The following is a 144179-nucleotide window of genomic DNA, read 5'->3' on the forward strand; positions in this document are numbered from 1 at the left end:
GATGGCGCTATTTTGTCGGTGCTATTTTGTCGGTGCTATTTTGTCGCCGCTATTTTGTCGCCTCTATTTTGTCGGTGCTATTTTGTCGCCCCTGTTTTGTCGGCGCTATATTGTCGGCGCTATATTGTCGGCGCTATATTGTCGGCGCTATTATGTCCGCGCTATTTTGTCGACGCTATTTTGTTGGTGAACCTTCAGTAATGAAGATTAGTAGGTCAACTAGTCCTTGCCTAAACCACCTACAGGAAGGCAGAGATGGAAGCGAGAAGGGTTCAAACTTAGAACCTCGATGATGACAGTCCGAAGTGCATACCAGACGACAAGGCATATTAAAGAAGCTCTTCGACAATTAAGCGAAGTTGCTAGGTCACTTTGTCAGTGTGTTTTGCAAATAGACCTCTGGAATTCTTTCCATAAAACTTACAGAACAAGCAACAAGTTCAAGTGTTGTACTGCTTCTCTTTGAGCATAATTTAATTTTTAGATCGTCCAATTATATATGGTGTACTGTAATTCATTTGAATGATCTTTGACTCTGTAGATATACTTTGTATGGTGCACATTTTGTACCAAACATTTAATGGGAGTTATTCCGTATTTCTTCCCTGTTACGCGGTAGTGTTGTTAATTAGTGGCCTCAACGTAGTTTGAATATGAAAATAGACGAGACCTATACATCTTTAAGTAATCAAAAGTAATTATTTAGTAGATCCGCTAGATATAGGCTAATACTAGATCTAGATCTACATCTTATCATTGGAAGAAATTATTGTCAAATAGAAGGCCTTAATCACATGAATTATTTTAAAGTAGGTCAGAGATTCGGAACATCACATTGCAGATGTGCGGTTCTGTTTGGGCCATTGACTATATATAAAAAGTCATTGATCTGGACTTTGTCGTTTTAAGTGCATACATTGTTAAATGTAACTTTTGGTGCACTAATCCACAAGGCAAAGTATTTAGACCGTTTATGTTCATCTAATGCCCTGATATACAGATAGATTATCTATTCTTGAATTGTTTTTTTTTTTTTTTTTTTGGTTTTGTTTTGTTTTGCCATTTAAGACTGTTTTTAAAACTTCTTTACTTGATACACTAAAGACTTTTTTTTTTATTGATGGTCGACGTAGTGTGTTGTCCGTCGAGCGCAGGTGTCCAGAATTCACACATGTACTGACCACACACTTGTCCGACAGTATACGTGAATGTTTTGACTATTCCAGTAAACTTACACTCCCCCCCCCTCTCCTCCCCCCCACCAATCCAGATAAAAATACAAACTTCAGGTAGTGCAGGTTTTATTCTGACTTTTTCTTTCGTGTTGGAGTCGGGGGGGGGGATTCTGGTAGTAACGTGAGATGAATGAATGACTGCATTTGGGAGAAGGGGGGGGGCTTGGCATGCCGTGTAGGTGGGAGGGTGTCACTATTTAGAACCGTAGCAGCATCAGGTTTGTTGTGATAGGTGTCCAGTGGTTGGTCATGTGGCGTCAGTTTATCTTGCCGATAGTTCGCATTTGGTCAAACCGCGCACTCGATTGCTTGTTTCACTTGTTGGGTTGATCCTGAGAAGTGGTGGTCGCTCAGTAAAGCTTGGGAGAAATAAAACAATAATACTAGGTTCATATCCCAATCAAGAGTTAATGTTGATGAGAAACTGTGACCCTCTCATGATGTAAACCAGCGGCAGGAGCGGACTGGATGTATGGGCATTCGGGCAAATGCCCGTTGGGCCGGTACCCAAATGGGGCCGGTAGGACCACAGTAGTCTTCTTTTTTTTTTTTAAATCACGTCTGTATTTTATAAGATAAGAGCCGCATGGACGTCACTATGGCACGTGTTAAATTGTTAAAGGTTTTATAGTATTCTCTTACAAAAGAGGCCGTCTGAGTGACGTATTTATATTCACTGCATGTGTATGTGTACAGCTATCGATACATTATCGATACATTGAGGACAGGAAGACCTAGAATTGGATGTCCATCATACAATTTATGGGCCGGATGAAATAGAGAGGCTCAAGCCGATTTTGACACCCAGTCCGCCCCCTGACCAGCGTGCTTTCTACTGTGCGCATCAGCTACGCTTTTTATAAACATGTTTTGCGATGCTCCCCAACCTTTTCCAAGTTTTAACTCTTTCTCTCCTAACTGACGATACCTGCATTGATTCAACCAGAATGTGGTAAATAATTACGGAGAGAAAGAGTTAAAGATTTTAAAACCCATGTGCTGTTCATACTGGGCTAGGCGGATCAGCGGCTGGAATGTGCTGCTGTTCCATCATTCGTGCCGTTGCTGTTCTATCATTGGTGATGTTTTGACACAATGACAATCACAGGCTGCGCATTCACTTCCACACGTAAAGTCTCTCACATAACATTCTGACGTAATCTCCGAACTCTTCTTTTAGAAAGTTGTAAAACTGAATACATCTCAAAACACTTCCTCCTCCTTGGAGAATGGAAAGAGGGGAAACCATTCTATAGTTCTACGTCTTTCTGTCACCTCTTCGTTTTGGGTAGCTCACCGTACTGTTGTTTTCAATACCCTGGACTCGGCCACAATGCGAAAAATGGCCAGCCACCCCCCCACTTTGTGAGTACTGTGACTCTCGCCTCACCGTGGAACATATCCTCGTTGATTGCCCCAGATACCAGGATGTCAGGGCGAAATATTTTAGAGTCACTAATTTAAATACACTATTTGATAATGTCGACCCTGGGAAGGTACTGGGCTTTATCCGGGAAGTGGGGCTATCTACGAAGATCTGATTTATGAATTTGTGAACATGCGCTATTTACATTAGATTTTTACCAAATATTTAAATTTTTACTACCTTTACTATTTTAACTGTGAATAGACCTTGATTTTAATGATATGACTGTATAGAATCTGGCCCTTGTTGTTTAGAGAGAGAGAGAGGGATCCTTAGGGGACTGCAGGCACGACATGGCCTAAATTGTGCCGATGTGCCTCAAATCAAAAATCAAATCAAAAAAAAAAAAAAATGGCCAGCTCCTCTACCAAGGAAGCAAAAGCCACCTTAACCTGCGATGATATTTTGTGGACGGCAGTGTCTCTCCAAAATAGGGCTCCACAGCCACATGAGGAAGTGTGCTCTGAGATGAACCATGGTCGTTCTACGACTGAAGGAGGCCAATGATGGACTCAGCTACTAACTTTGTCATTGTAGTATCATTGTCAAATTTGACTTTTTTTTTTGTTGTTACATTAAATGGTATCCCCTTTATATATTACCCTAGTATTGTGTTAAAGTTGGCAATAGTCTCTAATACTATAGGTGTCACTCAGTATTATGCTGGATTGTGTAAATCTCCAGTTTAGAAGATTACATCTCGAGGAGTTAAAAGGATTACATAAAGTGATATTCATTAACACTACATGGAACACGACACTCTTTAATTAATTATTTAGTTAATTTTTTGTTTAAAATATTGCTTTTGTTTGTAGCTACTCTGATGCTGATAGCATGCTCAGTGGGCTATGGTCCAGGAAAACCCGTGACTTAAAGAGTTTAAGTCAGTGATTAACATGCATGGCTGGATTGACCTTGGGGCACGAGTGGGACGTAATCATTTTTTTTTTTTGAAGTAACGTTTTATTTTATAAGATGCACCAGTGGTGGGAGGGGGTAGCTGGGAACTCAGGCCCCCTTGATAGGTAGCCAAGCGGTTTCTTCCACTCAGCCATACACCAAATAGTAAATATATTTATGGCTTACAGTCACAAATATTCAGTTCCATTGAAAAAAAGATTTATAAAACCAAATCCAGTAGTATGAACAACAGCTAACCTGGAATCTACTAGCGCTTTCCTTTTTATAGTCATCCGTGTTTCCCCGAGATTTCTAGTAAGCTTAGTGATGTCTCAGTGATTCTCAGAGCTATTTTTAGCTTTCTTGACATTGTGAATGTGTTATAAAGTCTTCATTGTAAATAACTTTCAATGTTAAACTAAAACTCTTGTGCTTGATATGCCTTGTGGTAATAGGAGTCTCTTATCTTATCTTGTATATATTACAGACGTTACTTCAAAAAACAAAATTACGTCCTATGCATTTCATGTGTCAATCGTAGCACGGTTTAAGTCGTTGGTTTTCCTGGCTGGTTTTCTCCTGCAAAGACTGTGACGTATACTTTTGAAGGCCAAAATAAAGGTTACCGTCGGAGATAGGCAAAGACAACCATAAGAGAACTTAAATAGACCCCACATAGACTACGGCTTGGCCTGCGTTGCTTTACAGAAATATGAAGGTTAAAGTCTTGGTAGCTCTGTAAGATTCGTCCATCTCTTTAACCTTCAAATCTTCGACAGTCGCTTGATAGTAGACCTTTAGGCTCCATCTTGAATTCTTCTAGGCTTAGAATTAAAACATGAAGACCTAATTTTTCTTTTCAGTCTCGTGTAACAGTTCCGCCTCTGAGTCTTCTCCGCCTCTCCCCCCCCCCCTTTCCTAACCACACCTGGCTGACCGTGACGTAAACAATCACTGCTGGGTGCACTGGCTGACCCCCCGGCCCCTGCGTGTAGAGCCTCCACCTCTGGAAACATGCTTCTCATCCACAGCCATGTCCTGGCTCCAGGTGCTCGGGAGTACATCTTGGCATATTGTCTATGACTTGCACATTGGATCTCTTAAGACTTACATAGTTAACTAGTCTCAGAGGCGTAGACGGGGACAAACGCTCATTTTTTTTTAAATATCTACATCTATATATCTATATCTATATCTATTTGTATTTATAGGCCTATCTATATCTATATCTATATCTATATCTATATCCATATCCATCCATCCATCCATCCATCTATCTATCTATCTATCTATCTATCTATCTATCTATCTATCTATCTATCTATCTATCTATCTATCTATCTATCTATTCTATTCTATCTATCTATCTATCTATCTATCTATCTATCTATCTATCTATCTATCTATCTATCTATCTATCTATCTATCTATCTATCTATTCTATTCTATTCTATTCTATTCTATTCTATTCTATTCTATTCTATTCTATTCTATTCTATTCTATCTATCTATCTATCTATCTATCTATCTATCTAATCTAATCTAATCTAATCTATAACCCTAACCTTTTTGAAAAAATTATTACTTTTCTTGTATTTTAACGTATATTATTAATTTTTAGTACCGGTAGTTAAACGTTAGGGAATCAGCTATTGAGTACCGGTACCTATTTTTTTTTAAAAAAAGCACTGTATATATATAGTTTGGGTATTACTGATCTACTGGATTGAATTTAGATCTATAAAAACACGAAGAATGTTCCCTTCACTTTTTTTTATGTCACGAACATTAAAGTAGAGGGTGAAAATAGTTGACTCGTTCATATGAAATATAAAATGCTTTCAAAACGGATGTACCCGATTTGTTAAAAATTTCAAGGATGTCAGTATAGATACAATTAGTTACTTTTTGTCTATTTTAGGGCCCTCTTGTTGTGGGAGGGACATTAAACATACACTTCGGTTTCCGCTAATATCTAAGGGACATTTTATGCAATTTTTATCAAGATCGGTAAAACGGTTTTGATTTTTATTCGGGACATACATACATAAATACATACGCTTTTTACTTTATGCCTTCGTTTAGGCAACCTTTTTTTCCCCTGCTAAAATTTAAATTAGATATTATTTTTTTTTGCTTGTTTTTGTATAGAAAAAGTTAAATGCATAAAATAGAGCTAATCAAAAAACAAATGGTACAAATATTTCTAATCGCACAGATTTATTATTATTAGTCTAGATCTATTGCAAATTTAATTACATGACTGATCCAAGCTAATTGATACAACTCCTCTAAATATAAACGTTATTTTATTTTATTTTTCTTGTTTTTTTTTTTAATTTCCTTTGGCGCCACCAAATTCCCCTTGCCAAGGGTACTCAAATATATATTCATTCATTCATTCATATAACAATTTAACATTTCATCAGCTTACTCGAGTGGTATTCATTGGAAAGAAATGTTTATTATTTTATTCTTCTGACATACACACAATTAATGTGTAGATGACACTCTATAATATGACAAGACATGACATTGAAATGACATTATATTACAATATTATCAAAACACTGAGAAATGCCCAACACGTTTTGTGACAAGTGACAAACATATATAACTTTAAGGGAACCGTTGATAAATAGCAGGACATTGATTCGGAACAACAGCACATACTGGACAAACTTGGCAGTTGTCGTTCATGTATGTAAAAACCATTTTATGTTTGAAATCAAATACAACTTTAAAAAAAATAAAAATCATTGAATGGAGCGCAACACTAGAGCTGTCACCATTCTGTGAATACTTAGTGTAGAATAGATAGACTAATTAAAAAAAAATGTAGCCTTGATGACTGAGATTATATTCCGAACATGGTGTTGGCAGCTAAATGACATGACATCAAAAAGTATGCACTATAGGACATATGACATGAGCTCATGAAGAGAGAGAGAAAAAAAAATAGCAAGAGTAAAAATGTAATAAATAGTGTCGGGTTTAAGATTTAGAAAGCCCTGGTTGAAAATTGGGTAGGGCCTATCTTAATTGATGCTCTATCGACTATAACTAGGTTGTAGCGATGAATAGTATTACCTCGGCGATAAATGGTGTCGGTTGTTGTTACTAATGAAATTGGCTGCTGTGAATGTTGATGCCCGAGGGTGTCCCACTTACGAGCGTAGAGAAGTAGCCCTGGCTACGTGGGCTAAATAAATATAGAATTCTACATAACAGCATGACAGCTCGTCGTGTTGATGGGTTTGAATTCTTGTCAGGAATGGCAATGCTTCGAAGGATGATACAGTTGTTGTGTGATCATACTAGACTTATTTTTTTTGGTTAGCAGAACTTTTTGTCATATCATGGAAGTAGGCGCATTCTCCACGTCATATTCTCTCTTTCTCTTTCTCTCTCTCTCTCTCTTTTAATTTCGCTTTTTATTCATCATTATCTTCTCTCTTACATTCTTTCAGTCTTTCATTATTTGTCTCATTTTCTTTGTTTTTCTATCTCTCTCATTCTTTTAATTTTTCTCTGGCTATTTCTCTTTCTCTCTTTCGCTCATTCTCTCAGTCTCTTTCTCTCTCCCTGTCTCTTTCTCTCTCTTTCAGTCTCTCTCTCTCTCTCTCTCTCTTTGTCTCTCCATCTCTCTCTTTCATTCTCTCTCCCTTTCTCTCTCTCTGTTTCTCTTTTTCTGTCTCTCTCTGTTTCTCTGTGTGTGTGTGTCTCTCTCTCTCTATCTCTCCCGCATTCATCTACTTAATTTACTCTTGACTGTCCGACTTCTTCTATTTCATTTATCCATATTTTAAACTTTCCTCCTGGGTTTTTTTCCCCCCTTATTCTTTCTTTCATTCATTCTTCCTTTCTTTTTGTGTACCACTCGCCATCTTCTCTTATTTACACACTCGTTTCATTTCCTCGTTCACTCATTTGACAATTTGACGTTCAAATATTTTATTATACCATCATAAATTACAGCTATAATAAAAAAAAAAAACTAATTAAAACGTATAGAAGTCTGAGACAGTTTATGTCAGTCACGTGACTTACGGTTTCGTGTAAAATAAACCAATCATTATCTATGTGTACATACTGTACACATTTACATAGTATGCAATCAAACAAATGTACACACCAAGACGAAATGTTAAGGTGACCTACACTGCTGTACACGTAATAACAACACCAGGAAACGTACAGGGTGTACATTTCTTTCATAGTCAAAAGTACAACGTCACTAACAGAAACAAGCTAGCCACAACTTTGGTCATGCGAGTACTTAAGACCTAAAACCCAAATCTGGGTTTACATGAGAAATGTTTACTTAGTTTATTTTGTATTGGCCCTACACGTTCTAAAAACCTAAAACCCAAATTTGGTTCTTTTTTAAAAAAGTTTACTAAATGTACATCGCGTGACGTCAATTATGTGTGAGTATTTATTTTTTTTTAAAATTCGGTTATACATGTAAAGCTAAACAATAAGTATCCTCGGTTATATTTATGTCATGGTAGAATAGATCCACTAACTTCAAACAATGACTTAGTACTTCAACGTTTTTTTAATCTCACAAGAAACTTTTTACTTTTGTCGGCTGAGAATATATTTTCTTTGACCTACATTTGTAGTTGCGTACACAATAATAAATTTAAAACGGGTGTATCTGTACTGGAAGCAAGAAATTGATTGGTTATCCGTTGCAATAGTTTAAAATTCTGAAAGCGAGATAATGATTAAACCAATGTTTTAACATGTGACTTTCAATAATTATTAGTCAGTACACTGTCAACTAGGCGACACAAAGCATAGCTAGCTGACCACTGTCAGATGATATCATAGCACAAAGAGGACATTGTCAGGTGAAATTATTGAACACGTCTTATATCTGAACACATAGCTGACACAGCGGTTGAGTTCTTCTACATCTGGGCAACTTATACATGGTCCGACATGTAGGATCCTGTCCGGGTCAGCGACGGAGCCCCTGAGCAGTGTGCAATATAACATCGCCCAGTAATACGAACATCATCGGATAAGTAGTAATAATAAATGCCCTCTGCAAATAAAGAATTCAAAATAGTACGAGCTCGTAGCTTTGGCAGGTTCTATATTGCTAAATATTGTTGTGAAAAGCTAGTCGAACTCTGTTGTTCCGTTTCAGTGATCTAGGGAAACAAACGATTCCGTTGCTTTGGTGGCAAGTTGTCAACCAGTCACACTTGGCGCATTGCCACGTGTTTATCGTGGCGTAGGGTGGTAAAGGAAAAAAAATCGCCCTATTGTGATATGGGGCTGGGTTAATTCAGTTGATGGTGGCGATGGTGCTGGAGAAAAGGTCTGAAATGCTGTTGTTGCTGCTGCTGTTGTGGTCAGTTTCCATGTTGGACGACTGAATGTCGCTCAGGGACGGGGTGGAGCTTATGTCTGACAGTGCCGGCGACCCGGCGTTCATGTCGCCTATGGAGTTAGTGTCTTTGCTCTCTTTATCATGCCCGTCTGGGGAATCTGGTAGCGCACCCTGCCCGGCTTTGGTGCCGCCTTCTGAGTCTTGCTGTTTGAGAAGGTTACGCCTGTACTTAGCTCTAGCGTTCTGGAACCAAACCTGGAAGAAGAAAATGGAAACGAAATATTGTACTTACAATGTATGAAATAGTTTCAACACTACAAAGTGATACAGTGGGTGAAGAAAGATGTATAAGTAGACCTAGCAATTGACAAAAGTTTCGAATAAAAAAAAAACGAAACCTAACACTTAACACAATCAAAGTAAATTAAACAAAATGGTTGCTGACAACAAAAGTAAAAGCAGTTTAAATTAAACTTTGTTTCATTACATTTTACTTTGTCTTTGATTGTTTTACTTAATTTTACTTTTTGTTTTACCTTCTTTTAATTAATGTTACTTTTTTTTTTTAGAAAACCTTGGTTTACTTTTATTTTTCTTGTTTTGCCTGCTTTGCTGTGTTTTGCTGTATACCATTTTACGTTTTTGTTTGTTTTGTTTTAAACTTTGTTTTACTTTCTTTTGAGCAGTTTTACGCTTTTTTTTTTTAAAGACTTAGTTCTCTTTATGTTACCAAGGGTTCTAAATTAATTTTCTAAAGTTGAACCCTATCGCTCTAACTTTCTTTTTAAAAAAAAATCCTGAAAAGTGATTTTTGAGCTCTGACATTTACTACACCAAAAGTGAATGTTCTTGGACCACCTAGTAACTGAGAGCTAGATCAAGTCACATGGACAAACCAGAAGCTACATCCATCACTATCTTTTGATACTATTGAAATCAGAAACTAGCTCCCCTCCCCCCCCCCCCCCCCCCGCCCGCCATTCAGAAACTAACAGTTAAGCTGAATCTCTGAGGAATTAATAACACGGAGCCATCATATCAGTACATCACTTATAATCTGGCGTTATCTTTCCTTTAACCTGGACAACGAGCTTTTTTTCTTTTGACTATTGTTCTTGTTTTTATCTCTCTTGTTCATGGAGTTAAGCCCCTTTGTCTATGACGATCTGTATCAGATTTGCAGTCATGCGCCGTGGGAGGTGCGAGGCTCTCGCGCATTTAGGACTTGATCGGGATTTACCTAAAAATACAAACTGACAACAGTGGATTAGGGAATCCCCGTTTTTTTGTATTCCCGGAATATCATGTCTTTTTTTGTACAGCCTACGTGTGATTTGTATTGTCTGCTTGGGATATGATGGATGTTAATCTGGCCTCGATGAGAAGAATGCTGTGGGATGCTAGAGGCGGGATAGTTGGGCTGACAGGCGATGAGCAAGTGAGTTATTACTAGGATTTTCTAGTGATTTCGAATGGTCTCTAGGGCAGGTGAGGTACAAGTCCTGGCCAGCAGTTTCTACAACTTTTATATTTACTTAGGAATGTTAGGATACAATGTTGAGGAATGTATCGTTCTATAAATAGCAAGAGTTATAAATAAATTCAAATTCGAATTTCGTCTTATCAGTATCTGTTTAAGAACGTCATGAGATTATGAAATATATATCAGTGTATGGTAGCGTTGTTATTGCCGGAAGTGGTCATGGGTGTAAACAATGCTTTCATTGACCCTTAGCTTCACCACGCCTTATCAAACAGAGACATCATTATTCTACAAGAACAAAGACTGTGTGTCTATAAGAACAACTTAATGATCTCAAGTAGGGCAATTCTAGTAGGACAACTCTATGACTACAAGTAGGACAACTCTATGACTACATGTAGGACAACTCTATGACTACAAGTAGGACAGCTCTAGGACTACTGTTTTCTGTATAACTTGATTTCATTTTGTTATTTGTGTGGCCCCTTCTGTCTCTGAAGACAATGGATGCGCCCAGATGAGTCACTGGTTTTGGTTTCGTCTTGAGACGGGGCAGAGTCTGGTGTGGCTAATCAAGCCATTTCTGGAGCGTCAGATTTTGCCACAATTTGTGCATGTATATGCATCTGTTTTAGGGCTAGCTGATGGGGAAGCTTTCTTTTGTCTTTCTCTTGACTAAAGCCGCTTCGTCTCTTGTGCTCTCTGCGAGGATCGTCCCAGCACGCACAGTCTGTCTCCATGCACTCTGGTCTTGGGCTATCTCCTACCGCATACTTTGGTTGATGTCTGTGGTTCTCATGTCTCTCTTGCAGACATCTCTATCGGTTAGTCTTGGGCGGCCCTTTGGGTCTGACTCAGCATATGAGATCGTTCGGGATTCTACCATCTGGCATGCGGGTTAGGCATTATTAGTTCAACAACGCCTCCCGCAGAACGAAGGAGGAACACAAGACGACAGTCCAGACTCATACCACACGAGCAGGCAGTTTGTTATGACGATTTGGTCAAGTAAAAGATTACATCTATTTATATATATGTATTTTCTCTTTAATTAGTTGTATTAAAAGACTATCACGGTTTGTGGGTCGGAAGACACAGGATAAAAGGACAAATTTTTAAAAGGGAAACTATCCAGCATATCTTTTATTCTTTGCTGCACTTATCTCCCCTTTACATTCCATTTTTCTCTGTCTTTCCCTATTCGAGTTGCTCTCTCAACCTATGTCCAACTCCTGTCCACTACACCCATGATAAACAATACAGCCATACAGTTCAGTTGTTCACTAACTAAGAGGGGGCTAAATCAACCTCTTCCCCCTTCGCAGGACAATAGCCAGTGGTCAGCGCGGCGACAATGGCCGGGGCAAACGTCACGTGACCCCCCTTTGGCAGAAGGGGGCCCACCTGCGGTGAAACTAAGGGAGAGATATGGGGGCGTGAACGAGTGGGGGGATTTCGCTTTTCAAGTGAGGCGACGCCTTCCGTTTTTCAAAATGAATGGCTTACGGTAGTCCTGACAAATGTTTGGTATCCTCCTCCCCCCCCCCCCAAAAAAAAAAAAAAAATCCCTGTTCCCTTATCCTCCCCATACTTTGTTTGGCTCACACTTTTTAAGTCCTTCGTTCTCTCGTTCATATTCGTCTCACTGGTTCTTTTCAAGTCCAAAGGGGCCGAACTATTTCTTTGATCTTTTCCCTTTCTGCCTATCTCCCAGTCTTGTCCGAGTCTTTCTCCCAGTCTTGTCCGAGTCTTTCTCTCAGTCTTGTCCAAATCTTTCTCTCAGTCTTGTCCAAATCCTTCTCTCATTCTTGTCCGAATCTTTCTATCTCTCAGTTTTGTCAAAATCTTTGTGTTTGTGTCTCAGTCTTGTCCAAATCTTTCTATCTCTGTCTTGTCCAAATCTTTCTATCTCTCGGTGTTGTCCTAATCTTTCTTTTTATCTTTCAGTCTTGTCCAAATCTTTCGATCTCTCAGTCTTGTCCGAATCTTTCTATCTCTCTGTTTTGTCCAAATCTTTCTGTTTGTCTCTCAGTCTTGTCCAAATCTTTCTGTCTATCTCTGTCTTTTCCAAATCTTTCTATCTCTGTCTTGTCCAAATCTTTCTGTCTCTCGGTGTTATCAAAATCTTTTTTTTTCTTTCTTTCAGTCTTGTCCAAATCTTTCTGTTTATCTCTGTCTTTTCCAAATCTTTCTATCTCTCAGTCTTGTCCAAATCTTTCTGTCTCTCGGTGTTGTCTAAATCTTTTTTTTTCTTTCTTTCAGTCTTGTCCAAATCTTTCTGTCTATCTCTCAGTCTTATCCAAATTTATCTCTCAAATAATTTTTTTTTCTTATTGCGGTGACACAGGAGTAAGGCTCTTGTTTTTTTTAAATGAGAGGTCAATAGTTCGAATCCCAGTAAAGGCTCTGAATTGGGATGTCCATCTGTTCACCCAGCTTTTATTTTGCAATGTCGCTTTAAAAATATGCAGAAAAACTTTACAATATCATTTCTCTTTCCATCTTTCTATCTCTTCTGCTTTCTTTCTCTAATGAACTCTATCTCTTTAAATATGAATTTGAAGCTAAGTGCTGTAACAAATGAATGATTCTATCACTTTGTTGTGCTGTAACAAATGAAAGAATCTATCACTTTGTTGTGCTGTAACAAATGAATGATTCTATCACTTTGTTGTGCTGTAACAAATGAAAGATTCTATCACTTTGTTGTGCTGTAACAAATGAAAGATTCTATCACTTTGTTGTGCTGTAACAAATGAAAGATTCTATCACTTTGTTGGTATTTCTTGCTACAGCTTTGGTTAGTCTCGTGTGAGTAGAAGTATGGCTGCAAAAGTGCGTTATATTCATATATGTATTAACAAGATCTCTTGCTTAGGAAATAAAATAGCCTTGACTAAAAGTTGAACGAATACCATGCAAAATATCAAAGAGGGACACAACTCACTACACCAAAACACCAAATTAACATTACAGTCTCCTAATTTGTGTCACAAACTGGGTGTGTCTTTGTGGCCTGGCATTGTCTATGCCAGTCAGGTATCTGGCGTCGCGTGGCCAGCTATTAGCGCCCACTGTCCACAGATGTCCTTTGATAGGGTCCGTTCCTTTTGTTGTGGACTCAATTCTTTCGGTGTCGAGGGTAAGGATTTTTAACTCACGCTTTCGAGTGACACAAACAAGCTCCTAGTCTACACACTCGTGTGTCGTCGTGACACGCGACCTGCTCGTTGGCCCCCCCCCCCCCAGTTTTAGTCACGTGACGTTGTAAGCAAACAATGACGTAGCTTTATTCTGTTATTCTTACATTAAAAATTTGATGACAAAATGATTGTAACGTTAGGTGAAGTGTTGATAGTTGGTAGAGAAATAAATAGCAAGCGTTTGTGTGTAACCGGTGTTCAGAATACAGAATCTATCTTATCTTATCTTATCTTATCTTATCTTATCTCATCTCATCTCATCTCATCTATCTACCTGTCTGTCTGTCTGTCTGTCTGTCTGTCTGTCTGTCTGTCTGCCTGCCTGTCTGTCTATTCTCTATCTCTATTCTCTATCTCTATCTATCTATCTATCTATCTATCTATCTATCTATCTATCTATCTATCTATCTATCTATCTATCTATCTATCTATCTATCTATCTATCTATCTATCTATCTATCTATCTATCTATCTATCTATCTATCTATCTATCTATCTATCTATCTATCTATCTATCTATCTATCTATCTATCTATCTATCTATCTATCTATCTATCTATCTATCTATCTATCTATCTATCTATCTATCTATCTATCTATCTATCTATCTATCTATCTATCTATCTATCTATCTATCTATCTATCTATCTATCTATCTATCTATCTATCTATCTATCTATCTATCTATCTATCTATCTATCTATCTATCTATCTATCTATCTATCTATCTATCTATCTATCTATCTATCTATCTATCTATCTATCTATCTATCTATCTATCTATCTATCTATCTATCTATCTATCTATCTATCTATCTATCTATCTATCTATCTATCTATCTATCTATCTATCTATCTATCTATCTATCTATCTATCTATCTATCTATCTATCTATCTATCTATCTATCTATCTATCTATCTATCTATCTATCTATCTATCTATCTATCTATCTATCTATCTATCTATCTATCTATCTATCTATCTATCTATCTATCTATCTATCTATCTATCTATCTATCTATCTATCTATCTATCTATCTATCTATCTATCTATCTATCTATCTATCTATCTATCTATCTATCTATCTATCTATCTATCTATCTATCTATCTATCTATCTATCTATCTATCTATCTATCTATCTATCTATCTATCTATCTATCTATCTATCTATCTATCTATCTATCTATCTATCTATCTATCTATCTATCTATCTATCTATCTATCTATCTATCTATCTATCTATCTATCTATCTATCTATCTATCTATCTATCTATCTATCTATCTATCTATCTATCTATCTATCTATCTATCTATCTATCTATCTATCTATCTATCTATCTATCTATCTATCTATCTATCTATCTATCTATCTATCTATCTATCTATCTATCTATCTATCTATCTATCTATCTATCTATCTATCTATCTATCTATCTATCTATCTATCTATCTATCTATTATGTCTTGTCTTATATTTTATATCTTATCCATTCATCCATCCATTCATCCATCTTTCTATCAGTGGCAGATAGAAGGGTGAAAGTGCAACAGCACCTGGAGATTGTAAATGCCCAACCTGTGACCTCAGCTGTGTATCAAGGATTGTCCTCTTTAGTCACACAAGAAGTTGCAAAGGGAAAAAGTTTATTCTTCAGGCGTAAAATGCCACAGACGATAAATATTTTTTACTGTTTCTATGATTCTAGATCTAAGTAGAATAACATTTTGGTTAAAATATGTGTACCTTTGTCTTCTTATACAATACAGAAAAGAAGATGATAACATCCTACACGTCATGCACTCAGTCATGCATATTAACCAATGACCTAACTTCTGCCAAGTCACTGGTTTTCCTGGCTAGCTCAGGCAACCCGTTCCATGAACTATGGAAGAAGGAGATAATGGAACAAATTTGTCCTAGCATATGGGACAAGGAATGTGCCTTTATCTTTGTGTCTTTCAGAGTATTTTATTAAATTTTGTTTTTGTATTTGAAGATTATGGTTCGGTGTTTTATGTATAATTGCTACTTTACTTTTAAGTCTTCTGTCATGAAGGCTTTCTAAATTTAGTGATTTTACTAAAGGTGTTACTCTAGTCAAATGTGAATATTCGTTTGTTATGAATCTAACAGCTCTATTTTGTGTCTGTTCCAGTTTCTAAATGTTTTCTTGAGTTGAGGGGTCCCAAACAGAGGATGCATATTCTATTATTGGCCTAAACAATGTTAAATAACATTTTAGTTTTATGTTCTTATTTGATTTATAGAAATTTCTTTTAATAAACCATAATGCTTTGTTTGTTTTTTTGATAGTTTCATCAATATGGGGATTCCATGACAGTTTTTCATTTATTATAACACCTAGGTATTTTGCGTTTTTAGTTTGAGTTACTGGTTTACCATGAATAAGATAAGTGGAATTAATTTGTTTTAGATTTTTTGTTACTCTTAATAACTGACATTTTTCTGGGTGGAAAGACATGCTCCAATTTGATTCCTATTTCTGTAATTCATCTAATTCTCTTTGTAAAATGTCTGTATCTTGTGTTGTTTTTATTGTTCTATATATTATGCAATCGTCTGCAAATAATCTGACTTTTGTTCCTGAACTAATGCAATTTGGTAAATCGTTTATGTAAATTAAAAATAGTAGTGGACTGTTCCTTGAGGTACACATGAGTTTACTGTTATTTGTGTTGATTTAGAGCCATTTATTATTACAGTTTGTTCTCTCCCTATCAGAAAATCTTTACTCCACTGATGCAATGGGCCATCAAAGCCAAAATATTTTTTTTTGTTTAAGGATACTATGGTTGTGAACTTTGTCAAAAGCCTTGGAAAAATCTAGTAAGATAGCATCTATTTGCTAACTATCATCACTTAACTTTTTGAAAAATCATCAATTAGTCCTATTAGTTGTGTTTCACATGATCTATATTTCCTAAAGCCATGTTGGTATGGAGTAAGGACATTATGTTTGTCTAAGTGGTTTATGATGTTACTACATATTATGTGTTATATGATTTTACATGTGATGTTCGGTAAGTGATACTGGTCTGTAGTTTCCTGGGTCATTTTTTTCTCCTTTTTTAAATAGGGGGTTGACATAAGCTTCTTTACAGTCCCTGGGTACTCTGCCCAGGTTAAGAGATGCATGAAAAAGTATTTTGAACACTGGTGTCTTCTCCAGCGTAACAGTCCTAGAGAGACAAACTCCCCACCCCCCACCCCACTCGCCAAGCTCCTAATCACATTTCTCTATTCTCTCTCTCTCTTTCTCTCTCTCTCTTTCTCTTGTTGGTGATCAGAAGGGGCCAATTCGTACAGGTTTTTCTCCTTCACTAGTGCCATTAGGGCATCGAATGGTTTGCCGAAATAAGCCAGGAGAACCAATGACTTTGCAGAGTTTTAAGTCTCTAATCAATAAGTACGACTACATTAACTCTTTCTCTCCGTAAGTATTTATCACATTCTGATGGAATCAACGTTTGTATCGTCGGTTAGGAGAGAAAGAGTTAACACATGTCTTTCTCTCCGTAATTATTTATCACATTCTGATGGAATCAACGTTTGTATCGTCGGTTAGGAGAGAAAGAGTTAACACATGTCTTTCTCTCCGTAATTATTTATCACATTCTGATGGAATCAACGTTTGTATCGTCGGTCAGGAGAGAAAGAGTTAACACATGTTTGGGCGTATGACGCAACGACGTAACTATCTTCTTTGTTGAAGGTAATAATACTAAAAGGTGATATTTTAAAAAGTTGGATTTTTTTTAAACAGTTGTAATGAATGATCAGTATAGATAACAATGTGAAAAGTTACGAGGAAGGACAATCGGAAATGTCATATATCGGAAGTGTCATGTTTTTGGATAGTAGCTTCTTGCATGACACATATAGTCCTGAGTTAGTTGGTCAATCAGTATATTGGTGTTATTCATACAGATATTTATTGATTGCCAGTTTGCAATAAAATTGTCAACGTTCTAATTTTTTATTCCTTAAAGTTAAAAAAAACTCTATAATGCCGATGAATTTAAGCAATATATTTTAGTTTCGATTGTGGTGTTTAACATTTAGATCTAACAATGCCTCTAAAAATCCAAACACCGTGAGCTTACATTCTTCCATTTCAGTCTGGGTGTGTTGCTTCCCTTACTTGACGTCTTACTTGAAATTCTTTTTTATCTCCCCCAGTCATGTGTCAGTTATCTCCCCTTACCCAAGAACATTAACTCCGACTGTTTGTTTTTCTTTTCATGAATCTATCGAATAACGATCACCGGAACTTGAGTCAACATTGCCCTTGGACCTCGTCGGGTACCTCCCACTTAGATTTTTTAAGACCCTATTTCAATAAGAGTAGGTCTCACTCCGAGATAAAACATGTGCACGCTCCTAAGCACTAACCATCGCAGTGTTTCTCTAATGTTCTGAGCAAGCTATGCAATCCAACGATATTAAGAATTCGATTCATTCATGATATAAAATTACTTTAGGACAATTTGAATTGAACACAGCGCATGTTCATACCATCAGGACTCGGACAGGACGCGCCCAGAACATGGACAAATGCAGTATTGGTTAAATGCGTTCGGTCAATCAGATTTGGTTATTTTGTGATACTTTCTTGTACTCCTCTTTCTCTCCAGACCATTGGTCATTTCAACCTGCATACACTTGGCATACACCCCGTTGTCCTGTTAACTTTCTTCTTTCCACCATTAAATTCAGTGTTTCTGTTTAGAAATGCTCCATGCTAAGAAAAACAAAAGATCCCCCCCCCCATCCAACAATTTGAGATACTTTGTATGTTTGGAGTAGGCGGAGCCTGACATGTTCACAAAAGTTGACTTAAAGTTTACCTTCAATGTTTTCTTAAGTTTTTCTTTCTTCCCTGGCTTCTCCGGGTTTTTTTTTTTTTACCATCTTCTTCTATCATTCGCGGTCAGTATTTTTTTTTTAAATTCAATATTGCGTTGAAAATTGAAGAGCGAATTGAGTTGAATGTGAGTTATCGTTTTGTGTGTGTGCCGCTCTTTTTTTAACGGAGGGTGTTTTTCTTTTTTTTTTTCTTTTTTTTTAGTTATTTTTTTTTTTTATTCGTGAGAAGTTTGTGCGAGATTTCTGCAAACATCGGAGAACCTCGCGGTGAGATACCATTTCTTTGTGTACTCTTCAACCCCCTCCGCGCCCTCGTGTGCGTGTGTGTGTGTGTGTGCTGTGTGTACAAACATCGTGACGCGATTGTGTTTTGGTACGCCTGCGTCTGTGTCCAGTATTTGCCTTCTTCACCCTGGGTGGACGAGAGAAGGGAATGCGAGGGAATGAAATTAAGAGAAAAAAAAACGGTGTTGGGGGGGGGGGGGGTGAACCCTACTCAGTTACATCCGACATAAAAGTTTGACACCGACGTTTCTGTGTCTCCTCCCATTTACAAGAGAACGCATTTTCGTCCCCCCCACCCCACCCGCCACTCCACTCCCTTTCAATCGCACTTGTCACCACCGCTGGTAGGAATCAAGCCATACACGCACAAGTCTCAATATCGCTCTTAATGGTACTGCACAAGAAGCCATGACGTCATTTTATTCTCGTACTCTCGACCACCCATAGACTTCAATTTACACCTACTGGCTATTGACAGAGCCAACAGTGTACGCCACGAAAGTTCGCCGCTTCGAGTGATACGCTAAGTCTTGCTTGTCATCCAGATTGTATGGACAATGGCCAGAACGTCCAGTCAAGTATGTGTGGTCAGTCGTACGATTCCGACAAGCTATTTCAAAAATGTCTGTTGTAGCAAAAACTGACGAAAAAAAAAAAAAGGTCTCTTGACCAAACAAGTTTCTCACTTTATGGTAGAGAGATTTTTCTGTGTCCAATGTGACCAAGGTATTGGAATTGTAACACATCTCTAAAAGTGTTTGACAATGTTAGCCTTAAAATAGTCTTAATAAACCAATCAAGTCCCTAGACTTAACAATGGACCCAAGTTATTAGTTTGAGACAAGTGTCGATTACCAGTTTTTTTTTTTTTTTTTGGATTATATGTAATAATAAGACCAAAAGTTTTGTGTTTTTAAAACTATGATCCATACATAAAAAAAAAGTAAAGTTCCCCTTTCAGACCTTGTGGTCTATAGGGCAGATGATGAAAAGGTCATCTGTTTCTGTGGCCTACGGTTAACGAGGGTGTCATGTGGCCAGCACAACGACCTACCGCCTTTACTTTTCCCTAACTAATGTCAGGTACCCATTAGAGCTGGGTGGACTCAGAGGCGCCCGAAGATCCCGAAATTTAAAATCCCAGTCTTCACCAGGATTCGAACCCCGGTCCCCGGTTCGGAAGCCAAGCGCTTTACCGCTCAGCCACCGCGCCTCCATGATTCCATACATACTGTGACCTAATTCGACCTGTTTCTAGAAGCCGGGGTCAGGTCATAGAAGACCAGAACAAATACACGCTAATTATAATCATCCTATCTGGGAAAGATGTCATTAAAAAAAAAAAACAACATACGCCAGTTTCTAGAAGGTCATAGTTAATAAAATATTTAGGATAGAAGTTTCTATGATTCTGGAAAGTTTAAGCTCTTTAAATGATAATTTATATCAGTTGAAATTTTATTAGTAAAAAGTTTAATATTGTCTAGAGATTTAAGTCAAGTCGGTATTGGATTGAAAGTCAACGTTTGTGTTTAGTTTGAAGAGGTTTAATAAATTAGTTAGAAAAAAACACTGATGTTTCTTCCGTTTGCTGTCAAGTTATTTATATACATCTCCGACAAGATAATTTTGTTTTTGCCATTGTTTATATAAGAAGTAAAATATCAGGCAGTAAAGAAACAGAAATCGTCACAGTTGCTAGGCAGGCTCTGTAACGTCCTAAAATTTTGATTCTTCCGTCTGAGATTTTTCTCCCTATTCTAAACTTTCCTCACAAGAAAATACTCTGAAAGACACAAAGATAAAGGCACATTCCTCGTCCCATATGCTAGGACAAATTTCAACAAATACTCCTTCTTCCCTAGTGCTATTAGAGCATGGAATGGGTTGCCTGAGCTAGCCAGGAAAACCAGTGACTTGGCAGAATTTAAGTCATTGGTTAATATGCATGACTGAATGCATGACGCGTAGGACGTAATCATCTTCTTTTTTGAAGTAACGTCTGTATTATATAAGATAAGAAGATAAGATGAGAAACAAAGGGCTATAACTCACTTGTAAGACTCTCTTGGATAATCCAGTCTTCTGGGCCAACTGCTTCAAGTCCTTGGCGTCCGGGTTGTGGTTGAGGGCGAAGTAAGACTTCATCGTTCTCAGCTGATGGTGCTTAAAGGAGGTGCGCACTCTTTTCTGTCGCGGCGTCTGGTGCGGATATCCGTCCCTGTCCATGACGTCACCCGGGCGATCGGAACTATCTACTCCCAGACCTGGATGACAAAAAAACAACAACAGAAATGCTGGGTAAAAACTTGGAAAACGTTCTTGTCATTGAGGTCATGTGACAGGTTATGACAGTTGTAAATACGAGGTTAGAAAAGATGTAATAAAGAACAAAAGCGGAAAAATAAATTCCATTAGTTTTGTTAAAATAGTAATTGAGATTTCAGAACTATTATAATTCAGTTCGCTCCCTACCCCATTTAATACTTTAAATAAAAACACAAAAACTCTGAGCTTTTGGTCATTTTTAAAAGGCAAATACAGAAGCCTTAATAGAAGAAAACATACTGGGACATTATGGGCATATTCTTACAAGGCATTATGGGCATATTCGTAAAGAAAAATATATACAAATTATCACAAGACATTGTGGATCAATTCAAACAAGAAATTATGAACATACTCTTACAAGACATAATACATATTCATACAACAAATTACGGACGTTATCATGCACGAAATTAAGACATATTTATACGAGACATTATGAACAGATTCGTACGAGACAATATGAACATATTCATACGAGACATTATGGAAATTTTCAGAGAGATATTATGGGCTTTTTCATACAAGAAGTTATACAAATTATCACAAGACCGTATGGAAATATTCATACAAGAAACTAAGACATGTTCATACAATAAAATAAGACATGTTCATTACAGACATTATGAATATTTTCATTCCAGACATTATGAACATATTCATATTCGGATTTCAATCTTGCAGTAGATTTGGTGCATGAGAGAAGAATTTGATTCCTTATTTACAAGACCTTAAAAAGGAGTCATCTTGGGAAAAGGAAATATTATTCGTCATTGTGCAAGCCCTATCACACCCTCGTAGGCCTCCGCCACTGGATCTTTCACCTGCTATGCTTCAGGAAACCAAGCGTCACCTGATATTATACAAACTAATATGTGACATATCACTTCACATTCTTTTCAGTCCCCCCTCCTAGTTTCCTGTGTAGCACCCCCTCCCCTCGATTGTATTGCACCCGCTCCCTTTTGGTATAAAACATGCGCCCTCGGTATGCTCCCCCTCTCGTGCATCCACCCCCTCCCTCTCTGTATCCGTCATAAACTTAACAAATATAAAACCGTGACACCGAGGAGCGCGTGCCGCGCTGACCAGTTCAATGCCATTACTAAGTACCTGGCTGTGACACTGACATCAACGAATGTCACGTGCTACCCGTCACATGCAGTGCTTGGTTTTCCTTGGTTTACAATCAAGGATGATTTAGGGGGAAATACAATGATTAGTAGTTTACAATTTTATAAACAAGTTCGATTAACATTAGTATTACTTTTTTTTTAGCTACAGAGATGTGGTGTGTCTAGAGTTTACATTTGTGTATAGTGCTGACGTGTTTGTAGTGCGTACATGTGTGTAAAGTGAGTGTTTAGTGCGTACATGTATTTCAAGTGAGTGTTTAGAGCGTACATGTATGTGTAATGCGTACATGTGTGTAAAGTGAGTGTGTAGTGTGTACATGTGTGCAGAGGGTTTTCTGTATGTGTAATGTGTACTTTTATGTGTAGTGTTTGTGTAAAGGGTATATGTACGTTTACTGTGTGTGTATATATATATGTAGAGTGTACATGTGTATGTGTAGAGAAATATTACAATGTAAAATCATAGTTATACATTTAGACCAAGTTTATATTTGCTACACACTAGTCATCAGTATAGAGCAGCGGTTCTCAACCTTTTAAGCACGGCGACCCCTTTTTACAATCCCCCACTCTGCTGCGACCCAACACACGCATACAGCAATAGAAGAATGGACGAAAAAAATCAATTATTTTTCGATGGTCTTAGGCGACCCCTGGGAAATCGTCAATCGACCCCCTAGAGGTCGCGACCCACAGGTTGAGAACCCCTGGTATAGAGTGGCTCAGTTCTCTCCCCTCTTCATACAGGAGAGACCATGAAATGTTTATACTTATTTCGCCTCTATGTTGGTGGATCAACTCGACGTGAGTACGCTTGTGCTCAGACCTAAGTTGCATTGGATACAGGAGGTGTCTAAACAAACTAAGACTGCTCGATCCAGGATTTAGAAATACAAACACACAGGCACACACGCATTCTAGACATTCATTCACTCAAACGTAGCGACGTACACTTATTTGTACTATAGTTTAAAAATGTGTTATCTCCTTTCTTAAATAGAGTTTTAGAACTTCACAGTCAAGACATAAAGTTGTTTTTTCTTTGGTTTTTGTTTTGTTTTTAAAAGTAATTTTCACTATCGATGCAAATAATCATTCAGGCTCTCTCACTCTGCACGCATACACAAAACACTCAAATACACACATAAACACAGATACACCATCACGTATATACACTCACACCAGGGTTTCTCAAACTATTACTATTGACATCACCCTCTCAGACCGAAAAAAGATATTATGTTTGCAACCTCATGTAGCTAGTAAAGAGGTTTGAGGAACCACTGCAAGTTTTCCTAGCGGAGTCTGTGTCGGACCTGCGGTGTTTAGCATTTTCACGCAATCTGAGTTTCAGAAATTCATTCTCCTTGCGTCAACAACGCTCTATTTCTCCTAGTATAAGGGTCAAAGGTCACATACAGTTAAATTCAGAAGGAACGGAACGGGCCGACACTGAATTGTATGGGGAACATTGGAGCCAGTATAGAATGTACGTTTGTAATGGGCTTCATCGTCGTAAGATGAGTTCATCAAGACCTAGCGGGCCTGTTTTGTTTAGGTAAAATAGGTCAACAGAATTTTGGTTAGTCCTCGATTAAAAAAATGACCGTTCTGATATAAGAAAGATGGGTAAACTCTAGGATCACATTGGCAATCATGTCTTCTTTGAAAGGTTAGAAAAGCTGAAGGTCCCTTCTCGGAAGATGTAATAACATTTTAATTGGACGCTAACTGCTGAACTATAGAGGAGGGTCCTAGCTATGGAATCGAGATGCTATAGAAGGATTTTAAATATCACCTACACAGACCGCATCGCAATTGAGATTCGCTCAGGATTAAAATGACCACAGTCACAAAATGCAACTTAAAGTCTTATGGCCATATCACAAAGTCCTCAGGGTTGCGAAAACCTTTCTTCATGGAACAGTACCAGGAAAAAGGAGAAGCGGCAGAGAGAGAAAGTGAAGGAATGACAACAGCAAAGAGTGGACGGGGCTGTACGAAATTCTAATCAAGACAGGAAAAGACAGGAATGGAGAAAGACGGTCGACAGATCATGTGTGATGCCCCACAATTTGAGAAGCGCTGACTTAAACATATTTTCTTGAAATACATTCTCACACTAACACATTAACCCAAGAGCACTCACAAACACACACACACAGACACGCTTGCACGGATCGAGTCTGTTATTAAATTATTAGTTTGAAGAAACATGTACTCACGCATTGTCGAGCATGCCTTCACCCCCCCCCCCGGCCCTTGTTATGTACTCACTGCCATAAGCTCGTCGTGCCAGTCTTTCCATAGCGTACTTAGCATAAAGCCACTCAGGCGAGTCCGGCTTGTGGGTATTAAACACGCGGGGCAGAAGGGGTGGGGGAGATCGGGGGGTGCTTCCCGAGCAGGCTGAGAAAGTGTTAGCTGTCAGCAGCACTGGGAGGGGGTCGGCGCTAGGCGCCCCAGGTGCGAAACACAACGGAAGTCGATTTTGTTTATGTAATAATATTCTGAAACTATCTCTCTATCTACCTCCCTACCTATATTTATTTTCCACTTAATATCTCTCTCTCTCTCTCTCTCTCTCTCTCTCTCTCTCTCTCTCTCTCTCTCTCACTTTCCTCTATCTCTTCGATGTTTTCCTTATCTTTATCTTTATCATCTTTATCGTCGTCTCGTTTCCTTCTTTCCCTCGTTTCTCTTCCTTATTATCTAATGCTGTCCTACAAGAGGGGCACGGTGGTCGCTTTGCTTACGAACCTGGGGGTGCTGGGCTCGAATCTTGGTGAAGACTGGGATTTAGAATGACAGGATTTTTTAACGCGCCCAACTCTAACGGATACCTGATTTTAGTTTGGGGAATAGTTGGTCATTGTGCTGGTCACATGACACCCTGCTCGTGAGCCATTATAAGAATAGACGTTTATGGTAATTTGATAATGTCAAGCCCTTAATATAGCTTGCTGATTGTCCATCTTTGAACTGTATCTCTTTTCAGTTACTTTATCTGATATCCCTATTATACTTTCTACAATTAGCGCAAAAACAAGTAGTATAACTTTAATCAATACATAGTAAGGCTTGTCTTCGAGTCCTAAGATTAATGAGGAGTGCAGTATTTTCCATGGCTACGTAGTCCCAACTGCGATCTACATATTTTGCCACACCTAGCGCAGGCATAACCATTGTCCGGCAGTGGTCGATTTAGATTTTTTTTTCGCCCTCTACGTTTACTTTAGGTTCAAATAGTCTAGAAAAAAAATTCATATTTATTTGGCATAGGAAAATAATAAAAAAATGTCCAGTATGAGGATCGAACTCACGACATTAAGGAGATGTTCTAACAACCTATCTATCCAACCATCTTCTGGGGTAGAGGATCTTGTGAATTATGAGAACTTACAACTAAAAAAAAAAAAAAAAAAAAAAAAAAAAAAAAAAAAAAAAAGCCCATAAAAGAGGCATATAAGGCCCCCCCCAAAATAGGGTTTTACCATGTTTTGACTTTTTTTTTTCTTTTCTCTTTATAAGTATTATTTTTTATTCAATACTGAAGAGATTACCTTGCCAACAACACATCAGACATTAACATAAGTTTACGGTGTACACAACAGTTTACGTTAAAATTGTTCATAAACTGTCCAAACTTGACGATCACTGGGTTGTCCATTGTCCTTTGCTGTAGAGAAACGAAGTTTTTGGGATTCTTTCGGATGGATCTGTCATTATTTCCTATGGAATCCCAAAGATTCCAAGAAATATAAATGATTATTCAATACTGAAGAGATTACATTGCCAACAACACATAAGACACTACCGTAAGTTTACGGTTTACACAACAGTTCACGTTAAAATTATTCATAAACTGTCCAAACTTGACGATCACTGGGTTGTCCATTGTCCACTGTTGTAGACGAACGAAGTTATTGGGACTCTTTCGGAAGGATCTGTCATTATTTCCTATGGAAGCCCAAAGGTTCTAAGAAGTATAAATGTTTTTATTGGAGCGATTGAATTCATGAAACTGTTGTTATGTACCATAAAGCGTATAATCAACACAAAAAATTGTTCGTGTTTTTTTTTTTTTTTTTTTTTTTAAAGGAAACCTCAGAATTTGCGCTATTCAGTTTTAGCTTTATCATCATAGGAATCCTTGGGCTTTATGCCTCTTTTCTTTGCCTCTTTTTTGGGCTTTATATGCCTCTTTTATGGGCCATCTTGCCTCTTTTGTGGGCTTATTTTTTTTTTTTTTTTTTTTTTTTTTTTAATATGTTTTTATTTGTGAGTTACCATAATTCACAAGTATTAAATCATAAACAATTGAAAAGTGATTAACCTAAAAATATAATTACAGTAATAGAAATATTATTTAATATCAAAGACATACTACCTAACCAATGAACCCCCTAAAGACAGAAAAATGATACAAGTATACTCTACTCCAGAACAATCAACACAATATCAGATATCCCTGCCCCCCAACACCCTATTTCTGAAAAACTACATGAGCATTATACAGGTATATGAAAATCAAACTAGATAATTCTCTACCCTAAAGTCCATTATTTTTCTAAACGTTAATTCCAAGTGATTAGGATCAAACACCTTATTATTATGTAGACATTTGAGCCAGGTAGCCCAAACAAGATTCCTGTATTCGGAAACAATAATCAAGTTAAAGTTATGTATCATTTTATTTTTTAGTTTTGGCAGCTTGTTTAAAATAATAGACAAGTTAACATTTACATAATTGCCACAGTTTGCTTCCAATAGGTCCATTACAGTACTTCTAACTTGAAGGAATAATGGACATTCCAAATACATGTGTTTTTCGTTATCAGCATTTTCAAGGTGGCATAATATACATTCACGGTCATTTGCCCGTCTTCTAACCATAGGGGTCATCCCAAAGATAAGTCTATAACTAATCTCTCTAGCTTTTGGTGGGATATGTTTACTGTGTAGGTTTATGAATGTGTCCTTGAATTCTGTCACCCCAAGAACTCTCCCCCACTTAACCCTATTCACTAGGCTTTCCTGTAACAGCTTTTTAAGTGTTATGTATGATTCTTTGGTTTTGTTGTGTATTAAATGTTCATTACCAGGTAAAACTCTTGAAATAGATCTGTAAAATGGATGAGTGACTGTACCAAAATAGTGAGGAGTATCATTGTGTATTGGAAGAAGACTACTTAATCTTAAACCATAATAGTAAATTGTCAAGGGAAAGTTTGTTGGGTTTCTAACTACTTGACCTACAAATTTTAGCCTTAGCGACTGTATTTTTGTTTTAACATCTTGCAAGTTTATCCCCCCATCCTCTTTGTTTTGAATGAGTGTAGTGTGCTTAATGCTCCTAATAGTGTTTTTAAATATAAAGCTTCTAATTAACTTGTTCAGCTTGTTTATGAATTTAGGAGGTGGCTCTGTAATGTTAGCTAAATAGACAATCTTTGGAATGACCAAACTATTTATCAATACAGCTCTACCAAATATTGTAGAACCTGTGTGCTGATAAAGTTTAATTAAGTTTGAGGCTTTGACAAAAATATTCTCCCACTGGTCTTTACAATAGAACAAAGGATTACAGGTATAGACAATACCACAAATCTTGATTTTATCAACAATTCTGAAAGCGCAATTCTCTTTGAATTTCCATTTCCCTAGTCCCATTACAGAGGATTTATTTATATTTATTTTTGAACCACTAGCTTCTCCGAAAAGTGTAAACTTCTTTAGTATATTCTCAATATCTTGCTCTGAAGATGGAAAAAAGGTTGTATCATCAGCATAGGCTTTGACTTTGATGGTTGAGAAGGAACGACCCGGTATATTTATCCCAATAATGGATGGGTCAGATCTTACAGATTCCAAGAAGGGTTCCAAGCAAAGGATATACAAGAAGGGGGATAAGGGACAGCCCTGTCTGACAGACCTTTGTATGAGGATACTCCTACTGAGAGAATGATTAATTATCAATCTACTTGTTGCATTGGTATAGACAAGCTTTATATATCTGATTAACAGGGAACTTATTTTACATTTCTCAAGCACCTTGAACAGGAAGCTATGGCTTACTCGGTCAAAGGCTTTTTCTTGATCTACAGATAAAAGAGACACATTGAGGTTTTTATCCTTACTGTACATGATAAAATCCCGTAAAAAATGCGTCATGCCGTCAATGTTTCTGTCCGGGATACAACAGTACTGGTCATGTCCGATAAGTTTGTTTATGAGTGGTTTCATTCTTAGGAAAATCATTTTTGTGAGAAGTTTATAGTCCGTTTTCTCTTTTCTTTTTTATTAGGAAAGTGATGAACAATCTACGAAGTAAAGAAAAGAAATATACTTTTATTTTTAAATATGTTTTTAAAGTTTTAAGAAAACTTTCCGAACTTGTGCATTACGTTTTGTTACTTGTTCTCTTTTCTAAACAAAAATATAAGTAATATGGGAAGGGGCTTGGAGATTTTTTTTTTATTTTTTTTTTTGAAGAATACGGAAACACAAGATTGTCATTTCTTTAAAAAAAAAAATCTGAACGTACGTAGCAGTCTGTCATTAGCTAGCAGCTAGCTGCCTGTCATCACAGTTCCAGGGATTTGAGAAAGCCAGGTCATCACTTAACACCAAGTTTGTCCCTTCTCTTAGCAGATGTTATCAATGCAAGACTTTTGTGTTGACTGTTGTCCTGTTTTCACCCAGGAATTTGAAAACACTTCCTGGCACCTATTGTTTTCCGGGAGGCCACCGAGTTTGTTGGGTGCTAGTTGCAGACAGAGCTAGAGAGATAGAAAGAGCGAGAAAGCAACCGAGAGAGAGAGAGAGAGAGAGAGAGAGTGAGGGATATATAGAGAGAGATAGAGAGAGGTAGACATTGAGAGAGCGAGCGGGAGGGAGAGAGCAGGAGACAGAGAAGATAGAGAGAAGGAGCTGAAGAGACAGAGACAGAGAGAGAGAGAGAGAGAGAGAGAGCGCGTAAAAGAGACACGGAAAGATACAGGGACAAAAAGAGAAAGAGATAGAGCGAGAAGTGGGCGAGAGGGTGAGAGACAGAGAAGGTGAGAGTGACAGAGGGTGAGAGAACTTAATGAATTGATTAGATGTAGACTAGTGATTCAAGCTCTGTTCCCTGTGTTCACACACATATGATCCAAGATACAAAGCGTGGATGCTAACAATTACTTCTATTGTCAACATAGTTCGCCCCTTTAGATTTTGTCTTCTCTGTATGCTGAGAACAGATGCACATTACTTAACTGACATTTCCAATAAATTGAGGCTTAGAACAGGAAGTGTAAAACGGCTTTCGAAAATCCGACTATCCCGTCAGGAAATGTAAGAAATTTAACATTTTATCAGTAACAAATGTACAGCTATAAACTTGGAGAGAAAGTGATTATAAAATGCGCTGTTTTGGAGATTGAAAAGAAATGTCACGTCATGTCACATGATACACAGCCCACTATTTCCCATCTGAGAAGCGCTCTGGGATACTTCAGCGGTTTTCTATAATGACATGGGACAATCCTCCATATAACTGCCTTGTCTATATTCTGGTACGTTCCAACCTATGTGAGTTAACGTAGTTTGTCTAGAACCACAACCCTCGCTCGGAAAGTAATCTATAAATTACATGAAAAAAAAAGGTACAGGGCCTTGGATAAAATATGAAATTGAGAGTTTTTGGAACTCGGACCAGTATGGTTCTTTTATTATTCGTATCCAAATTGGGAAAAAAAATGCTTCGATGTTTACGAGACAACAGTGATCCCTGTCAGTGCTATGCAAAATACTTCAACAAATATTGATATTATCTGTTCAGACTTATTACTTATTAATCAAGTGTTGTCTATTTAGAGTTTACCAAATATACCAGTGGCATGGGCGAGGCTGAGATGGATAGATGATAGTTTGGAACCAAACTTCTGGAGTTGAATGTCCTGATTTTAAATTTCCAACTATTTGTCAAATTTATTTTTCTTTGTAGAGTGTTACATCGAACATCTGCTAGCTTTTATTTAAATAAATATTTTCATCTTTATTAACATGCATTTTTTTTCATAATTGGCTAAAAATGTACAATAAATCATTTTTCTCCCCATCAGTTATTTTACATTTCAAGTGATTTTTTAAAAATTCAGTATTGTCTACACCTAAAACGTTTCCTTTAAATGATAAAAAGGGGAGAGAATTTTGCTTCTTCTGATGTTGAGAGTGCTCTGTTTGAAAACTTAAAAAAAAAAAAAAGAAGTGCACAACGGTTAAAGAACTGAGTGACAGCCGTGCCCAGGTTCTCGGTGTCCAGGTTTCCAATGCCCAGGTTCTCAGTGGGGGGAAAACGAAATCAGAAGATTAACGTCAACAGTTTTGTATCCTCTCGCTGGATTATAAGATGATGGCTGCTGAAGCTGACATGGAACATATAAGTCTTAGGAAAAAAAAAGAGGCACAGCAAAAAATCATCATAAATGACATTCTAACGTTTCCGTAATTCCTTCTCCACCTCATTCCCCTTCAGCCAGTACAAGTTTAGCTCTTAGATTTTTTTTTTTTTTTTTTGAGCGTGTTCAAACATGTCAAGAGTTCCGGAAATGTGTAATTAAAGACATCTCTATATGTAATACTTTAGACTTGCAACTTTTGGGCAATGTTATGACTACCTTGGATTTCTTGTCCATAGACTGTGTCAGTAAGTAGTAACAGGATAATGTGTCTATCTGTTCAGTTTAACTTTATGTTGATGGTGTGTCGTTGGATTTTTTTTCTCTGTGCCACATCGTTCGCGCGGGTCTTAAGTTGGCGACACCTTCATTACGTTTTCCATTTTTTTTTAAAACGTATTCTCTGCACGACCTGTTGAGCTACTTACATACATCCACTATTATAAGTCTCAATACTAGATTAAGCATTCGTACTTATATTGGCTAACTTCAGCTGTAAGATGACTGCTCATCACGTGGACCTTCAACAGCATGAAAGCCCTGGGCATTGGTCAAAACGTTGTCGCCCACACAGCATTCCCCTCCCCCCCCCCCCACCCCACCCCACGAGTTTGTAGATTGGCCAGTTCAAAGGTCAAATGAGATATAGGCTTACGTTGCTAATTAAATAAAAAGTTTATGACGTAATGTTTTGTTTTTGTTTTGTTTGTTTCTAAAATGGTAAGTTTAAGTTTAAAGTGCATTGCATAAGAAAATCCATATTTAAAAAAAAAAAGTGTTAGGAAAGAAAGTATGTATCGAAGATTTTTTAAATTATTAATTTACTAAGCACTATATATATATATATATATATATATATATATATATATATATAAAAACATATTTTCCAACACAAATCAAGAAATGGAATAATATTTTACACTACTTATTTATTCAAAATATGTTTCCAGTTATTGACCATAATAATTACTCAAAATTTTTGGAAAATCTTGTTTGTTCTGTGACAATCTGCTTTTCTCCTTTAAACTACTTCCAGGATATGATAAGACTCCCCTCCCTCGACCCCCATTTTTTTTTTTTTTACCATTTCCCCCAATCCTTATATATATTGTTACAAATGAACAGTGATAGGTAGAGGTCAACGTATGACCCCGGTGAGATGACACAGCAGCTAGTGTTCCCTGGAATCTACATGTACAAACAAAGACAGGATGTGACGTGTCCTCACGTGTTGTTCCAGGGGACGAATAGATCTAAGTAGAGGGACAGTTACTAATGAACAGTGACAGATAAAGGTCACTACGTGTGACCCCGACTTGATGACACTGCATCGAGTGTTTTCTGGAATCTACGTGTATAAATAGAGACAGGATGTGACGTTTCCTCACGTGTTATTTCAGAGAATACTAGCCGTGTTTGTGCAACTTTGGACAAGCGATTAGGGACTCTATATAAGCCAGAGAGTTAATGTGAAAAGTCAGTCGTATGGAGTCGTGAGTGAGCCGTTACAGTCGATACAGACTATGTAAGACGTGTGCGGCTCTGTGGAAGAGAAATGTGTACGACTCGATGCAAGTTAACTAGGGTAGAGTTAACTGGAGTGGACTACTGTCGTTAAAGTCTATACAGCGAACTACAGTGGACTTGAGCCGTTACAGTCGATACAGTCGATGTAAGACGTGTGCGGCTCTGATTCGGTAGACTTGAGTACGACTTGGTTCAGCTTTGGGAGACCTGGAGCGACACTGGGAAGTGTGTCGTTGGTCTGTTCTGTGGAATACGGCTCGAGGAAAGTTGAGAAGAGATGAATTGCAACGAAGTGAAGAGACGAATTGCAACGAAGTATAGCTAACTGTAAACTGACAGATATTGTACAGTCTTCTACGCTACATGTTACAGTAACGAATTGTTAGAGTTAATAGTCATTAAAGTTATATGAAGCTGAAAGTTTAGTCGTCAAGTTCTTTACAGTGTTTTTATTTGTGTGCCTACTAGTACATTTAGCCAGAAGATTCAGAAATACGTAACAATATATTCCAATCCTCTGGTGCATAGAAAGCTAGCAGGTATCGCAGATATATACATACAATTTCTGGAAAGTGTAAAAGAAACCCATTTATTGATTGCGTCGTTATGTCGGATAGCTTCCAGAGTTTACTTTTTACAATTAGATCTATCCTGTTGATTTCTCCGCCTGTTTTAGCGCAAAGTGTCAATCAAAGCAAATTATCCTGCACAACATTGGACTCTCCACCCCTCACCCTATCCTACTAATTAAAGTCACGCCTTTATTTTACAACGAAGTCAGAAGAGAGGAGAGAGAGAAAAAAAAAACGTTAGAAATATATTTGGGGAGAAAACTAAAACGGTCTTCTCCATCTCTCTGTTTGTACAAGCATTGTGAAAATAGTCGCCCTCCCGCACACCTGTCGTGAAAATAGCGCCGAGAACCTCTCTCGCACTTCCGGGACTCTTGGGATAAGGGGTATCCGGTTCCGGGACGTTCTGGGAATCCTGGGAAATGAAGCGTGGCGTATGAGCACCCAGAAGTCAGATCTGAGTACGGTGTGACGACTCGTCGGTGAGGGGAAGTGCTTCAATATGATCCAATATCTGAAGACTTGACTTTCAGCTTTTGTCACGATTGAAATATTTAAAGACTAGATCAGGAGTGGATGCTTGTTTGTGTGAGTGTGTGTTGATACTGAGCTTTAATGACATCCAGATGGTAATAAAAATAACATATTGAAAATTTAAATTCAAAAACTTTTCCAAATTATTTGAAATATCAGCTGATATCCACTTTCTTCATTCGTCAACCTATTCTTTCTTTCTTTCTTTCTCTCTCTTTCTTTCTTTTTTTTTCTTTTCTTTCTTTCTTTCATTTTTTCTTTCTTTTTCTATCTTTTTTTCTTTCTTTTTCTTTCTTTCTTTTCTTTTCTTTATTTCTCTCTCTTTCTTTTTCTTTCTTTCTTTTCTTTTCTTTCTCTCTTTCTTTTCTTTCTTTCTTTCTCTCTCTCTCTCTTTTCTTTCTTTCTCTCTTGTTCTTTCATTTTTTTCTTTCTTTTTTTCTTTCTTTTTCTTTCTTTCTTTTCTTTTCTTTCTCTCTCTTTCTTTTCTTTCTTTTCTTTTCTTTCTTACTTTTCTTTTCTTTTTTTCTTTCTTTTCTTTTTTTCTTTCATTCTTTCTTTTCTTTCTTTCTTTTTTTTTTCTTTCTTTCTTTTTTTTCTTTTTTTCTTTTCTTTTCTTTCTTTCTCTCTCTCTTTTTTTATCTTTCGTTCTCTTTCTTTTCTTTTCTTTTCTTTCTTTCTCTCTCTTTCTTTTCTTTTCTTTTCTTTTCTTCTTTCTTTTCTTTTCTTTCTTTTTTTTTCTTTCTTTCTTTGTTTTCTTTTCTTTCTTCCTTTCTTTTCCTTCTTTTTCTTTCTTTCTTTCTTTTCTTTCTTACTTTCTTTCTTTTCTTTCTTTCTTTTCTTTCTTTTCTTTCTTTTCTTTCTTTTCTTTCTTTCTTTCTTCAATCTCTCTCTCTCTCTCTCTCTATCCGAGACCAATCGTTATAGTAGGCCTCAACTCTGACCCTGCGACGTCACTACCTGTGGGCAGTTTAGACCAATAGCTCGTTGCCACGACCACCTATGGCTAGGATGTAATAATCTTTAAATCTGGAGGAACATCTGATACATGTATACAACATTGTGTGTGTGTGTGTGTTTGGGGGGGGGAGGTAATATCTACACATGAGCTGTACGTGACATTTACAACGGAGGTGGGAACGTGGATGGGTGAAGACGCAATAGTGGCGTTGGTCATTTCACGTCACGCTCAGCGGCACCTTCGATATGGGGTCACAGAGGTCACGCCCTCAGAGACCAAAGAGGTCATCATCACACCTCGATGGGCGAACAGGAGACCGGGTAGTACAATAAAAAAGTATACAAGTTTGGAATCAAGTCGTTGTGTCAAACGATAATGGTCTGCATATGTGTATAATTATGTATTTGTTTATGTATGTATGTATATAGTTAGGAAAATAAGGGGGGGGGTGGGAACTTAACATCTGGGTCTATTTAAAATAACAAAATGGAACACTTTCTGTTTTGCGAATGTTGAATCAAGTAAAAGACTTTTAAAAAAGGACAACAATTATATTGTATCCAGGTTCTAACTAGTTCTAAGTGGGAAACACTCAGTTCTGGGAGACCCGGGTAAGTCTGGGCCCTAAGCATGAGACTCTCAGTTTTGGGAGGCCCTGGTAAGTCTGGGCCCCTAAGCAAGAGACTCATTTTTGGGAAACCCAGATAAGGCTACGAGCTAGCTTTAATAGGCATAGGTGTTGTTTGAACGAAAAGGGGAGGGGAATATCTTTGCGATGACTATGTCCAGCTATGTAATGGTTAAGTATTAGAAACAAAGACACATCAACGACCTTGACAATAATTTGACATTGTGGTATGTGGGTGCATCACGGTACAGGAGCGTAACGGGGGCGGGCACCAGATGACATGTTTTGCGCACTCTCGTGACCTTTTTTTAACCAACCCACTCCCACTTTTTTTTCCATCCTCCCTAGTCTACGGACATGCATTGCATTACTCTTTCCTTATGTCACCCAACTCACACACACAGACACACACTCTCATCCTCACTAGTCTACGGACATGCATTGCATTACTCTTTCCTTATGTCACCCAACTCACACACACACAGACATATAGACACACACACTCTCATCCTCACTAGTCTACGGACATGCATTGCATTACTCTTTCCTTATGTCACCCAACTCACACACACACAGACATATAGACACACACACTCTCATCCTCACTAGTCTACGGACATGCATTGCGTTACTCTTTCCTTATGTCACCCAACTCACACACACACAGACATACAGACACACACACTCTCATCCTCTTGTTCCTCATATCTTCTCTCATTTACTCCAGCCTCCACCCACGCCCCCACATCCTAGACTTTTAAGTGCTGACGTCGTGGCGTTGCCAGACTCTATCAAAGCAAGAGTGAGCACAGACCGAGGCAGAGAGAGGGAGTCTCGCTTCAGTACATTAACTCGCTCGCACACACACACACACACACACGCACACACACACACAGAGTGTCGGAGTTAACTCACCCAGTCTGTGGGTTTAAAAAAAAAAGTGTCCGAGATTTCGCGTTGGTGTATAGCGAGACTGCCTGGAGTGGATCTAACACCCTAACATGTCAAGCGTAAACACGGGGGCATGGTCAGGTTGTCTTTAAAACTGGGTGAAATGTCGTTTGAATGAAAAGGGGGGGGGGCATGGCAAAGCAGGTCAGTGGGCACAACAGAAAATCTTTTAAAAACAAATGTGACTGTACATTAGGTTAAACGAAAGAATTAATCAAATGTTTCATTCCAAGAACAATGTAAAACATTATAGGCCGTCGTCAGATCAAGTGCGGTTTCCCAACAGTCCTACAGATTAAAGGGATAGTTATTGGTAGTTTGATTATCATACCTAGCTCTATTCGTGTTGTTTTCTTGGAGGTAAACTGCTTTGCCCCCTTAGAGAATTGTACGTGTTACTTTTTCTCGGATCAAGTTGAAACCTTACACAATTAATTGTTGTTCCTAATAAAACGTGAATTAGTTTAAAAAATTTAACAGTCAATTAATTATTTTGTTTGATATCTAAACATTATTGGGAGATATGGCTGTAAATATGTAGTTCTTCCCCTTAGATAAACTTTGTTTACCTTTTTTTTTTGTAAAGTATTTTTCTAATTTTGTTTGTTTTAGTGTCTGTTCCACAAAATAGACACAATTATTAATTGTTTCGTTAGTGTTGCTATGTTTCATTAGCTACTGCACATCGAGTTTATTCTCTTAAGGCGTGCTCTCTTTAAGTTGAGCTGCTCCACGTTTTTTTAAAATCCTGGCCATTTTTTTATTTTTTTATACCAGGGGAGGCAAGTGGACCACGTAACCTCGTGTCTAAAGACATTTCTCAGAGCGGCAAGAATTACAAAGTTTGTCTGCGGTGTCTATCTGAAGATCTCTGGAATCTGTAAGGATGTCATGTTGGCACAACGAGTCTGTCCATGGGATGTCTGTCACTGCCATGGACAAAGCTGCTAACTCGTTCTTTCGTATTTGAAAAGTGTATCTCTAAAATATTTTAAAGTTTTTTTTTAAACACTCATTCTCTCTCTCTCTCTCTCTCTCTCTCTCTTTTTTTTTTCCTCTTTTTTGGGCTTTATGTGCCTCTTTTATGGGCCATCTTGCCTCTTTTGTGGGCTTTTTTAAAATATGTTTTTATTTGTAAGTTATGGGGAGTATTTGTTCCGTGCAAAATTGCGAAATTGTATTCTTTATATTGTAAAGTTTATATTTACCTTTTTTTTTTGGTGAAGAATATTTTGAATAAGTTTTGCCACTTTAAGCCTGACCAATGATTACACCCATAGCTCGAAATATTTACTTTATTTGTTGTCTAATACACTGTAAGCTAGTAGTCAAGGAACTCCTCAAGATCACTCGGTGAGTCGGGGGACAAGACCAAAGCTCTGATATGTGCCTACAACTTGTCGTCAGTTGCTCTATTTCTTTGGAGGGGGGGGAGGGGATTCAATTTGTCCAAAAGGTCGTCTACCTACTGCAATTTTTATCTTTAAATTTTATAAAGAAATCATGAAAACGAGATTTTTTGTTTAGATTTTTTTTTGTCCACACTTTAACATTGTGAGAACCCGTGGTGTCTGTTACATAACTAATGCTTGACATCGTCAAATGCCATAAACGGTTACGCCAAGCTAAAAAGGTGTGTGTGTGTGTGGTGGTTGGGGAGGTGGAGCTAACAGAAGAAAAAAAAAACACCCCGGAAGTTCCGTTCCGACATGATGGCTATACCTTTTTAAAACCGGCCTTGGAAGATAGTGGCTGGCTCAATAAGTTGGTACCATCTTAGCTAGCTAGGTAGCATTCCATGCTTTGATTTTGATGCCATAGAGTTAAGCTACCCCAGTTTTTATCCACCGAGTACGCCCGGTATTTCGATTCTGTTTGTTTACTTTTTACTTTACATTATTGAGTGTCACACGTGAATCCCCCCCCCCCCCCCGCTTTTTTCCCCCCTCTAAAATGTTTTGCAAATGATTAGATTAGATTTAATTTCAAACCAATTTTTCTTGTCTATTTACTGCCAAACAGAAACTATGCTTTTGTTTTCCCCTCACTGTTTTGGTGCCTCGGGTGCATTGCTTAAAATTCAGTTTATAGCTTACCAAGTTTATTTCTCAAAATCACTTGTACATATATTTCTAGGTACCAGTCTAGAAACTGGGCAATCTGTGCCGCAGTGAAGACTAGGGAAAAAAAAGTCGTTGCGTGGTATGACGATGATCCCAAGTTTGAACCCTACCCGCTGCTATCCCCAGGCCAGCAGGATGCTTGTGCTTAAGAATCTTCTGAAACTAGTAAAACAAAACAAACAAACAAGTCTGCCGAGATTCTTGGAAGAATGTCTTGAAATAGACTCTTGGAAGAAAGTCTTCATATAGACTCTTGAAAGAAAGTCTTGGAATAGACTCTTGGAATAGACTCTTGGAAAAATGTTTTGAAATAGATTCTTAGAAGAAACTCTTGGAATATATTATTGGATGAAAGTCTTGGAATAGACTTTTGCGAGAATGTCTTCGAATAGACTCTTTGAAGAACGTCTTGGAATAGACTCTTGGAAGAACTTCTTGGAATAGACTCTTGGAAGAAAGTCTTGGAATAGACTCTTGGAAGAACGTCTTGGAATAGACTCTTGGAAGAACGTCTTGGAATAGACTCTTGGAAGAAACTCTTGGAATAGACTCTTGGAAGAAACTCTTGGAATAGACTCTTGGGAGATCGAGTTGTAAAAAAAAATTGATCTTGTTCAGAAAGAAAAAAAAATTGAATAAAAAAAAAAAAAAGGTCAACAACAGTAAAGCATTCACTGGGCCCTCAACACACTTACAGAAACACATACACAAACACACACACGTTTTTCCCCCTCCCATGTATTTTCAACGTTTTAAAAAAAAAAAAAAACCAAACCAACAAAAAGACGTCTAAAGAGCCAAACACACTGGGATTTCCATCCTGGCAAGAATTACTGACAAATGGACGTCTATTGTAGCTGCGTCAGGGCTGGCAACAGGTTAGAACGAGTACGGAACCGCCATCGTAAATGTCACACTGACAAACCGGCAGGAGTGAAGGCGCATGCGCGGCCCCCGCCATGACGATCGGTTCCGACGCGTGTCACCCCCTAGCCAGGAGGTGTACGCGTTAAAAGCTCCACAAATATCTGCTGGTGATCTGTCTGTGTCAAGGTGGTGAGTTCTCGGTGTGTAGCTCTCGGAATCTTGTCTGCTGACTGATGGAGTTCGCTTCTCCTATTTCTTTTAATTTTTTAATTTAGCAGCCTGGCATGTGTGTGTGTGTGTGTGTGAGTGTAAAACTTTACCTTGTTTCTTATGTATGAAGAGGTTTCGTTTAAACATTTTAATCCTCACAATTAATTTGTTCCGTTTATTTGTGCCATCATTTAAGTACAATGCTTTCTTCGTGCTAATTTTTCATTTTCTCTGCTCGTTTGATTCACTTATCTTATTAAACGGGATTTGATAGTCGTCTATGTCCGAAATTGTAATTCTGACAATATGTATGTAACCTTTGAACCCAAGTGCATTCGGTGCTGTTATATAGTTTTGACGTATCCACGAAGTATCATTGGTCTTTGGTTACAGTTCCAGTATCTACAGGACATTGTTTATCTGGCAACACTTTGTCCCATTCAAAGAGTCCTGTTTAATTCTGTTTTGAATTTGAAAGCTACGGGATCTGTCAAAGTGCATGCACCCAAAACGGTCTATGTGATATGGAAAAAAAACTACATTGGCAGGGGCATAGCCTGCCTAAAAAAATGAAGAACTGTCCGCCCCTTTTTCTAAAACGCCGAAATATAACTTTACATTGATCACAATTCAATGAGTTTTATTTTTTTTTTCTAACTCTCATTTCGTTTTGTTTTTATATAGGAGACGCCCCCCCCCCCCGCCCCAACCACTGTTAAAAAGGATGAAAATCAGCTACGAAACAGGCCTGAGTGGCGACAGGTATGCTTCCCCCCCGCCTCAGTATGCACACCCCCAGCATGAACACCACGGTATACCCGCCCCAGCAATGCAGACCCGGTATGCATGTCTGTGCATCCTTGTTGGTCCAACAGTGTGAGTCACGTGACTGCATTTATTGCCAAATTAGTGTCACGTTCCGCACATCGCTATCAATCGAGTGACGTGTACGCGGTTAGCGCTGACGTGTACACACTTAGTGTTGACGTGAACACAGCTGTACCCCCAAACGTGTCCACCACTTGACATCTGTGACGCGGCTGGCATTCGGTGCAATGAATGTCACGTGGCTGGCATCCAGTGCAATGTGTGTCACATGTACTCATCTGCTCGATCCGCCCCCCTTCCCCCCTTAAACTCCCCTTCTCCGTTTTTTTTTTCTCACACACAGTACTTTGCTTCAAAGACCTGGCTGCTAAAACTGTCGCAGAAGTTTACTGGCGTCGTTAGCCACGCGTCCCCCAGTTTGAAGTCCATGGATGAAGTTAAAACCGGAGACAGACATGTCTCGTACATATGTCTCTGATCAAAGTCGTAGAATCACAGCTGCATGTTGGACAATTTATTCAAAATTGTAAAAAAGTATTTACATAAATTCTTTCTCTATACTTCTCTCATTATCTCCGTGTCTCTTTCTCTCTTCCTCTCTTTCTGTCTCTCTCTTGATCTACGCTTTTTTAACTCTCTCCTTCTCTCTCTGATCTCAATAAAGAGAAAAGAGGGAAATAGAGATAGTTAGAAAGAGAGAGAGATAGAGAGAGGGAGGAAAAGAGAATTAAAAACATCCCTTTATCCTAAGAAACTTTGCTTTGCAATCACATAAACAATTGCCACCTCCCGCCCCCCCCTCTTACCCCCGCAGACACTTTATATCTCACAGTCAAGGCCTGCACGTGCGTAGCGCTAGATGTCTGTTTTTATCGGGGCTGTCGCAGATTGCGGGGGTCTGAGGCCATAAGGTTTCTGTCCTGTATCGCACCTCAGCACCCAGCCTCCCCCCGCCCCTCTGCATCTCTCACCTTCGCCCGTACACGCCGCAGTATCTCTCCCCACTCCCCAAAACCAAATCTTTGAATGTCTGGATCTCTGCAAATCGTCGACTTGGCTTACGTTATGAGTCCACGACTTGCGGTCCGCACACAAGTAGGTTTCTAGCGCAAGCAAAGAATGATTTGCGGGGCTCTATTGATTTCAGTCCAGTGGCTCTGCTGTGTCCTGTCAATGGTGGCGCTGTCACAAATAGGGGTCACAGATAGGAATCACAGATAGGGGTCACGGATAGGGGTCACATATAGGGATCACATATAGGGGTCACAGATAGGGATCACATATAGGGGTCACATATAGGGGTCACAGATAGGGGGTCACATATAGGGATCACAGATAGGGATCACAGATAGGGGTCACAGATAGGGATCACATATAGGGGTCACATATAGGGGTCACAGATAGGGATCATAGATAGAGGTTGGGGACGCAGCGTTGTTCGGAATCGTAAAAATTATGTTAACTCTTTCTCTCCTAACTGACGATACCAGCGTTGATTTCACCAGAATGTGGTAAATAATTACGGAGAGAAAGAGTTAAAAGTGCTTCAAGATATTATTGGATTCGTTCGCCTCCTCCATTCTCACAGTCTATCGAATCGTTGTGGCACCACACAGGATCTGTCGACCCTTTTTCTCCATTCTTCTTGGATTCTTTAAAATACCTGTAGAGATTGTTCGACTCGAGAGGTTATGTGTGTGTGTGTGTGTGCCCATTTGCTTAGTTTTGTTCAAATTTGTATTCATGAAATGTGGGAGCTTAAGAAGAAAAACAGGACTCTTTTATCCCGAGTAATAACTACACACTTAGTAAAGGTCAGGACACGGAATATAGTCAGTACACAATCTCACGTGAATTCGCAAATGTAAACAAACACTAGGGGAGACAACAGAAATAAACAAAAAGAAATTCACGACCAGATTCCAGATAAATTATGCGTATTTTTATATGAATGCCACCAGTCAACGTTCAGTTCATGGATGAATTCACGAAAGCGTCTTAATCTGAAATGGTCAAACCAGTGCGCTACCCTGCAATCTTCTTGTTAGAGCCTGTACTTTTATTGGGACTATTATTTCATTTACGATTTCAGAACAGGACTTGATTTAGAGTGTCCTTTTGATACTCTGTATTCTGTACTAAAAGCTGAACGGTAGAGTTCAACTTTTGGGCTAGTGACGTCACAATTGGGGGGGGGGAATCCCCGGTATCAGCTGACACGTTCAAAGTTTTAAGGCGTGAAAATACCACGTGATAGCTGGGATATAAATAAACATCGGCGCTTCAACACTTTATAAAGCTGGACAGAGGAGAGTTGATATCCCCGGAGGTTGATTTCAGCAATGCGAGGAGGTTATCTCGTGTTTCGTAGACTTTTAACTCTAGATAAGAGTCAGTCTACTGCAACCACTACTTTTGGTGTCCCCCCCCTCCTCCCTTGAGAAGAATGGCTTCGCAACTACATACTGTATGACCTCGCTGAACCTGCAACTCTCCTTTTTGGTGTTGTTTTGGTGTTTTTTTTTTTATATTTTTTTTTTTATTTCGGACGTTTCTTCAGAAGTGTAGGCTATTACGTCCTAGCGTAAACCTCCTGCAGGATGTCAGGAAACTGCAGGATTCGAACTCAACACCATCGTGACACAGTCCGAAGCGCATACCACATAACCAAGCAGCCACAGCTATCGGATGATCTTGCGACCCTCGCGAGAGACTACTCGTTTGGTTGTTTCTCAAAGTACCATTCCTAATGTTTTAATGCCTCGTAAGTTTCCCATCTAATCTTTCAACTTCATGCCATATTGCTCTTTATGTTCTATGTATGTTCTATTTGTGTGTATGTTTCTGTTGTGTTGTTTTTATATGAGAAAAGAGTCCTTGTAATCACAGCAAATTTTCATAAGGATCAATAAAGAAGTCTTAGTCTTAATCTTAGTCTTAGTCTTAGTCTTGGTCTTGGTCTTGGTCTTGGTCTTGGTCTTGGTCTTGGCTTAAGTCTTAGTCTTAGTCTAAGTCGTAGTCTTATTATTGTAGAGCTGTGAACACATGTAAATAGCTGAACACCTGCTCGAACTATTGTTGACGTCAGTTTTCAAAAGTCTCTTCCGGCGCGGCTAACGTTTTGTAGAACCCTTGAGTTTCCTGGGCTATTTATAAACGAGTTCGGTGCAAATAGAATGTCCCCACGCCTTAAGAAATGAGCTCAGTTCCGGTTATTTTCAGAGAGCAGTTAGTTAACTTTTTGATATTAAGTTTATTTGAATCTTTTTTTTTTTTTTTTTTTTTAAGAATTAAATCATTATAGCCGAGTAATCTATTTTTTTTTTTGTGAATAAAATTCTGTTACGTTTTTTGGAAGACTTTGTTGAATCAAACCAATGGTCGTATTCCATTCACTTCAAAGTATATGTCAGCAAATCATAGCAGTCAAATAATTGTCGTGTTTAATCTGTTTGGTAAATGAATGAATCAAAGTACAGTTAGGCACATTCCTCGTTCCTTTTGCTAGGACAAATTTGTACAAGTGCTCCTTCTTCCCTAGTGCTATTAGAGCATGAAATGGGTTGCCTGAGCCAGCCAGGATAACTAATGACTTATTGTGCTGTAATATATTTGTGTTTTTATAAGTATTATTATTAGGTTTTGTTTTTGTGTTTGAAGATTATGGTTTAATGTAGTATGTATAATTGCTACTTTACTTTTAAGTCTCCTATCCTAATGGTTTCTAACTTTAGTGATTTTACTAGTCTAGCTGAATTACAAAAGGATAGCTAGATAATACATAGATGAATAAATAGAGTAAAAATAGATGAATGTTTAGATTACAGATAGGTGACTGGAAAGATTATAAATAGATGACTATTTTTTAAACTGACTTTATCATCTTTATATGTGACATGTATATCTTAGAAGTTTTAAGGGCCCTAATATCTGAAAAAAAAAATTATATGGTTAACAAAAGAATAGATGTGTTTAGAACAATTAGGAAATAAAAGTATCTACAGTCAATCCTTACTTAGGTGATTGTTCTTGACCAAAAATAGTAATGTAGATTTTAAATTAGAACAACTTTAAAACAGCGAAATACGTATAGACATAGTCTGCTCTGTTGATCTTTAAGTGTCTCAACTTGTAGGTCTTTGTGCATTGCAGACATTGTGTGCTACAAAGCCAATGCGAAAGTTATATATATAGTTATATTTCTAGAAATTAAGTGGATCTTTTTTTTTTTTTTTTTCGCCTTTCTAATGACCAGCTTTCTTTCTTTCCCATGCTCCTAGACAGGCCCGTGTTTTTCCTCCGTCAAGTTGGTTGACACGCATGCGCGCAAATCATTACACGATACTTCCGGCCGTACGCTTCGTTCCGGTCGGGTTGTGAGAACGGGAGATAAGGTGGTAAAATCTGTTCCGATGGTCACGGCCGACAGAGTACAGGGATATGTTTATTACCTCCCCCTGTGTGCTGTCTGTCTGGGAGTGCGAGGCTGGTGAAGAGCTGACCAGACATGTCTAGCACACACACGCACATACGGATACACATAAACATAGACACATTTGATACCGAGACAGCAGCAGTGGATGTGACATCATTGGTGTTTTGGCATTTTTGTTTGGCGCCATAAAATAAAGCACGCATAGACTCATTCTAGATCAGCGGTTCTCAACCTTTTAAGCTCGGCGACCCCTTTTTTACAACTCCTCACTTTGCCGCGACCCCCCCCCCCCCTCCTCACACACACACAGCAATAGAAGAGTAGACAATAACAATCCATATTTTCGATGGTCTTAGGCGACCCCTGGCAAATCGTCAATCGACCCCCAAAGGTGTCGCGACCCACAGGTTGAGAACCCCTGTTCTATATACAATACTTGTAATAAACCACAGAGCTATTTATAAGTTGAAGTCGGCACTCATATTTCTACTCGAAGAAGAGAGTATCTTTAAAATGCCTACTTGGCATCAGTGCATCAGTTGCAAGACAGTATCTTATACTGTATAAAGTCCACTAGGCATCAGTTGCAAGCGAAGACATTATTCTTTAACTAGACTTGAAACAACAGAGCCGGCGATACACGTTTACAGCAAAGGCCCTTTGAAATTTAATGCTTTTTAAACTCTTTTTTTCCCTTTTACTTGACACCCTGGCATATATATGAATAAATGGTTGTCGTGACATTGTGACCCAGTTTTTCAAGTGTTTGACCCCCCCCCCCCCCCCCAAAAAAAAAAAAAAAAAAAAAAAAAAAAAAAAAAAAAAAGATTTTTGTGAGAATAAAAAATAGAAGCCACACAAAATGTACAACTTTTCTCTCTCAATACTACGCGCCGTCACCTCCATTTAAATAGATTTCTGGGGAGTTGGGGGGGGTGAGTGGAGATGCCACTTATGCGTCCACTTCAGGGTCACAGGGCGTTGGACAATGGAATCGGCTTCACGTGCAGTCTGCAAGTGTTTGTCCTGAAGTAGGTCACTTGGCCCAATCTCTAGGACATCAAAGATTCTCAACCCGATACCACGATGACCAGGCCTCCCGTCCACCATCTACTACCCCCGCCCCCCCCTCACCTCCAAGAGTTTCCGTGTTCTTACGGCCTGGACTCTTGAAGAAGTCAGATTTATTTTTTTTTCTCTAGCAGATGCAAGATGTTGTGATAAGATAAAGTGATACAGTCAACTCATTCAGCGGACACTGGAGAAAGAACATAAAAAAACGAGGACATGGAAAGAGAATCTCAGAAGACTTTAAATGTCGCTATCAACAAACTGTTAATACAAAGAATTATGAATCTAATTTTTCACGATCTTTGTTGTAGCGTTAATTAATAGCGTTCTACAATTAAACGTGCGTAAAGTTACCATATACTATCTCACTAGAGCTGGCCTCAATATGTTTTCTGTTACCATTAAGGTTTTTATTTTAAAAAGAAAATCTTGTTTTGTCTTTTTAAAGATATGTTGTAACAGTACATTTTTTTTTAATTTGTTAATTTTTTATATATAAAAGTATACTATATGTCCAGTGGATGTGTTACCGAACTTTAAATATTTTATTTTTTAAATAACAGTAGCTAAGTTTACAACTTTATTGTATGACGAATTAAATTAAAGGTCAGATTCCTACGACGCTAGTGTGCTCACGTCGTAAACCCTTGAAAGACAATGTACACATTTTTAATCATTATATTTAAAGTGTACATTTGATACGTCTGTACGCAAACTTAAAAAAAAAAAAAAACGAGAAAAAAAACGAACTAGTCGATTCATTCGCCTCACTGGATTAAAAAAAACACTACTCCAGTGGTTATTCAGTTTTGAAAACAAAGAAAGCGCTCAAGAGCTACCATAACCGATGCCTTGTCCTAGTGTCAGATTGTTGTGGTCAATACATAAGTTAATTATAGTGGACTATGGCTAGTGGGCGTACACTTACAAACAAAGGGAAAGAACAAAGAATAGAGTGCGCTGGTAAAAATAGCTTCTAGTGTCTCAGACGGCGTGACCTCAAAGTATCCCTACGCCTTTGTTGCATCATACCATTGATTGTCCTCGCGCCTAGATGGCAACGTGTTTGATAGAGGCATGAGTCGCTAGGATCTAAGAGTGCCATACCAGTCAACTACACTTTGTACAGATGACATCCCCAGCTTGGAGCTATCGTACGTTGTAGGCTAAACACTAGCCGGATATTCTGGGTGTATTCTATAAATAAAATTGTGCTTTAACTCATGTTCTCCTAATTGACGATATCAACGTCGGTTTGACCCCATTGAATTAAATTTAATTTTTGGTTTCTCAACATTAATTTGCATGGTGTAAAAAGAGCATGCAGTCCTCTTTAATTCTAGACCAAATAAAACATTTTCTCAAAATAAACAAAAAAAAGATATTGCAGTTTAATGAAAACAGGATAGTAAAATACAAATTTAGCAAAATGAGTAATTCCATTGGAACGTGGAATATAATTACGGAGAGAAAGAGTTAAAATAGTCCAACACAAATTTCTCCACCTAATTTCCCCTCTTTCTCTCCCTCCCTCCCCCCCCCCCTCTCTCTCTCTCTCTCCCTCTCTAAGTACAGTATCCTATCTTGTTTAAATGAAAGCGATATATGAAACCCAGGACTTTTTAAATGCGTCTTCTTCTTTTTATGTCATAGACATAGCATTGGTGCTGAATAAAGCAGATAGGAAGAAGTGGTCTGGAAAGAGACTCTTCTGCTGCCATGCAAATCTCTGAAACGTAAAACTCAAACTAAAAAACGTAAACAAAAATAAACCAAGTGACGTATCTACTTGTCACCCGGAAGTAGCCCCTAAACGACGGCTTGACCCCTGGCACGTTTCCCACTCCTGACGCCACCACTACAGCCACACAATTTGAACGATCCTCCGTTCTCTTGTGTAGGTTGGCAGCCCCCCCCCCCCCCCCCGGCTATGTTTGTACCTAACTATTTTAAGTGAAGGGATTGTGGGTGAGCCTACGTATAGAAGTAATATAGATGGAATAGTAAACATCTGTATCACGTGAATCAGAAAGTTGAATGTATAAAAGTCTTATCAAATATGTTGTCATTGTTTTTATAATAAACACACAACACAGTATGTGTAGTCATTTCCGTACATCGCTTGAATCTAGATTCACCCAATGTGTGCGAGAGAGAGAGGAGAGGAGAGAGAGAGAGAGAGAGAGTACTGCTACGCAAATGGCCATGTCTAAACTAAAGGCCGTAAGCGATCTTTCTAGACACATTGGTACACGATATTACTCCCCCCCCCCCGTGACATACTTTTGTACCTCACGTAAGGACTTTGATATTTTCGTCAAGTCATACTAATCAACTGGTCAAGTCATACTTATCAACTGGTCAAGTCAGGAAGTATGCTAGCACAGCGCGCTGATTGCCCAGTTCCTATACATGTCTCTGAAAATTCCTCCGACACATCTTATCGCAACATTTTCTTCGTCTCTAGAATTCCAATTCCGCCCCTACATTTTTCTCTCCCCCCCCCCTCCCAGCCTCCCAAATCTTTAGACAGTTTTATTGTTTTTCCCAAAGCGGCCATGTGAATGTGAGCAGACTGGGGCGGGCAATAACGAAGAGAGAGAACCTCTGAATGTCTCACCGCTCGGACGTTGGGACGATTGACCTCCCCTGAGAACAGTCGGTGGAAAGACTGGCCAGGCGATGACCAGTGGTGTTGAGAAAGAGAAATTTGAAGTGATTTCAGGTTGTCACATTTTGAACAACTTTTTCCCTAGTGAGAGTTCAGTCCGAGATTTAAACATCTGAGTAGTTGGCAGCAACTCGTTACAACCTTCAAAAGCTGAGAAGTTGGCAACAACTTGCCTGGATTTTTGCACTTCACTCCAAATCAGCTGCTACGGTCGTGGGTTGGGGAGTGCGCGGGGGCTATATTTTAAACACTCACTCCCTCGTTTGGGCTACTGAATCGTATACAAACTGTCACAATATTTTATGGGCCTGTGTTTTTAATTTACGCGACTAGAACTAGACTTGAAAGGTCTATAAGTTACCATTCAAATTCCTTATAATTTCGACTTTGGAAGCTTTGAAGGATTTTATAAGATGATAATAATCTGGCTTTCTGGTCTTGTGTTATGCGCTTTGGACTGCCATCACGATTGTCTCCTAGTTGGAACCCTGCCTTCACACACCCCTCCCCTAGAATCACCGAAATAAAACGAAAAAACACCGTGCGGCACATTGTGCTACAATTTCAGAACCGTTGACTCCAAGGAATCGCCGATAAAAGGCACCAGAGAAAAATGTACGGGGGCTGTGAAAGATACCCCTAGAGGATATCACACCTTGTGGCGCCCTACAAATGTGTCGATTCCAGTTCTTGGGAATGTCTTCACTGGAATGCGAAATCGTAACATCGAACTGCGGAGGGGGGCTGAATAGCGATGGCGCCCTTTCGTTTTAATGTCGCACTGCCCTGAAACACGCGGCCGACGATAAGGTTGGCCTTTTGCAACGATTTGACCACGATCTCTAGGAGATTTAAACCCAGAATGTGGTACATGTGTAGTAGTGAAATTCCAAAATAGATTTTATAGCCTACTACACGTCTAGGATGTGAGTGTTCTGGAACATGGGTGTATTATGTGTGGGTGTGCTGGAAAGTAGTGTGTGTTTGTGTGTGTGTGGGTGACATACGCAATATGTGTCAGAAAACAAAAGTTTTACTTAACTGGCTTAACTATAGAATACACAGATGAGGGAATAGTAATATTATAGATATTCACATTTCATAACTCATAATCAACGAATCTAATTGAAAAGTTCACATTTACTTATACAGCAAGATATTGTTCATTTTTCTGGATTTAGATTTGACAAAATAATCGTGTAGCCATCACACTGACCTACTTCAATGCCCATCTTATGGTTCTTAAACTTATAGACTCCTTCCCCTCAGGACAGTGATAGTTTCTGGGGTCCAGTTAATACACCAATATCTCCTCCATAAAACCTCTTCTAAAAAAAATCTTTTTGTGAACATTTGTTTTATCTTTTGATTTAATTTATTAAAACTATTTCAGATGATAATTTGCACACAACAAAATATTCAAACAACACACTAGTTCGTATGAAACTTGAAAAGTAATAATATATATGTGGTCTTATTTGAATTTTGTTAGTCTTACATGTTTCGGATGTTCCTTCAGATTCGATAATTACATAGCTCAAAACCTCTTGCAGGTCGCCGAGGAATGGCAACGGGCAGGATTCAAACGCAGGACTATTGAGGCCATGGAACGACAGTCTAGAGCGCATACCGCAAGACCAGGTTGCTATCTTTTTCTAAGAAACACATTCAACTATGTGAAAGATTTCAGTTCTATGGATCGTATAAGTCACTATATGTGATCCTTTGTATTGTAGTTTGTTTATCTTTAAGCCTCAGTCTAAAATATCAACTTGTATACAGTCTGCAGGTGAGCAGACAAATTCACAGCTAGAATTGAACAAAGAGAAAAGAAACTGATTTCCCCCCCCCCCCTTTATCTTTCATAATGTTGCAATAAATATGTCTTTCATTTCCGTGCAGCCTTGGCGATAACTCATCCCTAATCTACGTTCATACATTTGCCCCCAAGAAACGACGGGCCATGAAGCTAGTATCACTATTATCGCCATTGCAACAAGCGAAACTAAGTGCCCGTAGCGACATGGGCGGAGACTTTCCTTCGTCGCGCTTCTCCACTATCTATATATCATGGTGTTATCAGAGGCAGATAACCCTTCCACTGATTCCATACCAACCTTTGGGGGGCGGGGGTGGGGAGGTATGGGATAGATCAAGAAGGAGAATGAAAGAAGGAGAAAGGGAGAGAGTGTCCTCGGCTATCACTGTTTGGGTGTGACCAGACTCATAAAATGTTCCTCGGCTTAAGAAGTAAGAGTCCCGGACAGTACTGGAGGCTGTTGGAACAGTCTTAATGATGCGAACATGTTAGTCAAACACAGAAGGTACTAGCACTAGAACTCATAATGGCCAGAACACGTTTATCCAGAGATATATAAATGATGTACAGCATCTCTAAAAGCTGTACTATCGTATATATATATATATCATATATATAAATATATATATATATATCATTTATTTATATATCATATATATACAGTAGCCAGATATTACCCGCGGCCTGCGTGACTTAACAGAGCTATCACCAATATAGTCAGTAATATAGTGTATTAGAAACAATTAAACCCTATAATACGTTATAAGTAAAACAGATGCGTGAATGTAAAAATATTTTGAAGGGAGCTATTAAAATAGTTAATCGACCTAATACAATTTTTTTAAAATCAAAACATTTGCGTGTATATATTTAGATGTAGATCTACAGTCTGGAAACTATTATTATAGATGTAGATCTAAATGTGCATTTATGTGTCATCAAGATCTCGGATACTTATGCTTAATAGGTTTCTTAGTTACTTAGACCTATAAGAAGTAGATGATTATACCAAGCAAAGAATGATTTTGTAAAGATCTAATTGTTAGAATAACATTTTATTTTTATTTTTTTGTAGATCTAAAATCTAAAACAAATACGAATTGCCATAGTAGTCTAGTCAATGACTAAACACTTTAAACTCTTGTTGACCCACATCCAAATAATGACTTTTCAGTAGGCCTTATATACTTGTAGACCTAAATTTAAATTATATTCATTTGTTTAAATTATGTAAAATACATCTATTTTCACTTAACATACAGCTTTCATTTCTGAACTATAGAAACTTTAAACACACGCATAGCAAAAGAACTATTAAATGGCGCACTGGAAATGTAGAATTGATGTAATAGGACATTGGATAATATTGTGTGATCTCTGGACACTCACTAACAGCACACATTGACATGGGAAACTTATCCTGAACTAGAGGCGGGGACTGCGTTCACCCTGTAAAGTTTGGAGTACCAACTTTAGCAACAAAAATACTAAACTCGATCATTCAGATGTCAGAATAGTACCACGCTGGGGGGAAGGGGGGAGAAGACTTATAGTGACCCTCCCCCTTTCCTGGTTTGACATTTCTTCATCATTGCCACATGATCATGTAGCCAAACACAACAAAAGCTCATAGTCTGTCACTGAACGCGAGTCCTAATTCAGTCTTAGATATTTGTTTGTGACTTAGCTGTACTATAAAAACAGATGTCTCTTGTGTTCGATGAGGTCTGTTGTATTGGTAAGAAGAGAGGAAGACTACTCTCAGACAGACAAATAGAACGACCACATTGGAGACTTAAGTGTCGCTGGAAAGTTGAATGTAGGCAGTGAGCGGAGAGAGAAAGAACGAGAGAGAGAGAGTGAGAGGTCGCGGCAATGGCAGTCTGACTCCATGGCTCGCACCCGGCGCCCCACACCTACAACTACAGATATTTAACGTCAGACTATATTTAGTGCTGTGGCGTGTCTTGAGTGTGAGTACCAGGTTGTTGTTATTTGCTCACCACAAGGGTCCCGCGTACAGTCAATGCACTGAAAGTCTGGCGTGTACATGTTGGCTAGGATCAAACTTGGTGACTGTGTACATGCTGTTTGATTGTGTACCTCTTTGTGCGTTTGTTGTCATGGGCATGTGTAGCTCCGGTTTAAAGTGTACATTCGGTGTGTGGTCGTGCTCGTGTCTGTGTATGTGTATCAGAGGTCGTATTGGTGGCAAGGCTATGATCAGAGGTCATATTGGTGGCAAGGCTATGATCAAAGATCTTATTGGTGGCAAGGCTATGGTCAAAGATCATGTTGGTGGCAAGTCTATGATCAAAGATCTTATTGGTGGCAAGGCTATGGTCAAAGATCATGTTGGTGGCAAGGCTATGATCAAAGATCTTATTGGTGGCAAGGCTATGGTCAAAGATCATGTTGGTGGCAAGGCTATGATCAAAGATCTTATTGGTGGCAAGGCTAGGGTCAAAGATCATGTTGGTGGCAAGGCTATGATCAGAGATCTTATTGGTGGCAAGGCTATGATCAGAGATCATATTGGTGGCAAGGCTATGATCAGAGATCTTATTGGTGGCAAGGCTATGGTCAAAGATCATGTTGGTGGCAAGGCTATGGTCAAAGATCATGTTGGTGGCAAGGCTATGGTCAAAGATCATGTTGGTGGCAAGGCTATGATCAGAGGTCATATTGGTGGTAAGGCTATGATCAAAGATCATGTTGGTGGCAAGGCTATGATCAGAGGTCATATTGGTGGCAAGGCTATGGTCAGAGGTCATATTGGTGGCAAGGCTATGATCAAAGATCATGTTGGTGGCAAGGCTATGATCAGAGGTCATATTGGTGGCAAGGCTATGATCAGAGGTCATATTGGTGACAAGGCTATGATCAGAGGTCATATTGGTGACAAGACTATGATCAGAGATCATATTGGTGACAAGGCTGTGATCAGAGATCATATTGGTGGCAAGGCTGTGATCAGAGGTCATATTGGTGGCAAGGCTATGATCAGAGGTCATATTGGTGACAAGGCTATGATCAAAGATCTTATTGGTGACAAGGCTAGGGTCAAAGATCATGTTGGTGGCAAGACTATGATCAGAGATCTTATTGGTGGCAAGGCTATGATCAGAGATCATATTGGTGGCAAGGCTATGATCAGAGATCTTATTGGTGGCAAGGCTATGGTCAAAGATCATGTTGGTGGCAAGGCTATGGTCAGAGGTCATATTGGTGGCAAGGCTATGATCAAAGATCATGTTGGTGGCAAGGCTATGATCAGAGGTCATATTGGTGGCAAGGCTATGGTCAGAGGTCATATTGGTGGCAAGGCTATGATCAAAGATCATATAGGTGGCAAGGCTATGATCAGAGGTCATATTGGTGACAAGGCTATGATCAGAGGTCATATAGGTGGCAAGGCTATGATCAGAGGTCATATTGGTGACAAGGCTATGATCAGAGGTCATATAGGTGGCAAGGCTATGATCAGAGGTCATATAGGTGGCAAGGCTATGATCAGAGGTCATATAGGTGGCAAGGCTATGATCAGAGGTCATATAGGTCATATAAGATAAGATAAGATGAATCGCGTGCTAAAAATTGTTTCGTTTAATTGTTTACTTTATAATCCCATTCATTTAACAAAGCTATCGCTCTTTTCGTTTTTAATAGATATGTATGTATCGGCTTCGGGTAAACCCATTTTCGCAAAACTAATTTTATTTTCGTAGCGAAAGAGAAAAAACTTGAAAGGATCATTAGCTAATTTTAACATACATCTAAATCCAATCCACTAGATTAGTAAACACAAACTTAGACCCGCAGGCCGCGGGTAATGTCAGGCTAGTATTATCATAAAATTAGATAAAACATGGAATAATGATATTTCATTTTTTTTTGTTTTTAAAAGCCTTTCAATTTTACATTTATATATATAAAAAAAATGCTTTTTATTTAGAATTATTTCTAAGTCACAAATAATCTTTGATTTTTTTCCACGCCAATGTTTAGTCTGATGATTGTGTTATCACCTGAGACTCATCTTATACGCCAAGACAACTAATATTTTATAGTCTTTAAGGAGTTATCTTCTTTATTGGCTAAAGACCATCATTACTCATTTTAATTTGCTCTTTAAAGGTTATATGTTGGTAAGACCACACATACTCTTCTAACACACTCCTACTAAGTCTGTGCTGCTACATTAAGTTAGGCATCACTTAAAATAATAGAATTTAGTTGTTTTTTTTTTGTTTTAACTAACATCAAACACCGACTACGTACGTTGATTTTTACCGAATTTATTTAACCAGTTCTTCTTCTTCTTCTTCTTCGTTCTCATTGTTATGTTGGAGTGTTCAGATGACTAGACCAATACATGAGATGAACTGCGCAGTGGTTTCCAAATCAGGGAGCTCTCCATATAGTTTTCTTTCTATTGGGGTGATTTGGGGCCAACGTCTTATACGGGCCTCTTGGTAAAGAGAGCAGTTTTGGAGGACGTGGTCGGCATTCTCTGGTGATACTCCACATGGGCAGATTTCACTGGTTCCATTTTGAGCTTCCGGTGCATGTGTTGTCGCATTCTGTTGTGTCCGGTCCTGAGTCGTATTAGACGTTGGTCTTGTCGGGATAGCTTATAGTAAGCATCATCTTTCTTGTCATTTGGATGAGAGCTCGTCCATTTCTCATTTATTTTATTAACAATTAATTTCTTCAATTCTTCTGGATAGAGTGCAGAGTTTATTAGTGAGTTTGTTCTCCCACTCTTGGCGAGTGTGTCAGCCTTCTCATTTCCTTCTAGTTCTATATGAGCTGGTATCCATTGAATTAGTTTTTTTTGCTGTTGTTGTTAAGCTTTGTAAGTGCATTTAACCAGTTAATTTTATGTCGTTGAAACTTTGTCATTGCTATTTTTATTTTGAACAAGAGTCTCGCGACTTCTCAACACGCAGAAGACAAATTGACAATTATACTTTGAGAAGAAGAAAACCCGAACAGCTTTTTAGCTTTTTTTTTAATTATTGCAACAATATCTTTCAACAGACCGTTACAACCATATATATCATCTGAACAGATACAATCACCATATATATCATCTGAACAGCTACAATCACCATATATATCATCTGAACAGATACAATCACCATATATATCATCTGAACAGATACAATCAACATATATAGGATGGCTGCCTGGTCGTGTGGTTTGCACGCTAGACTCTCGTTCAGATTCATCGATGGTCCCGGGTTCAAACCCTGCCCGCTCCCATCCCCCGTCGTCCTGCGGGAGGCTTGGACTAGGAAGTAATTATCTTCAACTCTGAAGGAACATCCGAAAATTATAAAACATTTTACAACAAACATTTTTACCATATATATCGTCTGAACAGATACAATCACCATATATGCTCTCTGACAAATGCAGTATGATGTGACCAGAGTCCTTCAGTCGACTGTCCGTGAAGGCAACAAACCGGTGGCCAGTAATCTCGAGTCTCTCCAAGTCTTTCCCTGATCCCCCTAGAGGGCTATTGTCATTGGCTTAGTCGTGGGCAGAGGGAGGGAAGGGGGCGGTCTAATCCTTGTAGCACCGGATCTCTTCTGGGGCATTGCAAAGCCATTTCTCAAGACCATGAAATGAAGAAGAAACGAGTTCCCCCCCCCCACTCCAAACACATACACACTCATAAATCCACACCAATTTCATCTAAATCTAGATGGCTGCCTCGTCGTGCGGTTTGCGCGCTGGACTGTCGTTTGGATTTATCCCGGGTTCAAACCCTCGTCGTCCTGCGGAAGGTTTGGACTAGGAGTTAAATTATCTTCAACTCTGAAGGAACATTCGAAACATGTAAAAGAAACAAAAACATTTTACAAACAAATCTAAACAAAAAGATCACTCAAGGCAATAATAAACAAAGTTGCGAATGTTGTGTCGTGATTCATTGTTATACGTAATACAAACATATAAGTATCTGTAACACAGATATGCATACAGGTATCTGTAACATAGAGATACACTCAGGTATCTGTAACATAGAGATACACGCAAGTATCTGTAACATAGAGATACACTCAAGTATCTGTAACGTAGAGATACACACAAGTATCTGTAACACAGCGATACACACAAGTATCTGTAACATAGAGATACACACAAGTATCTGTAACATAGAGATACACACAAGTATCTGTAACATAGAGATACACTCAAGTATCTGTAACACAGCGATACATTCACTATTTCTTAAGATTTTAGTATAAATAACCATAAACAATGGACTCAAACTTTCAACTCTTTAAAACCAACATCCAAGGAAACATTTTATCTGCTGCCAAGGTGTGGCCTATATTGAAAGTAATAGAGGAAAGTCCTAGGGATGTTTTCGTGGAAACATTTCGCTACTTTGGTTTTTTTTTTTTTTCTTTGAGGCTGATGTACTATTTGACCGCTTTGCTTTATGAACCAGTGTCATCTTTTTAGGCCGCTAATAGTATGCCTTAAGTATCAAGATTACAATCTAATTCTATGTTAGAGTGTTATGTTATTCCACTCTGTGTAAACATTACATTGGACCCAGTGCAAAGTCTAGAACTGGTTGCATCGCGTGAGAGCCAGTAGCCATAGAACTTTAGGTTTAAGCCAAATCCTGGAGCCCAAATCGTCTCAAGAGCGGGTCCCCGAGGGGGTCGACTGTCCGCAATCTGGTCTCCGAGGCCCAGGACCGAGTGCTGCGTGAAGAAGGTTAGGAGTAGGGTATTATCTTCATCGTGTGGGGAGATAGTTTACATGCTTGGAGGAGGAGGAGGGGGGGGTCATTTGGTGCGGGTAAAGTTCTAGCGAGGACGACAAGCACTGACACTTAAAGTCTGACTAACGTCTGCTGTAATTATTGCCTCCCCTGGTACTAAACATAGTAACAATGATATTGCTCCCCCCCCCCCCCACCCCACACCAGTCTCTTTTGCTTTTGTGTGTGTAATATCTAATATATAAAGCAGAAAGTAAGGCGTAGGTATATATGTATGTAAGTACCTAATAAAAAAAAACATTAACAAGAAAACATTTAGAAACTGGAACAGACACAAAATAGAGCAGTGAGATTCATAAAAAAACGAATATTCACATTTGACTAGAGTAACACCTTTAGTAAAATCACTAAATTTAGAAAGCCTTCAGGACAGAAGTAAAGTAGCAATTATACATAAAACACTGGACCGTAATCTTCAAATACAAAAACAAAATTTAATAAAATACTCTGAAAGACACAAAGATAAAGGCACATTCTTTGTCCCATATGCTAGGACAAATTTGTACAAATACTCCTTCCCTAGTGCCATTAGAGCATGGAATGGGTTGCCTGAGCTAGCCAGGAAAACCAGTGACTTGGCTGAATTTAGGTCGGAGGTGAATATGCAAGACTGAATGCATGACGCGTAGGACGTAATCTTCTTCTTTTTTTTGAAGTAACGTCTGTAGTATATAAGATAAGATAAAAATGAAAACCCTTTGACCAATCTTGATAAAACTTGACATAAAAGTCCCTTAGATTATGGCGGAGACGTAATGTATGCTCCCCTCCCACAACCGGAGGGCCCTTGAAATAGACACATAGTTCCTTATAGTATCTTTATTAAAGAAAAATTATTTTTTTTAACAAATCCGGTAAACCCGTTTTCACAGTAATTTATATTGGATATGAATATGTCGACTGAACGGGTCAAACCCATTGTCATACTCTACTTTTATTTTCATGGCATAATAAAAACAAGTGTTAAGGGAACATTCTCCAAGTTTGGCATAGATCTAAATTCAATCCAGTATATCAACAATACCCAAACCAAGGCCCGCAGGCCGCGGGTCATATCTGGCTAGTATAAAATGTATAAGCCAACAGCCTCTTCCAATATTTGTTCTTCACGGTGTTTTTTTTTTTCTCTCATTCTCATTCTCTAATATTCTTTCTATCCATACACAACGTAGACACGCACATGCACACACACACACACGCACACACACACTCTATCTCTTCGTGTCCACTCTCTCCTCCTCCTCCTCCTCCTCTCTAGCCCCCTTCTCCAGTATCCCAGGACAATACCACAGCGCTCTACCAAGTCCAAGCGTGAGTGTCTCTAATATCACCAAATCTCACGGAACAACTCAAGGGCCTTGTCCCGCTGCTAAGTTGAGGACTTATCACACTGCGGCACACACTTCAAGTGGGGGGCACGCCGAGGCTGGCAACTTGAACAAGAAGTACTGCGTCTTATGTTTCTACTAGTCACGTCGTCATCTCTACTAAACATTGACCCCAAAGAAAGAAAAAAAAACTGTTCTTGTCAATGAATTAAGAAAACAACAAGCCAAATAAAAAAACAACTATTTTTAAAAACAAAGCTTAAATAAGGGAAAGAACTGCACATTTACAGACATATCTTATCTCATTTCTTATCTTATATATTACAGACGTTACATAAAAAAGATAATTACGCCTTGCGCGTATCACTTAATAATGTAAGATTTATTCTAGATGAAGAGGGAAATAATGGTAAATAGTTCATTTCTGACTAGATTTGTCGACTATCCGAAGTGGTCCCCCGTAGTGGCTCACCGGTTGTTGCGCCAGCAGCACAGGAGGCCCGAAATAATGTTGTGACATCAGGACTAATCAAGGCCAAGGTCATCGTCCGTTGTTTTTATGTTGTGTCTGGATTGTTTACGCGTTTGTTCACCAGGGCGTGAGGTCACATGTCAGTTGTCAGCACCCCCACGGTCAATCCAAGCAGTCAAGTTACTAGTAGCCCCAGGGCTACTATTAAAACAGTGGTCTGGACATGTACAAAAATGTTTGAGATAAATATAGCCCTATTGGCAAATGTCATTTTTTTTAGGTTCTTGCTAGAGAAGTCTAGAAGTCAAGTGCACACTATAGAGAGATTTCATTGAACAGTTAGGCCTACTAACTTTATTTCTTTGTTGTTTTAACTGTGGGGTAGCTACCTGGTCATGTGGTGTTATGGCATGATTGGGAATTAATAATTTGTTTCAGATATAAGGGAAGCTTTGACTTTGAGACTATGACTCGACTAGTAAAAACAAGACTAGGTTTTAGGCAGAGCGAAATATCAGCCTATGTAAACAGACTACTTTAGGACACCTTCGAGACGGGAAGTCTGTTTTGAACGTAGAGAGTTAGCTGGCATTTGACGTCTTCATTGCTATTAAACTTCTTGTTCTGTATCAGCGTCGACTAACTTGTATTGATTGTTTGGCCTTTCGGCCGGTGTTATAGCATTTCGTTGAGTGTTACCTCCGTTTGGCTTATCTGCATTAGACACCGCGGAAGCGCTTACAGTCATATGAACCATCCTCCCCTGTCCTGCGGGAGCTTTGAATTATTAGGCAATAAGCATCTGAAATTCTGAAGAAACATCCGAAGCATGTAAAAAAAAACAACATACTCTCTGTATCTGCACTCAGCTAACCCAATCTTACAGTGACGCATGAAATACACTGGCTCCTCAGTTCATTCATCCAAATAGTAATAACAAAGGTCAACACGCAGTAGTGGTCACTCCGATTATGGACACTTACTAGCATAATTTTACTTTGCAGTATTTTGGTTACTTCTGACATATTTGGTTCTGTTATGGTTACCGTGGAGGCGGTAAAGCGCCTGGCTTCCGCCCCGGGTCCGAAATCTGGTGAAGACTGGGATTTTTAATTTCAGAATCTTTGGGCACCTCTGTGTCCACCCAGCTCTAATGGGTACCTGACATTAGTTCGGGAAAGGTAAAGGCGGTTGGTCGTTGTGCTGGCCACATGACACCCTCGTTAGCCGTAGGCCACAGAAACAGATGACCTTAACATCATTTGCCCTATAGACCTCGAGGTCTGAAAGGGGAACTTATTTACATTACTTTATGAGTACCATGGAATAATTAAGGCTACACTCTCGAGTTCTAATGGCTCATAAGCTAAGTAGTTACTAACGTTATTGTTGCTCTTTAAAGCACTTTACATTTAAAGCAAGTTATTAAAGATGTTACATTACAAAGGGGACGGAATATTTCATTTTACATTGCGCAAGTATGTGGGAAACAACAAAAAACCATAGACCGCTAGAGAGAAAACAAATGTGGACAGGAAAACATGTGGACACCATGGATGATTGGATACAGCTTTCCTCCACACAAAAACACAAACATTACAGAGAGAGAAAGACTTTTTTTTTTTTAATCGTCGGTATTTGTGGAAAAAGGCACCCATTGAGTCGCCTCCTCTGTGTGATACTGCTATACTAGTACTGTCAACTAGCTAACAGTAAGGTAAGCTGACGTCATGGTCTCGTTCACCTTGGTGCTTCAAATGTCCAGTGGGGTCAAGATGGCCCAGGTGTTGACCTCATTAGAACACATACATCCACCATAACCCACCCCCCCTGGCGGTGAGTCGCCACTACTTGACAAGGCCAGCAGGCGTTCATGGGAAGGACAACCAGCAGCAGTAGGATACGTCTGCGAGGAACTCAAAAATATCCAATAGTTAAAGCACCCCCCCTCACACACTCTTCTCAGCCAGTTGTAACGTGTACCGCCTGGCCAGTAGCTCTTAAGTCATGTCAGATAGCTACTTCAAAGTTTACAAGTGTCCATCTAGGAGTCTTAGTGGCCTGCTGACTGCTTCGCCGTCCAGCAATCGGGGGAGGGGAAAGCAAAGGAAGGGGAAAGTATTACATATCATCGTCTTGGCTCCTTTCTGTAGAAGCCCCTACATTGCTTCAGTTACACAAGACACTGAACCAGTTAGGAAGTTCTGTTATGTAGTGCGCTGCAATCTTTATGATATTTGGAATCAGTTTTCTGGCTATACAGTACACTACAGTCTGTATGACATTTGGAATCAATTTTCTAGCTATACAGTACACTGCGCAATTTATACACAACACTGCGCCACTTATGCAGTACACTGCGCCAGTAGTACTATGCACCAGAGCTAATCGGTAGTCTTAATTAAAGCAATGTTGATTGTCTGCTTTGTTTGTTTGTTTTTTTTGTTGAGGTACATCGTCATTATGCAGACCAAGCCACATTTCAAAACTTCCCTTACCCCTCTTCCTAATCGTTTGACATGTGTTGGTTGTTCCTTTTACAATTAAATATTATGTCATCCTAACCTAAAGCTTCCTTCTTGACCCGGTGCTATCCAGACAACAGTCCAGAGCGCGAACCACACAATCAGGGACAATCCAGTTAGGTCAAAAGAAGTATTATATTTCGAATTGTGAATGTGACAATACACGCGTATAGATCTATATATTTCATTTAATATGTAATAAAAAGCCCCGAAATATCAATCGCTTGACCAAACAGACCCGCTGTCAAAGAGGGAATGGGAACAAACAGGACAGGGCTTGTATACGTATTTGAAAGAGTTTTTGGCATGTGGAGGAGGACGTTGTCTGGGCGAAAGTATTTCTCGCGACTGGCCTCGACCGAATGCGATCCAATTGAGCCAGACAGTTTCCCTGCCTACACCAATTAGACCTAGTGACGTCATGCCGCTGTCTCCAGTTACCTATGGCGTACACATTTAGACTTGACTTGACCATTGTCGCAGAGTCTATACTTAAGTCTAGGATAAAAAATCAAGTTTCTTCATTTCTCCCCTGTTGATTTTCACCTTCTTTTTTTGATTAATTACCTGCCCCCTGATCAAAAGGTTTAACGGTTCTCAAAAGATTTTTTTTTTAATCACTTAAAAGCAAGGAGAAAGTCCAAAAACGTTTTTGTTATTTGTTACCTACATGATGCCATTGTGAATAGATGTGGCTACACGATGCTATTGTGAATAGATTTGGCTACATGTAGCTCTTGTTCACATGGTCTTTCCATCCAAACCTAACTCAGACGCCAATCGACAACAAAGACATGAGCGTAACTGAACAATAAGCCCCAACATTTCTATTTTTTTTTCTTCTAGGTCAAAATTTTTGTCCACGCAGGAAACTGGTCAAATTAGTGTAGTGCCTGGTGTGGGACATTGTTGAGTCCTCGCCCCCCCCCCCCCCCGACCCCCATCCAACGATTGTTACGCTTCGTTAATTGGACTAAAGGTTGATTGTGTTTTCGGCTAAAGAGCTACTGCTGTGAAAAATACCCGGATAGGAAATAAAATTGTCTTTATGATTTTTTTTCCCAAATTCAATATATTAAGAAGTCAATCTACTTACATTGAGACAGTGAAATGATAGCATCTGGTGGAGTAGACATAACATTTGCATCTCTGTCTGTCTGTTTGTCTGTCTGTCTGTGTACCAATACGTATATCCTATCCAACCATGTTGGCTGTCTGCCTGCAATAATGTCTGTTATTAATGTAGTCTGATTTTGGTCTTTAAAAAATTCAGTCCGAGTCTAATATGTTTGCCTGATTGTACTAAAATTACCACAAGAAAAGAATACATTTTTTTTTCTACAAAATATTATGAAAATGAATAAATAAAAATACCAATACGTATATCCTATCCAACCATGTTGGCTGTCTGCCTGCAATAATGTCTGTTATTAATGTAGTCTGATTTTGGTCTTTAAAAAATTCAGTCCGAGTCTAATATGTTTGCCTGATTGTACTAAAATTACCACAAGAAAAGAATACATTTTTTTTTTCTACAAAATATTATGAAAGTGAATAAATAAAAAAATACAAAGAGATGATAATGAAGTAAAGAAAGCAAGTTCCCCCCGTTGCTCCACTCTATACAAATAGTCAACAATAAAAAAAACGAAACGAAACGAAAGCACCTGCCCAGATTCTAGAAACCCCCATCTCTACAGTGGCTCTAGTTCAACTTTTTAACCCACCCGAATAAAAATCAAACGTTCAAATTTCCTTAACGAAACTAATCAGCTCATCCCTATGCCCCGCCCCTTTCCCGGCTCCCTCTGCGGTTTCGAGGCTTTTTTTTTTTTTTTTCTTCTCCTTCTTTAAACTCCAGAGAATGCTTCCGGGTCGCTCGAGCGATAAATTTACCTCTGGGGGAGAGAGGGACCCAAGTGAGAGTTTTTGGAATTGGGCGAAAGTTCCAACGCTGCACCACTGAGTTCATCAAATCTAAAGGTTTTCCCAGGCGTAAGAAAGGGGCGCCCTGAATTTGGCTTTGAAAGTTATACGCCACCATTTGTGAAGGTTTGCATGCACCTTCACGGGGGGTGGAGTACGCCCCCGTGACGGGCGAGTACAAAAGACGGCTTGGGGCGCTATTAGATCGCATGTTTGAGGTTTCGCTTTGTGTAGTAAGGGGCGCCGAGTTTGACTGGCTTCGCCGGGTGTGGTGTGTGGTGTGAGGGAGTGAGAAAGTTCTGCTGCGACCACAAGGCCTAGTTTAATAATTGACTGTTTTTAGTAATTCACTTCTATGTTCGGATCACAGACCTATATATATTATACCTTGACTGGAAAACGGAAACAAATTCTTATCCGATAATGATCATATCACAGACCTATATATATATATATATATATAGAGAGAGAGAGAGAGAGAGAGAGAGAGATTCTTAAGTACGTAACTCTTTTTCAAGTTGTACGCGAAGTCGAACCGAATATATATCTTTTCTGTTGATCTTTAGTTTTCAAAGTTTAGAAATAATGCAATACTATTTTGCGGATTTTTAATAGAATGGTCAATTAATGACAGAACTATATATCCACTCAAATATGTGAAATAAAAGCCATTTCCTGTTAGTTTCCATTGAGATAGCGTTTCAAAAATCCTAGATCAAAATAATTCACGTCTGTTGATTTTAATCATCTTATGTACATTTAAATACATTGATTAATCTTTCCAGATTATGAATCTAAAAATTGCAAAATAATAATCATGAGATGAGAGTACTCATATTTTCGATGTTCAATTACTAGATCTAGATCTAAACATTAAATTTTATGTTACATAGGTTAGGGTTGAAAAAAAATAACAACTTTACTTCTTATAACTACTTTACTAAACAACGCCTTGTTTCAACTTTTTTTGAAGTTTTTTCACGACATTTTTTTGCAGTGTTAAAAGATATCCATGTCCAATCTAGATATAATATATATTTATAGGTCTGTGGTTTGCATATAAGATTTGACCTTCTGAATTGTCACACTAAAAGTGAATCTTAGTAAGAGGGAAAAAAAAAAAGAAAGCAATATAAAGAATGTGGTGTCTATAAAATGGAACGTAAGGAAAAAATAATTTAATAAAAAAAGATGAAACTATTGGGAAATTTCGAAATTAAATGACAGAATAAACTATGTTAATGACGCCATTTCACACGATCATTGCTGACAACTAATAAGATTTTTTTTTCAAATGTACAAGCTAAAAAGCTTAGAAATGTGATTCTACCTTGCTTAACAGTGCATATACATAAATCAATAACATTATTTAGTTTATTTAAATACTTAGTATAGCAATACTTTACAACCGGAAACGCCAAAAAAAAAAAAGCTTGCTATTTATGGATTTGACTCACCTAATAAAAGTCTCCCATAGCAGACGTGGCACGCTAGTTCAAATTTAATTTCGTGAAATCTCAGATTACTTTAACTCTTTCTCTCCGAACTGACGATGCCAGCGTTGATTCCACCAGAATGTGGTAAATAATTACGGAGAGAAAGAGTTTAAAAAAACAACAACAACTGAAAAGCTTGAGATTGATGAGAAAAAAAAATCCTAAGTGTTTCTTTTATTCTCGAGAGTATACATATATAAATAGTACAATTCTTTACTTTGTTTTCCATTAGCTTAATTGTTACTGTAATTTCTTTACTGAGCAAGTTTTTAGCTTTTTATAGAGAACGAGATGGCATCACTTTGCTTTAACAGAGGATCAAACTTAAGTCGCTCATTGATGATCTGATGCTCTACTCTTTCACCCCCTTTGACATGTCATAATGCACACAGACTGTAAACATCATACAAAATGATCCTAGACGTTTCGTCACATCACGTGAGAATGCATGTCTCACACGAGAATCACGTGACGCAACGACAGGGGTTGCACCCCCCCCCCCTTCGCAGTTGTAATGACAAATCTATATGCCAGTGACAGGCAGAGGTGTCAAGGGGAGGATAACTCACACTCACCCCGAGACTGATACTTCGATGATATTGACTGGGTGATTGTCTCCCATTGATTGTCACAGCCGGAGTGTGCACTTTACGAAACTGCACGCTATAGGAACAATTGGGTATCGGAATATTAAAGACACACCTTTACAATTGCATACATAGGACTAATACCTTTTTTGTTTCAGATAAAAGTTGTATAAGTATATCCTGCCTTCACCTTTCATGCTGAACCGAAATTAAACATGATTTACCCATAATAATCAATTAAAAAAGAAAGAAAAGGATATAAAACAAAATCAATTAAAACTTCTCTTATTTCAATCTATTACAAACGCCATGTATGTTAAAGGGAAACTCCGATGGTTTTTCAAATTTGATTTATTGACATATTTAAATTCTGCGTAAAAAGTTGTAATAGTAAACATTTTACCTTTTTTTTTTAAATTTAAATGCTTAGAAACATTTATATTTAATAAATTAGTCAGTAAATTCTTCACATTCCAAAAAAAACAACAAGAAACGGGGCTCTATGAGATTTTGTTTTAAGCTAGTTCATACGTCACTTCCCTCAACAATACTGAAAGAGAAACTAGATTTGACCAATCGTATCGCTTCATTCTTACAGTAGCTGTTAGGCTTAGTGACGGCCTAGTCCATAGCTATGATACAGTTATATATATATCTAAAAGCATTAGGATAATCAACTTGAGAAAAAGAGTAACATTTTCATCTAAGCCTCTCTCTGTCCCAAGAAGTAAATAGATATTGTCTGACTGATTCGAACAAACTGGTCAGTGTAAGGCTAGTCGAGACTAACAAGACAAGCGATAGTGTTTGTTGTGTGTTGAGTGGTCAGGCGAGAAAATACACACTGCCGTGGTTAGTCAAGCATGTAAATCTACTTTAAATACGCATTTTTTCTTTGCTTACAAGGTCCTAGATCTAACTGCATAGACCTAGATATGTTTCTTTTACGAGAATGTAAACTTTGCTGTATGGTCTCCCGTTATACAATAAGTCAATAGATTAAAAAACATTTGTGACGTCACATAGAAACCCGGTGAAAGTCTGTGACTGTTTTGGATGCGCAGGAAAATTACGTCAGAAAAACATCAATTACTAAGTTATTATTGCAAAAAAAAAAAAAAGAATCATTTATTCATTATCTGTAAATCAAAACATATATTATTATCAAAACTTGTCAAAACCATCGGAGTTTCCCTTTAAGACTGGGAACTTAGTATGTTTCTTTTTCTTTTTTTTTTAAATTCTTCTACCTTCCATGGACCCGAACCTAGATTCTTCATTCATCAGCCACCGCTCTGCCACCCAGACACAGCTTTTTTTTTTTTTTACTTCATGGTTCGGAGACACATTTTTTTCCCCCTTGAATTGTTTTTGCTACATCTTGACTTTAATTTTCTGGTCCAGTTTCTTTAGTGAACAGGAGCAGAGGGGCGGAGAAGGGAGGGGGGGCATCTTGGAGACGTCTTCCCGTGTTTCCGTTGGCTAGTCATCAAACACAATTTGAATCAATTCTACGGGCTACAACTATTTGAATGTTTCAAACAAATAGTAATATTTAATAACAATAATAATAAGCTTTTATTCATGAGAAAGTCTTACATTGTGTGCTTAACACAGACTTTCCCATAATTGATATCAGGCACCCACTGGTGTTAGGTGGACTCTATGCGTCCTAAAAATCTCAAAATTCAAAATCACTTGGATTCGTACCTGAAACTCCTCGGTGGTAAAGTCAAGGGCCTTACCACTCGGACAGCTCGCCCCGCACACTAAGAAAACATTCCGTTAAAAAAATATCAAATGAAGTCACGTGACATTAAGTCAAAATTTTGAATTTTGTTTTTGACGAAATAAAATATAAGAATATGTGTCTGAATTTGTTCCGCCAACATGGCGAAATTCTGTTTTAAATCGCAAGATATTAAAGAGTACATTGCTTCCCTTGTCTTGATGATTCCGGAAAGAAGTAGTCTAGTGATCAGAATACAGGTTTGTAAGAAATACAGTCTAGTGCTTACTGAGGACACTTTATTATGAGATTGGGGACTATAATAGAAGTCTGTTGAGTGTTTCTCGTAATCTTGTGCTCATAATGTTTTACAAATACTTTTCATAATTAAAAAAAAATAAATTAACGTAGTTAAAAAATTAAGAACTACATGATGTGACGAGTTATTTCCCTTCCCTCTTTCGATTCTAAAAGTGAGTTGTCATCCTTGCTGTACAGCGAATGACTTAAGTCATGTGACTGAACATAATCAAATGACATGTAATTATATCATTCCGTTTTTTTAATTACTTCCATTTCTGTAACCCTCCAAGACTGGGCTGTGTATTGGCTGCTCGAGCTGAACTTGAACTAAATTTTTTTTTTGAAAAGGGGGGAGGGGGAGAAAGAGGGAGAAAAAAAAATCAAAGTTCGGAACGGGAAGGAGCAGGCCCAGCGCCCCGGGGTTCTACACTATGTTGTGTGTTTACATAACGTAGATCTCGGGCACCCCAGGGAGTTAATTGTCAGTTCAGGATACCAGAGTAATTAGTCTTTGTGCGGTGATACGTCTTGGGGGTCACAGAGACTCGTACGAAATATGGAGAGATACAGCTGGAGACATGAAGTAAAAGAGAGAGAGAGAGAGTGAGGGAGAGTAGTGGGAGAGAAAGAGGAGATAGAAGGAAAACTATTGGGGAGATAGATAGAGAGAGGGAGTTTCGTATTTGTCCTGAGCCGCATTCAGTTCAATGGTATGAACATTAAAGGACATCCTTTACATTACAAGAAACGTACACGTAGTGTGTGTTGTGTCTTTGTATGTGTGCGCAGTGTGATTAGTGTGTGTGTTTAGTGTATGTGTGTGTGTGATCTACTTGAAAATGTGTGGTTGTAAATATATTTGAAACAAATTAAGTCTTGCAATAGACTGCCGTCAATCTGATCTGTCAATAATGGAACAAATGCACGCATTTACTTTCGCGTACTGCAAATTTCTATAACACTTTTTGGATATAACTTCAGATTTGAAAACACCATCTTTGCCCAAACCTCAAACCAGACAGGGAATGGCAGCGGGCAAGGTTTGAACCCCAGACCACAAAACGACAGTCCAAAGTATATACCACATAACCAGCCATCCATCCATTCAAATTAACTGACTTTGCAATGAGCAAATGAAGAGAAACAGAATGATCTCAAAACTCCTGTCTCTGTGGCATTTTACAAATCAAGAGATGATCTTTTCCCTTTGCAACTTCATGTGTGACTAAAGAGGCCAATCCTTGATACACAGCTGCGGTCACAGGATGGGCATATGTAATCACCAGGCGCCGTTGCATTTTTACCCTTCTTTCTACTACTGTTGTTTATGGTATCTGCAATCGGGACCCTTTTCTTTATGCTCGCTCTCCATGTGGATCTATCCACAGCCTTTTTTTCACCTTTTAAGAATTATATTGACGCAGGGAAAAGTTATACTGACGTCAATATAATTAATTAATAGTACAATTTTAGACCTTTTTTTTATATATTTCTGTTGCCTCAAATGCAAAACAACCACTCTGCCTTTCTATGTCTTTCGCTCTCTCTCTCTTTCTCTGCCTCTCTCTCTCTCTCTCTGATTGTAGCTAAAAAACATTTTTAAACATTAGTGGTATTACCAAGTCATTATTTAATTATGTTTGAGCCGCTGTCAACGGGGTGGCACCGCGTCTGTGTTCTATTTGTTCCCAAACCTCACGCAGTCTCCAAGAAGAAAGTGATGTCTATCTAGGTGGCTGCTTCTTTATGGAAACTGGACGAAATTTCAAGGGAAGAAACTTAACTTGAAATAATGTGTTGTGGGAGTTTCCTCCCCTAGAGCGTCAACTGTGCTTGTTAATCTGTGATTAAAAGAACTTTAGAAGCTTTCTTTCTTTCTTTCATGTCCAGGGTGGCTCGATTATCATGATGCGATCGTAGATTATCTTCAGTGTCTTTTATCATATCGTCTTCCTTCCTGTGACCATTTGTCAGCTTTAGATATTCAATGGAGGGGCAGGCTAGTTCCGGTTGCTCGTTTGCTCTGATTGGAAGTTTGATCATCACACTTTTTCGTGACGTGGACCGCATGAGGTCCACCACGCCCACATGGTGCCGCGTCCAGGATCAAAGGTCACATGAGCTGCGGGAAGTGCGCGACTTATTACGCGCGGCAACAAAGATGGCATCTTTTACTCCATCTTTTCTTTCTAATTTTACGGATTTTTTTTCGCTTTTTGATTCAGGGGTTAATAAAAACCCACCTTGCTCAGTAAGAAAGAATTGAAGGAGAGTTATATAGAAAGAGGAACTATTAGAGAGAGGAGAGAGAGAGAGAGAGGTGTCTCTGGACATGTCTTTAACTTTGTGACGTCAATATAGATTTCATGTTATTTCTTTCTCTCCTTATCGACGATACCATCGTTGATTTGACCCCATTAAATTAACAATTTTTTGTTTGTTTCATAAACTTTAATTGGTGTTATATAAAAAAGGGCATGCATTTATCTATACCAATTATAACATTTTCTGATTAAAAGAAAAATGTTATTGAAATTTAACCCTATCAGAAGTACAAATGGATATTCTTTCTGAACAGGGAATATAATTACGGAGAGATAGAGTTAAACTAGTTGTGACTTAAACACTTGACCTAACCCGGTTTGCTATATTCTTTCAATATTTATCTTTAATACAAGTCACTAAGTGTGAATCAAGATCTAGTCAGCTTTTTTTTTTTTTTAATTTTTAATTTGGTATTAGTCTACATATTTAAAAGCTCCCCTTTCAGACGTCACGATCTATGGAGCAGATGACGTAAAGCTAAATGTTTCTGAGGTCCACGGTTAACAAGGGTGTCGCGTGGCCAGCACAACGACCAACCGCCTTTACTTTTCCTCAACTAATGTCAGGTACCCATAAGAGCTGGGTGGATTCAGAGGAGGCCCAAAGATCCCGAAAGTAAACAAAATCCCAGTTTTCACGAGGATTCGGATTTGGGACCTCCAGTTCGGAAACCAAGCGCTTTACCACTCAGCCACCGCGTCTCCTAGTCTCCCTATTAAGTAATAAATTATTGTGTGTGTTGCGAAACGAAGAGAATGCAGTTAGAGGAGTAGATGGGAAGACGTTCCTGTCTGTGGAAGAGATTCTAGCCCTGGAAAAGGCCGGAATGGAGTAGGTCTGTTGTCAGAGCAGGTGTGGTGCTTCCACGGCCCACAGATTAAAACACAGAACAAATCAGAAGTTTCTGAACGAACCAATAAGATATATCGAAGTCCTAGAAAAAAATTTTCTTTCCCTATTCTCTTTATTGCTAGTCCTGCATAACACACACAAGTGTCGCACACGCGCAGTGGCGTACCAAGAAATAGTGCTGGTGGGGCAGACTCATCGGGCTTTACCGCTCAGGCACCGCGCCTCCCTACGCCACTCACACACATCTACAAACTCGCCAACAAACTCACAAACGGACCAAGCAGACTACGAGATGTATTGTCTGTAAAGATGTTTACCCTCTTCAGGGTCATCCCAGGTTAAAATAAACTGATTCCAACAAATACAGGAGATTTAGAGCAAACAAGGTGAGATAATCAATGTTTAGGAGGGGAATTAGAATTAAAAGACCATTCATTCTCGGGAGTGTTGTCTCCCTTTCAAAACAAAATATTATGAAGATATTTCTTTTCTTCATTTTAATCTTTTGCTAGAAATCATCTCCCCCCCCCCCCTCATTTCGCTTAAGGAAACGATTTAAGTGAATACATAGGACACATTTTCATTGTGGCGAAAACACACACACACTATTACACTCAACACACCGACGCTTATTCCAATCCAGGCAACTCTTTTAAATCTATACATTTTTTTTTTCTTTGCTTTTTTTTTTTATGAATCGCCTACTCGAACACCTTTCATCTGTTTCCACCGACCGAGATTTTTGTCAGCCATTGATTGAAGTGTCCCGATTAATACCAAACATGGGGAAAGGTTTGTCTGTCGTCGAGGTATTTAGCAGATAGCATACAAACAAGGGTGACAATCACCGCGTTCTGTTGGCAAGAGACGCAACTCCCGCCATCGGCTTAACGGAAGCGCTCAAAATTGAAAAGGAATTGATTTTCTGGGAGTGAATTGAGCAAGGTGAATAGAAGAGAGAGAGAGAGAGATGGAAATCCTTTCTCTCCGGGTCTTTTTTTTTCTTTTTATTCTTCCGGAGCAAATACCGAGAAACGGGCAGGACACCTGAGCCAAAGCTGACGCCGCTGGTCGTGGTGCCGCTGCTGTTTTTGAGCGGTGGGCGCCCAAGGGGTATGAGGGTTTAATAGGGAAGAAAGTTTTTGTTTTGAGGTTTGATCCTAAGTGGACTGACTGTTTACGACAACTCTGTAGGAGTGGATAAAAGGGGGGTGGGCTCTTTACGACAGTCCTGTGTGTTAAGGGATTTTTTAAGTATAGGCAAAGACAGACTTGATTCATAGATATGTTGTTCGTTTGATTGGTGATTGATTTGTGGATAGTTCATTTGATTGACAATTGATTTGTGGATAGTTCTTTTGATCGAATGATTTGTGGATAGTTCGTTTGATTGAGGGTTGATTTGTGGATTGTTTGTTTGATTAATTTGTGGATAGTTCGTTTGATTGAGGATTGATTTGTGGCTTGTGTGATTGATTTGTGGATAGTTCGGATGATTGATTTGTGGATTGTGTGTTTGATTGATAATTGATTTGCGGATAGTTCGTTTGATTGATGATTTATTTATGGATAGTTCTTTTGATTGATGATTGATTTGTAAATTGTGTGTTTGATTGATAATTGATTTGTGCACTACTCCAGTAGAGCCTTTTCCGATTTGTTTAAGACGTGTGCTGGTCACGTGACACCGGCAGGACTGATGACGTATTCAGCAGGTGACTGACTCACCCCATGTTTACCCGAGCTCTCTAATAGCTCCTCCTCTCAATGCACGGGAAGAGATTGGAAAATAACAAGAGGCAGGGGGAAAAGTGGGGGGGGGGTTATGGAAAGAGGAGGACTTATTAGGCCACCTTTTACCTGCCCCCGGTGTGTGGCGTCAGATGATATGACCAATGCGTGATCTCTGCTCCATGTTTGTCTTTTTTTTCCCCCAGAGTAAGCCTCAGTGTGTGTGTGTATTAGTAGAGTTCTTTACTGAATTAGCTCAATGTATGCGTGTGTGTGTGTGTGTGTGTGTGTCTGGTGTCCGTGAGTGTGTGTTTTAATAACATTCCTAATAGCTAAGTTAATCGTTTTTAAAGGGCATTCAAGTACAACCGTGGAAAAAAAAATCTTATCTTCATTTAAGTCTTTGGTCCTTTCTCGCTGGAGACTCCCAGACTTCTTTGTACTGTTGTAAAGAGAGGCTACATACTTGCAGACATTTTGGTCATTGGTTTGGCTTTTTTTTTTTTTTTTTTTTTTTTGCATGTGTGTCACGTGTCACATTAAGACCTGACCATAACTCTCGCAGCTCTCTTCTCTTTATTTTATGGTGGTGGGAAATTTAAACAAAAATAATTATTATTTCGAATTATTTTAAATTGGTCGTATCTAACTCTCTCTCTCTTTCTCTCTCTCTCTCTCTCTCTCTCTCACACACACACACACATATATACATACATATATATATATACACACGCGCCTACGCAAGCTACTCGTCCACTTGACAAACAAACAAGTTTCTATGCCGTAGAAGAAAAAGGTTCCATACTTGTGGAAAAGTCTTAATTTTTATGAAAAGTTTGAAACCTCTGCATTAGTATCTTCTATCTTCATGTTTGAGTATCTTTATGTTTAAGTATCTTTAAGTTTGAGTCTTCAAGTTTTAGTATCTTCAAGTTATAGTATCTTCAAGTTATAGTATCTTAACATTTTAGTATCTTAAAGTTTGAAAACTGCATTAGTATCTTCTATCTTCATGTTTGAGTATCTTTAAGTTTGAGTATCTTCAAGTTATAGTATCTTCAAGTTATAGTATCTTAACATTTTAGTATCTTAAAGTTTGAAAACTGCATTAGTATCTTCTATCTTCATGTTTGAGTATCTTTAAGTTTGAGTATCTTCAAGTTATAGTATCTTCAAGTTATAGTATCTTAACATTTTAGTATCTTAAAGTTTGAAAACTGCATTAGTATCTTCTATCTTCATGTTTGAGTATCTTTAAGTTTGAGTATCTTCAAGTTATAGTATCTTCAAGTTATAGTATCTTAACATTTTAGTATCTTAAAGTTTGAAAACTGCATTAGTATCTTCTATCTTCATGTTTGAGCATCTTTAAGTTTGAGTATCTTCAAGTTTGAGTATCTTCAAGTTTTAGTATCTTCAAGTTATAGTATCTTCAGGATTTTAGTATCTTCAAGTGATAGTATCTTCACGTTTTAGTATCTTCACGTTTCACTGAGTATTGTTTCATTTCTTCTACCGCGCTACTTTTTATTTCTCCCGTGTCTTCATGTTTTTTTTTCATTCATGTCCTTCCAGCTCTAGCAGTAGAACTCTTTCCTTCACCAAAAAGTTCTCTCCAACTCTTCAAAAAAAAAAAAAGTCACGTCTTCCGCTGTCTTCATTCGTTCTGTCTCTCCATCACGTCGTGTCTCTCTATCTCATCCTCTTCACAAGACCCTCTGGTCCATCTCTCCACACTCGCCCCCCCCCCCTCCTCGGCCTCACACACCTATTGTCAACGAGCCTGCCAATTAGCAAGTCTAACGTTCACTGTCTAGTCCACCATCACCACCCCACCTTCTCCCTCAACCCCCCCCCCCCGGCCCATTTCTTTTCCCATGCCACACTCTGTGCTGACATCTATCGGCAGTTTTTTTTTTTTTTTACTCTTTCTAAACTCCTCCATTTAAATTTTTTTTCAGCTTTACTTTCGTTCTTTAACTTCCACACATGTCGCACCCACTCAATATCTGATCCACCACACACTCTCCCACACATCAACACTTTTACCTGCATTGTATCATATTCCAAGCAAACGTACTCCGCCCCTGACTGTATTGTTTCCCCTGGCCAATGCCAAATCATCTTTTTTTTCTCTTTGACTATATTTTATTCCTAGCCAATGCCAAATAAATTTCCACAATATTATTTTATCCTTAACCAATGCCAAAGTCATGTCCTTAAGGCTTTAACCTATCCTGAGCCAGTTCTTCTAAGCTTCGAAAGCTACAGAAAGATGCTTGCAAAATTAGCTATAGGAAGGGAAGTATTTGCAGGGGTCTTTGTGGTTTTCAATCATAGTGATGTACCTATCTGCTTCACGTGAGAACAGCCATAAAGACAGACTTCAAACTTAACCTAGAATGACCATGTCTTAACTTCAGTCGTCCCGCTACCTGTCCGACTACTGCAAGGGCACTTCAGGTAGCGCCACACCCCACAGTACCGTTACGCATGTCACTCCAACCTGTATTAAGGGCGCTTGAGTGGCCCTGTGTGGGGTAGTCATGACACTTTAACAGTGAAAGGGGTGATGCCTTGCACGTAAGATTCCGTTACTGAATCGGGTTTAAGTTGAGCACAATAGCCAATATCTGTCACACCTCATTTTCACTTTTTTGTTAATCACTTTGAGTGTCTTACCGACTTTTACCGAGCCTTTACGACTTTTGCCGAGTCTTACCGACTTCTACCGAGTCTTTCCGACGTTTACCGAGTTTGATGTCACGTTGTTCTTGTCATGCCAAGAACAGACACTAAATTTCATGGACGCCCACTTTTTGATACATTAAATACAAACAAGCAAAATATTTTTAAAAGTACTTTAATAATGACTACAAGTGTCTTGATAAAGTCTGAATAGATTGTGTTTTAGATTCTGATGATTGTATTATGTACATTCCCTAAATTGACTTCCCTTCCTAATTTGTAAAACCCAAGTCGATGCCATTTACTGCAACCTCGTCGAAACCTCACAAATAAAAGCAACATCAATCTCAAAGCCAGACCTAGCCGACCTCCCGCATTAACTCTGACCGGTATGTCCAGCGGTCGACTTTAACAGGACGCCCACTTTAACAGTCTGATAGTACCGCTCTCCCGCCATTAAGTGACCGACAGTTAAAATGACAATAAAACGAATACGGACGGAGCAGTTATCCCTTTTACTAGTGGTCAGTTAATCTTGACTTCGGGAATTTCCGAAAATTATCTTCAAAGTATTTATGCACACCAGTGGATCTCATCCTTTTGTAGCAATACACTTTAGGGACCTTTAGAAACAGAAATAGACCATCGCTACAGAGAAAGCTGTTAGATGCACTTTTACGAAAAAGTAATTCTACGTTGAAACCAAATGTAAAATTAGATCTAAGTTCTGGTGAGCTCTTCGAGTTGAAAGTAGAACTTATGTTTGAATAGTTTTAGTTAAGTTATTATTGTATTAGTAGACAAAGTCTCCCTATCTGTCATCAAACAGCTCAAATAGAACTATCAGGGTCCAATAGAACTACCAGGCCCCAATAGAACTATCAGGATCCAATAGAACTATCAGGCTCCAATAGAACTACCAGGCTTCAATAGAACTACCAGGCTCCAATAGAACTATCAGGCTCCAATAGAACTACCAGGCTCCAATAGAACTATCAGGCTCCAATAGAACTACCAGGCTCCAATAGAACTACCAGGCTCCAATAGAACTACCAGGTCTCCTTAGGATATTTTCAACATTTCTTGTAGATTGTGGAGTGTTACTTATGCATTAAAAACTTAACTTACTCATGCTAATAAAATGAAACGCATATACACATTTTTTTTTGTTTTCAGCCACTGCACATCCACGTTTCTGAAATATGTAAATAGAGCAACAGACAATCTCTTTCTGACTTTGCAAGGACTTTGCTTTAACTGTGGAAATGCGTCTTGACTTCATTTAACATTGCGTATAATACTCGAGTTATCAAAATTCGCATGAATTTCAATCAGACGGTAACACTAATATAGCTGACCAGGTCTTTTTTTGTTTTTTTTTTTTGTTAGAGGATCAGTTGTAGTTATGTACATAGTGGTCGTGTGTGGTAGATTGTAAATACATTGTAATCTAATGTTCCTATATTGTGGTTCTATTTAGATACAAAGTGGTTATAGGTGGACACATTGTTTTTTTTTGGTAGATACGTCATATCTTATATTTTTATTGTTAAAAATAATGTGGATAGATCCATGTGAATAGCGTCGTGTGGATAGAGCTATGGCTTCGGTTGACTCGTGAGTTACCTGGTCTTCAAATCGTAGCTTAAACTACTCACCATACACTATAGAGTCCAGTCACTACAGAGTCCAGTCGTCTGGTCGTAATGGACATTACGGGATTCAGGGACCTGTCAGCCGTCAATCATCAAAAAGTAATCAAGCTTTGAGGTCAGCACATTGCACGTGAGCCACACGCCCCCTTCACAGTAACCCCCCTCCCCCCAACATTCATCTAGTACTTGCTACATCACTACCCCACGTGCAGTCACTCAACTGCACCTCCCACAGACACAGACACATACTATTTCCATCTTCACATTTACAATAAATATAAAGTAACTAAACCCCATATTGCTACTATCATTATATATAATTGTCTATGAGTATTATAAAATTTATATGGTCATAAGAACCAGAATGAAAGTCATGAAGTCAAAGTCTCCCCCAAAGCAATTAGGTCTGCACGTTGGACCTATTAGACTTCATCAATCTCTTCTGCAACATTATTTCGTGGCTAGCACAAAGGCCAACAGTCTCTGCACCCCTCATCAAAGTACATTCACAGATGTGTCTCTTTGAATAAACAAAGTGTTGTTTGGGGGTGGGGGGTGGGGGGCAAGCCTTGTGCGTTTAGATGTGTGTTTAAGTGTGTTTAGATGTGTGTTTAAGTGTGTTTAGATGTGTGTTTAAATGTGTGCGAGTTTTGTAAAATATCTTGTAAGTTGGTAAAACACAAGTAAAAGTACACTTGTTTAGGTCAGTGCATATGTCATGTGACTATAATCACGTGACGAGAGCTCACGCAAGTAACAATGCAGTTACATTGAAAGCTTGTTACAAAGATTATCAGATGTTGCTTCACTTAACCATCTACTAGACAGGTCCGGGGCTTGCATCACGATAGGGGGCCCCCGCTGTGTTTCAGCATCTGCGGCTTACGGGGTCCCGCTAAGAGTTTGCTGGAAGGCTTTATTAAAACTCATTAGCTTTGCCTCGTTTCCAAATATTGATTTGCGAAACGATTTTAACACATCTCAATGGGGTTGGCGATACGTCTCCATAGATGGGGTGGATGGGGTTGGGCCATCTCCCCGGACAAGCGAAATCGCGCTTTTTTTTTTTTTTCCCATTCCAGGTCTCGGGTGAGAGGTGTCAAGGGGGCTGGTTGGAGGGGCGGAGAAAAGAGGGAAGACGTTCATATACAAAAAAATTGGGGGGGGGGGGTCGATTGCCTGTCATCATTTCGTTAATTAGATTAAAATTCGGAGAAAGTTTTAGAAATGTTGATGAAGTGGAAGGCTGGATAGTGGTGGAGTGTGGAGGGGGGGTGGGGTGGAATGCGACAGAGTGCTGCTTGAAAAGGCAGAGTGCGCGAGAGAGTAGGGAAGAGAAAAAGTTGTGTGTGTGTGTGTGATAGAGAGAGAGAGAAAGAGTGAGAAAATATGTGACAGAGGAAGAGTATTGTTGAGAGAGCATGAGAGGGGAAGAAAAAAAAAAGGAGACATTCTAATTTCTGTTTTCCTATTGGCTGTAAGTTGCATTGACAAATAAGGAGCAATGGAGAAACATGCGATTTCCCGTAAACCACTTCATACTACACACATTTTATATACATAATAATAATAATGGCAATATGTAGGTCACGGTAGTCAACGCGAATCCACGTGAAATACTAAACTCCTCACTAATCTTCGGACTCACAGCCTTAGAATAATAATTTAACAATAATGGCAATGTTTTCGTTTCAGTTTCACATGCTGTATATATATATATATATACATACATACATACATACATACATACATACATACATACATACATACATACTAGGGAATCATTGTAGAGCTTCACATGGCTACGCAAACCCAGTTGCGACCTGCATATTTTTTCACATCTGATGCAGACAGTGCCCTGCTTATACATTTGTAGGATAAAAGTCAATGAAAATACAGGTGCGATTTCCTGTCTCGATGATGGGTCATAGATTCCACTAGACCTGCAGTCAATTATCTAGTTCTGGTTCAAGTGTTAACTTAAAAAGCTACGGTTACTATAGTAAAAAACAACACTTTGCATATCATTAGATGAAGATCTATATAATTTGAACTCTCTTCCGGCTTATTTGTAGTATTGTCAATTGGTATACCCCAACTAGCATATAATTTGTAAATGTCATCGTTTAATGATGTAGATTGTAGAGGGTTCAAAATGTTGGCATTAAGTGTGTGTGTTTGGGGGGAGGGGGTAAGGAGACTAGAAAAAAAAAACTTACCCAGGCCCGTGCAGCCGTCAGGATCTGACATGGGGCTTTTTCGTTTTCGCGGCCTTCCCTTTTGAACAGCGCCCACGCCGTTATAGAATGGAATCGGGCCCCCGCCTCCACCGCCGGGGCTGTGAGCTCCGTGGGGGCCCATGCCGGGGCTCATACTGGGCAGGCTAAACTCCCCCTGGAACATCAGCTCATAGTCCATTCGACAGTAGATTAGTCCCTCTTTCACGCCGTACTGTTCCCCGGACTTCAGGGTCCTGTTGCAGGCGCTGCAGGCGAAACATGTCAGGTGGAACACCTGGTCCTTGGCCCTCATAATCAGTTCGTTCACAGATATTGGCATCTGACACCGAGCACAGTTCTTGACAGCAAATCTCCTGAGAGAAAAAGATTCAAAATAAAAACTTTTGATTAGATATACAAATAACAATTTAGTCAGGTATCGAAACACATTTCGCTAAGTTTCTTTGTAAGAATTTTGTTCATATTGGTCAAACAGTTTCAATGAAAATAACAATGTACTTAATTGTTACAATGTAATTCCTAATTTTAAATTTGATTTTATTTACATTTCAACATTTAACAAAAAATCTTTCAAGAAACAATTGGTTTTCTCACATAATTATCTCCATTCTTTTGAAAATTCTACCGTTTCGTCATTTTCTTCGCTTCCTGTCTGTCCTTTTGTCTGTCTCTTTTATCTTTCTTACTTTTGCTTCTTCTATTCTTTTCTTTTCCTCTCGTTCACTCACACTTTTCTTCTCATTTTCGTTTCTTCTTTCATTCTTTTTCTTTTTTCTATTTTTTCTTCTTCATCATTCTTTTTTTTTTCTTAGTCTGTCCGTTCTCTTTTTCTTCTCTTTTTCTTGTTTTTTTTCTTTCTTTCTTTAGTCTTTTTACTTATCTTTCATTCACACACACACACACACACACACACACACAAACATTGCCTGTCTCTGACACTGTTTGGTCTGTTTTCTACCCGAAATCAACCATTCGACTATCCATAACATAAAAGTCGACTTTTGAATTATCTACAGACTACTATTTCAGATTTGTATCAATGCTCTTGGCACGTTCAATATTCAAGAAAAATTTCAAACACACTCACCTATATACACGCATCTTCTTAAACACACACACACACACATACCCAGAGACTGCAGAACACCCTCCCACACACACACTCTCGGAGACACACTCGTATGCCCTGTAATCTTGAGTCACAGACTAAAATCAAGGCTTGGCCCCTTGGTATAAAATTGACATAAGGATAATGTCAGTAATTAAACCGTCCTGTCTCATACAAAGAGATATTGATCTGGACAGTAGGGTACCAGCTACCATCACATTACTTGTGGCGCAGGGTGCCTGACTGTTGGGTGGAGATGGGTGAGGGAGGTGTTGGAAATAGGTGGAGGTGAAAAAAAATGGATAAGCAAACATAACAATTAAATATTGCATTTTTGAGGTTTTTTTTTCTGGGTTTTCATCGATACGCGTACAACTTTATCATAAAATGTGAGTGATCAGAAGTTTGTCCAAATCAGATTCTGGGTGGGACTAATACTAGGTTTCCGGTGTTTTTTTTTTAAAATAATTTTGTGTGTGAATGTGTGTTTTTGTAAAGAGTGGACGTGTGGACCGAAAAAGCAGGTGGGGGGGGGGGAATAGTCATGAATGTAGGGATTGTTGTTACCGGTCATTGTAGCACCAAACTGCTGGTAGACAACTAAACCGTTGTAGGCGTAATATATCTTAACCAGGACTTTTTTTGTGTCGGTACGCACCGGTACGGCGTACCGGCACCCTTTTCAATGTGGGGAAAAAATAGTCATTTTCTTTTATTTTAACGTTTATTATTAATTTATTAGTAGTTAAAAGTTACGCAATCCATCACCGAGTACCAGCACCTATTTTTTTTTAAAGCACTGATAAAATTGAAATGACTTGAGTAACTTCTTTGTGAGCAATACTAAATATAACTTTATTTATAATAGAGGCGAAGCGAGATCCAAGTTAATATAAGATACAATAAATGTATTAGGCTTTAGTATATTATTTTTTATAAACAAAATCTAACTCACTACAATAACACAACCTTTCAGTCTCACGTTCTGGAGTCGTCTCCCCTAACTAAAATAAAGTGACGACATTGCCACCTATGTTGCATCATTCCCGACCAATCTCTAACATCATCCCACCGTCGCCATAGAAACATACACACACACACACACAAACACTCCATAACAGGAAGGAGAAAAATGAGGAAGAGAGGTGTAAAAAAAATGTGAAAGAAAAAGAAATTATTTAATATATATTTAGGCCTATATTTAAAAAAAAATATTTAAGCCAAGAAGAAATTTCAGTCTAGTCAAAGGCTAACTAGAAGAGCGTCCCACGATTTCTTTCAGCCCTGAACCCCTTCAACCCTGTCAGAAACGCCTTAGTCGGCTCTCTCCCCGCACACACAAAAAAACACCGAGGGTGTTCTGTCTGTTTTCTCCATCTAATCATCCAACCGGAACTCCCAGTTTGCGGCAATGTTATGCAGACGACTGTGGGCTTCCAGGTGCTGCCAGATTTTTCAACCGCCTAACCAGTCTACTTTTGCTGCCAAAGTTATTTATACAAAAAGTATTAAAAACAACTGACTATGGCTTCTTCCAGTAAGAAAAAAAAAACAACAACACTTATTTTTTAATATTACAAAAAATATTCCTTAGGTTAGTTTTTTTTAGAAGTAATTTCTCTCTTTACACTCACATAACTAGATAATTTTTTGGGTTGTATTTTTTTTTTCAAATATAAATCCAGTGATTAAGTTGTAGAATAAAAAAAAAAAAGGACAACTCCTGTTTACGTTTCAGAATTTCTCCATAGCCACCGGGGGCTATGTGTTTTCAATCGGTCCCCAGAAACAGGGCTATCCTGGGTAAACGACTTTACAATGCATGTGCGGGGATATTTTTCCCCTTGTCTACGCCTCATTAGCGGAGATTTGAAAGAGTACTTTAAATATTATGACAGCATCTTAAGAAGTTGGGAGTGTGAACGGCCACGTCACTTGGGCGAATGTTTATTTATTTATTTATTTTATTAGCGCCATTCAGGCAAGAAATAAAATCTCTTCCGTGGGGAGATGGGAAATGGAAGCACGAGAAGGGGAAAGAATTACAACAGAAATAAACTTGATACTAACATTGGTTTTCAGATTTACGCTTGGATAAAAATATAATACTCTTATGCGTTTTTTTAACTCACTCATTCTGTCTTTCTTATTTTTTTGTTTTGATCAGTCGCTACCTTAATCCTCCCTATGTTATATATTTTTTTTTGGGGGGGGGGGGGTTGGGGGGGTGGTTGTTACCTTTTGTTATATCTTAATCTTAGATCAAGAAAAACGTTCAATATATATATACATATATATATATATTATCTTTATTGTCCGTAAGGTAATGTATCTTACATTTTGTGCATTACACCAAACAAAACATTGTAACTATATAAAAACAAAAACTAAATGTACATTCACACCTGGCTCACTTATAATTTACATGGGACAAAGTTTATATCAGATTATTTCTATTTAATGATTTGATTGCAAGAGGAACCAAAGAGGTTTTGTTTCTGTTTGTCTTCTTCTTCCTACCCTATATAATACAGACGTTACTTCAAAAAAAAAAAAAAAAGAAGAAGATGATTACGTCCTACGCGTCATGCATTTAGTCACGCATATTAACCTATGACTTAAATTCTGCCAAGTCAGTGGTTTGCCTGGCTAGCTCAGGCAACCCATTCCATGCTCTAATAGCACTAGGGAAGAAGGAGTATTTGTACAAATTTGTTTTTGCTATTGGTTTCTTGTATTTCTTTTGTGATGGTAAAAATCACCAAATCCTAACCCAAATATATATTTAAATGTACAATACCTCCGTTATACAACTTAAAATAAAATATACATAAAGAAATTATAAATATTAAATATTTTTGTAAGGCTTAGCGGCTATCGAACTCATACCTTGACACCGCCAGCTAAATGTCCCAATGTCCTTATCCATTAGACCAGAGCTGCTTTATAAAGTTGTAATTTTTTATTATCATTTATTGGCACTTACATTGTATAGACATCTAGAAGTAGATCTAGATCTAGACTTCTGATTTAAAACTCTTTAAGGTCTAGACCTAGACCTACTTCTATATCTAAAATCTAGATGTAATCTTTATTAGAATTACGTAAAAAAAATGTAAGCCAAGTTTTGATAGGCTTTTAGATCTAGACTTGGAGGACGACGCGCACAATTTTCCTGACCATTCATTTATTTAACTCTTCAATCAATAAAGCCTTACAGTTGAAAATTCTCGAAAGCGATTGTCGTTTCAAGAACGCGATAGTTCTTTCCAAAACCGATGTTGGAGATCTAGACCTAGATCTAGTTCTCATGCTAAATCAATTTTTTCTCTCTTTCTCTCTCTCTCTCTCTTCTCTCTCTCTCCACACACACACACACACACACACTTTTTTCTTTCTCCTGTTTTGAAATTAGAAATAATCAGATACTGGCCACTATTGATGCTTTATTTATGCTCATCTGAAAAGATTTCCAAAAGTCCACCCACGGACAATTCCTGAAACGCATTTAGTCTTTGAACCCTAAACCATAATACAAACACTGTTTCAATAATTTAAATGATTTGCGCTCTGTGATTTCTATGTTATCGTAATAGAAGAGCCATAGTGTCGTGGATGGTGAGAAAGCGGAATAGTGACTGATACTCACATCGACTTTTAATCTCTCTCTCTCTCTCTTTCTCTTTTTCTTTCTCTCTCTCTCACATAAATACACTCTCACAAAACACACACACACTAACATCATGGGTCGTACAATAACATTTTCAGTAACCAATTATATATTTTTAGGCATAAACATTTTACCAACAAAAATGATTAAAAGAGAAAAAAAAAAGAAAACTGACTTCAATGTAAAAAAAATAATAAGATAATAAGGACATGTATTGCACTCATTACGCAATGTCTGTACAGTTGGCACTAAGGGGAGTTGACTTTAAAGTATTTGCACCGAAATTGAGGAAATACATTTAATCTTGTTTACACTTCAATAAACTCGGAAAAACTTCGACAATGTTGTTTTGGAACAAATGTTGCTTTATTCAGAGTACAATTCGCTTTAAGTAATAATATTGGCCAACAAAGATAATCATATGAATTGATGTTTCTTGTATTTAAATTATCAGCACATGATTAGATCGTTGCAGTATTCAAATTATCGACCAGAACCGGACACAACAGAATTTGACAGACCTTGTTCGAAAGTTAAAAATAAGAACTAGCGAGATTTTTATCCTTATGGAGCATCCCCATAGCATGTCCTTCCAAGCTGCATACTCGTGGCCCGGACTGGACACTGGTCCCAAACTTCTTCCCCCCCCCCCCCCCCTTTTCCTATAGAATTGAAACTCCTGTATGAGCTGCCAGATCTGGACACCACAGCTCATTTCATCCCAAATATAAGTGTATTCAACTGAAGCCTTCAGCATAGAAATGCGAACGAAACAGAAGAAAAATTATTCACAGATGATTTATTTGATCTTTGTAGTATTCAAATAATCAACAAACGATTTCATTTTTTGTAGTATATAAATTATCAACAAATGATTTGATTTTTGTAGCATCTAAATTATCAACAAATGATTTGATTTTTTGTACTATTTAAATTATCAACAAACGATTTCATTTTTTGTAGTATTTAAATTATCAACAAATGATTTGATTTTTGTAGCATCTAAATTATCAACAAACGATTTCATTTTTTGTAGTATTTAAATTATCAACAAATGATTTGATCTGTAAAATATTTAAATGAGCATCCAGTTTGATTTCTCCTCCTCAAAACAAACACACACACACACTCACTACCCACAATCCAGTGCTCCACCTACCACCCTGCCCCCCCCCCCCACCTCTCTCCTGTAAACAAAAGTAAATTGAGAAAAATATCATTGCACGTTTCGGGTGCTCACTGCACGTGCGTAAATAGCTTTTTAAAGTGTAATTCACGAGACCAAGTGTGTGAAAAGTGCGTGTGTGTGTGTGAAATTGTGTGTGTGTTTAGAGACTAAAATGTTTTCTTGGTTATGTGTCGGGACACCGCCCACACCTTGGTAGGTAGGCTAGTTTTTAAATGCTCCCCCCTCCCCCCCCCCCCCGTTTAACACTGCCACGAGCACCATCCCCCCCCCCACTCCACAGTGAAACCTTCATGAATTTATTCCTTTATCAACTCGGTGTTACTTAGTCTTGTCTCATTTCTCATCTGGCCAATGGATGCAGCACATCACTAGTTTGATACTGATGACTGATGCTACTAATAAAAATACTAACTTTTTTACGTAATGTGGGCACAAAATAGTTATCCGAATAATCGTGTTATTCCCAGTACTTCTGCAATGTCACGTGGTAGTGTTGTTTACATTTTATGGCCTCGTTGATTTTATTATTTGAATGTAAAAATGGTCTAGATCTATAAATCTTTAATTAACAAAAAAATGCTACAATAACTCACTATTTCATATGATTGTTTTAGTAGATTTTACTAGATTTAGATCTTCATGTTATCAAAGGAAGAAATAGCCATTGTTTTATTTTTTTTTGCAAGACAATTACCACGTGACTTAGCTTAAAGTAGATCATAGATACGGAACAATCCCATTGTATAATTCGAGATTATTTTTAAAGCCTGATTGCACAAACTGCTCTGTCTGGATGAGGTCCAAGTCAAGGTCTATATAAAACACTGCTATTTCCAATAAGTCTGGCACTTCGGGCGCATGGACTAGAATACATGGCCGAAGGCTGAGCACACCGGGAACCCCGCCATTTCCCCATGTTTTACCAAGCTAACCGTGCAGGACATATAAATACATTAGGGAAAAGGGGTGTTGGGGGGTGGGGGTTACAAAATCAGAATATGAAATGAACAAGACGAGGACAGATTCACCAATCAATGTCTTGTGTTGACACAGTCCTGGAGTCGTGAGCATAGTCCAACTGTTGACAGGCCCCGGGTGGTGGTGTAGGGGAAAAAGGGGGGTGGGGGGAGGCTTCACAGGCACGTGGATGGAAGGTCTGGAATCGGAACTCGTGTGTTTACCTGGAAATGCCGGACAGAAAGGGAAATCTCTGCGTGTCCGGCATTTGTTTGAAATCTCGGGAGATATTTACTCAGGGAAGGTTGCGACCATTTTCTTCTAGATTGGTTCTCTCCCTTGACGAACGAATCTCGTCATTACTTCCCTTTATTAATTTCAAACCATCGCTTTCTGTGTGTAATGATAAGAATAAAGACCAAGATAGGATTTGACACACTAGCTGGATAGATAGATAGATAGATAGATAGATAGGTAGGTAGGCAGGTAGATAAGAAGGTAGGTAGGTAGCCTGATAGGTCGGTAGATAGATAACCTGATAGGTATATTCTTGGCTAGATAGGTAAGTACATCGATAGTTTGATAGGTAAATAGATCTTTAGCTAGATAGGTTGGTAGATCGATATGAACAGCCTTATATACTAATCATGTGGCTTTATTAATGTGCTTTCAAAAACACTCTTCCGGTATGGTCCATCAATTATGAACTGATCAGCTTGAGTCAACTTGACGCTAGTTAAATGCAATGGTGTGAGCGCCAATTGCGTGAACTGGTCACCAAAGGCTAGATGGTCTTGTCAGTTAGCTGGGGCACATAGAGATACTAAGACATTGACACATCAGGGATATACAGACTTAAGAGACAAAGAGATTTTGCTATCTATAATTTTAGCCTTTTTTTTTAGACCTATATTTACTTAAGCGATTACTATTTTTTTTTTTGGTCTACTATAAAATGGCGTCGCACCTTCTTGAAAGATATAAAATCGTGGGCACCTGCAGGGAAGAGGATTTTGAAGTCGTCTATCACTGACCTCTGGGAAAAGTCTGATATCCTAATTTTTCTTTAATTTTCAAGTTTTTTTTTTTTTTTTTTATTTCCGTTAAAAATATTTTGTTGTTATTGTGTCTAATAATATCTCAAGACTAAATGGTTTTAGTTTCATTTATTAATTTACTCAACTTTTTATTCTCATAGTTAGTCGTGATTAGAATTCTTACGTATTGGTAGTTCATCCTTACATCTTGGTTGTAATGTTGTTGTTTTTTTATTCGTTTATTTTTTTTTTTTTGTGTTTGAGTTCGTTATCATTTTTAATTGCTTAATTAGATTTCCTGTTATTTCCTGTTTATTAATAAAAAACAAAACAAAAGTAAAACATTTAAAACCCAAAGAATCGTACATAGAAATATAAACCGTAACAATTCCTTTGAGTGACTAAGTATTACCTGTTTTGTAACATATTTACAAAACATAAAACTGAAATGTACGTTGTGTTCCATCTCTTCACACTAGGCACGTTCAGACTGACAAACACACATTAGCACCCACTATTTTATTCCCCCTTTCGTTCAATCCCCCCCTCCCTTGTTCTGTGTTTACTTCTCATCTGTCTATCAACATCATTTATTATTTGTGTCCTCCTCTGATCAGACGACCATCATTCTCCCCCACCCCATCTCCAAAGATACACAGGGCTGCCTGGGCTATCAGAGCCGGCCTTGTTTGCAGTAGTGTACTGTGTCAATACCATGACCAAGTATTATGTCTGTCACTAACCCACAGAAACTCCGAGGACACATTCTGAAGGTAGAGGACGCCTTTCTGTTCCTTGCTCCGACATAAAGAATCGAGATTCCTTTGTCTGTATTTTACAATCTGTATATATATGTCAAAGTGATTTATCTATTTGTCTTCATTTTACATTTTCTATTTTTTCTTCCCAATATTCGTTTTTCTTCTTGTGAGAAGGTTCGTGATAGACATTCCAGTCAGTTCTTTGGTCATTTTTGTTTTCACTAATATAATTGGACTGTTGACTATATGAAGACTAATAGCGAACTTTGATGATTTAAAAAAAAAAAAAAAAAAAAAAAAAAAAGGTGTTGATACTCGGTCGTTGGATAGTCGCTCCAAACAGCTAGAACAATTAAGCCGTTGTAGGCATGTTAGGCACCTAGTTTATATTATTAGTTAGTTAGAGACGCACCATAAAAGACTTTACAAGAGAATCCTATTGCTAACTGATTTTCCAGTCTCTAACCCAAAATATCCCAAGCGTCACTAGTCCCGTTCAATATAAGTCTTTTATGGTGCGTCTCTAACTAACCCTAACCCTTGATTGAAATCTAACAATCATCTACAGTTGACTTCAGGACAGAATTAAACATCCATCACAGGCATGACATTCTTAATTCAGAACTTGAATAAAACTTAAACTTCTATTTGAACTAACCAAAAAAAAATTTAACATCATATACTGGTACACAGCTTTCAGTTTCACTATTGGTGTATGTAGAAACACAAGAGAAATATTTACCCTGAGCAATGTCAATCTAAAATCTTCACGTCATTTTTGTCAATCGTCTCCAGATTGTTCTCCCTACTTCATCTTTGACACCTCTTCACCTCAATTACGACATACTTCGTCATGGTTACATCAGAAACTATTCAGCTAAGTTTTCACCATAATTACAACAGAAACAAGCACATATAGTCACACACTCCATAATAGAAGGGTAATCTAGTACATCCGGAATCTAAAAATAGGGACTAGTAATTTTTGGCCTTGTGGAGCATCACCAGAGAATGGCGACCATGTTCTTTAAAATGGCGTACTGTATTGAGAGGCCCAAATAAGACACTGGCCCCCCTCAAACCTCCCTAATTGAACAAAAATTATATGGAGAGTTGCCAGATCTGGGCACCACTGTGCAGTTCATCGCAGATGTAGGACTACTCGTCTGAACCCTTCAGCACACACATGAGAACGAAAAAGATGAGTAATACGCATCATAAAATGAAAGCCCTCGTCATTCTCGTGAAGTTTCACTTTCTGACGCATAACTTTACAAGACACAAAGATGAACTCACCGAGTTTGACTGTCCAATATATTGAGATATAAGAAAAAATAAACTATGATATGCAATGTGGACGGTCGCATGAACAAGTGTTCGAGATTAATCAAAGTCGCTCTACGACTGCAGGAGGCCAACACTGTCCATAAGAGATATATCCCTCCAAGTGCTCCATCAGGTTAAGTTAAAAGTTCCCCTTTCAGACCTTGTGGTCTATAGGGCAGATGATGTAAAGGTCCACTGTTTCTGTGGCCTACGGTTAACGAGGGTGTCATGTGGCCAGCACAACGACCAGCCGCCTTTACTTTTCCCCAACTAATGTCAAGTACCCATTTAGAGCTGAGTGGACTCAGAGGCGCCCAAAGATCTCAAAATTAAAAATCCGAGAATTCGAACCCAGGACCCACCGGTTCGGAAGCCAAGCGCTTTACCGCTCAGCCACCGCGCCTTGCTCCATCAGGTAACGTGGAGTTAAAACCCTTGACTGAGAAAACTAGCTTACGGCCCATCTTTATAGCGAGGAGCTGTGTTGTTATTTCTGAGAACGAGGCAAAGAAGTCTGATGCAAAGACGAAGCTCGGCTTTCAAAAGTAAAGAGGAAATGGAAGACTCTCCAGCTACCCATGCCTTGAATGTCTTCGGCTTTGTAAAGAGAAGATTCGACTCTACATTCATATAACAAGTTCGTAGTAGATTGAGCTCACCTTTGATCACGAAGGAGGAACCTATTTATTATACGATATTTTTGGCATTTTTTTTCTGATTCCTCACTACTGTCAGAATTTCACTATTGTTGTTTCATCACACTGTGTACATATGCTACAAAAATGTGTTCACTATTTTTTTTTTGCAAAAGTAAAGTAGCAATTATTCATAAAGCACTGAACCATAATCTTCAAATACGAAAACATAATATAAGATAATACTCAGAAAGACACAAAGAGGACAAAGAAATTGACATATCATATGCTAGGACAAATGTGTACAAATGCTTTTTCTTCCCTAGCCCTAATAGAGCATGGAATGGGTTGCCTGAGTCAGCCAGGAAAACCAACGACTTGGTTAACATGCATGACTAGATGCATGACTGACGCGTAGGACGTAATCATCTTCCTTTTTGAAGTAACGTCTGTATTATATAGGATAAGATATGAGTTTTTTTAAAATAAGTTTTATCTGAGAGCATTCATATCTACTCTCTTGTAGCATAAGCCGCGTAGAATCATACAGAAATAGGTTGGTCTAGGTTGTTTTTTTTTAACGCATTGTTCACACATTTGTTATACATATGGTACAGTACATACATTATCAACATACCAAGACACTGTGAAGATTGTACCCGAGCAGTTCAGGATAGGCAACGGAGTCGTGCACCCGAAACCCCCCAATTATAAACTAAACAAATGACCAATTAAGCTTTGGTATGAACTGACCGGAATGCAGTAGCAAGCTGTTATCACCAGGCCAATGAGAAATGATTCGCTTGTCATCTTAAGGCACTCAATTAGTTCTTGGTCTCCATGGAAACCGCCATTCCTGGCAAGTCCTGCTCTTCGACACGTATTGTGGGATTGTGGTCAGAGAGAGAGATGGGGGGGGGGGGGAGTGACAGAGAGAAGCAGACGCGAGGTAATGGAAAGGGAAACAATTCTTTGAAACATAAATCTATTCTTGCTTGTACAAACTTAACAATTACAAGGTATTGTGTGATTTTCCTTAAGATTAATATAAAGTTTATTTATAGAATAATTTAGTTTACCTTTATTTTTAAATATAGTTTTCAAAGGAAATATTATTACATTCTTTTTTTAAGGATAACTATTGTCAACGGTTGAACAGACCTCAGAGAATCGCAAATGTAACTCTACAAAAATAAATACTGTTGGGGGCAGGAGAGGGATCATATAATAACTCCTCTTTGTCTTTTTTTTTTCACACTGAAAGAGATTAAAGCTTATGAGTGTAATGTTCTATGAAATTGGTCATCATCGTGTTACGATGGACAAACTCTAAGCCTAAGCAACGTGAGTATGGGTTCGAATCTCTCTTGCAAAAGTGCTGGACAAAAACCATTTCAGTAATGCAATTGAAAATTAAACTTCAAAGCCATAAAAGTGGGGGCGCCAGACCAAAGTAAGTCTTGTATCTAAAATTAATTTTTAGAAGGAATTCAGTTCAAAATAATGTTTTGGCTAGAAGAAATGGAGGCCTAGTTTGATTTGTGTGTGTGTGTGTGTGTGTGTTTGTTAGTGCTTATTTCCCCTACTTATGTGTGATCTTCATGATCTCTAAGTCGAAGGGCTACATACATAGGAGGGGTGGGGGGCATGTTAGGCATTGTGTTAAGGTTCCTGTGTTAGCAGCCTGGTCCAAACAAAGGGATGAACACAAAACAAAACAAACACAAACTTGTAGGCAGCTCTAGAATTCGCAACAATAACAATATAAACAGACTTGACTTGAGACTATTATAGATGATGTGTAGGTTATCTATATCTGTGGCCCACAGTTAACGAGTTTGTCATGTGGTCACTGGTCGTTGGTTAGGGCGTTACACCAACATAGACACATTAATCAAATGTTTGATTGCAGTATTGGGCATCCAGTTGGTCTGTGTGACATTGGTATCGGGGTGGGGGGATCGACAGTATAAATACAGGAATGAATGATGTTGACCAAAAGAATAGTTTTTAAACTTCAGCGAGTTAAACTAAAAAAAACTTTTAAAACTATATTACTGCTTTTACTTATCAGGGGAAAAAAAGTTAAAAAAAAATGTAATTTATTTTAAATATTGACCATCGACCATCATATTTTACTAACAAATATCAACTATATAAATACTGAAATTTTCGAGAATACATTATCTTGACAGTGAATAAGCCAAATATAATGGTAATGGAAGTTTTAAAAATGTATTTGAAATGTAAACATTATTTTAAAAAGCACATCGGAACTAAATTGTTTAGCTTGAAATACACTTTAGGATTAGTGTATGAGTCAATGTGCATACAATTTAAGTTAATATCTAAAGCAGGTCAGAGTTCCTTTATCAATACAAGTTCATCTACTTGTGAATAATTTGTAGATCACTATGTCACTCTATCCAGGTTGTGGGATTCAATGCAACATTTAATTTCAAAACGAAAGTCTCGGACTAGCAAAACGAACTGTTTGACAGGGACAGATAACTTCTTCTCCACCTTTTAAGATAGTTTAAAGTGATTAACTTTTGTTTTATTCAAAGTTTATGTCTGCGATTCTAGAAATAAATCTTTCGAATTTCCTAACTATAAAATCTTTTCTCGATTCTTTTTTTTAAAGAAAATACTATAGTTCTAGTACACCTCCGAAACCCTATTTTTTTAGCTAATACTTCTGGGCGTCTAATAGAAAGTACTTAACCTTGGTTAGGCCACTAATAGAATATGCATCCTCCGTTTGGGACCCCCTCAACTCAAGAAAACAATAAGAAACTGGGACAGACACAAAATAGAGCAGTGAGATTCATAACAAACGAATATTCACATTTGACTAGAGTAACACCTTATAGGAAAATCACTAAATTTACAAAGCCTTCAGGACAGAAGGCTCAAAAGTAAAGTAGCAATCATACCTAAAACACTGAACCATAATCTTCAAGTACAAAAACAAAATGTAATAAAATACTCTGAAAGACACAAAGATAAAGGCGCATTCCTCGTCCCATATGCTAGGACAAATTTGTACAAATACTCCTTCTTCCCTAGTGCTATTAGAGCATGGAATGGGTTGCCTGAGCTAGCCAGGAAAACCAGTGACTTGGCTGAATTTAAGTCATTGGTTAATATGCATGACGAAATGCTTGACGCGTAGGACGTAATCATCTTCTTTTTTGAAGTAACGTCTGTATTATATAAGATAAGATAAGAAAGTAACATTCCTCAAAAAAACTTTTCTTTTAAATATTTTATTGTTCACATTATATCACAGCGCTTGGTGCATTAAACTTTTAAAAAAATTATTTTTGAGAATAATCTTTATTCCAATGGTTAAATATGAACATTGTTTCACAGTAATTTGTACTAATATATTGTTTTCATCTAATCTGCAACTTTGATAAACCATTGTAAATAATGTTCCATTTATTAGTGGTGTAGCTTTTAGAACGGATGTCTGACTGATGTCCTACTGATATGATTCCACTGCAAAGATCATTACGTAATTTACCTTTGATTATTTATCATTTAAGTTAGCCTGTTTTATTTATATTTCACATTTTGGTTTTTATTCATAAAAGTCAACACCAAAAAGTTAACACAGAAATGGAACTGTGCACGCCCTGAAAAAAAAAGTTACCAAATTAATGCAAATATCATAATATGTAAGTTCTATCAAGAAATTTCGGCTTTTTTTCTTTTACCCTGCTACCTATTTTAATACATATTTCTTTGTTTAGTGCAAAGAGTATGATGCTAACGATCCTTTCATTGTGTAGTTTTAATCTTATGCAGTACATTTTTTAAAGAAATGAAGTAATGACTCGCAGGTACTGTTTAAGTTTAAAGATTGTTTTTTTTTTTTTGCACTTTTTTAAGCATAATTTTCATGGTAGATGTGTGTGTGTGTGACTACTTCACTACAAGGTCACCAAGACTGTTATCAACTATTGTTTGACGGGGTGTTAGATCCACACAGGAGACAAAACTAAAACAAACACATGCTCTAATTAACTGACATTGACAAAAAAAAATCAATTAAGACAACCAAAGAGCTAAAGCTTTCATGGAGATATCTTTACAGACCCTCTCATTGTTGGCTAATCGCAAACATACACACCAAAAAAAAAACTCTATTCGCATACATATTGCCTGGTGTTGCAACATTGCCTTGTAGGATGGGGGAGGGAGAGGTGGGGCTGTGTTTACATTACAGACTTCTTTTTTTTTCTTCTTAAATTTCGACATCATTTTTTTCTTCATGATCACCTCTTCCTCCCCCCCCCCAAAAAAAAAAAAATTGGTATCAACAATTTCCATGATTTTATGCCCTCCACCACCCCCCCCCCCTTTTCTCACCTCGCCACTTCTTCCCCCAATCCTCCAGTTCATTGAACGACTCGTCATCAATATAATTGTTTAAGTTGACCTTTACGGCAACGGGCGAGGTCGGAATAGGTCACAGCGTTCGTATTGAATTCTCGCTCACAGATTACCCAGCTCATCTAACTGAACAAACCAAGGCCCCGGTCCTACATGGCACATCAACAGGCCGCAAAAAGTTATCCTCCAGAGATCTAGACTGATCCTTCAATCACATTGTGGATTTTAATAGTTTGTGTTTAATAGTTTATTGAAACAATTATATTCCGTGATCTTCAATTCTCTCTCTCCCCCCCCCCCCCAAATTTTCGTTCTCACTTTTATGTAGGTGTTAAGTTTTATAGCGGGGACCAGCAAGATAAGTTTTTAAACACAGAAATCTCCTCTTTAAGTTTCGAGTTTTTAAGATCATTATTTCAGGAATAAATCGAGGGAGCAAAAAAAAAAAAAAACCCATTAAATAAGAAGAGAAAGTGATTAAGAGAAATGTGTGGGTGATATAAGGTTGCCTAAAGAAAATAAAGGTTAGAGGATTGGCTTCTTCAAAATTATTTAAAATAGAAAATTTTTGTTGAACTTTGGCTTTACTTTCTATTTTAAAAAACATTTTTAGCATCTATTGATGCCCTTTGAGACTGTGTATGCCTGCACATGTTTTGAAAATGTTTTACATGTTTCGGATGTTCCTCCAGAGTGAAAGATAGTTTACCCAAACCTCCCGCAGGACGACGGGGGATGGGAGCGGGCAGGGTTTGAACCCGGGACCATCGATAAATTCAAATACACCAGTATTGTTGTTACCGTTCGTTGACTTGTAGCACCAAACTGCTGGTAGACAACTAAACTGTTATGTACGTTAACTAATAAAACTTCAAATAACTTTAATAACTTCCATTTGTGAACAAACTAGATAACACTTTATATGTAATATAAACAAAATCAAGTTGACATGAGATAAAATAACTGTAGTAGAGTTTAGTAATAATATTTCTTAACAAAATCTAACTCACTACAATAACATAATCTTTCCGTCTTACTTCTAGAGTTGTCTCCCCTTAACTAGCACCAAAGGACGATAATGTTGCATCATTCACAGCCAATCGCGAACCTCTTCCCACCGTCACCATGGAAACGCACACACCTACACACTCCATAACAAGTATATGAGTTTGGGAACCGAAAAGAGGAAAGCGAAAACAGGGGTCGTCCACATCAAACATGGCGCCTTAAAAGGCCTAAACTCCGTGCGCACCTACCGTGAATATGCTGTGTAGGTCTTTTATGACCGACCTCTATGGAGAAAGTTTGTCTCACTTTGCGCCGATTGGACCAAAATGTAAGTTTGTATATGAATACGCATGTGTGTGTGTGTGTGTGTGTGTGTGAGAGAGAGAGAGAGAGAGAGGTCAAGTTGTACTCACCTATAGTAATCCGTTTTACAGTATATATTCCCGTCCCGTGCGAAACAGGTCAGTTCTGAGTCCAACCGGAAGTGACAGTCGCTGCATGTCAGACAGTGCGTGTGCCACTGCTTCTCTACAGCGTGTAAATAATACCGGTCCAGTATCCGGCCGCCGCATCCTGCGCAGAACCCTGGTACCTCGGGCTCTGCGGAAGTTAGGGCCGGCATTGGGCGCTGCGAAAGGAAATAAGAAGGATATTTAAAGAAGATATTATTGCATCCAACATCAATCAAGTGTTTGTTGTGAAATATACAGTCTTTGTGCAATATTCAACTTTATTTTATCTATTGGAGATTTTCATACAATGCAGGCAGATCCACAAATAGCAACTTTCTTTTTTTTTTTGTATCCTCAGTACAGAATACTGAAGTATCAATGTATTTATTATACACTAGCAGTACACGGCTACACCAGTTGATTTGTTCACAGGTTTTATAATGTTTATAATTTTATTTATATAGGCCTATCTATATCTATATAGAGATCTATATATATATTGTTAGACACCTTATTTATAGTTTAGTTATTTAGAGACGCACCATAGAAGACGCATATTGAACGGGACTAGTGACGTTTGGGATATGTTGGGTTAGAGACCGGAAAATCGGTTAGCGATAGAATACTCCAGGGTAACGACGTGTTTAGTGACAGAGACGTCTACTGTGGCCTTTTATTAGAATAAATATATGTGAAGTTGTTCATCAGCGTTGACTACATCTCTTTACTAGTTAAAACCGATGTGTTTGTTTTGTCTGGATTGTTGATCAACTACACGGAATACACCCGAACAATAACACCCAAACGCTTGCAGAGTAATTGGTTGAAATTCAACTGTCATCCATAATTGATCTCAAGACAGCCTGAACAAGCAACATCACAATATATATATATATATTTTTTTTTTTAAATAAACGTGTCTCATTTTAACGATAAACTTTAAATACTTTTTTTTTTTGTCCGTGAATTAGTGTATCTCTTACAATCAAATGTTCAAATTTTGGGCCCGTTAATTTTAGTAGCACTTTGACTTGTCACTCTTGCCACCCTCGCCACCAACTAAAATTTAGCCCTTCGTACACATTCCCGTTCCCCCTTTCTACATTTCTCTTGGTGTTTTGTTCTCTAAATAAAAAAGAAATATCAATTTGGTTTTATTATACAGTTACTCTGAAAGACACAGAGATAAAGGCACATTCCGCGGCCCATATGCTAGGACAAATTTGTACAAATGCTCCTTCTTTCCTAGCGCTATTACTGCATGGAATGGGTTGCCTGGGCTAGCCAGGAAAACCAGTGACTTGGCAGAATTTTTGGTCATAGGTTAATATGCATGACTGAATGCATGACGCGTAGGACGTAATCATCTTCTTTTTTTTGAAGTAACGTCTGTATTATATAAGATAAGATAAGATTTTATTGCACCGCTTTTTGAATGTAGCGAAATGACACAAAAATCTAGATTTCTCTTTTCAATGCCATTAGAATTAGTTGTTATCGTGTTTTGTGTGTGTGTGTGTGTGTGGGGGGGGGGGGTTAACAGTGTTACAAAGTTTCATTACTTTCTCTCTCTGTTTCTTTCCTTCTCACGAAAAAGAAAAAAAAAGACTCTAGATCTGTCTTATTAATGCTAATATGATTGATTTTGTTTTTTATTTAGACCGCTTCTAAAAGGAAGTGGAAATGACGTAAAGCATTAAAAATAACTAGACTTAGGTAAAAAAAAAATTTTTTTGTGAATTTTTGTATGCTTTCTATGTAGACTTCGGCCTTTTGTGGAAATTCCGAAAATAAAATATGAAGGTTTGATAAGTGCTTGCGGTGTTTCGTGGATATCGGCCCCAAGGTTGTGAATCTATCAAAAACCATTCTTCGTGAGCACCTTGGAGGTAAAAGGAACCTGTGTACGATATTTGATGCGGATAAGTACGGCAGCTTAAGATCTCATGATCAATGAATGTGTCAGTCAGTTAGGGGTAACTTAGAAGAAATATATTATAGAGTTTTAAAATCCTGTACATTTTTAAAATATGTATTTTGTTTGTTTGTATAATTTTAATGCACCGTAGAATCAAATCAAAAACCGAGTTAGTAAACGAAGAGCAGATTACTCTGTGAATACACTTTAGGATGAGAATCTCCAGTTAATTGCAAATATGTTCTATTCCGCTTTATAGAGACAAAGTCACACAGACTTGTACTGCACACGAGGCACTACAAAATCAATACTAAACCATTGATCTTAGTTGGAATACTATTTGAGTATCAATGGACTTCCGCCAACTTGCCGCTTTATTTATTAAGTGATGAGGAACTGTTATGTAAAACGAACAATCTTTTAAAAATTTCGTTCGGCATAATATAGATATTATCATTTGCTGATTCTAGTCGTTGAACCACATCATTTCCATGTTATATGTAGGTCCCAGATGGGGCTGCGTAGCCACGCGTAATACTGGACTCCTCATTAATCTGTGAGTCTAAAGACAAGCCTTTTTTTTTTTTTTAATTTATCTATTTATTTCTGAGATTTGACTCTTAGAAAAATGAAACAGCAAAAAAAAAAATATATATATATATAAATAAATTTCTTTCTGTTCATTGATGGACAGTTGAACAAGAGTTTTCTTCCGTCTTTTACTGAGAGAATAGTCTCGAATCAACTCGATTAGATTAGTTTGTGTCATTTTAGCTCTCGTGTTTATGTTTGTTATGTTATCACAGCGCCATGAGCCTACATTTTGTTTCTCAACAGCGCTCTGTAATTTAAATTAATATTACTATTATTACTATTAACTACACAAAAGTAAAGCGACACTTCACACTTGCTGAAACAACTTTGTGTCAAGACACTGTCTTGACGGAACAGAAATTTTCAAAAGCATAGTTGTAATAATACAGAAAACACTGAACCATAACTTACAAAATACTAAAACATTACCTAATAAATTACCCAGAAAGACTTAAGAGATAAAACTATAATGTCTTGTAACTAATGCTCGGACAAAGTCAATGAAGTAGTTTTTTTTCTTACCAAGCGCTGTTTTAGGCATGACACGGTTTGTCTGAATCAGCCTGGACAACCCTGACCTTTAGTAGACGAGACTTAAGGAGTTGATTAACACATGAATAAGTGTGTGTACAGCTTAGAATTAAATTATTTTTCTTTATAGGAAGCTGTGTAATTTATAAGTTAACTCTGACGAGATAATATAAGATCTGACAAGATTATGAAATAGTGGAAGCTGTGTATTTAAATTAATGGATTCAATTATATATATATATATATTTATAGGTGCCGGTACTCAATGATTGATTGCCTAACTTTTACCTACTGAAAATTAATAATATACGTTAAAATACAATAAAAGTAATAATGTTTCCCCACATTAAAAAAAAGGTGCCGGTACGCCGTACCGGTGTGTGTGTGTGCGTGGTTTTTAAATGTTTATTTGTATATTTGTGAGCAAAATAATGTATAAAGTACAATAAAGCTTTCAAATAAAGGGGCGCTATTCTCTTGGGAAAGATTCGCACATTTCATATTAGCGACCTGTACCCACCAATCTCTTAAATCCTGTAATTACGTTTTTAAATGATATATTTATATCTTATCTTATACAATACAGACGTTACCTCATAAAAGAAAAGAATTACGTCCTACGCGTCATGCATTTAGTCATGCATATTAACCAATGACCTAAATTCTGCCAAGTCAATACAGACTGTTACGATTTACGATTGGCTTGAATTCCAATCTATAAATACTCCACTGTACTTATAAAAACAACATAAAAATTAAATTTTTGTAAACTAAACTTTTAAAATAGACTGAAGTAACTTAGCAGTTTGTAGCTCTTGTAGGTCAGAACACTCTAGAATTTAAAAAAAACAAAAAAAAAACATTTATACTATTAACAAAATCGAGGAATTCCACTTTTTTTGTTTTGTTTCGCGTTGGATATAGTCAATTAGTGACCACCTAAATGTGCCCCAGGCGTCACTCGGAACTATTATGTCAAAGAAATATAAAACCAACGGAATAAGATCTCGGACTACATTACATTCGGATAGACTACATAGACACGAGACTTTTGAGGGAGATGTCAGTAGAATGATATAACATTTTGTCTACGTCACTTACACGTATAATTGGCTAAATGATTAAAGCAGGTCTTTTGAGGTCAGAAATATAATAGTCTTCGGTGGTCTCAACAAACATAAAGATTGAAACTATGTAATGCGCATCGCGGGCTGTGCTATAAGAACATGATACGATATCGATACGTCCTGCTACTCGTACGCGTCATGTTAGTATTGTTATTTTATCTATACGCGTCATGTATAGTTCGTCCATAGTGGTTCGATGATGACCACTTTGTCATCCAGGGGGCTGAGGGCTTTGCACTGGGGTTTTATGCCTCCTCATGTGGCTGATGAGACCTATGTGAGCCCGAAATGTTCGGCTGCATACTGGGCAGGTTATGTCATTTATCTCTACGCGTCATGTAATTGATACGTCATGTTACTTATACGAGTTATGTTATTGAACACGTCATGTTATTGAACGTCATGTTTCTGGAACGCGTTATGTTATTATTGCGTCGTGTTATTGATACGTCATGCTAGTGGTACGCGTTACGTTATTGATACGTCATGTTACTGGTACGCGTTATGTTATTGATACGTATTGTTACTGGTACGCGTTATGTTATTGATACGTCATGTTTATGTAACGCGTTATGTTATTGATACGTCATGTTTCTGGAACGCGTTATGTTATTGATACGTCATGTTTATGGAACGCGTTATGTTATTGATTCGTCATGTTTCTGGAACGCGTCATTTTATTTAAGCATTATTGGTATACTTACGCCCACTGTAGGGAGGTACGTCCTTTAAAAATCAAGCCTTAGGTCACTGGAGAAAAGAAATATTTTATTTTTTTAAAACTCTATTGCTGGACTCGATCCAGGGGTGTACATTGTGTGTGGTACTAATGCTCCTTCTTCCCTAGTGCTATTAGAGCATGGAATGGGTTGCCTGAGCTAGCCAGGAAAACCAGTGACTTGGCCGAATTTAAGTCATTGGTTAATATGCATGACTAAATGCATGACGCGTAGGACGTAATCATCTTCTTTTTTGAAGTAACGTCTGTATTATATAAGATAAGATAAGGGTCTATTACGGCGCAGAGTAGCATTAAATTTTAGATTCACACTTTATCATTCAATTTTCAAAAGGTGTGTGTACCTTCAAGGTTTGGTAGAGGGGGCAGAAATGTATGCCTACGTAGATTTGTTGAAGATCAATAAACGTGTTTGAATATTTTTAAAAACACATGTATAGGATACATATTTTAAACTAATGGTGAAATGAAGTGGGTTGTGGAGCAGGAAAACTGTTCAGCATTTTTCTCACCATATGTCACACTAAATATATAAATGTGGTTCTATACAGCGTCACATAGCATTTTAGCATGTCATATACCCCTTCATAGATTACGTCTTTTTCATTGTGCTATTACTTATTTTAGATGCAAGTGTAATTAAATCTTCTAAAATTGCGATCTTTGGAAAGGTTGGTAATTTTTGAATACATCTTTATTGCAAGCTTATCCGACAATGCGGCCCAGCTAACTTTGAGTCCTGCAGTTTGATAGTCGGCGTTGAAAACTCTTTGGACAATCAACTATGAGAGCGAAATTGAGAAATGAAAATGCTGCAATGTTTATGCTTCTCTATATTTCACTCGGTTACACGCCGCTAGAACTTGTGTATTTTATATTCTTCGTTTTTGTTTTATTAGTACAATGTAAACCATAGGTTTATATTCTCTTTTTGAAGCTGATATATATTGTAACAAGAATAGCTTTTTTACCCTCTTATAAGACGTAACGGGAGAGGGGTGTGTGTTGAGAATCGTGGTTTGAACTCCGGGCCTCGGTGACTATAGCAGTTCAAGGCCAGACAAGAAGTAATGCAGCAATGAAACGTATATCAGGACTTTACTTATAAAAGTATTTGTCGAAGATTTAGCAGTGCATAAATATTTGCATTGCTAGGATTCTAGCAATGGAATTGAGATGCTGCAGAAGGATCCTAGGTATCACATTCAAAGACCGCATCACAAACCAAGAGATCAGAGACAGCGTTACTGCAGCGATTGGACACAATGATGACCTGTTAACTATCGTAAAAAAAAAAACGCAAGCTTAAAATCTATGGTCATATTACAAGATCTTCGGGGCTCGCAAAGACCTTCCTTCAGTGGACAGTACCAGGAAAAATAAGAATAGACAGAGAAAGCGATGGGAGGACAACATAAAATAATGGACGGGCCTGTCATTGAAATATTTTCTAAGGCAAAAGACAGGAATGGAGAAAGACGGTCGACGAGTCTTGCATGGTGCCCAAACGGTCCAATAGACTAGTATAGGTATATATAAATATTTGCATAAAAATGGCTTCGCCTGTAGTCTAATATCAAATGGTGTTTAATTCACCGTGAATCTAAAGCAGATATATTCAAATTACAATAACCCAAACTACATAAAAGAAAGGGAGCATAAAGCATAAAGTCGATTGTAAATCCCGTCACAATAGCTATACTATTTATAATGTTGCATTTCAAGAATAATATAAATAAATTTTTAAAAATTCCTTTTTTTTTTTTTTAAAGCTTATATTGAGTGAAATAGCATTAATTATTTTGAGTCAATCACGTAATTAATTTTTAATAGATGTAGACTAAAAATACTAAATTTGTGAGATTGGATACATTTTTTTTTTTGTTGAACACAATGTCATGCTTTAGAATACTCATTGCGCTGTGGTCCAATCACTTTTGTGGACCAGTTCAGGGGGAGGGGGGTATCGGGAAGAATGTTTCTTTGCTGCTTTATCAAAATCCTTTTTTTTTAAATTGCCCGAGTCCGGGGACTCGAGCCTCCATGCTGGAAAGACCATGCTTTAGCAACTCAACTATAGAAGTACTTATAAAAAAATAGAAGGTTTTATAGTCTAAAAATTCTATATTTTAAAATTTTTAGCCAAAGACCCAATTCGCAACACAAAGCGTATCTCCACCTAAGTACCCTACATTGCCATATAAAACAAAAACTTAGTTAACGACTTATAATGTGTTGTCATCGACAATGAATAAATAATTGGGCAAAGTTTCAACTTGACCCGAGAGGGGGAAGTGGGAGAAATAACGTGTACACGATTCCACCCAGGCAGAGAAAGTCGATTTAAGCTTTGTAAATGCGACATTCTTCATGTGTGTGTTTCTAAGTCTATTCCCTTGTCAATGTTGTTGAGTCTGTCGTCCTTATTACATGTAGTTTGAAGTCCACCTGTTTGTACAAATGCTAGTGGCACAGTTGTTAACTTTTTGACTTACTACCATGGAACCTAATCTAAGACTTGATGTAAACAATTAGAATATTTAGAGTTTGGAACTGAAAGTACAACTCACGTACCCCCCCCCCCCCCCCCAACCCTTAATAAATGTATTCATTGATTTAATTTGAATATCATCGATTGGATCTCTCGGTTGGATGGCTGCCTGGATATGTGGTATGCGCTCTGGACTGTCGTTCGGTGATCACCAACTTCCCGTGCTAGAACCCTGCCCGCTGCCATCCGACGTCGTCCTACGGGAGGTTTAAGCTAGAATGTCAGAATATGTAGCAACACCCGAAACATGCCAGACAGTTAACATAAAGTTTTACAAAACATCTAAAAGAAAAAAAAATACACTTATATAAGTAAACTTTAAATCTAATTTATTTGACTTGTGTCACTTCCTGCACATGATTGTGTTACATACAACAAAACCATCAAAAACAGATTCCCCTGGATTCTAAATAAAATAACTAATAAAAACACTTGCTCAGTCAACATGTTCATATGACCATTATTAGTTTGAAATATAATACTGTACACCTGGTGTGTACCACAATTCAAAGAATGTGTACGATAAATAGTGAAAGAGAATAAAAGTTTGTATTAATTTGTATAGACAAATTTCAGTCTTAACATCAAAGTTTCAGACTTTAGACTCTCGCAGCAAGTAAAATATTTATTTTCTTAAATATTTAGTTTTATTGTATTCTTTTTTTTTTGTTCTTACTAAATTAATATATAGTTTTTTTTTTTAATTTAACAAAAGAAAAAAAAAATATTGTGACCTGAATTACATCTTTGACCCGTGGTAGAAAGTTTTTTTTTTTTGTTTTTTTTTGAAATTTTCAATCTTGATCGACTTTAAGAATTTAACTTGCTATCTCGGTAAAAAAAAAAGAAAACTAGATATCTCTCTCTCTCTCTCTTTTTCTCGCTAGATAGTTAGATAGATAGGTAGATAGATAGTTATAGATATACACGATAGATAGGTAGATAGATAGTTATAGATATACATACATAGATATATAGTTTTCATTTGGAAGTTAAACAAATAATGCAGTAAAAATATCGTAAAGAACAGTTTCATGAGACGGGTCTAAGCTAGTAAGAAAACCAAACTTTTAAATAATATTACAATTATTAATATTGACACACAAGACTTGGTGAATCAATAGTGTTGTTAACTTTGTATGCATTTTAAAATCCTGTTTTCGTTTTTTAAGTAATCTCTTGACAACATGATAATTTACAACAAGAAATTATGGGATAGTTTTGATTGTCATGGTATCAAACAATGGAATGTAAAGAAATGATAAGGTATACTCACTCTGTGGTGGTCAATGCAGCTTCTGCCTGGGACTAGCCCATATCCTAAAAATTGGTACTCATCTTTGATGTCGTCGTCTGCCATCAGCTGACCCGAGTGACGCAGGTGAGGGCCCATTTTGCTCATAGTGTTCATGTTCGCATCGGGGCCCCCGCATCCAAGCCTGTCTTCCCCTACAGCACTGTCGAAGTCGTGAGGGTCCAGCCTGTCGTGCGGGGCCCCCGTGCTGCATTCTATGAACCTGTCGTGGCCCATGTGGTGCATATGTCCGTGCTCCGCGTAATCCATTCTGTCCGGCACGCGGTCCAAGGGATCAGAGGCACCCATGGGCCTCGCGTAGTCGGGCCTCTCTGGACCGTAGCCAAGTCCACCGCAGTCCAGCCTGTCGTGTCCCAGCGGACCTACGCAATCCATGTGCCTTCCCCGCGGGGACATGGGGATGTCGGGCGAGAGCAGGGTCGTGTACGTGTTGGGCGCCGGGCCCAGCGCCGAACCTGACCCCTGGGGCCCAGGGGGAAGAGGACTGATCGTTGGAATAATGGTTGGTTTGCGTGAGCACAACTATCTGAGTCAAATGAATGGAAGAGGTTTAAGATCCAATCCGCAATTTCCTGCGCTCTCTTAGTATGTAAGGATGAAATTGTTTTAGCACATATAGCATAAGCACCTTGACACTGAAACACATAGAACATAAGAGTGACGGAAATATTTTTTTTTTTTACTAACACACATTTGTAACTGAATTTAAGCACTCTAAAGGACAATGTCTAGACACCCTTGTTGAGTCTTAACTTAATAGTTGGGGGATTTCAGTTAGATAGATGAATAAACAAATAAAATAATACCCCCCCCCCTTCTGCCGGCTCTATAAAATATTTAGTCCAATTGTATAGTCATACAGTCCAATTTATTAGTCATTTAGTCCCTGAGTCAGCCAGGTAGAATTTAAGTCATTGGTTAACATGCATAAGTAGATTGGCCTAGGGTCATGCATAGGACGCAATCCTTTTCTGTTTTGAAGTAACATCTGTGTATTATAAGATAAGTTATCATAAGTGCAACTGTATGTTAGTATAGTCTAACCGTGTGGTCATATAGTCCAACTGTAAAGTCAAATAGTTTTACTTTTAATAGTTTTTGTTTGTTTATCACTTGACATTATTTCTTTGATTAATTTATAAACTAAAAGGTCAAAACATTATTTCTCTTTAATGTTTAAATTTTTCTCAAAAAGGCAAAGATGGAAACAAAAATTGCTTTGATTAAATTAAAAACAGTTTAAATTACAAATGACTTTGGTTGATCAAACCGTGTCTTAGCGTATGGTAGCCCAATAGGTCTGGGTAATATTGGACGCCAAAGCACGCCGGCTGTTAAAACAATTGTGACGTTTGTTTGTTTTTTAATCGAAAAATGTGTTCAATAAAGAAACCATTAACCCTTAAAGTGCTGAGCTGTTTTACAATGAGTGTACACAAAATGGAATAACAATTCTGATGTTTAGAGGCTAAAATTACCACACGAGTTTTAAGGGTTAAGAAACTAGAACAGACACAAAATAGAGCAGTGAGATTCATAACAAACGAATATTCACAGTTGATTAGAGTAACACCTTTAGTAGAATCACTAAATTTAGAAACCCTTCAGCATAGAAGACTTTACTTTCAAGTAAAGTAACAATTATACATAAAACACTGAACCATAGGCCTAATCTTCAAATACAAAAACAAAACCCAATAAAATATTCAGAAAAAAAACTCTCGGGTAAAAGCACATTCCTCGTTCCATATGCTAGGACAAAGTTGTACAAATGCTCTTTCTTCCCTAGTGCTATCAGAGCATGGAATGGGTTGCCTGAGCCAGCCAGGAAAACCAATGACTTGGCAGAACTTAAGTCATGGATTAACATGCATGACTAGATTGACTTGGGAACACGCGTAGGATATAATCATCTTCGTTTTTGAAGTAACGTCTGTATTTTATAAAATAGGATTTTTGTTTACTATATCTAAGTACACACTTTTAATTCAGATATTAATAACCATTGATGGCGTCTGATCTATTACTCCACGACTTGCAGATTCATCCTTCTAGAAACACTTGTTCTGGTCTAAGCGTAAACAAAACAAAACAGGAATGTTTACAGATGTATGACCCCGAACAGACAAAGACGCTGTGACATATTCAGCCGCATAGCGTTAAAAGAAAGACAAAACAAGTGGACATACGCGTAGACAGACAAGTAGACGGACTTAAGTAACAAATTGAGATTTTGTTAAGGAAACAAAAGAGGATATGATTGATATTTCAACGTGTCAGAAGTTGTCAGGTCTTTATTCTCAGAGATCATTGGTAGGTCTACAACATTTTGGAGGAAGACACAGTCATCTTTCTCATTTATAAAGCCTTACGTTTTATGGTAGCCTACAAATTTAAACTTACAGCACACTCTTGCTAGGCTCAATATAGTCATGACTTCAATTTCTAGCTAGGCTCAATATAGTAATGACATCAATTTCTAACATACGCTATCTAGGCTCAATATAGTACTGACTTCAATTTCTAGCTAGGCTCAATATAGTTCTGACTTCAATTTTAACATACGATTGCTTCTAGCTAGGCTCAATATAGTTCTGACTTCAATTTCTAGCTAGGCTTAATATAATTCTGACTTCAACTTCTAGCTAGGCTCAATATAGTTCTGACTTCAATTTCTAGCTAGGCTCAATATAGTACTGATTTCAACTTCTAGCTAGGCTAAATATAGTACTGACTTCAACTTCTAGCTAGGCTAAATATAGTACTGACTTCAATTTCTAGCTAGGCTCAATATAGTTCTGACTTCAATTTTAACATACGCTTGCTTCTAGCTAGGCTTAATATAGTACTGACTTCAACTTCTAGCTAGGCTCAATATAGTTCTGACTTCAATTTTAACATACGCTTGCTTCTAGCTAGGCTTAATATAGTACTGACTTCAACTTCTAGCTAGGCTCAATATAGTTCTGACTTCAATTTTAACATACGCTTGCTTCTAGCTAGGCTTAATATAGTACTGACTTCAACTTCTAGTTACACATATGCATGTTTTTCGTATTTTCTATACAGTCGTTTACCCCTGCAGCAGTAAATCTTTGTTGTTTTTTTTTTGGCTCAATATAGTACTGACTTTAACTTCTAGCTAGGCTCAATATAGTACTGACTTTAACTTCTAGCTAGGCTCAATATAGTAATGACATCAATTTCTAACGTGCGCTAGCTAGGCTCAGGTTTGTTATACAAGAAAATTGACAAATATAATGCATCTAATTCCATTTATTTGAAAGCGTATGGCAGTGTACACCTATACAGACAGTTTTTACCTCCACCCACTGAAGATGTTATAACAAGTCTGTACAAAATATCCAAGAAACGATAAACAGAAAGACTAAAATACCAACTCTTCTTTTTAACCTCATTGGCAGAAGCAATAAGGAAACAACTGGACCTAGAGAGATATCTACGCGTAGATATTTGCATAGACCTTTACATAGATCTGTGTATAGACCTTTGCATAGACCTTTGTATAGACCCACACATAAACCTTCGCATAGAGCTACATAAAGACCTACTCACAGAACTGCAAAAGTAACCCACATTAACAAAGACCTAAACTTGGGCCTTCACTTCGATATAGACTGGACCTTCACTTCGATATAGACTGGGCCTTAACACTTAGATCTACACATAGACCTGCCTAGGCATAGACCGAAACCTATAGACTAACTCATGGATCCTGAGCACAGACCTCAGACATAAACAAACTTAGCCATAGACGTGCATTCATTAGCTTACTGATAAGTATCAATTAAGACCATCTGATAGAATTTTTATTTAAAAAAGAAAAGCTGTCAAAGTATTTCTCACATTTAATCCTAAGCCCCACTTTAGATCAACCAGAAACCTTTTCTTACGGCTGTTATCGTGTCTGGTGGTCACGTTGGTAAGACATTTACAATCCTCCCAAAAATGTAAGAACAATGCATCGGAGTCGGAGGTTTTCACCTGTTTAGAAGTATCTCAAGAGTGTTTGTGAAGTTGTAAAAACGATTGCTTAGCTTAATATATTGCAGGCTCTACCGAATAATAATTAAGATAATGATCAATTTAGTTACTTATTGTTTTGTTGATAAATATAATTATACAAGTTTAAATCAGCTAAAATTCTTTGAGAAAAAAAAAGCCTATCTAATCAATAAAAGCGTATCGATTAACGATTTTAATCATGTTTGGATAATTTTTATATTTTGTTCATTAGATTGATTTAGTGTAGCCGCTCAAATATTAGTTTAGAGCTAGGACCAATTTGAGATTGTCTTGTGTCTGAGTAACTTATAACGACGAATTAGAAAACTCTTAGTGTCCTAAACATTTTCATCGATTCATATTACTTTGTTTGTCAACAACTTAAACCAATTAATAAGGATCTAGGTTAATTATTGAGCACAGAGTCACGCGGCTACACACCTCGCAGCACAGACGCTGTGTCAGACACTGCCTCCCGTGAAAGCTTACTCTAATGAACGCCTCAATGAACGAAGAATTAATTTTTTCGAGGACTACTCCAGTAAGAACAGCACCAAAAAGTATCTCCAGAATTTCGCGTGTTTATTTTGTGTCTCCAGAATGTATTTGTCCTCAATCCCCAGAAAAACACATAACTTCAAAGTTGGAACTTTCCTCGTTGTGGCGCTACTGAATGCGGGAACGTAGGCTCTATCCAAGCGGGCCAACAGTTCGAAAACACACACACGCGCGCATAGGCAGAACTCCTTGCAACAAACAGATCGGTTTTAAGCTTTCTCTTTCACCTCCGTTCTTCTCTTCCTCTGCTGCCGATGTTGTTTTTCGTTTTTTTTCCCCCAGCCCTCTCGATTCCCCCCTCCTCCTCCTCCTCTTCTGTTATTTCCTCCAGCAGCAGAAGATTTCCAGGCACAAGCGTAAAGAACTAACAAGGTGGGCGTGGTTTGGTGCGGAGCTGAGACAGATGGACGCGTCACTAAGACCGCCTCCCATGGGGGCTGTGCGTCGCCGGAAGCGCTGGCGAATGGTGAGATAGCCCGGATGTGACTTGGATTGTTGGATTGGCCCGCAGGTGCCTGTCAACGGATCAGGTGGACCTATCGGAGGGCGAGTAAGTTCGTTACGTTCAAAAGAGACAGAGAGAGAGAGAGAGAGGGGAATGAGAGAGAGAAGGAGGAAAAAGAACGAGAGTGTCTTTGTCTTAAGAGTTGATGCTGTCAGTGTTTATCCTATGGCAGTTACGGACAGACATCCAGACGGACAGACTGACCGACATAAGGAGCAGACTAAAATAGCACGGGTCCAGAGCGGAGTCTGAGGAAGCCGTGTACATTTAGAAATAGATCATGAGTTTTTCCTAGAGCATTTATTTAAAAACTTACTTGGAGGAATACAAACACATAAATCAACAGGTGACAACTTCCATGCTACATAGAGCCGGGTCCAGGATACAGCTAGTACCAACATCACATTACATGTAGGTAGTGCCAGCATCACATTACACATTAAATGTAGCTAGTAACAACATGACATTACATATAGCTAGTAACAGCATCACATTACATGTAGGTAGTGCCAAAATCATTAGATCGAAGCTAGTAACAACATCACATAAACGTAGCTAGTGCCATCATCACATAAACGTAGCTAGTGCCAACATCACATGAGATGTAGCTAGTGCCAAAATCACATGAGATGTAGCTACTGCCAACATCACATTAGATGTAGCTACTGCCAAACTCGCATTAGATGTAGCTACTGCCAACGTATATTTATATTTTCCAAGGCAAAATTGAAACATATTGTTACTATGGAAGTTGGCTTTGGTTACTTTGGTTTGGCTATTTTTAATTCTATTTGAAGCTTACTACTGTCCCTCGAAATGTAAACATGCTGTTAATTGTTTATACAATTAAAACAACCTTGACACTTCTTATATTAGGATATTCTAGTGCTATAATCTAGGGACACATTAAGACGTGGGAATAAGTTGAACCGCTGATTTTAAAGAGATTAGCCTCAAAATGTTATGAAATCTGAACCTTTGTAAACACAAACTTTGAAAGGAACATCCCAACATCAGTGCAAAGTACTAGCACCGCTTTAAGTAACAAGTCATACAAATATTCAGTGATTTAAGTGTTACCATAGCCTCCAATGCTGAAGATAAATGTACAGAAGTGATTAATATCAGATCTGATTCTTTTATAAACTAATTAACTAAACGCCATTAGACTTAGAACCGATTCCGCGTGTAATTAATAAAGAAAAAAAAAAAAAGAAACATACATGATATCACTGGATCTAAACTTACTAGAATTTTCCTTTTTCTTTAAGTGTGGGATATATTCTGTTGAAGATATTATTTTAATTACACATCAAATAATTTATGACAGAAAATATGTTTTATTAAAGAAAGTTGCTTTTAAAAAAAAATCATCTTCTCTCTTGATCTGATCTTCTCTTTCTTATCAAGATAATTATGTCCTGCGCATATCTTTATGTTAATTTAGTCATGTATGCTAAACAGAGACTTAAACTCTAGTAGGTCATGGGCCTTCCTGGCTGATTCAGGCAACCCATTCCATGCTCTTATGGCACTGGGGAAGAAGGAGCACTTGTACGAATTCTTCCTAGCATCTATTGAACAAGTAATGTGCCTATATCTTTGTTTCTTTTTGACGTCTTGATAAAGAAACATCTAGTGCTTGCTATATTGGTATCACTGTTGTAATAGCCAGGGCCATAGTACATTTCAGCACCTCGGTGCTGAATTATATCTGAATAATAGTAAAACTTTTGATTGTGACCAGACACCGAACTTGGACCAGGATGGTGCAGTAGTTGTCATAGGAGCATTCTGGAACATAAATACATTTCTTGACTGGTCATAATGCATGTTCTTGTTATGTAATTGAGGGTTCACAGGTCATGTGTATTATTGTTTTTAGTCTATAAAGACATAGACTAAATAGACTAATTAAAAAAAAAAAAAAAGCATCGTATATCATTCGAACACAGCTACCATTTCTTGAAGAGCTTTTTCATGAAAGATGCATTTCCAAAACACTCTCGATTCTCAAGGATAACCTGCACCCATTAAACTACTGTTACATCACATATGAACGAAGTGGTCGTCTCCTTTCCGTTGGGACTAAATCAGAAAGATTTAAAAACTCCCTTTATTCCACTTTCGTTCAGAGTGTTAGAAGGTCATTTGTTGTCATCGAGAAGTACATCTAATTCATAAAGCCTGGCTATGGGTGTGTGTGTGTGTTTTGTGTGTGTATATCATTCGTATTTGCATCTATATTGTTATCGTTACAATAGTTACGCTGAGGTGGTCAATTGTAGTCAAACGGAATTTCCATTTGATTGGACCAATAATAATTATCCTATCTTATCTTATCTAAACTAAAAAATAAACTTAGCTTCATTATGCTACGTGCCAACAGTCCATCAAACTATTATTGGTAATTAATTTGTTTGTTAGATATCGAATAAGGAAAATAACTTGTACATAATTGATATAGTTTTAAGGGCGGAGTTCTTCCCCTTTAGTGAAGCTTTGTATTTAAAAAAAAATGATTTTTTTAAATGTTTCTTCTCTTGCTCCGTTTCAAATGTGTTAATGTACACGCTATCCCCTATCTTACACGATCCGTTCTCAAAACTTCTTCTACCCTTTAAGTCCTGTGATCAAATCTTCTTTTGTTGAGCTTCAACTGAAGGTCACGATGTGAAAACCATGAACTTTTTCTATAAAGCCCTAGCAAAGGGTCGTTGTATTTCTTTATTTGGCGGATAGGGGAAGTGACAACATGTAACTTTTTTATTTTTTTTATTTTTCTAACGAATTCAGGACTTTGTTATTGATTTTTTTGTACCAGGTCCCAACTGTATAACAAAAAATCTCGCTCAACCTCGCTTGCTTTCGTTGATGCCCCAAAAGTCCCCATCCTAACGCGCGCTCACTGCCCCCCAGGGAGAAAGAACCTCCTACAAACTCCACACGTAGCCTTGGTCAACGTGAACTGCCTGTAGGCACCTGTATTTTGTCAGTGGGCTACCATAGTAACACCGCCACATTGCCCAGGACTCCGGGGTTCTGTCTACTTGCTCAGACTAGTCCAGCTTGAACGTTTACATTTCTTCACTCTTTTACCAACTTAGACGACCCCTCTCCCCCATCACCTAGAAAAAAGAAAAAAAGATCAGGCTACAAATCTAGCGACATGTACAAACAATAAAAACATACAAAATACTTAAAAAAAATATATATCTAAAACTGACCGTTCATTTTAAACCTATAATGGTTATAGCTCATGAAAGTATGTTCTTTTTCTTCAAATTTGTGGATTCTTATTAAAACCTCAAACCGAGACCATTGGTTATAGAAGGCCTTGACACTGACCTGCAACGTCGCCACCCGTAGGTAGTTTAGACCAATAGCTGTCATGAATTTATGATATTTTTTTAACATAGTATTTGGTATGAAAACTATCGTTGTTGTCCTCAACTGTCGAAAAGATTTACGCCTGGAAATTGTTTGAGCCCATAATACACAGAATGGCATGCCTGGTCACGTGATTTGATCTTTGGACTTTCTTATGTAATGCATACTTCAAAAGGTAGTATAATTACGTCCTACTGGTATCAATGTGTCAATCGAGTCATGTTAATCAGTGACTTAACTCGTGATTGTCCCGTGTTCAAAACCTGCGCGCTTTGATTCTCTTCCCGACCTGCTGAAGATTCATGCCAGATTGGAACTTACAAGAAAGCTAAAAAAAGAAAAAAAAATTTTTTTAAAGGTTAAAACAAAACTTATACTAAGTGTAGTTGTATCAATTAGTTTGGGTCAGTCATGTAATTATATGTATTTCTGACCTAGACATAAAAAATGTGTGCGATCAGAAATATTTTTTTCTTCCATTTTTGTTTCGTTTAGCTTTTAGCTTTCTCCAATGCGCTATGATCGTATCACTTGTCTAGACCAGTTATGAATGGGGAGGGGAAAAGGAGGGGGGGGGGTGTCTTTGTGAATGTTTACATGATCGTTTTTATTTTAAATGCATAAAAAAAAAAAAAAAAAAAAAAAAAAAAAAAAGAGAGATCACTCAGGGCTTAAGATTCGGACTAGTTCAGCTTATACCACCACATCTGTCAAGAACGATTTCTTTCCCTTCTTCAATTTACCAAACAAAGTAATTGGTTATTTTTTGTTATTGATTCTTGTGTTGTCAGATGAAAGAAATAATTATGCAACATTTCAGCTTGACCCCGAGATTGGGTGCGGGAAGTGCAACTTTTTACCAGACAGAAAAACAGAGAGAGTGAGTTAATATAATATAATATAATATAATATAATATAATATAATATAATATAATATAATATAATATAATATAATATAATATAATATAATATAATATAATATAATATAATATAATATAATATAATATAATATAATATAATATAATATAATATAATATAATATAATATAATATAATATAATATAATATAATATAATATAATATAATATAAGCTTTGTAAAAAGAACAATACATTTGACGCTCTAATACAAACTTGAAAGCGAGTTTACAAACGACAACGCGCGGGACGACGTTGATTGACCATATAGCTGAAGGTCAAGGCTTTGCGCGGTAACACGACAAAGCATGCAAGACTCGTCGACCGTCTTTCTCCATTTCTCTCTTGTCTTTTGCATTAGTTTAGAACCCCTTTCCATGGCAGGCCCGTCCATTCTTTTATGTTGTCTTCCCATCGCTTTCTCTGTCTGCCTCTTCTTCCTTTCCTGGTACTGTTCCCCTGAGAATGGTCTTTGCGAGCCCCGAAGATCTTGTAATATGTCCATAAAATTTTAGCTTGCTTTTTTTTTTTTTATACGATAGTTAGCAGGTCGTCATGGGGTCCAATCTCTGCAGTAACCCTGTCTCTAATCTCTTAGTTTGTGATGCGGCGTACCATACAGTTGCTGGCAATCATGGAAATAGAAATAGAAGACCACAGTTTGAGAACAACTGGACCTGGTACTCCCACCCCCTACCCCCAAGGTGTTGCAATGATCGCGCAAGACATTTAGACTTACATTCGCGAGGTGTTTGCCCTCTTGTTTATCTTGCTCTCGGTTCCTAGTTGCTTGTCATTGTATTACACATTTCCTCGTACAGGCTTTCTAGCACATCCATGAATGTCGAGAAAATGGACGAGAAGAACTAGAGAGAATGAAACAGCAAGCAGGACAATTGTAAGAATTCTGAGATTTGAAAGAATTTTTTTTTTTTTAAAGACTAGCCGTTAAAGCGCGGAACAAAAGGGGAAGTAACTTGTGTCCAAGGAAGTCACTCTTGTCTAGGGGGGGAGTAACCCCGAAAAAGTCATGCCAGACGTGACGTCGCAGTGTTCTGTCGGTCTTCCCAGTCACATCCGGGGACACGAAGTTTCCCTTGTTGTCTGAGGCTTGGGTCATCCGAGGTTACCCAGGAGCATGTGCTGGTAGCGGGCTGGACCATCGTTAGCCGTTCGTTAGTCGCTGTTGGTAGGAGCTTGGAGGTTGCGCCATCTAAAAGGGGGGGGGGGAGAAAGGGCGGTACAAAGAGTGGCGTTCAGGGTGGTCGATGTCACAGTGCAGTCATCGGTCATTGTCGAGAGCATTGAAAACTCATCAGAGAAGACTATTTGAAGTCGATGGCCCCATTGTTAGAACAATTTCATTGACATAGTCTACTATCATGTAAAAGGTTTCGTATTTTTAACCATTCATAAATTCTGATTTATAAATTTATATAAAATGTTTTGCATGTTTCGGATGTTCCTTCAGAGTAGAAGATAATTACTTCCTAGTCCAAACCTCCCGCAGGACGACGGGGGATGGGAGCGGGCAGGGTTTGAACCCGGGACCATCGATAAATCTGAACGACAGTCCAGCGTGCAAACCGCACGACCAGGCAGCCATCCAAAATAGCCATATAAAATGATATAGATTGAAGTATTTGAAAATAAAATTAATTCAGACATTTTCCAAACCGATGGCTATATACTTCTTTCCTGTATCAGGATTTTACTTGTATATTATATTATCTTATCTTACGTAATACAGAAGTTACTTCAAAAAAAAGAAAATAGTTACGTCCTACGCGTCATGCATTTAGTCATGCATATTAACCAATGACTTAAATTCTGCCAAGTCACTGGTTTTCCTGGCTGGCTCAGGCAACCCATTCCATGCTCTAATAGCACTAGGGAAGAAGGAGCATTTGTACAAATTTTTCCCAGCATGTGGAACGAGGAATGTGCCTTTATCCGAGTGTCTTTCTGGGTATTTTATTAGATTTTTTTTTCATTTATTATGACACCTAACCTAGGTATTTTGTGTTTTTAGCCTGTGTTACTGTAATCTAAAATACATCATTAACTCTAAGGAATATTGGAAGAGATTGGAACTTACGTGGATTAAAGAATTACCTAACAAACTTACATCAATACTGCTGTTAAATAATGGGTTTTAAAATTGTAATTGCTCGCTTTGAGAGAGGAATGAATTCACCTACTAGCAGTTAACTGTTACATGTTTGCATCGAGTAATCCGTGTATTTGTGTGTCCGTTTCTTTAACTCACTATGTTAGTGTGTCCGTGTCATCTTCTCAATGTGTTAGTGTGTCGTGTCATCTTCTCAATGTGTTAGTGTGTCCGTGTCGTCTACTCATTGTGTTAGTGTGTCCGTGTCGTCTACTCATTGTGTTAGTGTGTCCGTGTCGTCTACTCATTGTGTTAGTGTGTCCGTGTCGTCTACTAATTGTGTTGGTCTGATCGTGTCGGCTACTCATTGCGTTAGTGTGTCCGTGTCATATTCTAACTGCGTTAGTGTGTCCGTGTCATATTCTAACTGCGTTAGTGTGTCCGTGTCATATTCTAACTGCGTTAGTGTGTCCGTGTCATCGCTCATTGCGTTAGTGTGTCCGTGTCCTCTTCTCACTGTGTCAGTGTGTCCGTGTCCTCTTTTCATTGTCGTTAGCCTCAAATTACGTCATCCTCGCCGTCCTCTATCTCTCCTTCTGTCAAAAATGTGCCGAGCACGTGAACAGAATCGGGCACCTGGGGTACGCTCATAGAGGGCGCCAAGATAAGGATCGAGAGAGTGGGGCGTAGTCGACAGGAAGAAAGGGGGCACAACCTCCGGCTGAAGCGCTTGACCTGCAGATTTCGTCTGATGGTTTTATAGGGCGTTATTAACGATGATATTTTAATTACTTTTACTGACGGGGCGCCCTTCTTCGCCAACACCCCAACCTGCGCTTTTTTTGATTGCTCCAGCACAAGACTATAATTAAATAAATTTGATACCGACAAAAAAAAAAGAGTTACAATTTTGATTAAATTTTATCATGTAGATTATTATTGATTTGTTATAGACACATGGTGGATTCTATATTTTTAAAAATTCAGTATTAAGATTGATTACATCGACCTAACGTGACACAGAAGACAACACAAAATGTGAAAACGTGCAGTCCCCTTGAATGTTTCACAATTGCAACTTCACACGAGGTACTCATTGTGGAAGTGTATTTGTTTAGATGATTTGTTGCAAGGAAACTGTTCTTCAATGGATTCCAGCACACATTAGAATTAGAAGGCAATGAAGGAGCAGACATACTGGCCAAAGATGGAAGAATGAGCAAAACAAATGAAACTCCTCTCTACCCAGAAGAAATGATGAAAGTAATAGAGTGTAGGTAGAATAAATGAGAATTGGACCAGCTCACATCCCAATAACAAGAAAAAGGACGCCTATTATAAAGCTATCTCGACATGACCAATGCATAATTTTTCGACCCTGAACCGGACACAACAGAATGAGGTAACATATATTCCAGAAGCTTAAAGTCGGGACGAGCGAAACCTGCCCCTGTGGAGCATCACCAGAGAATGCTGACCATGTCCTTCAAAGCTGAATACTATATCAAGAGGCCTGAACAAGACTCTGCCCCCAAAACCCTCCTATAGGACAAAAACTATACGGAGAACTGCCTGATCTGGAAACCACTGCGCGGTTCATCTCAGATATAGGATTACTGATCTGAACCCTCTGACATGTAAAATGAGAACGAAGAAGAATAATTAGAAGATGGTTTGTTGTTTATCACAGATATTAGACATTGATTTGCCATCTCGATATCAGTTTGTCAAGGACGAATTTCTAAAAAAAAATTTTTAAATATAAGAATAATTACCTTCACATCGGACTATGCCTTAGTCTGTTGAACCGTTTTCTATTTTCTCTCTTTCTTTTGACTTGGCTAGAATTTCTGTCAATGATAATGTCCATTCTATTATGTTGTATTCCACTCGCTTTCTCTGACTTTTCTTCTTTTTCCTGGTACTGTTCCATGAAAGAAGGTTTTTGCGAACCCTTAGGGCCTTGCGATATGGCCATACAGTTTTAGTTTTGCGCTTTTTGTGTGTTTTTTTTAGCAGTGGTTAGCAGGTCATCGTGGGGCCCAATCGCCGTTATAAACTTGTTTCTAATCTCTTCTTTGGTTATGGGGTCTTTGTGTGATACCTAGGATCTTTCTGTAGCATCTCAATTCAATTACTAGGATCTTCCTTTCTAGCTCTGCAGTCAGCGTCTAAGATTCACAAGCATATAAGATTGTGGTCTTAACCAAGGAGCGCATCAGTCTTATTTTAGTTTCGAGAGCTATGCCTTAGTCTGTCCAGATTGTTTTGAGTTTTGCAAGTGCTGCTTTAGACTGTGCCATTCAGGCCAGTTGTTTAGGTTTGGTTACTTCATCTGAAAATAAAGCTCCGAGCTACTTAAAACTACTGATAGCTTTTCGTCAGCAGTACCGATGTCTCTTTTAAAGCCTTATTTGCCATACTGTGTGTGTTTTTTTCTGCTGCCCTGAGGTTATACTCCACAAAATCCCAAAAACGAAAAGAATGTAGTTCTAGCATAAGAAAGTCGAGAAGAATCACGTAGGCGGAGACACATTTTTAATGCATTTTTCAATCATTAGGAGTCGCTATTGCTGCAGACGCCTCTAACGAATACATTACACAATTTGTATTATTAGAAGATGAAACGATGTTTAAAACATGTTCACTGGTAAACTAATGCCACTTTACTTGGTTAATAAGTAAACCTGGGGAGCGCACTGCCTCTGTGGTTAAGCGTTTAGCTTCCGAACCTGGTGTCCTGGGTTCGAATCTCGGTGAAGACTGGGATTTTGAATTTAGGGATTTTTAGGGCGCCTCTGAGTCCACCCAACTCTAACGGGTACCTGACTTTAGTCGGGAAAAGTAAAGGCGACTGGTCGTCGTGCTGGCCACATGACACCCTGCTCGTTAACCGTTGGCCAAAGAAACAGATGACCTTAACATCATCTGCCCCATAGATCGCAAGGTCTGAAAGGGGAGACTTTACTTACTTCATTATTAATAATCAAACCTGGATTGATAACTACAATAAAAAAAATTAAAAACTACAATAAAAAAATTTTTTTTTTTTTGCCCATTGAAAAAGAAGCTAAACGGTTACACCCCCTCTCTTTGTTTTGTTAGGACGTCACGCTCCCTTGAGAGGACATCGCACCCCCTCCCCTTCCGGGGGGGCGCGCTCCACAATTTGTGAAACGCTGATCTAGATCTTTTTAACAAATTATCAGATGTCTCTTAATTAGGTAATATCTTAATGGTTGACCCCTCAGCAGGCGAAAGTCTTTTTTTTTACGTCAGAAGTGACCAAATTTTAGTCAAATTTATGAATTTGGACACGAAAAAAAATAATTTTTATCACACCTAGGAAATAGTCATTTTGAAATATTGGCCCAATTTTTATTTTTAGCGATAACCGAATGAATAAATAACTATATCACACATCTGTAATAAATAAGACATTATTTTCGTTAACTCGACTTGTCAAGTAAGAAACTATTTTTACAGCTGTTTAAAAAAAAAATACTATATAGGCCTACATTTTATAAATCATTTTTTCTGCCTTTGTATTATTTTTAGGTAAAAAATTCGTGTCACTTTTTTTATGACCTCTTTCTGGTCAAAGGTCGAGACGTTTTGTTTAAAATGCCCAACATCATTTGGTCTTATCAAATGCAATAGCCTTAAGGGATTGGAAAATGGAGGAGGGCGACTCCACGCCCTGCTGATGGGCAGTGTTCCTTGTGTCCACCTCCCGGCCAAAGCCCTATTCTCATGGCTCTACAAGATGAATGCCTTAATGTTGTATTTTTTGTGCTCCCTAATCTTTTGTGCGAAGTCATTTAGTGAGCGGCGCAAGGTTGTGTTTGACTGTGTGTCTGTTGGTCCGTACGGCCCTAACCACCGGTAACAAGACTACAATTATTATCCTTGGTCACGCGCTGGCCTCGGGGCCACGTGTCCTCCCCCCCACCCCCCCCCCCTCTTGCTCACGCGCGCTGGTGAGTGGCGGCAACGGACAGCCCTGGACACACGACATAATATATCTTGGCGAGACGAATGGACATGGGGAGAATGAGTGAGTGAGCAGGGCTGGTTAGAGGGCAGGGCTGGTTAGAGGGCAGGGCTGGTTTAGAGGGCAGGTCTGGTTAAAATGACATCTTTGACTAAATACTAAGTGTAAGCGTGGCGGAGGGAGCCCACCTTTCTTTGAAATAAAGATGAGGGCGTGGGTGGGAGCAGCACTGTTATTATCGGTATACAAATCACCTGGGGGGCTAGAACGCCGCGATGCCAGTTTCGTGTCCACTTGCCCCCCCCCCCTTAAAAAAAAAAAAAACACATGGCTCAGTGACTGGACTCACACCCTCCCTCCCTCAGTACGTTGGCGTGTTACCTCGTCACGACCCTTTTGTAGTCTACTCTTGGTGTCGATACTGTCTTATTTATCTTTTATAGGTGTCGATATTGTCATTGTAGTCTACCAATGGTGTTGATAATGCCAAATCAATCTTTTATAAGGATCGATATTGTCATTGTAGTCTACTATTGGTATCGATACTGCATAATCTTTTATATATGTCGATATTGTCATTGTAGTCTACTAATGGTGTCGATACTGCCATATGAATCTTTTATAGGTGTCGATATTGTCATTGTAGTCTACCAATGGTGTTGATAATGCCAAATGTATCTTTTATAGGGATCGATATTGTCATTGTAGTCTACTATTGGTATCGATACTGCCCTATTAATTTTTTTATAAGGACCGATATTGTCATTGTAGTGTACTAAAGGTATTAATAATGCCGTATTAATGTTTTATAGGTGTCTTTGTCACGATTGACGCCCTGCTGTACCTCCTACACCACTGATAAGCTCACTTTTCATTAAATGTTCATATAAGGTAAAACACTTTTATAAGGTGGAGGACTATGTCACCTTTTAGGTGAAGGTAAATATTTAAATTAGAAGCTTCGAATGAAAGACTTTACGAAAAGAAAAAAAAGAAACAAATTCCATTGTTGTAAAAGTCCTTTCTATCTATTAATCTCTTTTCAGTTTATCGAAAAAAAAAGGTAAATGTTATTATAGCAGTATGAAATCTAAAATGTAAATCTTAAATTGTTAGTACATGTAGAGCGTTTCAATATATTCTAACGTGTTAAGATTTTTAGCGGCCCCCGTATGTCCGTCCCGTTTAGATCTCAGAAACTAGAAGAGAAAATGAAAATCGGACATCATGATATTCTAGACTATTTAAAGTTCTGATGCAACGGCTACTTTTTTCTTTTCTGAAAGCGAAAAATCTAATTTTTTAAATCAATTATGCAAGCAGTTTTTTCATAAAAATGCACAATTTTTACAACTATTCACTATTAATATTAACAAACACTGGAAGCTTTTTAGTAATGACAGAATAAACTAGCCATTTTTTAAACACATTTATGCAAATGATTTTAGATTTTTGATCAACAAATAATATTCTTTATAATTGTTAAGTTATGTAAGTTCTGTCATACTAAATACTACATTTACAAAAAAAGTTGTTTTTTTTTTTTTTAAAGAGAAAAAAATCTATTTAATATGCAAATAAGTTGGACATAATTTAAAAAAACAATTAGATTAGATAAATTTTATTGATTAAGCAATAGCAAACTACAACAGATCCACAATTGACAACCTCGGCGTAACTACTATACAATAACAATATAGATGCACATAATAGATGCACATAATAGATGCACATACGAACGACATTCACACACGAAAAACACATACACATAACCAGCGCTTTATAAATAGACTTCTATGTACTTCTCGATGACGACAGAATGTTAATTTTTAATGTTGGTCATCCAGGGTCTATTATTACTGAATGTTTTAATTTTCTTCTTTGGTACAATCATGCTTTCACAGAACTGGATTTACGAATTAACAGTTGTGGTAAGTTCATCTGTCTGGGCAGTTGTTTACAAACATGTCCCAATCTGTTTGCTCCAGACAACCTTGTGGCTGTAAAACAGCGTCGTCAGACCATGACTGGATGGACTGGACTTCGGGTTTTGTTGTTTTTAAAACCGGTTTGTACGTGGGTGGAAGATGGATCATTGTGTGGTCCGACTCTCCAAGGGGAAATAACGATCGAGATGTGTAGGCCATTTTTATGTTGCTATAACACATGTCCAAGGTTTTATCGTGCCTTGTGGGACAATTGACATATTGACTTTATGTTGGCAAGTGTTGAGCTAACGAAAGATGATTGAAATCTCCCATAACTAGTCGGGCAGCATCAGAACTTTTTGTTGCAATCATATATATACAATGTCGAGTATATGTTTTGCTGCTTTCTCTGTATTGGCTGTAGGCGGTATATGCACAAGTATGACGTAAAATTGTGTAAACTCTCTCGGCAGGTAGTATAGCCTGAGACTGTTACATAGTAGTTCAATATCGGTCGTACACACTTTAGTTTTGATTGAAATATTGTTGACACAACAGTACTGTTTAGTGACATAAATGGCCAGTCCTCCTCCTTTTGTTTTGCCACTATCTGTTGTTCTGTCTGATCTGTACAAAAGAAACGAATCCAAGTCTACTGATGTGTCGGGAATAATTCCATTTAGCCATGTTTCAGTGAGACAGATTAGCGAGCTTTCACGGTAGAAATGTCTGCAGCAACAATCAAGTTCGTCCATTTTGTTATTTAGTGATCTAACATTGCTCAAGACAATATGAAGCTGATAGACCCTTTGTCCTCTTTTCCTGCTTTTGACTCGAACTCCTCCTCTTCGGCCTCGTTTGTTTCGTTTTATCTGTGTGTTGATGGGCTCATGGCGGTTTGTTATGTATCGGCCATTTGTTTCCAAGATGGCGGGTGTGTACATAGAATCATAGATGATCATATTATTCATGCTATCCATTGAAACACTGGTTTTTAACATGCACACTAATAAATTAGTCCATAGAACTAGAAACACTTTTATTCCCTGAAACACAATAACACAATATGAAAGGAATAATAGAAAACAAGTGCTGATTATGTCGCAATGTAATCAGGTCGCCTGCCGAGCGGCGCCCCGGAAGTAGTTTTAATTAATTAATAAGTAGATTTTCACATTATCGCGTTAACTCCAGAGCACACAGCTGTACATGGAACACAAAACTAAAGGAATTTTTTTTTTTTTTACGGAAATGTTTTTTTCTTGAGGCTTTGAATAAGAGATTGACCCTTTACAAAACTATTAGATCAGTTAGATTCTGAGTTTGTGTTTCCACACAAACTGTCTCTGTAACCTTGTTAATAATAATAATAATGGATAATAATAATTTGTAAACAGTGTTTTTTTTTTAAATTATTATTTCATTCCATAATATTACGATAGATACTCACTTATTGAATTACATGAATTTATAGTAAAGGTAAAGTTTTTATTATATTGAGTTCCAATGGAGCCCAAACTTATCATTCCTCCCAGAGAAGTGGAGATTTTAATTACTCGATTTTTCTGTTGAGATAAACATTTAAAGTAACCAATTTCCCTCGGGTGGAAGAAAATAGCACTTGGACTTCACAGTATTCGCTCAACAATATACATCAAAACTTTTGGCTCCGGTGAAGCAGATAGTGTGGAACATTCAATTATGACGACTGCGTCCTGATTTGTCTTTATCGCTTTGTTTTGTTGTCCTTTGTGGTGTGTATAAGATATTGATTAACTACAAAAATGTTGAATAAAAATAAAAAGTATTATATCAATCTACGCACGAATTATCAGTTCATTAAGCTATATAATATAGACCTCATACTCTCGACATCACAAAGGATGTTCTACAGAGGTTCCCATACTTGAGACAAACAATGCGCATTTCTAATATGCCATGAGCACTTTGTGTGCTGTCTGTTGTATGTGTTGTTATCTTGGGCATTACATTAAATCTTATATTATATTATATAATAGAAACTTTACTTCAAAAAAGAAGATGATTAAGTCCTACGCGTCATGCATCTAAAGTCATGCATATTAACCAATGACTTAAATTCTACCAAGTCACTGGTTTTCCTGGCTAGCTCAGGCAACCCATTCCTTGCTCTAATAGCACTATTGAAGAAGGAGCATTTGTACAAATTTGTCCTAGCATATGGAACGAGGAACGTGCCTTTATCTTTGTGTCTTTCTCAGTATTTTATTAGATTTTGTTTTTGTATTTGAAGATTATGGTTCAGTGTTTTATGTATAATTGCTGCTTACAGTAGCAGTATTGATCAATATGGGTTCAGCCAAACGTTGAATTCCTGAACCTGGCTCACGGGTACCTTGCTACGCCACTGGATCTAAGCGGACCAGCCGTTTTAATCTAATTTTTTTCACAAAGATAAAAAAAAAAAAAGATACAGGAAAAAAATAATTTTAAAAAATAAAGAAAAACTATAAAAATGTGTTCCAGAGTTTATTTGATAGACTGCAGGCAGGAACTAAATATTTGTGTAACACCTTACGGAATTTGTTGACATTAGCGTACGTAATTGGCTCAAATCTGGCCTCCACACTGAACTCAGAGCGTGCAACAAATTGGCTTTAAAATGTGCACCCTTGGCAGCCTTCCTCTCCCCCGCGCTCAACGGATCTCTCTTCACACATGGTCCGCACACTGCAAGTCATTGCTACACCTCCTGAAGTCCAGAGATTATGGATTTGAACTCAAGTTGACAATAGTGCGGGTTTAGGGTTTAGGAAGAGTGCCCTTTGTCAGTGTCTGTGGAACATTGTTGTGTTTGTTTGTTTATTTGTTCACTCATCCTGTGTGTGTGTGTGTATATGTGTTTGTGTGTCGCTAGTTTACTATGCACGTGTACTACACACTTTCATGTGCTATCGGATTATTTCTTAGGATTTAATAACGAATGTGTAGTTCACATCGGCGTATATTTCTAACTAGAAATATGGCATTCCTCATTCATCTTCGGACTCGAAGACAAGCCTTATTATTATTATAGTTCTAACATTACGTCACACCGAAGTTCGCCTCGGTGATGTGTCTGTCTTAAGCCAGTGCTGCTTTGGAGTTATGAGATTTTAAATCAAAGCGTGACATGTGCTGGTAACATGTGTGATACAGTTTCTAGCATATTTCTAGAATATTTGCTGTGAATCCTGTAATCCATGCACCAGAGACAAATCGTCAGGTCTACAAACTACTCACAATGTGTTGGTAGCATGTGTACTACAGTTTCTAGCATTTCCCTAGAATATTTGTTGTGTATCCCCTGTAATCCATGCACCAGAGACCAATCGTCAGGTCTACTAACTACTCAGAGACACACACTTCAGCACAAGCAAACACTAAAACACACTGAAAAACTAAAACACACTGACACACTAAAACACATGGACACACTAAAACACACTGGCACTCTAAAACACATGGACACTCAAGAGATACTAACACGCTCAGACACTCGCTAAAGTCACGTGATAAAAAGACAAGCTAACACATACAAAACTCTTTATAAACACGTGCTGACAGACGGGAAACAAAATGTCAACATTTATGACAACATAATACCAGAGAGATTAGCATATTTATTTTTGTCAAAAATATTTTAAAAAATATTATAGCTTTTTTTTTTTGTCCGCACTGCACTTGTGTTCCTGAGAAAAAAAAGAGGAACGTAACATTAGCATGTTGTTGTTTTTTACGTGACATACAGACGTTTTGTAACAGGTAATTTTTTTTATATGGCATCCAGACTGTAACAATTTTTAGAGCATACCAGTTTTAATACCCACACAATGTTCTAGTAACAAATTATAATGGACCTCATTCACCAATCGTAAATAAGCAACATTTAGTCACGTGATCTTATTGATAAAACAACGGGAAAAAAAATGTCACGTGACAACCATCATGAATTAAGCATTAGATCGTAAATTATACAGAAGAGATAGAGCACCACGTGGCTAAATGTTTACGATTGGTGAATGAGGTCCATTGAGATGAGTGGTCAGTAAAGTCTATAAATTCCATAAAACCAGCTGGTCAACCATCTACCTAGTCAACCATTCAGCTATTTAATTATTGAGCTAGTTAACTATCTAGCTAGTCAACCATTCAGCTATTTAATTACTGAGCTAGTTAACTATCTAGCTAGTCAACCATTCAGCTATTTAATTACTGAGCTAGTTAACTATCTAGCTAATCAATAGTCAAACTTGACAACCATCCAGCTAGAAGGTTATCAAGTTTTTAATCAACCATATAACTAGTCAATTATCAATCTAGTCAACCATCCGTTTATGCAACTACCCAGCTAGCCAACCTTTTAGCTATTTATCAAGCTAGTCAACCATCCTACTAATCAACCATCTGACTAGTCAATCATCCAATTAAGAAACCACCCAGCCAATCATCCAGACAGTCAATCATCTAAGTATTCAACCCTCCTCTTAGACAACCACCCAACTAGTCAACCAATCGTTAAACAGATTTTATGATATACTAGCTATGTTTTTAACCCGTCTTTGCTCGAGTTTTTTTTTTTTTTTCCGTTCTGTTATATTATAAATGTCATCTATGCACCTTCAATTAAGTTAAAGTCTATGTCAAAATGCACCTTCAATTAAGTTAAAGTCTATGTCAAGATGCTTCATTGACCTGAATCTAGTAAACGCTCTTGTTGTAGAGCAACTTTACATGTCCTAAGATCACAGCTATTATCTAAGGGACTTCCATGTCAACTCTCATTAAGATTGGTCAAACGGTTTTGATTTCTATAAAGGACATACATACACCTTACATTCTATTTTATATAGTAGATATGAAGATTTAAAACCATCCCTTTGGCTTCACTCCTTATTGGGGAGGGGGTAGTGATCTTGGTTGTAAATTATTTACAAGAAACTTTTTTTTTTTCACTTGGGCTTGTTATTGTAATATCGCTCCCGTGTAATGCATGTAGATATTCAAAGTTATGTTAGAAGTGTTTCAAGAGAAGAAAGTAGATATGTAGTTACATAAGTAGGTGAGTATGTTTCTATATGTCCGTAGTTTCAGTTTCTTTAGTGACACAGTAAATCGAAAAAAATTCTTGGGGATGAAGAGCTATTAAATTACACGTAAAAAAAGAAATAAATGCAAACGATTATTTTTAAATTTAAACCCTACGGCTTTTGGTGCCTGGTCTCAGCAGCTATCTCCTTTGCCAACTTACAGGTCAGACCTAATATCTCCAATCCCCAAACCCGAACTCTTAGACTGCGGTACAGATGTCTAAAATAACAAAGGTCTAGTGATAGAAATGAGCCTATGTAGGATTTCATGGCGAAACTAGACAAATAGAAACAAGAGACCAAAGTGAGGCGGAGGGAGTGGGGGTATATTGTGAGCACCCTGTTCTTTAAAACTTCACACCCATCTTAATATCAGACAACCCCCAGGGGTCTTAGAAGTAAATCAAGTCAATACGTTTGCCAGGTCTCTATGCTACCACTTAGTGTTTTGTTTTAGCAAAACATCAATACCTTGAAAAACAAAGAGATAGGAAGAAGGAAGAAAGAAATAAAAAAAAATACTGGTTACCTTTTCCCGACCTCCCCACCCCATGTCAGTAAATCCCTGTGAAAAAAAATATGGCGGAGTTTATCCCCTTAATCCGCAGACGGCTCAGGGCCGTCATGTCAAGGGGCGAGCAGTAAATCCTGGGTACGGCTTTACTCACGAGCTGACTACAAGCTGGCTCGGATATCAATGGAGTTATCTCCTCGTGTTGGTGCAGAGATTTCACTTCCTGTCCTTGGCCTGCATCTCTCTCTCTCTTTCTCTCTCTCTCCATACCGGCTACCTCTTAACTCCCTTCGCATTTGTACACCCACTCCCCACAACCACATTGTAATGCATTTTTATTCGCTTACTCTGTGTGTGTTGTGAAGTACTCACGACTTTGTAAACTTTCGGTCTTTACACTGACCTACTGTAAGACTTCCTTTATAAAGATCTCCTGAGCTAAAGGCTAGACCTATTGGAAATGGAGGGGTAGGGACTAGAAGAAGAGCTAACCATGTTCAGATAATGTTCATGTTCACAATAAAACTTTGAGTTGTCAGCACAAAGGTCGATGTGCTAGCGTCGACCAGAAATCTGACAGATTTTTAGTATTGATTAGAAGTCAGTAACAAATGTCATCATTGTCTTCTGTCCCTTGACTTTCGTCGTAGGGGTGCTGTGACAGTTCGTAGGGGTGCTGTGACAGTTCATAGGAGTGCTCTGACAGTTCATAGGGGTGCTGTGACAGTTCGTAGGAGTGCTGTGACAGTTCGTAGGGGTGCTGTGACAGTTCGTAGGGGTACTGTGACAGTTCGTAGGGGTACTGTGACAGTTCGTAGGGGTACTGTGACAGTTCGTAGGGGTACTGTGACAGTTCGAAGAGTGCTGTAACAGTTCGTAGGGGTGCTCTGACAGTTCGTAGGGGGGTGCTGTGACAGTTCGTAGGGGGTGCTGTGACAGTTCGTAGGGGGTGCTGTGACAGTTCGTGCAACCAAGTCCCTCCATTTTTTTCAGGTCAGCAGCTGTTCTTATCAGGATATCAAGAGAGAGGCCGGTCCATTCTTTTACATCAGACAGATTTTCTTCGGACGACCTCGTCTTCGTGCTCTCTCCACTGTACCTCGAAAAATGACTTTAGACAGTGAGTCATGTCTTACAATATGACTGAACCAGCTCAGCTTTCGTCTCTTCACAGTAAAGATGAGTTCCTCCTTTTTGACAGCCAGAATATTGACTCATTTGTCTTCTTTTACTGGTATGTAAGTTAAACAAAGGGCGTTTGGGCCACGAGGCCTTCATCAGCTACAAAACAAACAAAAAAAAAAAGACAAACAATTAACACAAAATAGTCTTAAGTTAACTTATCTGTACGATGTTGTTCTCTATCCAGCATTTTTCATTTTTCTGTGGCGTTTACTCTCAAAGGCTTCAGTTGTTCTTTCAGCCTTGGCGTACATTGTCCAACTTTCACAACTATACAGAAGTTTGCAACATTGTTGTAAAGAAGTGTACCTTTGAAGCGTGCTCGTAACAAATTCCCAAATCTACGACGGCACATCAACCCAGGGCCTTATCTACAAAACCTCAAAAATATACAGTTGGTTTACTACAATATGCATATTGAAAATTTTTTAATGAAAGGAAATAAGGTTAAATTTCTAAGTTTCTTTTAAAATATGGCGTGCTTTAGATATAACTATATAGTATTATTATTAAGTGAATTTTTATAAAGTTCTTTTAAAAAAATGTAGGGGCCTCTACAAAAATTCTGCCCAGGGCATCTACTTACCTAGATCCGGCCCTGCTCGTAGTTATAAACAAACTTGACATTGCGGCAGTCAGTACAATTGTGACAATCTTTCTATAGTTGTGTGACAAAATGGACTGTAAGTGTCACATCTAACGAAGCAGTGACAATTATAGCCTCCCTGTTACCTCCACCTGACGACAGTTGTCAGTCGTTCAGTCATGAATGTTTGATCGAAGTTCAATGAAAAAAGATTACAATTGTATATCTTTGTAGGCGGTAGACTTTGGTTTGAGACACCTGTCAGTCAAATGACGTTTAAGTGTTTGTTTATGTGTTTGTGTGTGTCGTGTGTGTGTGAACGCAAAGAAAAGAAAATTAAAAATGAAATTAATGGCGGGTATCTGTGACTTCAAAGGTTTGGCCAATAACATTGTTAGGTGACCACACAAAACACTTTGTCATCAGTGCATCTATAATAAAGAAATGCCCTTATACCTTAGTGAGCTGATCACTCCATATGTCCCTCAGAGAGCCCTGCGCTCAATGGACTCAACGCTTCTAGTGGTGCCACGTTTCTCCCTCAAAGCTACGGTCTGCGGGCTTATTCAGTGCACGGACCAAAGGTTTGGAACTCACTCCCCATTGATCTCAGACAGACAACATGCTACACCACTTTCAAAAAGCACATTAACTCTTTCTCTCCTAACTGACGATACCAGCGTTGATTCCAGCAGAATGTGGTAAATAATTACGGAGAGAAAGAGTTAAGACCTATCTGTTTGAAACATTTGTAGATTAGTTTGTTATCTCTCGCGTTTGTGTTTGTAATGTTATTACAGCGCCCTTGAGCCTACATTTTGTTTGTTAACAGCGCTATGTAAATAAAAATAATAATATTATTATTATTATAAGTTAGTACTTAGGGATGGTCGCTTTGGGATTGTCTTCATCACTGTACAGTTAAAGATCTATTCACTTTTTCTACGCGATGAGGCTGGTGTAATGAATTGTATTTACGGCCGAGGGACAGACTGGGCTTCATAGCCTTGGTTGGCAGCCAGCCTGGGAGGTGGAAACTCCAAAATAAAACCTACAGCCATCTGCTGCCCACGACCGTCTCAGACTTCTGAGCCATTGTGGTCTACATTTGGCCTTATGCGGAATTTGGTTTGCGTAATCCACATTCCGCTATTTAAAAGAAGCCTTGTTCAACCAGATTTTGTAACTAAATAAGGTGACTTTCTTTTATTACTTGTAGGTAACAGAATCGCCATATGTGCAATATAGTTATCATAGGGAGTTTAAAAAATAGATTTATTTTATGTAACTGTGAATTCAATGAATTTTAAATTAAAGATTTAGTTCAACAGTAACATTTGAATACTATTTTTTTTTTAAATATCTTGTTTAATCTTTTTTTTTCCAGAGTTTTACTTTCTAATGTTATTGTGATCCGTTCCTAACACTTAAAAACAAAATTAGTTCGTATGCAACAATTCCATAGTGTACACACCGTATTTACACCATTAATTTATTATGTAGCGGCCAAGAGTAGAGGCTACATTTGCATTCGTGATTTCATTTGTGATGTCCAAACTTGCTGAGAAATGTGAAACCCTAATGGGAAGCTTAGTTTTAAATACAGTTTTCTAGCTGCATGTCACGATTTGCCTAACATTTTAGCTTTGGACTCCACTATATGTTTAAGTAACATCACTATGTATCTCTACATAACGAATAGATGACTAATTCTATGTACTTTTTTATAGTCTGTCGTTTGAAACATGACCTAATGTGTTACGGCGTGCTTAACTCTCATGCAGTGGCGTAGCTATGGTGGGTGGGGGGGGGAGGAGAAGGAGGAGGAGGGAGAATCTGAAATTTTCCAGTGCCCCCACTTAAGGGGGCCGCCTAAAGAGTGTGTTTCTTTTTTCACATAAAAAATAAATATTACGCAAAATGCAGGGGCCCTCAACGAGGTCAGGGGCCCCCAAACGATGGAAAATTCCTAGCTATGCCCCTGCTCCCCTTCCTCTCCCTCGGCTCATTGCAAAACAACTGTAATATCACCTAATCCCCATTTGCTTCAGTGAGGAGAGGGGTGAGGTCGAGATGAAATACCCCCCCCCCCCCCAAACTTTCACACGCTCAAGAATATGCTGAAAATGTCATTGTTTAGCATATTAAATGAATAATTACTCCTTTCTCGAATTGTGAACTTTCTACACATATTCATACACACACCCCCAACACACACACATCTCTTTTCCGCTTGAGGATCATGGAAAAAAATTTGAGGAACTAAAAAAAAAAAAGAACACCTCACTGTGTGTGTGTGTGTCTCTCTGTTTGTGTGTGTGAGGACAAAATCAAGAAGTGTGTCACATTATCTTCTTGTTGTGGTAAAATTACATTCAACTCGCTTTTCCGTTTAATTCAATTCATTAGCGCCAGGTCCCCACACTAGCCACAGGCAGGGGGGGATAATTTGTTCATGTTCGCCCTCATGTGTTTGTATTGTCAACTCATCGGCAGTTGAAGTGCGGCGCCTTTGGCCTCCAGATCTTTAGTTAGCGCCCACTGTTCCTGGCTACATCATCGTTAATATCATTAATTAAAGAACATCTGATCAGGGGCTGGACATTGTGATGGCTCCCTGATCATTGAGTCTGCTAGTCAAGAATATTGTTATGCACGCTCTACTTACAATACCAAACATGAAACACACATTCCATAAATAAATGTCAAAACTCAAGTGGATATACAGGGGCGCAGTATATATTACCGTATGTGTATATATATATATATATATATATATATATATATATATATATATATATATATAATCTACTAATCTACCGAATGACCTACGAAGTTAACAGTAACGTTAAAAAAATATTTAAAAAATTAAGACAATTCTTCCTCTATAATGCTGATAACTTTTTATAAGGGTGATTACTTGTACCCTTGATAACTAATGAATGATAGATTGATCGAAAATTGACATTTTTTAATATTTGTACCCTGCCCCGAATTCCCCCTCCCCCCTTTTTTTTTTTACGAAAAATTTCCAGGTTAAGCGCATGTATAAATAAATCTACATAAAGTATAAATAAATCTACATAAAGTATAAACAAATCATATGATGAGCTCATCGATCTTTGAAGCACATTGCCTAGACCTCCAGACCAGACTTAAATTCAATTTTTATTATGCTTTGGACAATGGACCTCATTCACCAATCGTAAACAAACAATATTTAGCCACGTGATAATATTGATAAAACAACGGGGAAAAAACTGTCACGTGATAGCCATTGTGTATTAAAATCAGATCGTAATTTGTATAGATGATATAGTGAATGAGGTGGCCAAATGTTGTTTGTTTACGATTAGTGAATGAGTTCCATTGCGTAATCCATAAAGGCTGTCACGTGATACGTTTTTCTTTCATTGTTTTCTTTCATCAATATTATCACGTGGCTAAATGTTGTTTGTTTACGATTGGTGAATGAGGTCCATTGTAACTATCAATACCAAGTTGCCTTTGCGTAGCTAATCTGCTTGTAATATGTTCCGAAAGATATACATAAACTGATACGTTTCTAGGAAAATAGCTAGAGCCTTTTTCAAGATACTTGTCCATCCCCTTTTTTTTTTAAGTTTTTTTTTTTAATGTGATAAAGAATGAGCAAGCTGAAAAGAAGAATTGTAAAAACGTGTACCAACATGGCAAAGGAGATAACTCACTAACAATTCAAGTGTACACATTTGTGAACAAGGAACACCTACAAGAAACTTGAAAACACAAAAGTCAAGTGCCTTTTAGGAACAAGTGAATTCAGTCAATCACTGGTTTAAACTGAGATCTAGAAACTAATCAAATATTGACTGACTTGGTTTGTTCATTTGAGACTAAGGGTGAGTTCAGCTATTACTATATATGTTAACTTGGATTATGATCTTGACTGTCTGTGTATAGTTCATTGTGTGCACAGCCTTCTACACTTTTAGTAGGAGTTGTTCATTTGGAAAATATAAATATAATATTTGATTGACAAAATTTTCGTATTGTAGTTTTTGGTTTATTATTTAAGGTGGGGCCCAAATGGTTCCTAAAAATTCCTGTTGCTGGAAAGATATATCGGGAAATGCATATATTTATTTATTTAATTTGATTTTTTTTTCTGCGTTAATAAACGAAAAGTTGCCAAAATATTGTCCATGGTGCTATTAATGTGTTATAAATACCGGATACTATCAATTACAACATATTATCTCCCCTGTATCTCTCCTCTCCTGTGTTCAAAGAGAAAGGTGTATACTGTGTAACTCAGAAAATCCGCTGGCATAGTTTATAGGTTTCGGTAAATCTTGTTCAGTGAGCCTGCTGGCCGAGTGGTAGAGCGCTCGGCATTCTCGTTTCGAATCCCGCTGAAGACCTTGATTTTGATCTTTGAGATTTTTAGAACGCTCCCCAGTCCACCTAATTCTGTTAGGCACCTGGCATACGCTGGAGCAGCGCCATTGAAAGAGATACTAGCCAAGACGAGAGGAATGGAGAAAGACTATCGACAGATCATGTGTGGTACCTCAATAGTCTTACTGACTAAAGGATAGATCAGGGGAAGGTGGCAATAAATTGTAAAATGACGATGTCTTTAAGAAACGTGGGTGATGACGTCACTGATGCAAGCTGATTTTTTTTAAAAAGTAGGTTTAGGGAAAAAATCATAAGGGTCCAAAAAAAAAAAGCGTTGTGTTCGAGATCAGAGTGAAAGGAAGAGTGAAGAAAAGAGTGAAGTAGAAAGTGAAGAATGGAAGGGAATGTGAAGGAAAAAAAATTAAGAGGTTCTTCAAAAACTCAAACGCCATATCCGCTTGAGTGCGGAATCGGGAAATCCCAAATGGCATGAAAAGGGCGTGGCCCCCACAGGAAGAAGACTCAGAGAGATGAAAAAAAAAAAAAACCTAACTCCTCTCATCAGCATGCGGCAATTCCCGATTGTCACTAAAAATGTCCATATGAGCCCCAAGTCCTGGTGTAATCACGACAAATGAATTACTGACACGTGGTGGGGGAGACAAGGACCAGAACTCCCAGAGCACAAGTGGAAATTAATTGGCACTCTGAAAATTATTTTTTTTCCCGTCATTGTGACGAACTTATGGAGAATGTGTCAGATTTTGTATGGAAAGATATTCAATAAATTCATGTCTTCACCGAGTCACAAAGTGTTTTTTTTTTTTTCTAAACATGAAAGACAAATAAAATTACTAATGGCCAATACAGTCAAATTTCTGCCCAGAGATTTCCGGTCAAACATCAGATAGCAGACGATATTCAATAAATTCATGTCTTCACCGAGTCACAAAGTGTTTTTTTTTTTTTTTTTTATAAACATGAAAGACAAATAGAATTACTAATGGCCAATACAGTCAAATTTCTGCCCAGAGATTTCCGGTCAAACATCAGACAGCAGACGATAGAACATGTACAGAGCATTACTAAGACTGCTTTATTGATCCTTATTGGAAAGTTGTAGTGATTACAAGGATTCGTTTTCTTAAAATAAAAATACCACAATACAACAAGGACGTAGTGATTTCTGTGTTAGTAATGGAAAGTAAAGGTTTTTAGTAAAAAAAAAAACAAAAAAAAAAAGAAAAAAAAACATAAGACTTAGCAAATAAAAAGTGTTTTTAAAATTAACTTTAAGCAAAATTATGAAAGGAAAAAAAACGTTGGCATCAGAAGTATCTGATTTATTTGTTTCTTTTAATTACAATATTTTTTTAATGTGTTATGTTTCTGTAGAACGTAGCTTAAGATTTACACAGATACACAAACACACACACACACACAAGTTGAAACAGGTTATATATAAACTAAACCAATAAATGTGTTTCTATTCTAATTAAACTATTTGTAAAAGTTGGTAGAGACGAATTCGGGCCATACTCTTTGATTGATCTCGACTTCACGGTACAATTGGTTTGTTGTCGACTTTCTATTATTCTGACATTTTAGTCTCGCAACGTTGATTTGACTACTTTTACAAGTTTGACACACACACACACACACACAGAGAGAGAGAGAGAGACAGACAGACAGACAGACAGCGATGCTCGAGTTGTGTCAACGTAAAAGTCTCTGGTGTGAAGTACTCCAAGAAGTGGACGCGTGTCTGTTGGTCACTGAACTGAACTGTCACCCCATCCCCACTCCCAGATAGTTTGTTCTATCTGGCCAGATTTCTTAAGTTTAAAATTAATCCCAATATTTGTTAATAACAAAAGCAAACACGGTGTGCTGCTTAATCTGGGGGAACCGCTAGGAGATAACGATGAAAGAAATCACCTTCTGATTTCAAGAGCTCTCCCTCCTCAGAAGTAATGTTTCGCCTACTTGTTGACACAGCTACCACTTAAACAAGGCACTAGTTGCCATGTAGGTTATAGGTCTAGATGGCACGCTAATTACTCATGTTTAATAACAACTATTTCAATAGGTTTTCAGTCAAAGAAAGCGCCAATGATAGATAGTGACATTATTATCTTCTTATCTTCTTATTCTTACAGTACCCTAACCCTCCAGGCCAAAACCACTGATACCCCCTTTCAGGTTAATACTTCTGTTGCCCCCCCCCCCCGAGATCATTAACTCTGTTGCCCTACTCCAGGTCAAAACATGTTTTCCCCCACCCCTGCTGGTCAATACCTTTGTTGACCCACTCCACCATCTACATCACCATGATTGTATATCGCCCTTATTTCCATTCGGTTTAAAACTCAAATCGCCAGAATTTCTATGACCTGTTGGCAAGCCTTCAAACCAGCCTGATGCGATGGTTCGGTAACTTTATGAAATTCGTGTCCATCGACCTTGTAAGGCTAACGATACTAGCTCCAGCTGGAATAACCTGCCCAGTGTGCGGCCGAATATTCCGGGCTCACATAGGTCTCACCAGCCACATGAGGAGGCATAAAACCCCAGTGCAAAGCCCTCAGCCCCCTGAATGACAAAGTGGTCATCATCGAACCACGATGGACGAACTATACATACCTCGATGTAATCAACACTATCAATGCATGGACCTGTGGTATAGTTCAAAATAATTAAAATAATTTTCAATTGAAGCGAATCCAAAATAACCGAACTCAATTCAAATGAGTGTACTGTCTATTATTATTGTTATAAGCTTTTAGCTTCAGTCGAGGCTTGGGAAAAAATGTATACATAACATCATTTGAAATTACCAAGCTATCTTTAGTATAAAAAACGGGGGGGGGTTGTAACAGTAACTGATGGGAAGAGGGGGTGGGTGGCTTAAGTCTGAACTTATAGTTTAGCATTAGGGGTTGCTAATCAATGTCATGATAAAACAGAAATGGGGCTTGTGAAGTAACTACACTGCCTCTGCTCAAGTTTATTATTATTATTATTTTTACGAAGTGTTTCAATACTTAGACTATTACTAAGAGTTTTGTTGATAATTTTTTACTATTGACCAAACAATTTTCTCTCAAGCCCTTCCATATTTGTTTTTCTGTTGTTTTTTGTTTGTTTGTTTGTTTGGTTTTCGATGTGCTTTTAAAAAAAAATAAAAAATTAAAGAAACCAAACTGAGTGCTACAACATTTCAAGAGATTATTAAACCTTTACAAAACTGGTTGGTGTTCGGATACAAAAGATAATATAGGCAAGTGATTGACCACTTGAGAGTACTATTGAACTCGGTTCTTGCAGCATCGATCTTGCACTCGGGTGAGACATTTCTGGATAATCATCACTTACAGAGACACTTGGTGAGCTGCAGCGACTCGTTACTAGAACCAATCTGTCAGGCTTGTCTTCTGTCGTATTGTCCCCCCCCCCCTTCGCAAGTCTCAATCTTCGCCTCCCCCCTGGAACTACCAGGACATCCCCCTGTTCCACTTCATTGAACACTATTTTACCGTCCTCGTGCTGTCCATCACGCCAGAACTCAATGGAACCAGAGAAACAGCCGCAGCGGTAACGAACAGAAAATTAATAGGTTTCAAAGACTGTAGAGTTTTCTGTCCAGTAGAACTGGTTCCATCTCCCCAGCTACCCCATCACACTCACACATACAAACACACACACGCGCGCACACACTCGCCCCCTTTCCACTCTATATGATAAGACAAGGGAGGCAAAGCAATCAGAAATAATTTGTTGAAAAAATCTTTTCTTTGAGTACCTGATGAAACAGAAACTGTCAGTGAAATGATGGCCTGAAAGAAAAAAAAAAGACTTGAGGTGTAGTGGTAGGGAGGCGTGAAAGATAGCGGGGTGAGGGGGGGGGCGGTGAAAACATCAATTAAATGTCAATGGCTTAATCTCTGGACGAAAATTGAAGGCTGAAAATTAGGTGTTAGATTCTGTACGTGTCACGTTGCATTGTTTACACCTGGACACCAGTTGTGTATTGATGTATTAAACGTCTTCTAATGAGGTATTTGAGTTATGAAAAAAAAAAGACTAAATGTTACAAGTAAGGAAATTTAATGACATACAGAAAACTCGTGTTATATCCACATCTGATTTCACTTAGAGTCATTTTCTTGACAATTTGAGCTTATAAGGAGTAAGGAAATTTATCACTAAATTTAGATTTAGACAAATGAATCCACTACTCCACTATGGGACAATTAACAAATATGAGATATGGGAACCCCCCTCCTCCCCGATTTCCCAACATCAATGATAAACAAGCAAAATATTTAAAAAAAATAATTTAAAAGCAAGAACTGCACATTTACAGCCATATCCTGAATAATGTAAGGTTTATTTCCCCTTTTATATCAAACAAAACTAATCACCATTATTTAATTAATTCATTGGTTACATTTTTTTATTGATTCATGTTTTGTTAGGAAAAAATGAATGATTGTGCAAAGTTTCAACTTGATACGAGAACAAGAAGTATCTTATCTTATATAAGTATGGAAGTAGGTGAAATAACTTGTACAAAGTTTGTACCAGACAGACAGACGGACGGACGGAATGAGTTGATATAAGCTTTGCAAACACAATGACTTGCAACAGGAGGCTTATATACACTTTAGAAACAGTTTACTGAAAACCTGTGTAACAATTTTTTTAGTCTACTGTCAACAATCTCCCACACAATCATTCATAAACACACTTAGCCAGTTCACACATTCCACATAATAATAACAACGGTCACCCAGTTTGGTCAATACACACACCACCCAAAACAAGCACACTTACTATCTCAACTATTAGGTCTAAACACGCACTTGTCACGTGATAAACTTTACATAACATGAGATCGAGGCTAAAACCTGAAACGTTGAGCCTGTCCTTTCACTTTGAGGCATATTGTTTTCTAAAACCAACAACACTGTGGAACCAAACTAACCAGAGAATGTCCACGAGGTCATAGCTGTTGACTTCGTCTTAAAAAAAATCAAGAGGTTCTTACACAAGAAACAAGCTCCCCCTACAAAAAAAAAAATCTTTTCTAAAAACGTCCCCTTCTGTGTGAATTCAAATTACTCGTATATGGTTACATGGGAACTGTCACACACCCTCGACAACAATACACGCCTGCCTGGAGCGGGTATTCCCGATGCAAGCTCTCACAATTGTAAGCGAGTGCTGGCGCAGCAGGCGTCCGCCAATGTCGACTGTCTCCAGCAGGGACTTCCTTTCCAAAGAACTCTGGGGGCTGTCATAACGGAAGAAAAAGGGGAAAGAACTCTTGGGCCGGAAGAAGTCACCATTGTTCCGGCGACGAGTTTACCTGTTACGTAGTGACGCCCCCCCAGAAAACTCTTTAATTCAAGTGGGGATAGGGTGACAAGGGAGAGCAGGGTGCTCGCTCCCTTGCAGATGTGTCTCGCTTTTTTAGACTGGAAGCGGGAAGGGGCGGAGGTGGAGAACCCGAGGGAGAGTGAAGGGAGACGAGAATGAAGACTTCAATAACAAGTCAATTGTTCAGACCAGTGCTACAAACACGTCACCCAAACCCAAAGAAACTTCAACAGAATGATAACTAGAAGAAATGAGAAGACCCCCCCCACCTTTTTTTTCCCCCCAAAAAAAAAATTTAATAAAAATGCATAGAATTTGTTTAAAAAATTTTTTTTTTTTAAATTCTTGAAAAAAAAAATGCATTTTGGGGTCTTTCCGAATACAGGTCTCAAAATTAAAGGATAACAAAAAATCGTCGTGACACTGTCACATTGCAAGAAAATATTGTGACAATGTCACGAATCATGAAACCACTGTCACGTCTTGAGATCTTTTTATCTTATATACATCAGACGTTACTTAAAAAAGAAAGATGGTTACGTCCTACGCGTCATGCATTTAGTCATGCATATTAACCAATGACCTAAATTCTGCCAAATCACTGGTTTTCCTGGCTAGCTCAGGCAACCCATTCCATGCTCTATTAGCACTAGGTAGAAGGAGTATTTGTACAAATTTGTCCTAGCATGTGGAAAGAATAATGTTCCTTTATCTTTGTGTCTTTCTGAGTATTTTATTAAATTTTGTTTTTTGTATTTGAAGATTATGGTTCAGTGTTTTATGTATAATAGCTACTTTACTTTTGAGTCTTCTGTCCTGAAGGCTTCCTAAATATTCTAAAGGCTGTGTATGGGCTCCTCATGTCTACAAAGACTAAAGCCGCTCTGTGCTAGATATTTAAATCTTAACAAACAAGTTCATTATTGTTCCCGTACCTTGGTATACCGCTTTTTTTTTAAATATTTTATTTCTTTTCAATCTCTTCAATATATGGGTCTTCAAAGTGTTGATTGGATAAATGTTTGTCATTTTGTATGATTTTATATAATGTCATCTTGCTACATTAGAAAATGCCTTATCTTGAACTAGACTTAAGATCCATAGTAAATGGACCTCATTCACCAATCGTAAACAAACATTTAGTCACGTGATCTTATTGAGAAAACAACGAAACAAACGGTCACGTGACAACCATCATGAATTGAACATGAGATCGTAAAGTATATACAAAAGATAGAGCACCACGTGGCTAAAAGGTTGTTTGTTGACGATTGGTGAATGAGGTCCATTGTGATGACATTATTTACAGCTGCTGACCGGGGAAAACGGAGGCGAAGTGTCAAAGCACCCCTACGACGAAAGTCAAGGGACAGATGATGATTATGTGATTCAGTTTTTTTTTTTTTTTTTTTAGCGACCCCGATATTTTATGCCTTTCAAAGTTCTAATGCAACGGCTACTTTTTTTTATTTTCTGAAAGCGATAAATTTAATTTTTAAAAATCAACTATGCAAGTAGTTTTTTTCCCCCATAAAAATACACCATTTTTTACAACTATTCACTATTAATAGTAACAAACACGGGAGGCTATTTAGTATTTACCATATACTGAGCACATTTATGCAAACGGTTTTTATTTTTTTGGCAAATGTATAGTGATGGGAACTAAACTAAATTTAAAAGTTAAACTAAAACTAAGTTTCAACTAAAAAAAAAGTAGTTGATCTAGACCTAACTAATTATTTCACAATGTGGTCACGGTTCGATCTTTTAACATTGTAGAAATATTTAACCATGATAAAATCAGAGTAATAAGAACGATGCTTCTTACATATAACATTATTGCACAATCACATTGGAGAGCAAAATATAAAACAAATGTGTCCTTGTATTTTGGCCTTGAAATGAAACCTTTAGAAAAAAATGATACTTTTATTTTTTAAAATTATATTAACTTACATAACGGAAAATCTTACTTATTCAGGTTAAGTTTAAAATCTCATTAATTAAAATAGAAATTTAGAATTTCTCATTTTTAGTAACCAAAAAAAAAAAAATAGAAACAAAATTGGAGTTTTATTAAACATTTGACTTGTGTAACTATTTCAGTGTAAAGTATATGGTTCACTAACCATGCCAATGTGTTATTTTCTTGTCTGATCACTCAACATACAACTGTTAAATGTGCAAGGAAAAACCGTGGGATGGTCTTGTCATTATGGACTGCACACTACAGTACACTAGGCAGCCTCCGTGTGCACATCTGTCTGACCAGGTTGTTCGAATTTGTCGGACACACAGTCTATTTACTTTTTTTGAGCAGGGAGGGTGTGTAACTATTTTATTGTAAAGGTAGATGTACATGCTTGACACTAAACATGACAGTGTGCTATTTTCATGTCTGACCACTTGACATTAAGCAAACACTATTACATAACTTGCGGTGAAAAAAAACACAGGGTAGTCTTGTAGCATCATCGACTACACATGTACAGCACACTAGGCCTACATGTGGACATCTATCTGACCCGGTTGTTAAATTCAGTCGGACATAGTCTACTAAGTCTACTTACATTTTGGTCAAAGGAGGGTGTGGATTAAGATATTTTTGTTTTTTTTAGAGTTAGTTATCCTAATGGTTGTAGATCTATATAGGAATAACTGTAAATTTAGACCCATATCTCAATAAGACTAGAATCTATTATACGCTTCAACTTCATCTAAGTCAGGGGCTCTCAACCTGTGGGTCGCGACCCCTTTGGGGGTCGATTGACCATTTACCAGGGGTCGCCTAAGACCATCGAAAATATGGATTGTTATTGTCTACCCTACAATTCTGTATTTGTGTATTGGGGGGGGGGGGGTGGCGGCAGAGTGGGGGATTGTAAAAAGGGGTCGCCGAGCTTAAAAGGTTGAGAACCGCTGAATCTAAGGGTTAAGCTATAAAAAGGGTGTAGGCCTACCTTATGTTCCTGCAGTTAATAAATTATTGTTTGCTGCAAATGAATTGATTAAAACCACTAAATACTGACCTAACACACTTATCATAAATTAAACACCAAAGGTGAGAGAAAACAATTTGGAACCACCCCATTCATAATACTGCTTAGAAGCTTTTGGCAAAAATGTTTAACACCATTTTATAATACTGTTACTTTCTACCAACATCTTACTTTACCCTCTTAAAAGCCGACAGACAAAATAGTTGTTAATAGTTGTCATAATTTTTGATAATCAAAGTTGTTGCACATCTATCTGACCAGGTGATCAGAAAACAGGGATATGCCTAACAACCGCTACCACATGTTGAAAAGTTTTACAAATTGTAATTCAACTTTATAGTTAGTAACTAAAAAAAAAAAAAATAAAACTACGATTTTAACTAAACTTTTTTTTTTCTAGTTAAACTTTGGCCTTAATTATTTTTTTTTTAGTTAAACCATGGTTAAGCTAATACTTTCTAATTTTTAAGTTAACGTTTGCCCATCACTACAAATGTATTGCAAAGTTAATAAAGTTCTGTTATACTAACTACTACATTTACAAAAAAGAATGTTGTTTTTTTTAAAAAGAGAAACAATCTATTTAATACGCATTTAAGTGGAACATAATTTAAAAAAAAAAAAATAAAAAATTAATAAGTAGTTTTCCATATTATCCCGTAAACTGCAGCGCGGTACCGTACCCACAAGACATTTAACTAACTTAACTTAAAACTTAAAGGAATTTTAATTGTTACGAATTTTTTCTTTTCTTCAGGCTTTAAATAAGAGATCGATTAGATAATCATTATATGACATCAGTTAAGTCAGGTTCACATCTAACTTCACATTCACTTCGCTTATACCAAGGTCTTCTGGACCGTTGGGGCACCACATAAGACCTGTCAACACTCTTTCTCCATTCGTCTCTGTCATTTGCCTTTGATAGAATTACATTCTGATAATTTTTTTCTGAAAATATTAAAACCTGCCTTTTTACCTGCCTGGGTGAACCACTTCGGTGATTAAATGTGGAGTTTCAGATTCCACATCTAGTTTTTTTTACATAGATCTTGGTTTTTAGTTTTTAACTCATACAAGTAATGTATTTCAAAAGGTATGGATAAATAGTTTGAAAACCAATTTACAATAATACAAATAATAACATTTTATTTAGAGTTTTTGTTTTTTAATTCAGTTCTTATTACACCATCCTTTAAAGTGTGTGCCATCGTGTGCGTGTGTGTGTATGAAGGGGAATGTGTTGTATGTTTTTGTCCCATAGACTTGACACGACAATTCCGTTCATCCTCAAAACTGCAATATCAACACATTCAATACTTTTGATTTCCGTTGCCCCAGTATGAAACCTAAAGACTTTCTGTGTTTCTACAACAGAGTTGGTGACTTGAAGAACTAACTGACCGAGTACTAGGAAGACTAATGATGACTAGAGCGTTCTCCGCTGATTCCTCTTTATCCCGCTATGACCCGTGGTGTTAGGGTGAATATCAACACTATTGTGTTTAGTGGACGACACATAATGGGGTGTCGTGGGGGGCGCTAGTAGAAGACACACACACATATTGACTTCTAGAGTTGTAAGAGACGGTGGGGGGTTCACTGCCCTAACACTTCGGCCAATGAATCTTGTTGTTTCTTTGTCTGATCACATGTTTGTCCCGGAGGGGGGGTCAACTCCGGGGGGCGAGTGTCAGGTAACTTACTGGTGGTATTGTCCAGCGAGTCCACTGCGTGACGAGATGGAGGGTCGCTATTTGATACAGCGGAGAGGGAGCGATGCGGGAAGACAGGCCTGACACCCTTTCAATAAGTCGTACATGGCATTCATTAGACATTATCCTTTAATTGATCATTCTTCTTCTTCTTACACACTTTCTTTCTTACTCATTCTCTCTTTTTTACACACTTTCTCTTTTTTATACACTTTCTCTTTTTTATACACTTTCTCTTCTCTTTCTTAAGCACATTCTCTTTTTCTTACATACATTCTCTCTTTCTTACAGACTTTCTTTCTCAAATACATTCTCTTTTTCTAAAATACATTCTCTTTCTTAAATACATTCTCTCTTTCTTAAATACATTCTCTCTGTCTTAAAACTTTCTTTCTTACACCATTTCTCTCTTAGTTACACTCTTTATCTCCTACTCATGGGGCGTAATCATTTTTTTCAAATAAACGTCTGTATTTCATACTTACAAACATTCTCTCTCTTTCATACTTTCAAACTCTTTCTCTCTCAATGACCTCTCTCTTTCTCTCTCCCTCGCTCTCTCTTTCTCTCTCAATGACCTCTCTCTTTCTCTCTTCCTCGCTCTCTTATATTTTCAGTCAGTAAAAAATCCCCCCCCCCCAAAGTAAAAACAACCAAAAAAAAAAACGCACTTCTCCCTCCATTCTGTGCTCTGATTTGTTTTCAAAGTGTAGAACTAATTTCTAGACAGTGTCGTCACTAGATGCTGTTCCATTGTGACGTGTACGATGTCCTGACGTCATGAAATGAGCTCTGAAATATTGGAATGTGCAAATGTTAATTTTTATCCAACTAGACCTCAAATAAAAAATATAAATAAATTGAAACTAAAAAAAAATATCACTAAAAGTAAGGTCTCAAACTTACATTAAAAACATGGAATGAAAAAAAATTAAAAGAAACTCGAGCTTTTTTAAAAGGTTACAGGGACAAAGCCGTATAAGAACTCTTGGCTTTCCAAGTGTCATTTGAACATTCAA

At 37.9% G+C, this 144179-nt stretch overlaps 1 protein-coding gene across 3 annotated transcripts; it reads right to left on the bottom strand.

Moving 5' to 3' along the window:
* Positions 1-5768: 5768 nt before the first annotated feature.
* LOC106071803 (LIM/homeobox protein Lhx9-like) lies at positions 5769-108696 on the bottom strand. 3 transcript variants are annotated; one of them, XM_056040775.1, is made up of 6 exons: positions 108378-108696; positions 103824-104497; positions 95049-95263; positions 78523-78896; positions 20829-21040; positions 5769-9163 (listed from the first exon to the last, which is right to left on the bottom strand). In XM_056040775.1, the coding sequence occupies exons 2-6, from the start codon at positions 104256-104258 to the stop codon at positions 8864-8866; spliced, it is 1536 nt and encodes a 511-aa protein (XP_055896750.1). In that variant the 5' UTR covers positions 104259-104497; positions 108378-108696; the 3' UTR covers positions 5769-8863. The 3 variants fall into 3 exon arrangements, with proteins under 3 accessions (XP_055896750.1, XP_013087443.2, XP_055896749.1); XM_013231989.2 differs by having other exon boundaries at positions 103824-104490; positions 108330-108696; XM_056040774.1 differs by having other exon boundaries at positions 108330-108696.
* Between the last annotated feature and the right edge of the window lie 35483 nt (positions 108697-144179).

This window comes from Biomphalaria glabrata, chromosome 9 (genome assembly GCF_947242115.1).
Source record: "Biomphalaria glabrata chromosome 9, xgBioGlab47.1, whole genome shotgun sequence".
Taxonomy (NCBI): Eukaryota; Metazoa; Mollusca; class Gastropoda; family Planorbidae; genus Biomphalaria; species Biomphalaria glabrata.

Excerpts from the sequence above, each read along its gene's own strand:
- LOC106071803 (XM_056040775.1), bottom strand. The coding sequence starts at position 104,258 with ATGTCCCCGCGGGGAAGGCACATGGATTGCGTAGGTCCGCTGGGACAC. Across the intron at positions 95,264-103,823 it reads GCTGCATTGACCACCACAGA|CGCCCAATGCCGGCCCTAAC; the intron begins GTGAGTATACCT and ends TTCCTTTCGCAG. Across the intron at positions 9,164-20,828 it reads TATCCAAGAGAGTCTTACAA|GTTTGGTTCCAGAACGCTAG; the intron begins GTGAGTTATAGC and ends TTCTTCTTCCAG.